This window comes from Raphanus sativus, chromosome 4 (assembly GCF_000801105.2).
Source record: "Raphanus sativus cultivar WK10039 chromosome 4, ASM80110v3, whole genome shotgun sequence".
Lineage (NCBI taxonomy): Eukaryota > Viridiplantae > Streptophyta > Magnoliopsida > Brassicales > Brassicaceae > Raphanus > Raphanus sativus.
Window position 1 is genome coordinate 44,420,765 of NC_079514.1, and position 109,638 is coordinate 44,530,402.

A 109,638-nucleotide genomic window follows, 5' to 3' on the forward strand; every position below is an offset into this window, starting at 1 on the left:
ACCAAAGTCCAGTGATCGCAGTCCTCCTCAGCTCATCATGTTCCTCTTAGATTCAACAACTATTCAATGGGGGCTCAGTAATGCTAACGCCTTGAGAATTAGTACAAAAACCAGTTTGTTGGTTGTACTTTCTCAAATTTTGGTGGGTTTTATCTCTTTACTCCTTTGAGCTCTTATGTCACCTATTGGTGATTTATATTCTTTACCTATGCTTTTGAAGCTGGTTGTTTGAACTCTGTAGATTGAAATTAACCAGTGTTAAAAAGATAATATTTGTCTAAGGTACGAGGATCCAGATGAATCAGTAACTCATGCTATCTTCGAATATCCACTGGCACTTCAATCGTGGACTTTTTCGGCTACACCGTCTCATCCAGATACATTCCATGTGTCCAACATATAACATGGACTATCTTTTGTGGAGAAAGAATAGTATTGAAGATCTAGTAATGGACAAAGACTCTTATCTATAGATAATTTGGTATTTCTAGAAAGTAGGGAATGAAAAACTATTTAGAGGACTAGATAGATACCTACTTGTATTAATCCATATATGCAGAAGGAGAATCTCAAGCATAGTTCACGGCAAATCAGCCAGAGGATGGATTGACTATAACACTATGTATGGTGGATGGTTTTTGGACCTCCACATCGTCTTCAGTGGATGCGGATGAGTTTGGAAAGAGAGCTCCGGAAAAACCTACCGCATATATACAACGAATCAAAGAAGAATAGAATCCGTCTTGCATTCAGATTTGGAAGTGCTAGGATGGGTAATGGACAGCATGCTGCATCATTCGACATATCAGTATTTTGGGATAGATTGTATGTATCTGGTCGAGATGATACATGAACCTCAAGCATGGTCGACTTTTTCAATAGAGCTGGAAGAGATACAAAAACTGAAGAGAAGATTCCACAACTTCAGGCTATCTTACATTTCCAGGGGACAAAATAAGATTGTGGTTTTTTAGGTAAACTGTTTGGTTTTTCCATAGGCCTCTTTGCTTCGTTGTTATCTTATTCCGGTCTAATTGTCCAGATAATTTCAAATATAAGTAATAGAAGTTTTTTTAATGTAAAAATTAATAAAAATAGAAAAAATACCTTTTCATATGTTTTGTTATAAATATGCACTAGGTGATGACCCGCGTCTTGCGCGGGGTGAAGTATTTTATAAAAATATATGTTACATACATATAGGAATGGTTGTTCGGGTTTCATTCGGCTTTGATTCCGATCTATTCGGTTTTCGAGTTTTTGGGATCAATATTTATAAATTTCGATTCAGATTTGGTTTGGATCTTTGCAGATTCGATATGTGTTCGGATAATCCATCCCCTATGTATTGAAGGAGGAACATTTCGAAAATTAGATCCTCAAATTGTTAGTAATTAAAATAAACCATATCCTATGTGTCACTCAATTAGGATGTTAATTAATCATATGTGTCATGATTACATTGAAATTGAAAAAGTGAATGGTCTAATTTGATTTATTTATTTTCTTTCCTTATATATATATATATATGACAATTAATGATTTTAATAATAAAGATTTGATAACAAATTATATATCTTCCATCATTTTTTGTTTAATTTATATTATTAAAATAAATTAAACAATCAAATTAGCTACAAAATTTAAATTTGGATTTTTTCGTATATGTTATATATTGAATTTAAAAACGACAGTAAATGATTAAAAATATTAAAATTATTATGTTAAAATTAATGAACAATGGTTTAACACTTTTGTTATAAAAAGATACACATGATTTTAAAATCATATGAATAAAAAATATCCTTTAATAATAAAACAAATATATATAGATTAAAATATATACCATATAATATTACATAAATATTTTAATATTAATACTTTCAATGAATTTTCAAGAACATTTATAAATTATAAACTTATTATATAAGCGCTGATCATAGAACCATATGATTATGAAGTCTCATTTAATAAATAACTATATAAAATATACTATTCTTAGAAAATTATGTTGGTCCATCTTAACTTATATTACACTTTTTATTAAACTAACTATCGAATTGATGAAATAATGTACAAAAAAACAATCTCGCATTTCCTTAAATAAAAGTTACGAAATTACCTAATATGATTAACGTATATATGAAAATTAATTATTATGAATAATAAATATTTGATAAAAAATTTGTATCTTAGTTCCTTTTTATTTATTTTATATTATTAAAGATATTAAACAATCAAATTAACTATATAATAAAAATATTTAGATTTTTTCTTATATGTTATATTTTAAAATTTTGAAAATGTCTATAAATTATTAGAAATTTGAAGATCCCACTTTGAAAATTTTGTGATCAATTGCTTAATTTATTTTGTTATAATAAGATACAAATGATCATAAAATTGTATTAATATGAACTTTTATTAAATAAATATTCAAATCAAATAACTTTCCTTAAATAAAAGCTACGAAATTACCTAATATAATTAACGTATATATGAAAATTAATGATTATGAATAATAAATATTTGATAACAATTTTTGTATCTTAGTTCCTTTTTATTTATTTTATATTATCAAAGATATTAAACAATCACATTAACTATATAATAAAAACATTTAGATTTTTTTCTTATATGTTATATTTTAAATTTTTGAAAACGTCTATAAATTATTAGAAATTTGAAGATCCCACTTTGAAAATTTTGTGATCAATAGCTTAATTAGTTTTGTTATAATAAGATACAAATGATAATAAAATTGTATTAATATGAATTTTTATTTAATAAATATTTGAATTAAATAATATATATATATATATATATATATATATATATATATATAAATACGAACAATTTAAAACAACAAAGTTGGCTGAATCAATTTAGTCGTCGAGTTGAAACCTTTCAAAACTATGTGGAAGACTAAAGTCAAAATAATTCGATTTTGGAAATAATAAGGTGCTGATTCTAAAATCATTAAAATGGTTCTCAATGATGTGAAAGTTTAATATTAAAAAAATTGTAGAACCTGTTTTTGGAATAAAATCGACCCATTGACCACATTATAGTTTTTATAGATATAAACATGGTGTAAAAAATTTAAGCCCAAATCGATAAAACTCATCATAAATTCAAAATAGATTTCGGTCCACAATTACAATTACAAATGTTCAGCCAACATATCTCATATATACTAAATCACTTGAACTATAATTAAGTAACAATTTACTACAACTGAGGCTTCTTATTTTCTTAGTTTTTCTTTTTGATCTTTTTGCTTTATTTTAACAGTAACTATAAGTTGAAGTAAAGATTATAAATTTGATGGATAACAATTAGTAAAATTCTTTACAACTTTTTTTATCTTTAAACAAACAAAGTTGTGTTCAATTGAAGACATATTAATTTGATGAACACTAAATATGGAAGAATAATAAAAATTTTCTTTCATGCTTCTGTTTTTTATTTTTATTTTTTAAATTTAGAGCTTTGATATTAATTTTAGATTTTATTATTTTATTAGATGATAGAAGCATTTTTTGTTTTTATTCTTTTATTTACATATATAATATTTTTTAATAAATGACTTTTTGACACCATGACTCCAAAATTCGTATAATATATATTATGATCTCAAACTAAATAATTTTATTTTTTTGGTATAAAACCGAATAAAATGCAAACGACGGTATATAAACCAAATCGAAAAGAAGTAAATATGGATTTAGAATATTAGTTATACTTTACAAACCGAAATACCAAAAAAACCAAACCGAACCGAAACCAACCTGATATTCGGATTGAACACCCCTAATTCAAATAAAACCGAACTATTGTTTCATTCTTCAAAACATAATAAAAATAACCACTTCATTCTGCACAAGGCGCGGATCTTATCCTAATTTAAATTATTTTAAAAATTTTAAAATTCATTTTATACATTAAATTCCTAAAAAGCTACAAACAAAAAAAATTACATATAAACTTGAATAACATATGTCATAATACCTAAACTTAGTATATATATTGGTTCGGTTTGAATATTTGGATAGAGAATAAATAGATATTGTAAGTATTTTTGGTGTTTTGAGTATACTTAAATTTAGCGCACATTTATTTTTGACCATTTGTATATATTTTTAAGTATGTTGGACAACTTAAAAGTATCTTATCTATTTTGGATGTTTTAGTATACATTAAATATAAAATAATTAATATATTTAGGTATATAAACATATTTCAGATATTTCAGTTACCCAAAATATTTCAGTTCGTATAGGTTTCGGTTTTCTAAATACCAAAATTTAACTTGTTTGGATATTTAATCAATACCGGTTCAGATTTAATATTATCTTTGGTTGGGTTCGGTTTGTTTTTTTTATTAAGATTTTTTTCTAGCCCTACATACGTATATGTATTTACATATAAAATGCATTTATTTCATACGAAGTATATATATATAAGATACTGTAAAAATTGTAAAAAGGGTTTAAGACACTGTAATTTATTTCAAAGTATATACCTAAATTTTGTGTACAGTCAGATATAAAATTTAAAATCCGGTATTATATTTAATATTAATTTATAGTCATTTTAAAAAATTCAAAATATAACATATAAGAAAAAATCTATATTTTTTATTATATGGTTAATGTGATTGTTTAATATCTTTTAATAATATAAAATCAAACAAAAAAACTAAAATACAAAAAAATTTATCAAATATTTATTATTCATAACCATTAGTTGTCATATATATGTTAATCATATTAGGTAATTCCGTAGCTTTTATTTAAGGAAAGTAAATATTTTTCTCCGTTAAGTTAACTCTCATTTATGCAATTGTTACTCTCATCGACATTATATATATTATATCATATAGTTTTGTATTGAATGATTCTAGGGAGAAATAAAAATCGAATTGGACCTCCTTCTTTTTTCAATTTCAATGTAATGATGCCACATAGGATTAATTAACATTCTAATTAAATGACACGTAGGATAGGGACTTTTTTTAATTAATACAAAACTAAGGTTCTAATTTCTGAAATGTTTCTCAATTAATATATAGGGGATTCTCGAAGTGTTCAATCTACATTATTATACATATAAAAGCAGTCTGCTATATATTTTTCGAGAAAAGGCTTAAATTCCTAGTGGGTTTTGTTTTAACGTTTTGAACCAAATAGTGTTGAAGTCTATGATGTGCACATTTCAATTCATTTTTTCCAGGAATAAATTAGAACTCTTATAGTTAATTTTGAATATATAAATACAACTGATTTTCACTAAATTAGAAATTTATTATAGTAAATTTCTATTGATTTATTAATACAACTGATTTTCACTAAGATCTGTTCAGTCATCCTCTTTCCTAAATTAATGAGCGATGAAGTTTTCACTATATCAAATGATGTTTTTCTTGTTTGACAAATATTTTTCCTTGTATGTACATATATCATTTAAAAAAATATCTTTAGAAAAAAAATTCCTTACAAAATTATTTTTTTCGAAACAGTAAACAGAAATAGTTGGACGACAAATATTCTCTAGAGTCTAACCATTTTGAGAAGTGTTCCACATGCTATCATCATATTGGTTTTAAAAGAAAAATTAGATTATGACCAGCCCTTAAAAAGTGGGTTTATTTTTTGTTTATATTTTTTAGAAATTTAATTTTTATATTTTTGTTGTTTAATCATATTTGTGTTTTTGTAATATATTTCTTTTAAATAACTAATAAGATGTTTTAATAATTGTATTAAAATAATTAGACCACACCTATATCAATAGGTCATGTTCATGTTTTAATAGTATTGATGATGATATGGTATACTAACACAAGGTTTGAATTTAACTGTAACATTGACATTTACATCTAATGTTGATTCATATTATTGATAAAAAAATTAATATAGTAATAACTCATAGATAATCATTAAGATAACAATAAATAATATAACAGTAGAAATAAAAGTATTATAATAGTTTAACATTTTCAAAACATTATTTAATACTATTTTTTACGATTGTAAAATTTTACTACTAAAACAATTTTCAAAATTTTATGCAGTTTTATTTAAAACTATAATTTTATATTTTAATAGCATTAGTTTTTTTAGTATCTACAAATTTCAAAAAATATTATTTAGTTTTATGTTTTGATAATTATATACTTAATAAAATTTTCACTTAATTTTATGAATTTTATTTAATATATCTTAACCAAAAGAAATTCAAAATCTTTCCAAGATTAGAATATTAAATATATACATATATACTATTTAATATATTTTTTTCAAAATAATTATTTTATCTAATTCTTACATATAATTGAATTAAAAGTTTTAATTACATTGTAAGAAAATAATAAAATGTAGAAATTAAAAACATATTAAATATTAATATCTAATTTAAAAAAAAAAAAATTTCTGCACATGGTGAAGAAAAATAACTAGTTGTATGGAGATCTATACTATTATTTGAAAAGTGATTTTAATAATTTGTCAGTTTCTCGTGATTTTGGAAATAATCAGTAATACTAATACTTTTAACAAAACATTTTATTATATTTATATAATTAAATAATAAGTTTTGACTTCTAATGATAATTACATGTATAATTCACATAGGTATTTGATATTATCTTATTTATTATTATTTAAAAGTGAATTTTTATTTCTTGCATGTCATTAAAATATAAATATATTTTTCTCTAATATTATTTAAGAATTAATTTTTTATTTGTCAGTTTCTCCATAGTTTGGGCTTAATCAATGTTTTTCTTAAATATTTTAATAATATTTATATATTTTAAGAATTGCCAGTTTTGGAAACTTGATAACTACAATATTTCATATACAAATATTTGGTATTATCTTATTTACGATTATATAAAAGACATTTTCCCAAATTTTACAGTGGACTCTTTCATTGATTCAGCTTCGTGAACTTAGAACTCGCACGCAATTTGGGCTTTGGTGGATCCCCGGAATATGAAAATCATAGAAAATATACCACTGAGTAGGACTCTAATGGTGGACAGAGATGTATGGTATTTCACAAAAGAAAAAATACACAGTCAAATGAGAATATCAAAAAGAATGGATTTACCCAGACAAGGAAAACCCATAAATAGTGTTTGGACCTATTATTGATATATTGAAAGCTCTACTGGAAAAGATGGTGCCCACCAAAGAAAAAACATTTTATGACTTTTGTGCCAGGGTGTATAACAGTTAAGAAAAATCTGCGAGCGAGAGGGATACAAGGGGATATATGCTGTGCCAGATGCAGAGCTTCAGAGGAATCGATAAACCATGTGTATTTTGAATGTCCTCCAACACTTCAGGTTTGGGTGCTCTCAAAGATACCGTCAAATTCAGCTATTTTTCCAACTAGTTCTCTATTCACAAATATGGATCATCTCTTTTGGAGAGTTCTCCCACAAATGGGTGATCATAAGTTTGCATGGATACTATGGTACATTTGGAAAGAAAGGAATAGTAAAATTTTCAGTAATCTGGACATTGATCCTAGGGAACACTTAAATTAGCGGAAACAGAATCAACACTTTGGATTGAGGCACATGTGTTGAACATAGAAAGGACATCACATCATGTAGAGGTTACGAACCTACCGTCAATTCTAGGGTTATGGTGTTTTACAGATGGTTCTTGGAAAGAAAATGATTTTTTTAGGACAAAGTTGATATAGTACTTTAGAAGGTTTTGATGGTTTGATGGGGGCAAACAAATTCAGGGTTAGCCTCTCTGCTCTTCATGCGTAGGTGGAAGCACTACTTTGGGTAATGGAGTATATGAGAAACTTGTGTTAGTTTCAGGTCAAATTTGCAAAGGATTATTCTCAATTGGTAAAGATTATTTCGGAACTAGAAGAATTTCCAGTTTTTGTAAGTTATTTGGAAGATATCAAGACCTTGAAAGAAATCTTCCTCAACTCAGAGATCATTCATATACCACAAACGCAGATTTCAAAAGCGGATAGTTTAGAACGCAGTGTCAGAAAATAACTGTCTTTCGTTGTTCATATGAATATGAAGTTTTCGGTTTTGTTTACAGAATCAGTATGAGTCTGTTTAAGTTGATGACAAAAAAAAATCCCATGATTTTAGATGAGTCAATGGTTTTAATAAATATTTTAATAATAATTATATATTAGATAATAAACAGTTTTAAGAAACTATATTGATAGTTATCATCTGTATAAATATTTGATATTATTTTATTAATAGTATATAAAAATATATTTTATATGTCATGAAAGGATTATATTTATATTTTGATATTTAAAAGGTTATATATTTTGATTTTATTAATATAAGCTCACCGATAGCGTATATAATTTATAATTTATAATTTGTTACTGTTAGTTAAAAAGAATCATGTTTTCTCACAATTATAAATTTTGATAATATGTGTAACCAAGAAAAGTTCATGTTTATGTTCTACTGATACCAAAACAGTACTCGATTACATGTCGTATGGGAAACATACAAAAAAAACTTGTAAAGAAAGAAAATAAATATTTTAAAACACTAAAGATTTTGTAAGCATTTTAAAAACATTGGTAGATTTATTTATTTATTTATTAAATATAATATACTCCTTATGTACACTCCATAAGTTTAGATAATTTTTTTAATTTTTCATGATCTAGTGATTTTGACTCAAAAGTCGTCAATTTGAATTTATTCTATTATTTGAATTTGAAATAAGTAGAAATAAGCATTTAGATAGAAATCTAAATTGCTCGATCCATCTTTGAAATAATATTTTTTATATGATATGTAGTGTAATATATCAACTAATTTGTATGATGTTTTAACTAGTGTAAACTCTATCACATGTAAATACTATATAGTGTTTGTAAGTTAATTATGGGTGCTTCTGTCTTTCTAAAAGAAAGTATATATATATATATATATATGCACATAATGAATTGGACATCACTGTATTGATTAAAACTTTAAGATCTTCTTAATTCTCAAAAAATAATACCAATGAACTAATTTCCATATGTATGTGTTGTTAAGTTAATTTCATATATTGTCTAGAATCCAATGTATCTTTAGCATATATATAAATAATTATAAATAGAAGTTAGATTAGAACATAATTGTAAGTATATATTAACTTATAAGCGTCACATAACGTATAGTTGTCTTAGAAACATTTTCAGTTCTGGTTTATCTAGAGAATCTGGAATACTCGAAACGAAATGTAATTTTATTGTTAACAAAACACAAATAAGTCCATACAAAATGCTTCAACATGCAATTGCTGATGTACGAGATGATTAAAGCATTCCAAGACTTGGACCAAAGAGCCTCCAATACGATCAACAATAGAGCTACACTCAAATCAAGATATCGAGAACCATTCGTTACACTTTTACTAAATGCAATCTTGATGTAGGTTTCAACAAAATACAAGACATGGAAGAAGTAGATGTAACCATGAAGGAAAAATCCTTATTGGGATAACGGAAGAACAAGTTTCTCAAGCACACTACTGAAAACTAAAGCTAAAAGTTTATTGATGACAATGCAACACACATGAAATATGAGATTATGATCAATTATGGTCGAAGGAAGTTGTAAAATCTTAATTGATACAATCTGCAGGAAAACTAAAATATATACATTTAAAATATCCATTTTGATATCTATATGTGGAATAAAAAATTATTAGATCCTACTTTTGGTTCACCAAAATAATAAACAAATACTTAGCTCATTCGCTTACAACTTATAGTGATCTTTAATTCGTCTTTTGTACCTATATGTTGTTTCCGCCTAAATGGCTTCATAATTTCTTGTATCATAGTTATGTAAATTTATGTAAATTCAGTTTTGAAAAATATAAATTTGACACTAAAAGCTCTAAAACTTCTTTCTATCAAACCTATACAAACATCACCACTTTGCAATCTTCAAAAAAACTTCATGAAACTTTGCTAAATCAAATCCATGTAATTAATGAAGTGAAAACTAATATTTTAAAAATGAAGAATCATGCATAAACAATAAAAATAAAATAAAATTCACATAACAAGCAATTAAGATTTGGTTAAATAAATCTCAATAAAACTCTCAACGACTATCTATCAAATTTAAGAATTTACATAAGTACAATATCTATACTATTGAAACAGAATGCTCCTTTTTTAGGTGCCCTTCTGTTTTGCAAGTATTTACAATACACTGAAATTGTCTTATTTTAAAGATATACTTTTATTTTAATAAATATTTCCACTAAATCAATTTCTTCTAACAAACAATATATTTCCTTATTTCTCTTATCCTTTTCATTTAAATCATTAGAACTATCATAACATAACTATTGCAGTATTTCTCTTATCTCTTTCAACTAAATCATTAAAACCTATCATAATAAAATCAATCAAATTTATTGCTCTATACAAAAAAAGTATCCAAAACCATGAATACAATTGCAACTCGGGTACCATATAGTATAACAACTCTCATGTTTTCAATATAATTTACAAAGTTTCGAAACCACTAGAAATACGTATCTAGACTTTAGTTCTTTCGTTTTTAGTGTCAACTAAATGATAACCCGCGCCTATGCGCGGAGTGATTTTTTTATAGTAATGTTTGTTCGGTAAATAGTTTTAACATTTGCAACACTATAACTTTTATCGATTATAAAATGACGAATAAAAATATTGGTCTCTTAAATGTATCGTTGTTGAAGAGTTAACATATTACATCTCATTTTAATTATTTTAAATACTTCATATGCACAACAAAAAAAGAAATAAGTTTTGCAGCTGACACAAATCACCAAAACCAGATGGGCAATATCGATTGTAAAATGACAAAAGGGGGATAGGTTTTGAGCTCTCAATTTGTTTATTATTGACGCTCCATAAATGATTTCATTTTCTACCTCAATAAAATTGTGCTTTGTTCTCGTTTCTTGATTTCACTGATATGATTTTTGTTTATTTTTGTAACTTATTATATGTCTTCTGTGAATTAAATAAGTGTCAATTTAAAAGATGAGCATCTGTAAAAATTAGTTTCACTCCAGATACATATCTAAGAATCAATGTTTTTTGAAAAAAATCACCGGTAAACTGTATTCAAAGGTTAGTGTTCAAATCTAATATATCAAGTTGTTATAGATTATAAGTGCAGACTCCAAATACAAATGTCTGAAGATTTACAAACATTATGTACATTTTCTATCATTTTTCTTTAATTCTTTATTGTTAAAATAAACTATACAATTACATTAATTATATAATAAAAATTATATTTTTGTATGTGTTGTCTTTTGAATTTTTCAAAAGGAGTATAAATTACTAAAACGATTAAAAGTTTCACATAAAATTTTGTGATTAATGTTTGAATTTTTTTCTGTAATAAAATACAATGATTATAAAACCATATGAACAAATAATTTTATTTTAATAGATGTTTATGTTAATATATATATATTTTATATCGTTTAAGTTAAACTATACATCACTTGAAAATACATACTTATATTATGATATTTGCAGTGAACATATATTGAAAAGTTAATATTTTAATTATGAATTTTCATTTTTAAAATGATTATAAATTATTGAAATCACTAAACATCACACATTAAAAAAAATTCCTTGGTGTAAAATTTTGTTACACAAATATGAAATAATCATAAAATCATATGAGTAGAAACCTCATTTAATAATTATCCATATTAAAAGTATATTATATATTTATGTTAGTATCATTTAAATTTAATTGTACATATATACATATATAAGATTGATTATTTTGATATATTTACCCTAAAATTATTGCGAACAAACAAGAGTGATTGTATGGTTATATGCGCACGTCAATTTATTACATAATAGTAATTGATTTCTTAGTTATTTAATATATAATTATTATTTTATTATTTCATAATATGCAAAAAAACAAATAAGTAATAAATATAGACGATTTATTCTGCACAAAGCGTAGATCTTAACATAAGTAAATGTGCAAATTCTCATGTTACAAAAAGTGTAGAAAATAAGCGATCCCGTGCTTTGAAGCAAATACAATCAACACAATTATATAGATAATTAGATTTACTTTTTACAAAAAATAAACATTTTTATTTTCTTTCCAATTCGATTTTATTTGTAGAAGAATCCCGTGCTTTGAAAGCAAGGGATTAGATCAAAACCCAGTGTTACAATTAAGATAATATACTTTAGTATGACCCTTAAACACTTTGTTAAGATAGCTAGACTTAAAATTGGTAAAACAAAAGCTAGATATACAAAAAAAATCTTCACAGAAGACTCCTACGATGATTCATAGATTGCAAAGTAGTTGTGTAAATAGTTTGCCTTTTTATAAATAAAATACTGAAATTGATATTCATATCCACTTCAATGCCATAATTAGCAATTTACTATGCAAGTAACTGTTTGATATTTCATAAACCAATTTTTCCCTTACTAACCTATAGGCCTATGTCATAGTGCCTAAGATATATTGTCAGAATTAGTCCATTTTACTTAGTCTTCTACACGCATATTTCTTGATCTCAATCTTTATTTTGTTTGGTTGCGTTTTATACACCTCTCAGATATTTAGCTCACTAGGAAAAGAATAATTTCAAGCAGTCGCATAAAGACAGTGTGAATCGTAGAAGACAAATACATATAAAAGTAAGTCCCTTATCTATTAAGTATATATATATCTTCTTAAAGATTTTCTTGAATCATTTTTTCTAGATGGAAGATATATATTTACTTGAGTACAATTCCGCCAAGGTAGGGGAAACAAAGAATAAGTGAGAAGATATCATTTGAGATAAAGATTCATGTTTTTTCTTCTTAAAATTACATATGTGAACACATATATGATATGAATCCTAACATAGGAGTAAAATTGATTTGCAAGTACCAAGACAAGCATTCCATGGAGTTGTTCACCGGTGGTGGGAGCAATACGAGAAGCGTGACCGTGGGAGCGGCGGAAGCAGTGTAATCTTATCGGGAACAGGAGGAAGTTTATATCATGATGGTTGTTGATGTTAGATGGTTAGATGTCCAGTAAACTCTAACAAAGATACCCATAAAATTGATGAGTAGAATAAGTGTTTGAATGCTAACTGATAAGTGTAAAGGTTAATAAATTCAGTTATCCTTAACGTATATGATACTAGGGTAAACCCGCCCTACGGGCGGGTAAGTAAATGAAAAAAAAATTAACTGAAAAATATATTTGGTATATTTAGTTTATTCTAAACAGAAAGTAATGTTATATTGACTATGTTGTTATTTTTGTTGAAAATAATAAACTTGAATTGTCAAATAATAACATCGACTTATTTGAACACATTTTATTATCTTGATACTTTGTTAAATATATTTTTATAGGTCGTTTCAAAATTTATTGTATTGTCTTTGTTTTTGGTTCGAACCAGTTTTTCGCATGATTCCTTTTTTTTGACTCGTGTGATTACAAATATGCATGTAGATGACATTGTTTTTATGTAAATTGGCGATGTGTGTTTATTGCATTTGTCATAGCTTCACAAATTACAACTACTCTTATGCTTAAGTTGTAATCGGGTTTTGTATTTTGTTAGAATTTACGTATTTTGATTTTTGAAATAGTATTTTCAGATCATGAACTAATATTTTTTTGCATAAATTATGAAAACATACTTTATCATCTACTTCAAACCCATCCTCATAACACCTAAAAATATTCTGTCTTCTGCAGAATTCAAGCTCTAATAATTTTAATAATTTATTTTGTATCTATTAACTGAAATATTTTATTGTTTATCATCTCTTATGTTCTTTTGTAGACAGTTGTTGTATACTACATTGAAGTTGGAGAGGCTTTGTTATTCTAACTCCATGAAGTGAAGTCTATGTGATTCCAGCAACCTAAACTCACTAACGATCTACACTGTCTGCGAATTAAATTTGATAAAACCGAAAATACTACGTCGCCACATTTTATCTATTAAATTGATAAAACCGAAAATACAAACCATAAATTTGGATTAACTACCCCTCTTGATTTTTTTTCAAATGCAAAAATTGCTGATGTGATGATTCTTGTTTCTCAAAGAGTCTTGTTTTAAATTTGTCTATTCCTTACTGTTTACCGTACAAAAATTAAATTTCACTTTCATTCAATTTTTTCTTTTATCAAGTGCCACAAATCTGACGGAAAATAGTAAAAGAAACACCAACTAAACTGAGATCAGCGTAAGGCATAGGACATCAGTATACATTCCACAAGCACATCACGAAGCTGTAAACTCCTAAGAATGATACTTTCAATTTGAGGCTTCAAAAATCGCTGGTCCAAATATTCTTGCAACCTTATTCATTCATAAACACAGAAAGACAAAGCATATAACTAATGCATATAAAGTTAAGATAAAAGTAACTAAAACAGAACATATAACCTAAAGCAATATGGTTCTTAATTTCTTACGTTTTCACAATTTAAGACCATATTTTCGCTACTGTTGTATGTTCTTGTAGAGCTAGTGCCCTGTTTCTCTGTAATTACTGTTATAAAGCTTACCATCAAGAACCTAACCACAAGTTCCATTATTACACCCAAATAACATATTTTGAACCCCTAAGATGCAATTTTTAACATAATAAGTACGTTTTCTTCGTTACCTATGGAGCCATGTATCCGAGAGTTCCACATTCTCCACCAAAATCTGTGATATTTAGATTCCTCTGATAAACCAAAGCATATTCTTTGTTTTCACATTCCCATGAACAACTCGACCTGAATGCAACTAACTTAGCCTGCAAAAGATCAGTCATGAATAGGGATCTCCCTTTCTTTCTTGGAGATAGTAAATGAAAAAATCATGTTGGTGTAATTTACCTCGAGAGATGGAGAGCGAGTAGATCAACAACTTTAATTGCTTGCTTCCTATCAAGAATGATAAAATAATTCTGTCTTTTGTATTTGTCAGTCCCTTGTGTTCTCTTCAGCTGTATCTGAAAGTTTTAAGCGGGTCACATGGATAAGCATGGAAGCGGGAAGAATAAGATGTCAAGATATATAATCAGTAATGGCAACTTAAAATTCAAAAACGAAATGCAGGGGAGGCCGACCTTTTCATTGATCAGAGACATGTCAACCTCGAATATAACAGTCATAATGTTTAGTTCAAGAAAACTATGAACATGAGTTTAGTAACCTAAGAAGACTATGAACATAAGATTAAGAACACATCTAACATCGCTTCAAAGACACATTAAACATGAGTTTACAAACATAAAGCACTTTGAACATGAGTTTAAGAACAGATTTACCTTGGAATCCAGTAAGAGTATATCAAGAGACATTACTGGCTTCCCAAAACCTAAGCAACCACCAGCTTTCAGATCAGAAAAGAAGGAAGATGGATGAGTTAACCGATTCACAGTGAATGTATATAGAGATTTAGTGTTTTCACCTATTGTGAGGATGTTGTTCAAGTGAAGAAGCTAACCTTTTTATAGGTGAAGAATAGATCTCCTTGGAGAAGGATAACTCACAATCAATGTCAAGATCGTGCAACAGCTCCTTCTATGGAGTTAAGAAGACGATGATGGCGCTCAATCTGTAACTCGGCCGTTATGTTTGAGCAGAGGAGAAGACCAAACGACGCGGGAGGAGACAAATGAACAGATTCTTCATCTCGATCTCAGTCATCCAAACTATCAAATGATGACGCCCATCGAGACCGTCTCAGCGCCGTTCTAAGATGGACGATGAACACGAAGAAAGCTTCTGATTAGGTTTTGCGCAGGAGACGGTCTCGATGGGCCGCAGGAGAACAGCAGAACAAAGCCCAATCCGAAGCTTTAATGAAACGCTGCGGATCTGACGTGGCGACGCCACAGAGCTCCTATTTCCTAGGTGGATGCTGATGTGTCACCAGGAGAGATCCAACCTTTTTTTATAGTAATAGATAACTAACAAATAAATTGTCGGATTTTTTTTTAATATGACACTTTTAACATAGATAACAATGACGTGGGTGAACTAGTTCACGGCTGTGCAAGCAATTCCTAGGTCTGATTTATCGTTTATGGGTGATGTTGGAATCATACTCGCTGGCAGAGAGAATGAGCTTTTGAATTCTACACAGGAACAACATGGATGTCTCCCAAAGACATTGGATATTCACATGATTATCTGCTAACTTACATATTAGACGCATTGATTATTTGTTATCTTTTTACATGTAATCACTTATAAAAAACACTAGATCTTGACCCGCGCTTTGGAAACGCGGAATATTGTACGATGAAGAATTTCATTAATAATTTAAGAAATATATTGGTAATTTTTAAGAGTGTGTATTTAAAATATTTTTGCATTTAAATCAGTGTTTTTAAATACAACCCGATTGTGATTATACCCGTTAATCCGGAGATCTAACAATTCAATTTAGATTTTTAAAATATTCATATTAAAAAAAAACACTAAAACCTGAGATTAACCGATTGAACTGTTGGATGACCGATATGTAATCTAATTTGATTTAAATTGTAAGAGTTTCAAAAATTTTAATCTTATAATCCAAACTTTAAAGTTCATTATTTTACAATTTATGAAACTATGACGTTTTTACAAAATTTTAAAAAGAAAATGATAGATATAAAATAACTAAGATTAATTATTGTATTGTTTGGAAACATTTATAGTAGTATTAAAGTTATATTGTTTGGAAACATTGATAGTAGTATAAAGAAATAAGTATATTGTTTGGAAACATGGATAATAGTATAAAGAAAGAAACATTAGTGATTTAATGTAGGTTTAACTATAAAGTATAAAAGCGTATTTAATTTAAAAACTTACAAAATAAATGTTAGGTCCAACAGAATGTTTCTGTTTTAATAAGATAGATTGTCTCCAACACATATCTTACCGCCTATATAATAATTAACATTAGATAGTAATTTTCTATAGAACAACTAGCACTAGATAATGATTTTCAGTACATAAAAAAAAAATACAAATATCAAATCATTTTGTAATGTCTAGGTTTGTAGTATAGGAAAAATCTAAAAGAGTTGATTTGACTACTTTTGTTATCAAAGTGCATTTACTTTTTTTGGTCACACATCCAAAAAGAATTCTATATTTAAGTTTGCTTGAACTGAAGTAGTCGAAGGTTTATGACATATCTGAAAGTGATTCGTGATATCGTGTAGGTGAGGCCAAGTATGGAGAAATGTCACATGATATTACAGGGTCAGTAAAAAAGTATTCGAGCCTCCAAAAAATTAACGCACCTCTCGTCGCATAGAATGACACTCACAGACCGAGTAAACGGGTGTGAGAGGCCTATTAGTCATGAATGATTGGGGCGTTATACATGTGTTGTTCTGTTAACATTTTATACTTATACACAGTCCAAACAGTATGACTTGTTCTATTAATTCATAGCAGTATATGAAAGTTGAATGTTAAACTTTTGCTTTTTTTGTTACCTTTCTTTTAATTTAACGTTTATTTATATGGATTATCTTTCTACCACAAGAAAATATGTTAAAATCATGGTCGTTGCAGCAGAGAAATAAGTGACATGATAAAGAGGTGACAGATATTACTCTTGTGCTAATGCTAATCACAGCATATAACAATTAAACTGTATAAAACATTTTTGTTACAGAAAAAATTACAACTTGTAGTTACAACATGTAACAACTACCTTGGGGCCTAACATAATACATATAACTAAATAAATACATTTAACCACAACTAGATTTTGACCCGCGCTTTGGAAGCGCGGAATATTTTACGATGAAAATTTTTACTAATAATTTAACAAATATTTTGGTAATTTTTAAAGAGTGTGTATTTAAAATATTTTTTCATTTAAATCAGTGTTTTTAAATTCAACCCGATTGTGATTATACCGGTTAATCTGGAGATCTGACAATTCAATTTAGGTTTTTAAAATATACATATTTAAAAAAATCACTAAAACCCGAGACTAACCGATTGAACTGATGGATGACCGATATGTAATCTAATTGGATTTAAATTGTAATAGTTTCATAATTTGTAATCTTATAATCCAAATTTTAAAGTTTATTATTTTGCAATTTATGAAATTATAACGTTTCTACAAAATTTTAAAGAGAAAATGATATATATAAAATAACTAAGATTAATTATTGTATTGTTTGAAAACATTGATAGTAGTATAAAAATATATTGTTTGGAAATATTGATAGTAGTATAAAGAAATAAGTATATTGTTTGGAAACATGGATAGTAGTATAAAGAAAGAATCATTAGTGATTTAATGTAGGTTTAACTATAAAGTATAAAGGTGTATTTAATTTAAAAACTTACAAAATAAATGTTAGGTCCAACAGAATGTTTCTGTTTTAATAAGATAGATTGTTAATAAGTTATTTATTATTTTGTATACGTTTATAATTAATAAAATTTGTGTGGTTCAGATTTTGTGTGAGACAGAATTTTTGTAGTTGTAAATTGTCTAGATATATTTTTAGACCATATTTCCTCTCCTTGCATGGCAGAGGCTCTAGCTTTCAAAGGAGCCTTGATCCACGCCGCATCCCTCAAGTTCATACACATATGTCTTCGATCAAATTCACAAGTGCTCATTCGAGCAGTCTCATGGAAGAAATGGACAGTAGAGCTCTACAAAATTATCTCTCACATCGAATATTTTTCTCTTCTATAATTCGAAAACTATAAAAAATTATTTTTGTTATTTATTTATATAATTGTCTAAATTATATAGCTATAGAATAAAAGTAAAAGAGTTTTTCCTCTTTTACGAAACGTCAAACTTAGGTATTTTTGAAAAAGCTTCTCTACTTAAATTCAACATGATTAATGGTACCAAAATTGAGATAATTAAAATCAGAATTTTCCCCATACCATTTCTGTTACTGAAACTAAATTTATATGAGATCTAGAGTTCCTTTTAATGGTAATCATGCAACATTACTTTTATGATTAATTTATTATGTGTCATCAATTTATATTATACTTTTGAACTTTATATAGTTGAATATTTAATTAGCTACCTTATTTAACAAATTATCTTCCTGACATTCTTTTTTTTTAGAGATGATGTAATTACGAATGTCGTATACTACCACCAACTTGCTAATTTATATTGATTGAAAAATGAGACAATGACAAAAACTGATTTTCTTTACCAAAAATGATTATATATTGGACTTGGTCATTAGAAATCTGGATAATTAAATTGGTAAGAAATTTTCTTCACTAAAACTTTACTGATTAATGTTGATTATAAGCATATAACTTCACCATTTTTGCATTTAGACCTATGTTTGCAAGTTCAGACCAGACATATTAGTATCTAAATAGTAGTTATTGAAATACATTCTCTTCATTTATTTTAACTGATGATTTTATTTCAAATTATATCATGCTTCTGTTTTTAATAAAATAATATTTTTAAGATATTTTAGTTTACAATTTATTTTAATATTTGTCGAATTAGTCATATTTACCTCGCTGCTGATCAGAATTTTGAAATGTTTTATAATTTTATTATATTTTAAAAAATAATAATTTGTAATTTTATATATTAACAAAATATTATAATTTTAATATTGTTTGTTTATAATTTTTTAAATGATGTTGTAATCTGATAATTGCATTTCATATTGGTAAAAGTCAAATTACCGATACTAACTACATAATGCATATAAACAGATGTCACTTGAGAATCGCATATATAAAATCTATAAATCTCAAAATGTGATTGCGATTGTCCTAAAAGACTTGTCGTAGTTTAACATATATTTGTTAAAGGCTATGTGAAATATGCCAATAATTCTATATATATATATATATATATATATATATATATATGTAAACCTAAAAAACCAAGCTTTGATAATCTTGTCGTAAATTTTTTTAAAACCAATGCTAAACATATCAGTCATCGCTTCGATTACAGGAACGAAGTTATCATTTGTTTAGGTATCATTTATTTAAGCAGACATACGATGTCATGCTTTAAACCTCAATTTATAATTTTTTTGGATTGGACTATTCGTCAATATCAATCCTCTAAAAGATTATTTGGACATCGGCCCAAACATCTAAAATTATTTTTAAGAAATTAACAACTGTATTTAGTCCTCACAAAATCATTTTAAAACTCAATATTCTAAGTTTTGATGCTATAATAAAACCATAATATTCTTAAGATGCAAATAAATCGCTAAAACTAACATATCCAGTTATATCATATCGTTTGACATGGAACTGGTTATAAGGATTGAACTTTTGTTTCATAACTTTTCTCTCCTTTCCAAAAAAACAAAACTTTCTCTCTCTTATAATTGTTCAACTACTTTATTTCCTCTTGTTTAAGCCTTACATATATTTATTTATATGTTTCCTTAGAATTCTATTTCGTAAACCGAAATGATAATCCAAACGTCCCAATAGTCATCCCAAAGGGCAAAGTACGTATCATCTCAAATAGACGCCTTACTTTGTTTTTCAAATTAACACCCTATGTTTATGTTTGCTAAATATATTGAACCATTATGGAACATATTATTAGTAAAAACAATTATATCTTGATTAGTAATTAAGTTTAGTCAAATGAATCTAATTTGAGTATATAAGAAACTGAGTTAGTGAATTAAGAGAAGATAATGCTAAAGATCAAGTGTCTCCACAGCAAAAAGAAAGTGATATTGTAATGTCGTAAACTCGTAATAGTCACTCATATTTACATGCACATGAAAGTTATGGATGACGATTAATGTTTTTTTTTTGACAACGACGATCAATATACAAACTTAAGAGGGTACGATCAGCAAGTTATTCATGAGGATACAATGTGTCTAATGAAAAACCAAACATAAATTGATGTTACTTAGACGACAGCCAACCCATGACTTCCGCATTAGTTGGATTCAATTAAAGATTTAATTAGAGGCCAAAACTTGAACCTAATCATTGTATTTGGATGATAATATTAATAATTATGGGCTCACTAATTCTACGCATTTGTGGTGATTATATGTTATACTATTTATACGTGATTCATTAATAACATTTTATTCTCCAAACTATATATAATGTTATCACCAATAGCGTTCAATAATGGTTTCTTGGTATCACATCGTTCCAATAATTAGATCCACACAACTGTAAAATTCTTATTAGAAATTTCAAAACCTTTTTTATATGTGTTGAGACGTATATACATCATACATACAAACAAACATACAAATGAGTATATAGCATGAAAGTGTAATATATTTTATTAATTTGTTATAGACGGTAAGGTTATAACTTCTTCGTGCACAAAAAAAGGTTATAACTTCTTGTGAAAATTAACAATAGAAAAATCATAGTCCCTGTGGTCCAAACCCTTACTCCTAGGTTTCGCCTTATAAACATCAAACCAAAAAAGACAACTAAATAGGCAAGGAGAATAAACTGAAGACAGTGTACTGTAAATTATTTATATATTGAAAAGAAGGCTTAATGCTTGACGATTAAGGTTCTAAAAAGGTTTAAATTATACATATCCTTGGTTATCATTTTGAAAAAAATAGAGGTGTGAGTACCCATAAGAAATTTTATTAGTAATATATTAAACGGTATAATAAACCATATCATTTATTTCGTGTGTACGCATACAGTAAAAACGGTTTTTAAAGTAATAGTATAAGATAGCTATATTAGTAATCATAAAATTACAAATATTTACATATATACCTAATACCAGTATGAACAAAAGTAGCATTAATCGCTTAAATCATAGAGATAGATGTATATATATTTATTGAAATTGTTCAAAGTGATAAACTGATCAGTGATAAGTTAACTAAGAGAAACAACGTTTGTGTCCAACATTAAGGCAAAAAGGAAAATAACGTTGGCATTCAACAACATTCGTGTTTATTCTACAGCAAAAAACAAAGAAAAAGAATAAAGAAACATCACTCCTATTTGTATATAAAACTCTTTACCAAAATTAAACATTAAAACAAACTATACCTAAATGAGTTAGGGCTGAGCTGTCAAGTTTGGATTGTAAAAGCGAACGTAGGATGGGAGCCACGAACAAGTTGCAAGATAAGAAAAAATAAAGGTTAATTAGTTATTATGAAGATTAATTAAATTAAGATACCATTTGTTTAATTAAAAGTGTTTGTGAGACTTTAATTGTAGTTTACATATGAAGAAATTAAGCTTGGCAAAGCGTAGATCTGAGCCAGACGATAATGTTTTTTTGGGGACAAATAAAGTTGGGTTCCCTATTTTCTAATATTATCTTCCACATGATCACACCAATATACACACAAAGCACATAGTATCGTAGTCCATAGTAAGTGTATATATAAACATTTATTCTACAAATCATTAACACAAAATTAAGGAGAAACCAAAAAAAAAAAAAATTCATATTCTCTTGACAAAATCCTTTATCAGACAAACAAGATTGAACATGGAAGATCAGTTTCCTAAATTGGAATCTAGCTTCATTCATGAAAAGCTCTTGTCTTCTGGATTCTATGGGTTCTTGAGTTCCTCGACGCCACCGCAACTTCTCGGTGTTCCAATAATCTTGGAAGGTATGATATCTCCTCCTCTTCCTTCGTCTCAAAGCTACTTTGCGTCTCTTCATGAGGTCACATCATCTGTTCATCAACAATCTCCGGTAGCTTCTGTTCCTTGGAACTTTCTAGATTCTTTTCCTCGATCTCAACGTCCTGATGATATTCATCATCCTTCTAAACCCCCAAACCTTTCCTTGTTCCTCAAAGAACCAAAGCTTCTAGAACTTTCTCAATCCAATAGTAACATGATGCCTTACTATAACTATATTCCAAACTCTCTCCATCATGAGTCGGATCAAACCAGAAGCGAGTGGGTCGATATTAATAAAGCCCTTACAAACTATCCTTCAAAAGGGTTTGGAAACTATTGGCTGAGCACCACCAAGACTCAGCCTATGAAGCTTGCGTCAGGGACAAGAACAAGAAAAGTTGTGCAGACGACAACACCAACGAAGCTGTATAGAGGAGTGCGACAAAGACACTGGGGGAAATGGGTGGCGGAGATTAGGCTTCCGAGGAATAGAACTCGTGTTTGGCTCGGCACTTTTGAGACCGCTGAGCAAGCCGCAATGGCTTACGATACTGCAGCTGATATCCTTCGTGGCGAGTACGCACACCTCAACTTTCCCGACCAAAAACACCAGCTTAAGTCTGGTCCCTTGCGATGCATGATCGCCTCGCTTTTGGATTCGAAGATACAACAAATCTCCGCCTCACAGGTAATAAGTCCTGGTAACTCTCCTAAAGTGGCCGGAACATCGGAGCCCAAAAATAACATCAAGACGGAGTCAGGAGAAGTTGTGATGATGAAGAAACAGAAAAGCAATAAGGAAGTGATGGAAGGAGATGGTGTGCAACTGAGTAGAATGCCTTCATTGGATATGGATCTCATTTGGGATGCTCTCTCCCTTCCTCATTCTTCTTGACTTTAAATTAATGTCACAAGCTTAATTTTTTGTCAAAAATGTCACAAGCTTAACTACTTCTGTCTTCTTTTTTTAATGTCTGTTAAAGAAAAAAATTCATATTTTGATGCCAAGATTCAAGATTGGTTCGCATTAGGGGCTGGACACATTGTATTTCTCTCAACATTGTATTTCTTCTCACAACCACATATTTAAGTGGTTCTCGTTTTTTGTTTGCTAATTAAATGTTCTTTTCTATATGGTGGTTAATAGTAACCACACAATAGAAAAAGTTTGTTTTTAAATGAGAAAATATTTACTTTAAAAGTCCGTTGCACCAACTCCAACTTCAAAATCCAAAATTCTATAATATTTCCTACATTCTATATTAAATTATTCAAGCTCAAAGGTCAAATATAGTAGTATAGGTCAGAAAAAGAGTTGAAGGGCAAGTATGAGCTCCAAAGTTTTTTTTTTCTTGGACTGCTTATCAAATATCAATCAACGGAATTGGGTCATTTCCCTTAAATTTTAGGGAACAAAAAATTGTATCATCTCCCTTGAATTTTAAAGGGAACTAGATTCTGACCCGCCCTTTAGAAGGGCGGGTATATTTTTGTTGAAAAATTATGATTTTTGATAAACTATATATTTTGAGATTTTTATGAAAATTATATTAATTTTATATGACTTATTTTGTTATTTTAAATATGATTAAATTTTTGAAAACTCGAGATAATTCTGACCCGTATTATGATTTTGTTTATTTAAAACGTTGTTAAACTTATTTCACAGTAATTTTATTATTATTATTTTAAGTTAAATAGATTGTTTTCATTTTTAACATGTTTAATATTGATTTTTTTTTATCATATTACAACGTTTAACAATAAGAAGTCACCACATATTTCTCTTTTATATTTTTTTTAGATATTTAATTTTTATATTTGTGTTTTTAGTTATTTATGTATTTCATTGTATAATATATATATAAATGATTAATTAGAAAAGTTAATAATTTTATTGAAATAGTTGGTCCACACATAAATCAATAGGTCATGTTTTTGTTTTAATATAAAAGATTTGTCTATTTTAGATTTGACATGCAGGTATAATGTTGGTTTGTAATTTTTTGTTTGTAAATATGTAACATTTTCCGTAATTTTTTTATATGTTAAATTTTTTTAATTTATATGTTTGTGTATAACATTTTTAAGTTATTATTATTAAAATAGTTCTAATATATTAAAATATTCTTAAAATGATTAAGTATCTAAATTAGTCCATTTAATCTTTTAGAGTATATATCAAATATAATTTAAAATAAAATAAATCAAACTATTTAATATTAAAAATAAATAAAAATATACCCGCTCTTTAAAGGGTGTATATATTTTTTGTTTTATTTGTTTGTTATTTTTTTTTATATTTATGTTTAATATTAATTTAATTTAATATAATTATTGCAAACTATATCAAATATGTTAAGTTGCATAACTATATATTATATCATAAACATTTCAAAATTAGTTATAAATTGTATTCCTAATGGTTGACAAAAAAATTGTATTCATAATGCTTGCAATATATTACTATTGTAACAACCCTAGAATTTTTTTGGTAAACATATTAAATTTTATTACCATTTTAGTTTTTTGACAGAATTTTTTTCTAATTTGTTCAGATGGTATGTTGATCAAAAAATTTAAGGCTTTATTTTAAAAAATAGAAACATATTAATAAATTAAATTTACATCATAAGGCTATTAAAAATGATAACCTATTGAAATTTTCATTCAGAATCTATTTATATAATTTAATTTTCTGACTTTATATTTTCTGAGCGTAAATACATATAATAAAACACGTTAAAATGATTGCGAATTTTTTTTTTTGTAAACTAAATGATTGCGAACTTTTTAGAACTCATTTATGAAATCCTCACAGAAGCCATAATATTCTACTCATAGAGGGTTGTATTGATATAATTGAAGATATGGTTCCAGTTGTTTTGAAAAAAACGTTATGGTTCGTATATGTTACTTCACACTTTTAAATAGTATTGATGCAACTGTTTATTTTACTTTGTATATATGAAAGTAGTTTTCTGAAAAAAATATGGAAGTGATGGGTCCCGATATTATAGGAAGGAAATGAGAAGTTATAGAATATCATAGTCGTTCTTGGTAATATATCAAATGACAACGGTTAATTTATTAAAGTAGTTCCAGATTTAAAAAAATGTTAAGTTGGACATAACCCTATATCAATTATACATGTCGAAGAATTAATAGTATTGATGTCTTATTTTGAAAGGAAAAGAAAAGTGAAATGTGTAAGAACATCTGCATTGAGAAGCTTGGTTAAGCAAGCTTTCAAATTTTTAAAAATAGAAAAATATTAACAGAAAAATGAAGAAAGAGAATCTGACCAAAAGAAAAAAAATGAAGAAAGATAATGAAAGCAGTCTTTTGTGGGAGAGAAGAGAATCAAAAAGGAGAGTTTTACACATGTTATCATTCATTCAAATGACTACCAATTTTGTACATATCATGTTAAAAATAATTTATAATTTGTACTATTATTTTTTATTTTCTGATAAACTCACAAAGTGCTCTCACCAACAATGATGCGTCAAGGCAAGGGTTATCACAAAAATAGAAAAAAGGCAACTGTCATTAAGATGGAAAAGAGAAAGTATTCACACCATTTATAATTAAAGACCACCACAAAAGCGTCCCTATTTTGTTCCGAAACGATACCGTTTATAGTACAATGTTTGAAACAAAAACTCCCAACAGATAACGTACTACTCCAAGCAAAAACCACATTAGAGTTTGGCAGACATTTTGTCGCCCATACTGTTATATTTGTGTTGCGTAATGCGAGAAAAATTCATACCTTGTAGTTTCGACTTTCAAGCGCTATGCAGGTCCAATGACATAGACATAGCTTTTACCTGCAGAAGAAGGTTATATACAGACATCATCATCAATTTAAAAAGGCCAAATTATACAAAGATTCAACCACTTGTTAAGCATACAACAATGAACTCACCATCATGGAAGAAGGGCTTGAAGAGTCGACAGGTCCCGTTCCTCTAGCCTCCCAGAACCGACTTGTATTATCTCCAAAACGTTGCACCTGCGATTTGCTCTGTTCCTTGGAAGAGAAACTGATCTTCTCTCTTCCCTTCTGTACAGCTCTCAAACGTCCTCTCAGCAAACTAACTTCACCTTCTATCTTAAGTCTCTCATAGTCAACAGCTGACATTGAGTTTCTGCGCATATTTGGAGACATGATCCTTTGTCCTTGTGGAAACGCCGGTGGAAGTCCATAACTTGTTGTACCTAAAACACTTTGTGATCTATCCAGTGTGACATCCCGAACTATATGGTCCGAAGGAACATTCAGTTGCACTTCGTTGTCTTCATCTTTGACCACATGGATATCATGTACACAACAATCCTCACCAACCTTCTTGGACTCAGAGTCTGGTTCTGGAAATGAAATGTCTTCCTCTATCTCTTGTGGTTTTACATCAATCAGAAGTCCCTCACTTCTTGACTCATCACGCTCTGAATCTTGGTCTACTCCATTCACCTCATTGTCCGTGTTGAGAAGAGGTTGCTGCTCAGTCTCGAGGAACATTAGTCTGTAGGTGTCAACTTCTTTCTCCAAGAAATGTTTCTCCCTCTCCCTCCTCAGCAAAATCTCTTTGAGAATGCTCATCTCTTCAGCGTCAAAAGCTGACTTCTCTTCTATCATCCGCTGATACTGCCTAGCTTGCATCTCTATCGACGCTTTCTCCTCCTGCAGCCTCAGTATCATACCCAAAGCCTCATCAGCAGCAGTCGCCGCAGCATTCCTCTCTTTCTCGAGTTCAAGAGCTAATGCAGCGCGAGAAGCTCGTTCTTCTGCAAGCATCCGTTCAAGAGTCTCATTAGGCTGATCCACAGGGGGGGAAGTGCATGTACCCTCTCTCTCTGGTGATTGGGGAGAGTGCTTACTTTGACCATAAGGAGGGGACCTATGGAAGCTGAGACGCTTACTCTTCTTGACATTAAAACTTCCTTTCTTTAAACTCTGCGAGGTTAAAAGATCGAAGCACGAAGCATTCTCAACCTCCTTCACACAAGAAGGAGTACTAAAGACCTCTTTCTCAAACTCAACCTCTCCTTTCCTCTTCTTACAAACCCACTCACCACCACCCACATCAAAAGGTGTTGTACTCATCACGGATCTCTGCACACAAGAGATCTTTTTCACAGGAAGATTCACTAGAGTCTCTTGGAAACACTTGTTCTTACGAGGGTCACTGAAGAGGCCATCACAAGGGCAGGGGAGGCTCAGACCGAAGACACCGAGTAGCTTGGAGGTTAGATAAACGAGAGAAGAGGCGCAAAGCAGCGAGAAAGCTACAGAGAGATCGAGAAACGCTGCCACCAAACCTGGAAATGTCCAACTTCTTACCTCCTGGCAACCCATTTTTTATTTCACCTGCAATAATGACAAATACAAGATCTAAGCCATTTGTTTTAAACAGATTGAACATTTAAAATATAAATACAATCTTAGACTAATATAGTAACATCAATGGATCGATCTTTTTTTATTTCAAGCAACTAAAAAAAACAATTATTCACTTCAAATAACACAGGGAAACTGTCGATTCAAGTTGTAACGAGTAGAGATAGAAATCGAGTAACAACAATCAAAACCGAAACTCACCGAGTTAGTTTACAATCGTTCTCCAGAGAAACGCTTGCGACTCGATAAATCTGTATAATCAGAGAATAAATATATAAATAAAAACTCCCACAGAGAAGAAGTTGCACAACGTAAACTCTTCCTCTTCCGTTTCTATTTTTTTCATTCAAAATTAAAATCACAAATCCAAAACCTTTTTTTTTTAGGGAAAATTCCTTAAAAATACATAGACTGAATTTCTTTTGCTGAAAAAATACACGAATTTTTTTGGCCTTCCCAAAAATACACAAACTAATTTTGATTGTCTATAAAATACACAAACTTTTGAATTTTGAAGGTTTCACACCTCGATTTTAACGGTGTAAACAGTGACTAACAGAATAGTAAGACGCCGTTAGACGCCGTTAACTCTGATTAAAAAGTTCATGTATTTTATGGACAACCAAAATTAGTTCGTGTATTTTTCGGGAAGCCTAAAAAGTTCGTGTATTTTTTCAGCAAAGGAAATTTAGTATGTGTATTTTTAAGGAATTTTCAAATGGAGTTTGGATATTTCATATACTATTCAGAGGCTGAATATCTGGACCCAATACATATCCAAAATTTTATATTTGTAAACTTTCGGTTTGGTTTTGGACCAGATATTTTCGGATCAGTTTCGATCCAAGTTTTTGAATCCGGCTAAAATATCTAGACCTAATCTTGACATTTTAGCCGGATTCAAAAACTTGAATTGGAACTGACCCAAAAATATTCTTTCCAAAACCAAACCAAAAGTTTACAAATATTTGTTGAGTTTTGGACCGAATATTTTCGGGTCAGTTCCAATCCAAGTTTTTGAATCCGGCTAAAATGTCTAGCTGGATTCAAAAACTTGAATCAGAACTGACCCGGAAATATTCGGTCCAAAATCAAACCGAAAGTTTACAAATATAAAATTTCGGACATGTATCATGTGATAGAGAATGTGTTTTTTTTTCAGGTCTTTGGGTCGGGTTTGGGCCGTTTTTTTCCGGATCTGGATTTTTCAGATCGAAAATATCTGGTCCAAAACCAACCGAAAGTTTACAAATATAAAATTTTGGATATGTATTGGGTCCAGATATTCAGCCTCTGAATAGTATATGAAATATCCAAACTCCATTTGAAAATTCCTTAAAAATACACATACTAAATTTCCTTTGCTGAAAAAATACACGAACTTTTTAGGCTTCCCGAAAAATACACGGACTAATTTTGGTTGTCCATAAAATACATGAACTTTTTAATCAGAGTTAACGGCATCTAACGGCGTCTTACTATTCTGTTAGTCACTGTTTACACCATTAAAATCGAGGTGTGAAACCTTCAAAATTCAAAAGTTTGTGTATTTTATGGATAATCAAAATTAGTTTGTGTATTTTTTGGGAAGCCAAAAAAGTTCGTGTATTTTTTCAGCAAAAGAAATTCAGTCTGTGTATTTTTAAGGAATTTTCCCTTTTTTTTATGTTTGCTTAATTTTCAAACTTTAGTTGATTAAAATCAGCCTACGAGATTAGGAGTTAGTTGATACGCCGTCGTTTACTCGCCGACCCCATCTCTTTCTTTCTTGAGATTGGTGTTTTTCCATTAATTGATTTTTTAAATAAAATTTTACACGTACACGTTTACAAATGAAGTATATTTTACGCCGTTTGCCCAAAGAAATGTAGTGATTTGCGTCATGTGTAGAATGAAATAATTAAACAATATTTATATAGTTTTTTTCTTTTTTTTTGAAACTGAATATTTATATAGTTACAATTATGTAAAACAAAATTTTGTTTTCACTATAGATTTTTTCCGTTATCATGCATTTTTTAGAGCATTTCCAAGGGTTCACTCTATTTTTTACTCTAAAATAAAGTGACTCTATAATAAAGATGGAGTTTGCTCCAATGGTACTCTATTTTAGAGTAAAAAATAGAGTGATGAACAAAGAAAAAACAACTTACTCTATATTTGGAGTAAACCTATTTTAAACCTATTTTTCATTCTATTATAGAGTCACTTTATTTTAGAGTAAAAAATAAAATGGAGTTGGAGATTGCTTTCATATGCCCAATTGATCCAAACCAAGTTATTATGCACACAGTTATTAATATGCAAAATATTCACATAGTAATACGATTTACATTTATCTCTATACAACTTAATCCAAATTATAAGCTTTGTCAAGTTCCTAAATTCTAGGCTATTCATATAATATATTACCATATAAAACTACAAAATCATAATTACATGTGAATAATGAATGATAGTAATATATTTAGAGTAAAGAATTTAAACAAAATATATTAGAAGTAATTAAGGAAATATTTCGTGATTTCTATATGGAAACAATGGAACTATTAAATCAAAAAATTGTGAATGCTCCGAAAACTTCACTGAGAATACCCATAGATGGTTATATATTTGTATTTAGTGGTCATCTACTTGATTTCGATACAATGATGATAAAACTATCAAAATATAAATAAACACTAAATATAAACATTAATTTAATTTCTAAGGATCATATGTATACAATAAAATGTCTCGGACCTACTAAAAATATAAATACAGGCTGAATGGGATGACAATCTCATTTAACCATTACATGAGAAAAACCATGTAAACAGATAAATACATGATGAATATGATAGCAAACAAAACGACTCTAGTATGATTGAATAGTATAATGATCAAATAGATATAAAGATTGTCATTAGTGTGTTTGAATAAAATAATGTCAAATGAAATAAATATGAAGATGAGTTTATTACAGTTTGTATTAAGGTTCTCGAGGTGAATTCATTGAAATATAAAAAGCGAATGTTGATATAAAATTCTTGGTGTGTATGTTATTATAATGAGCTAATTTTTCTGTTACTGATCTTTTATTTATGTAATAATATATAAATCATGGTCAAAATTAAATTATATGAATCGTACATGTTAGTAGGACCAATGACATTGTATTGTAAATTGTCTAGTAATATATGTGGTTTTTAATTAGAGGATGTGAGAGGGTTTCTTGTGTTTGAACATAAGTATTATGACAATTTTGTGAATATTTTACAATTTAAAAGTTAATTACTAAAAATGCTCTTCTTTTAATATATAAAGGATCCCAATATACAAAAAAGATTGATAGAGTGTTTTTAGCCTATCCAACCTAGCATGAAAAATTATCCAATCAAAACATTCTATTTTAACATGTCAAGAATCAGAAGACTTTATTTTCATGGGCTCTATTCAAACGTGTATTTAGTTTTATTAGTCGGCCCATCCGAGCCCATACCGAGAAAACTATTTTGTCTTCAATCGTTGAGTCTCTTCTTTAACTCTTCCACTTCATCTTCTCCAATCTCTGATTTTCCCCTGTAACCTTCTCAATCAATGACGACGTTAAAGCAATTCTTCAATGGTTTATTCTAGCTCCCTTTGATACTCTCCTATACAAAGCTCTCTCTCCAAACCTAAAATCACCCAAAATTAAAAAAAAAACTTCCTCTGCAGAAACTACATCCATGGCAATGAAATTCACCACGAAGTCTCAGCCTGCCACTGGAAAATCTTATGTCGCCATTTATTTTAACGACATCTCACCAGGACCATCTGAGTCACATCTTCGAGTCCGGGTAATCTATTTTTGAATGAGATGATCGTGAATTATCATTTTTCACAGTTTGACCTTCTTGTCATTCTTCTTCTTTTGATTATATTCTTCATTGATTCTAATTTTTTGTTCAGAACTATGTGCTTAATAATTTGTAGCACTAGATTAAAAAAGAAACTCATTTATTGTTTGTAAAATGATTGATTGTCTGATTGCACTGAAATAAAAATGATTTACAAAACTATTTATTTTGTTTACAACTATTACCAAACTTTATTTTGAGATATATTATTTATAAATACTTAAAACCAAATTAATATGTTATCGTGTAAATTATTATTTTTATTGCGATTTTGTAAAAAATAATAATTAAGATCAGATTAATATTTATTTTGAAATTATTATTTTTATTAATTTAATCGAACTTTAATATAAGATAAATCCGCCCATAAGCGGACAAGTCTATAGTTTATATAGAAGATATAATCTATAGAATAAGAAAGATGGTAAAAGCGAGTTCTCTCTCTTCTATTTCTTCCATCTTAGAGGTGAGAGGTTGATTGTTTCTAATTTTCAGAATAATTTTTTGTTTTCATTTTTTTGTTTTTGTTTTTTTTGTAAAAATCATTTTTTATCCAATCAATTTTTTTTTTAAATGGTTTTCTCAAATTATAAGAACACTAGTTTTTAAAGAAACTGTCAATTTCTAAATAAAAACCATTTTCTAGTTTTATTGCTTGATTTTTTTACATTTATTTATTACTACAAATATAACTTGAAAAAACATATTAATACTGTGATATGGATAATATGTAAGATATTGTAAATAATGATTGTTCATCAGTAAGGACACTTATCCTCATTTTATCATACACAGTCACAATAACATGGGTCGTTTGTCTAGTCAAATTTTATGTAGTATAAATAGGACGTAAGGAGAAGTGAATTGTAATTATCTTCGCTTCTCTTCACTTTTTCTTGCGTAGTCCACTACAACAATAATAATATTTATATTTTCTTTTGCAATACTCTTTCCTCACCGATACAAATAATAATTCACAATATATTTTTAGCACGAACATTCTCAGACCAGCGATGAACTAGTGAGATAAGTTTTAATTTATGTTTTTAATATATTTATTTTATTTTAATCTCACTATTGTTCCAAAGTAATAGGTTAGGTCTTCTCCGTTTATTTTTGCGGAATGATAGACATTTCCTGATCGCTATGGTAGGCTATGCCTTCACGATCAGATGATTATGTGGTAGGTTTTGCCTTCGTGAATTGAAAAAAAAGGGAATATTCGGTAGGGTTTTCCTACGTGAATAAAAACAAAATGTCAAAAATGATAGACTAAGACTTCTCGGACCTTGAATAAAAAGAAAATGTTAATATGGTAGACTATGTCTCTTCAAACTATGAAAAAAATAATCAGCATGGTAGACTATGTCTCTTCGGATCATGTGGTAGGGTAAGCCTCTAATTTTATTTATGCTTTATAAATTATGCATTCGTGAGAAAAGTAAATGAAAAAATGAAGTAACACGATATAAAGTTCGATTAGTTGCCCAAGAATTTTCTCAGAGACCGGGATTGATTTTGAGAAAATGTATTTCCTGATAAAAGATGCAATTACGTTTAGAATTTTGATAAACCTAGCGGTAGGGATGGGCATAAATACATGTTACCCGTCTTAAACTCGTTACATGCCTCATATTTTCCCCATAAACACAAGTATTTGTCATAAGCAAGGCAAGAAAAAAGGCTGAAAATTTAATTACTTGCAAGTTCAAACCAAGTAAAAAATAATAAATTTAATTTAGCTACTTGAATCGTTTTGATCCGTTATTTGACTTTCAAAATATTTTATAACATTTACATTATTATTTCAGCTAGTTTATCAAACCTGTGAAATCCAATAATTCTCTCTTTTCTTTCAAAAAATCTAAGCTATATTATATCATATCGATTGTAACCTAATAATCAAGCAAAACAATCATCTAAATTTAAAATAATTGAAATGAAATTTTTATTTTAAAGGTTTAAATACGAAAAAAATACTTTAAATAAGCAAGTACAAGTACAACAAATTACTTGCAAATATTTTATATATGAACGAGTACTTGATTAATCAAATACTTGGTATTAGCAAGTATAAGTACAAGGTAAAATTTTAATACTCGAACGGGATAAGTCAGGTTACAAGTATAGGAAAAATTCTGGGTACTTGTCATGTACCCAATCCTACCTAGCGACGTTTAAAAATCTTGAAATGCATCTCATAAATGTTGTGACAACATATTTGTATGGATCGTTGGATAGTGATATATATGAAATTCCGTGAAAGATTGAAAATAGATTTTAGTCCACTACAGCAATAATAATATTTATATTTTCTTTTGCAATACTCTTTCCTCACCGATACAAATAATAATTCACAATACATTTTTAGCACGAACATTCTCAGACCAGCGATGAACTAGTGAGATAAATTTTAATTTATGTTTTTAATATATTTATTTTATTTTAATCTCACTATTGTTCCAAAGTAATAGGTTAGGCCTTCTCCGTTTATTTTTGCGGAATGATAGACATTTCCTGATCGCTATGGTAGGCTATGCCTTCACGATCAGATGATTATGTGGTAGGTTTTGCCTTTGTGAATTGAAAAAAAAAAGGAATATTCGGTAGGGTTTTCCTACGTGAATAAAAACAAAATGTCAAAAATGATAGACTAAGACTTCTCGGACCTTGAATAAAAAGAAAATGTTAATATGGTAGACTATGTCTCTTCAAACTATGAAAAAAATAATCAGCATGGTAGACTATGTCTCTTCGAATCATGTGGTAGGGTAAGCCTCTAATTTTATTTATGCTTTATAAATTATGCATTCGTGAGAAAAGTAAATGAAAAAATGAAGTAACACGATATAAAGTTCGATTAGTTGCCCAAGAATTTTCTCAGAGACCGGGATTGATTTTGAGAAAATGTATTTCCTGATAAAGGATGCAATTACGTTTAGAATTTTGATAAACCTAGCGGTAGGGCTGGGCATAAATACATGTTACCCGTCTTAAACTCGTTACATGCCTCATATTTTCCCCATAAACACAAGTATTTGTCATAAGCAAGGCAAGGAAAAAGGCTGAAAATTTAATTACTTGCAAGTTCAAACCAAGTAAAAAATCATAAATTTAATTTAGCTACTTGAATCGTTTTGATCCGTTATTTGACTTTCAAAATATTTTATAACATTTACATTATTATTTCAGCTAGTTTATCAAACCTGTGAAATCCAGTAATTCTCTCTTTTCTTTCAAAAAATCTAAGCTATATTATATCATATCGATTGTAACATAATAATCAAGCAAAACAATCATCTAAATTTAAAATAATTGAAATGAAATTTTTATTTTAAAGGTTTGAATACGAAAAAAATACTTTAAATAAACAAGTACAAGTACAACAAATTACTTGCAAATATTTTATATATGAACGAGTACTTGATTAATCAAATACTTGGTATTAGCAAGTATAAGTACAAGGTAAATTTTTAATACTCGAACGGGATAAGTCAGGTTACAAGTATAGGAAAAATTCTGGGTACTTGTCATGTACCCAATCCTACCTAGCGACGTTTAAAAATCTTGAAATGCAACTCATAAATGTTGTGACAACATATTTGTATGGATCGTTGGATAGTGATATATATGAAATTCCGTGAAAGATTGAAAATAGATTTTAGTTCATTGATCATGCATTTGTAATAATTTAAGGGAATATATAAAATAGATAATTTTTATCTATTTACATTAATATTATTGAACTATTATTAAATCTCACATTTCTAAAAATATATTACTGAAATTTTAGATTTTCAAATTATGTTGAGTTAAAATCAACATTTTATATTTCTAGTTATTATTCATAAATTACATTGTATATAGATATTATATAAATTTCTATACAATATTTATAATTTCAAAAGTTTTTTTTTTTGAACAAAAATTTCAAAAGTTTTCTAATGTTATTTCGTAAGTAAAAAGATGTGGGATATTTCTGCTTTTGGCGGCAAAAAATAGAGAAACTAAAAGCTGAAAACGAAAAAACCAAGACGAGAGAGAGAGAGATTTTTGTTTTTTTTGTCAGCGGGAGAGAGAGTAAGAGGAAGATGAAGAAACCAATTCCTAAAATTAGGGTTTTCGGCCAGCGATCGATCGCCCCTTCTTTCCTTAATCGTACTCCGATTCCGTAAGCGCCGCTCAAATCCCATTATCTATCTATCTCTCTCGATTTCTAAATTCCGATTAAGGCCGTTAACCTTCTTAGTTTTTTTTGATATGACTAAGACAATTTGAAGCTTGTTTGCGAGATTTTTATTTAACAGTGTGGAAGAAGACTCTTCGTCGAAGAAAGTGGACAAGTGCGCTTCGTTTTCAGAGTTTCTCGACAGCAAGCTGAACAAGTCTGTGCTCTTTAAGCCCAACAACGCTGAGGTAATAATGATAATATATTAAGTAGAAATTTAATGATAACCACCTTTTCTTACCGTCTCTTGTTATAATTTAGAAATTACCACAGGAAGGGACAAGACTTTTCACCTCATTGGTTAGTAGCAGCTCTAAGGATGTGACTCAGACCTCTCATGGATTTGGGATGGAGAAAAAGGCAAATAGGGATGGTGGTCTTGAAAAGACAATGCTTCGGCAGTTTAAGCCTAGAGAGACCCAGATAAGTGAAGAACAAGTTATGAGGGCCGATGCGAGTCTTGAGCCGTTGGATCAAACTACTGCTGAAGAGGTTGATCTTTTGACGACGTGCTTTACTGAGACCGATGATGATGATATCATTGTGAAGGATGATAAATTAACAAAGAAGAGAAAAGATCCGTTCGAAGGTATATGTCATCATTTTGATTTTCATTACTTTTTTGTCTTCATAGTTGATCATATTGAATCGGTAGGTATGGAGAGCATGGATAGAACGAGAAAGCCTGTTTTAGTCTTTGGAGGCAACTCAAAGTCGACGCAAGAGGAAGGTGAAAGAGGAAGGAACAGCACTAGTTGTAAGAAGCAGAAACCCGCTTATAACCATTGTGAGTGACAATCAACTTCTTTTACTTATTTGAAACAAAAAAAAACACTCTTTATAAAGTGGATACTCATAAAACTTGCCGACAGATGCAAATGGTTCAGGGTTTTGGGACTGTGACATGGAAGGTGTTGACTCGGAAGAAGTGGGACATAGTGAAGTATGGGAAGGAGTTGGTTCGACTACATTTGGGGATATAGTTGATTGGCACTAACAAGTAACAACCAAGTTGGTCCTTGTCTTTTGTCTCACACCTCTTCAATTATGGCTCTAGAGTCTGAGAAAAGATCAACAAATGGTGTAACTACCGTAGGTAGCAGTCCTTTATTTGTTAGATGGTTTAGGTCTTTTATTGCCACTTTTTATATCCCTAATGAAGTCCCTATGTCCCTGTTTTGATACAACATTGTTAAAACATTTTCAACAAGGCTTTGATAAGTTTACTCTTTAAAACGTTAATCCACCACTGGACAAGACCTCTGCTTTATAACAAGCCTAATACAAAGATTACCAGCTGATATACAGAAGGGTTGTTTGTACATTATTGTGGTCATAACAAAACATATATATGATTTTATTACAGATAAGTAAATGTGTGTCTGTATATTAAAAACATGAACCTTGATTATACGGCTGTTTTACCTTCACAGACATCGCAAACTGTATAGCCAAGACCTTCACAGTACACACACTTGGCATCTTCATCAACCAGTTCCATAAACTACAACATCGAAGAGAAGCTTTATTCACCTTAGGCTACTTGGAATATACAAATACACATAATCAAAGAGAGACCGTTTTGATTTTGCTCACCTGTGGCTCAATATTCGGTTCACCGGTTCCATCGCACTCTATATCAAAACCAAAATCATATCAATTATGTTTTTTTAACACTCTTACTTTTGCTATAACAGATTCTAAACTTTCAAAGAACCGATGAACTTCACTTAACGAAGGGATTTTTTTACCTAGGCACATCAATCGACCCTCCCCTCGACAAGTGACACACTTCTTTATGGTATCTGTAGATTCACTTGTGTTAATCGGTTTGTTGAGCCTGGTGGGATCTTCCCATCTGTTTTCTCCGAGAAGGAAAACTCGATGTTGAGAAACCTCATTTCCTCTGTTACCTTGATCTTTTATGGTTGTCTGTTGCTTCTCAGAGACTTGTGTCTTTACTGCTCCATTACCAGCTTCCTTGGTCTACAGAGATGAATAAAATGGTTCAGCAGAATGAATAACTCTTTTACCATCTTCAAGAAAATTACTTCATTTCAGAATATTCATTGTCCCTAAAATCTTAATACTCTTCAACATAATAATGTAGTATTTCTACCTTTTATCTATTCTTTTTTATGACACATATTAGACATTTCAGATTGGGAATAAAGCTAACTAGGAACAGAACATCATCTAATGGCTTCGTTTTCGGAGTTTCTCGACAGCAAGCTGAATAAATCTGTGCTCTTTAAGCCCAACAACGCTGAGGTGCGCTTCGTATATATGTTTCAGAGTTTCAGAAATATTCATTGTCCCTAAAATCTTAATACTCTTCAACATAATAATGTAGTATTTCTACTTTTTATCTATTCTTTTTATGACTCATATTAGACATTTCAGATTGGGAATAAAGCTAACTAGTAACAGAACATCATCATCTAATGGCATATCTTATCTGGTAACAATACCTTTGAAGCCAAAGCATACAATGCAAGTCCACATTAGGCATAGTAAGGAGATTTAATTTTTTCATAAAATATTCGAGTGTTCTACACTCGGATGCATGACTTAGACATAACAAAAGAAGGCATAACAGCACTTCTCTCTATAAATGATAGAGGTTTCAGTTATTTTTTTACCTCTTGCTTTATTGTATTTGCTTCATCCATATCTGTCTTTACATCTTGATCCATGAACAACATCTGAAGGAGCTCTTCTGTCATTATCCCATCCTCACGGACACCAAGTGATGCCTTTCGAACCAAAACATAAACTACGTCAGCAAAAAATCGGCATCAAGAGAAACCAAAGGTTGAGGTACAAAACATACTTGCCAAGTCTTAACAGCACTTGCAGTCCCACTTGAGAAGCTGGAAAACTCCATGTCCTCCTCACCCGAATAGAATCCTAATTTTAGCAGAGCTTCCTATCACATGGACAAAAGAATAATTCACATAAGAATTACATTAAAAAAAATAATATTTTAACATTTTACAAATCATCATCATCATCAGCCTAATCTTTGAACAATTCAGTTCGATCAAATTCATCTTATACAATCGCAATGGATATACTCGCCTTTGGCTCTAAAACTGAGAGAGAAAGATTTTTGATATTGCAAGCAGTCAGACCTGCATTGCTTGAACCTCTTCACCTTCGCTTCCCACCTTCAATGTCACCCTCTTCTTAACCCTAATCTTCTCCTCAGCAACCACCTGCTTCTCCACCACCACTTCCTCTTCTTCCTCCTCCTTGAGCTCTCTCGTGTTCTCCAACACCATCGGCGTTGCGCTTGACCCGCTCTCAGCAATTCGATTCTTCTCCTTGAGAACCTGAAGCAGAGCAGCTATGTTCGATATCGTATCTGGAACCGAAGACTGAGATTCTAGGGTTTGGATTCGGAGCTGGAGATCCGCGATCTCCTGTAGAAGCGTTTCACGCTCTCGTGTCCAGCGTTGTTCCTCGCGAAGCCATCTTTGCTCCTCGCGAATCCACCTCTGCTCTTCCCGGACCCACCGGGACTCTTCGCGGTCGTAGCCTGAGGAGGGGTTTTGAGTGGAGAGGCAAACGATGGAAGAGGGAAGAGAGAGAAAGAGATGGTGGGAGTGTCTGAAGGTTAGAGGTCGAGTGATGCCACGAGATCGGAGAGGGAGTGGGAGAGAGAGTGGTAGAGAAGAGGAAGCCATTAGAGGATAACAAAAAGGTTTTTGATTGATTGATTACTTACCACAAGTTTTTCGCATTGTACAGATGGCGGGAAGATAATTTCTCTTTTTTTTTTTTCTACTCTCTTCTCGAATTATGTCTTTCTCTATTTGTGAATAAAGCCCTTTTAAGTTTTATAACTTTTTCATTCAAATCTTCAGTTTATTTTTTGAATTATCTGCCCCAGCCTTTTATTCACAAAGTGTTCTTGTTATGTTATGTTTAAGCTTGTCCAAAAAAAAAGTTATGTTTAGGCATGAACTTTTTGTGGTCGGGTTTTTTAGGTTTTTAGATCCAGCATTCTTCAATTATTATTTAAGTAGAGACCAGATTTTGTTAAAACCCCTGGTTTGAATAAAATTTGTAATACACGTCAAAACTCATTTTCTAAATTTTTGATTCAAATTATTTAAATTCGGGTTTCAGGTATTTTTAGTAGCATATCAAATAAATATAAAATCGAGTGTTTGGGTTAGTTATTTTAGTTCTGAATAATTATTTTAGATATCATTTCATAATAAATATGAAATTGAATATTTGAGGTATTTATTTATGCTTCAAATATTTATTTTGGATCTAATTTGAATATTTTTTTTTTGCTAAATCAATTAGGTCTAGTTTGAATATTTTTTTGCTAATTTGAATATTTATTTTGCTAATTTGAATATTTTTTTGTCAAATCTCAAACCAGAGATCTTCATTAATCAATTAGTACTTATCTAAGTTTCAAAATTTTATTTGGGATACTAAGTCTAGTTTTCAGAAACAGGTCGTTTAATTTTCTGGATTATCATATTTTAGGATATCTAATTGGGTTCAGTTAATATAATTTTTGGATTTGGATACATTTTCATCTTACAGAATCCATTCCGGTATTTTATATCTCGGATCAAATGTAGATTCATATTCTTTGGTCTGTGGATCTTACGTGTCTCGTCTCGGTCTAGCTTAAATAACAGATATACATATATTAAAGCATATAAAAATCATGAAATTTTCGATGTGAGTGAAGCAAAAAAAAATAATAGGCCTGGGTTTAGGTTGGGTCCTATCGGATCCAAGTCTTTCGAATTCATATAAGTACTTATAATTTTTTGGGTCGGTTCAATTTCATGTTTTGTCGGATCTGGATCGGTTCAAATCTATAATTCTAATACCTGTAAAAGACCCATAATTTTTGGTCCATAACGAATCCTGATCAGGTTCGGATAACTAGAATCCGAAAACATGATATATTATATTTAGTCAATATTTGTCATATATATCTAAAATTTAACAGAATAATTTTAATTAAATTATTAATAGTTAAAATATTTTTTTAAACTCCAAATTTTAAAACTTCATATCACTTAAAATGTTACAAAATAATAATAAATATTGTAAACAAAACAAAATATATTTCAACTAAATCATAAATAATATATAGATATATATATAATAACATAGTTTTGAATATACATGTTTTTAAGTTTGGTTTAAATCGGTTTTTACTGGATCGGATATATTCGGGTCAGTTCTTTAATTACGGGTCGGAGTCTATCCGAATCGGTTCTTTTCGGTTCCGGTTCTTTCAGGTAAAAAAAATTTAGACCCCAAAAATACTTGTAAATTTCGGTTCGATATCAAGTCGAATATTTTTGGGTCGATTCTGGTTCGGGTTTTCGGGTCAAGTTAAAATGCCTGAGGCCTGAGCAATAACTTAGAAAAAAATAATACTGAAACTTCAAAACTTTTAAATCCATTTACTGCGTAATATCGCATGACACTTCATATCCTAGGTATTCAGTGGATATAAATTTAAATAGTGAGAAAAAAAGATTAAAATAATTTGGGGATGTTAAACTTTTTTTTTTTTTTGATCAAAGGGATGTTTTTTTTTGACAAAAAAAAAAAAAAAAAACATCCCCTTTGATCAAAAAAAAAAAAAAGTTTAACATCCCCTTTGATCAAAGGGATGTTAAACTCAATTAGTTTTCTGACATATCAAATCTTTTTCTCAATTCGAGCTAGCCATGGTTGCTACTTGCTACTGCTAGTTGTCATCTCCACGATTCACCCATATTTAGATGCTTCTTTCTTTCTTGCATAATTGCATTCTAATGTCGTCTCGAGCCTAACAGAAACAAATCAATGTTTCTTCGGTCTGTGTCGTCCTCATATGTCATCCTCTTTCATACCGTTCCTCGTCATAAGCTCAACACCAGATATGTCCTTGGCGTAATATTTCCACCCTCTTCTCAAAACCTTCTCACTGAAACTCCATTGCTTTACTATGTTTTGCTTTTTTTTTTTGTCTGTAGACACTTTGTGAGATCAGAAGAAAGCCACCAGTCTCCGGTTACCGAACTAGTTGTGCCTCTGTGTCTGTATCTCTCTACGAAGACGAGCAGTTCCACGAAAAAGAAACTGATTCTGTGGAGAAGAGCCGTGGGATTCGACCTAATCATCAAACTTTTACATGGCTTCTAGAGGGATGTTTGAAGAGACACGGGTCTTTAGACGAAGGGAGAAAGCTACACGGCCAGATTTTGAAGTTGGGTTTTGATAACAATGCCTCTCTGTCTGAAAAGCTTCTTGATTTCTATCTATTTAAAGGAGACTTTGATTGTGCCTCGAAGGTGTTCGATGAAATGCCTGAGAGAAGGGTTTATGCTTGGAATAAGATGATAAAGGAGTTAGCTTCTAGAAACTTGAGTGGGAAAGCGTTAGGTCTTGTTTCGAGAATGGTTTATGAGAATGTGACGCCTGATGAAGGCACCTTCGCTGGTATTTTGGAAGCATGCCGTGTTGGTAATGTTGCTTTTGATGTAGTTGAGCAGATTCATGCGAGGATGATATATCAGGGTTTGGGGAATAGTACAGCTGTGTGTAATCCTTTGATTGATTTGTACTCTAGAAATGGGTTTGTTGATCTAGCTAGAAAGGTTTTTGATGGATTACGTATGAAGGACCACAGTTCTTGGGTTGCTATGATATCAGGGCTGTCGAAAAACGAATGTGAGGCCGACGCAATTAGGTTGTTCTGCGATATGTATATCTTAGGTATCATGCCAACGCCTTACGCCTTGTCAAGTGTTTTAAGTGCGTGTAAGAAGATTCAATCTTTTGAGACCGGCGAGCAACTTCATGGGCTAGTATTGAAGTTAGGGTTTGCCTCTGACACTTACGTTTGCAATGCACTTGTGTCCTTATACTTTCATTTGGGCAATTTGATATCAGCAGAACACATCTTCAGCAACATGTCACAGAGAGATGCGGTTACTTACAACACACTTATCAACGGGCTGTCTCAGTGCGGTTACAGTGAGAAAGCTATTGGATTGTTCAAAAGGATGAAGCTTGATGGGCTTGAACCAGACTGCAATACTCTTGCAAGCCTTGTGATTGCTTGTTCAGCTGATGAAACTCTTTCCGGTGGACAACAGCTACATGCTTACACAACTAAACTCGGTTTTGCTTCCTACGAAAAGATCGAAGGTGCTCTTCTTAATCTGTATGCAAAATGCTCTGATATTGAAACCGCCCTTGATTATTTCCTTGAGACTGAGGTTGAGAATGTAGTTCTGTGGAATGTTATGCTAGTTGCTTATGGGCTGTTAGACGACTTAAGGAACTCTTTTAGGATCTTCAGACAGATGCAGATGGAGGAAATCGTTCCAAATCAATATACCTACCCGAGTATTTTGAAAACTTGCATCCGTCTTGGGGATCTTGAGCTTGGGGAACAGATCCATTGTCAAATAGTAAAAACAAGCTTTCAGCTCAATGCCTATGTGTGTAGTGTGCTCATAGATATGTACTCAAAATTAGGAAAACTAGATACTGCCATGGATATACTTGTCAGATTTGCTGGGAAAGATGTTGTGTCTTGGACGACGATGATTGCAGGTTACACGCAATACAATTTCAACGACAAAGCTTTGACAACTTTCAGGCAAATGCTGGATCTCGGGATCCGGTCTGATGAAGTTGGATTCACAAATGCAATTAGTGCATGTGCTGGTCTTCAATCCCTTAAGGAAGGACAGCAGATTCATGCACAATCCTGTGTATCTGGTTTCTCATTTGACCTGCCCCTTCAAAACGCACTGGTCACGCTGTATTCCAGATGCGGAAAAGTAGAGGAGGCTTATCTAGCGTTTGATCAAACTGAAGCTGGAGATAATATAGCATGGAACGCTTTGGTATCAGGGTTTCAGCAGAGCGGAAACAACGAGGAAGCACTCCGTGTCTTTGCTAGAATGAACAGAGAAGGTATCCACAGTAACAATTTCACGTTTGGGTCTGCTGTAAAAGCTGCTTCTGAGACAGCAAACATGAAACAAGGGAAGCAGGTTCATGCTGTGATCACAAAAACAGGATATGATTCAGAAACCGAAGTTTGCAATGCTCTGATCTCCATGTATGCCAAGTGTGGGAGCATTTGTGATGCAAAGAAGCAGTTCCTTGAAGCCTCCACGAGAAATGAAGTTTCTTGGAATGCGATAATTAATGCTTATTCTAAACATGGGTTTGGTTCTGAAGCACTAGATCTTTTCGACCAGATGATCCGTTCTAATGTAAGGCCTAATCATGTGACATTTGTGGGAGTTCTATCAGCATGTAGCCATATAGGTCTTGTGGGCAAGGGAATTGAATACTTCGAATCCATGGACACAAAATATGGATTAGCTCCTAAGCCTGAACACTATGTGTGTGTAGTGGATATGCTAACACGAGCTGGTCTATTGACCCGTGCGAAAGAGTTTATTGAGGAGATGCCTATTGAACCTGATGCCTTGGTCTGGAGAACGCTTTTGAGTGCTTGTGTTGTGAACAAGAACTTGGAAATAGGAGAGTTCGCTGCACGTCATCTCGTGGAGTTAGAGCCTGAAGACTCAGCCACATATGTGCTTCTCTCAAATCTGTATGCTGTGTGCAAGAAATGGGACGCTAGGGATCAAACAAGACAGAAGATGAAAGAGAAGGGTGTGAAGAAAGAACCTGGACAAAGCTGGATTGAAGTTAGAAACACAATTCACCCTTTCTATGTTGGTGACCAGAATCATCCCTTGGCTGATGAAATACATGAATATTTCAGACATCTTACCAAACAAGCATCTGAGATCGGGTATGTGCAAGACTGTTTCAGCCTCCTAAATGAAGCGCAGCAAGAGGCCAAAGATCCGGCGATTTTCATCCACAGCGAGAAACTAGCGATTTCGTATGGACTCCTTAGCTTGCCTTCTACAGTGCCTGTAAATGTGATGAAGAACCTACGAGTTTGCAATGATTGCCATAATTGGATCAAGTTTGTATCAAAGGTTTCCAACCGAGAAATCATAGTGAGGGATGCCTATAGGTTTCATCATTTTGAAGGAGGTTCTTGTTCATGTAAAGATTACTGGTGAGATCCAAATCCTGGTATGCGCACTTGCCTCTTATAGATAATGTGATACTAGGAGATATACTTGAGAAACGTGAAGGTATGTACAGTCTAGAAATTGGTGAATTCACTTGGATACTGCAGTGACACAACTATTCTTGAGGACTAGTTGCTTATACAGAGCTTTTGTTCTCTTTCTTTGTATTTTACAAGAGTTAATCGTAAGCAGAGAAGCCCATATATCGGTGGAGAAAAGTTCCTTTGTTTTAGCTTCCCTTACCAAGTAATAATATTCACTATCTTTTGAAGGCTCATCTCTTTTTAGGGCTTAAACATGTATATGGATAGATTAATGAGTTGTAGATGTGCAACAGTGTCTTAAATGTTTTGTAAAGCTTTCAGTGTTGCCAAAAACAGAGTTTCCGATTATTTCTTGTCAACTTTTATGGCAGATTATATTTTAAATCCCAGGGAAATACCTTCAATTTTTCTTTTTTGACAACGACACTCTACTAAAAAATCACTGGTTCAAACAACTAAACCGAAGGCAGAAAATCAACATATAACATAACTGAAGGAGAATTTTTTGCATCACGTACAAATTTGTCTGTCTTTGTATTTTGTGTTTTTGAAATATGCTGATCCTCGAGTTAGAGAAGCAAATCTTACTGCGGCAAAATTTTTTCATATGTGTAACAAAGACTGATCACTCTTCACGTGACGACACTATTTTCACTATTGAGAACAATCCGTCTCAAATACTACATCTGAGAACTATAGGGTCTTCATGCACTCCATAACATAAATCAATGCTTCACGTTCCGCATGTAAAGGTGATAGGATTCGTCGAAGATTTATTGCCCCCATCATTATGTCCTCCGAATCCAACTTTTGACAGTACCAACTCTGTCCGGTAAAAACATCTTGCTCCCTCCAAACCCCATTGACCCAACAAACTTTGGTATAAGTTAATCTTAGGGTGTGTTTTTTCAAAGTTATTTCTAGGGTTATAAACGTCTTTTATTGTTTAAAACTGAGAGTAAAAGTTGTTAGTGTAAACTTGAAAAATAATATTATGAATGTAGTATTTTGATAATTTTATTAATAATAAATGCTTATGAAATTATATACATATATAGTATCACATAAAGTGTTACAATACATATTATGCATTTTCTTTGGTTTCTTCTTATTTTTTCTCGAAATCATTTCGTTCTTTTTATTAATTTTGCAAATGTTTTCCTATTTTTTTGTTAAATATTTATTTCTCTATCTAACTAATAATACAAATCATATAATCAATGAACCAAAAATCCATCTCAAAATTATTTTCAATCATAAAATTATCTTATTCACAATATTATTTGACTAAAAGGTAAAACATTTTTTTCAAATAAAATTTCTCAAATGTTCCATTAAATATAATATGTCCATTCTTCAACGCATATATAAATATGTTACACTCCATATTTTCTTGTGCGTAACTACATTGGTTTGATTTATTAATGATAGTTCCTAGAACAATGCTCCTTATAAATATGCAAAAAAAAAAAACAGATGATGGAAGATTATCACTTGAAGCTTTCCTCTCACTGGTAATCAAGAACTAAGTCTTGTAACGGATTTAAGAGGAATCCATTTCAACTAAATCTTTGGAACTTTTCTTGTATTTGCAGTGGTCTTTGCTGACACTAATAGAAAACTCAATTAAGATATGTTGAGATGTCTGATAGGAAACCCAAGACCGTTTGTTTCAACAGCTTTGGTTGGAGCAGAGTATAACTCTACACAGTCTCTTAAAAACTTCTTGTCAAGAAATAACTCTTGCCTATTTTCTGAGAAGCTGCTGTAAGAGACATAGATAAAGAAATAGTATCAACCCAAAAATTCAAATAAGAAAGTGTATGTGATTTTTGACATCATCATTAACCCATAAGTTTTGGAAGGCAAGATATCAGCACATGACCACTGAGACTGATAGAGTATTTGCTCCCATCAAATGAACCATAGTAGTCCAAGAACTTATTGAATAATAATATGAATTTAGTCTCATATTTTGCATATATCAATTGTAGACGATGCAAAAGCTCCACAGAAAATAGAGTGGTTACCGATAAAGGGTCGGATAATGATGAATGAAATAGGTTGAAGAGGTACCAGAATAATATTGACAATACATATGTTGAGAACAATCTTGTGTTGGCACCAGGATTCTGCTCTCGTAATAACACTAAAGTTTAATTAAGATGATGCTACGCTTTAAAAGATGTTCTCCCAAAGACTTGGTCAACCTGAAAAATAAAATACAGAAGAAAAGGTACTAAAACCCAGTGATATGTTTTGTAGACTTCTAGACCCTACTCTTGAATGGATGATGATATGATACATGTTCCAGAAAATAGAGCTAATCTTTACCTGAATAAAGATCCAGAAACTAAAATATTTGAATAAATATATTGTGGTTTTAAGTTGTACTAGTTGTTTGCCCGCGAATTCGCGGATATAAATATTGTATGAATATTTAGTAATAACAAATGATTGTGGAATTATATATGCAATTATCACATTAGTAATAATAAGGGGAATTTTTCATGTTTACCATTTTGATGATACCATTATTCACATTTACCTCTACTAAAGAGATATTTTCAAAAATACTTTCTTCGTTAAAATTACAAATACTCTTATATCTTTCTTTCTAAATATAAAATAAATAAAATTTTAAATAAATAAAAAACAAATTTTTTTATGTTGTTGAACTATACTTTTTTCAAATTTTAACCCTAAACCCTCTACTCTAAAACCTAAATCTTAAACCCTCAACTCTAAACCCTAAACTCTATACCATAAACCCTACCCCATCTCTCAACTCTAAACCATAAGCTTAGATAAGTTAACCTTAGGATGTTTTTTTCAAAGTGAATCATAGGGTTATAAATGTCTTTTATTATTTAAAACTGAGAATAAAAATTGTTAAAGTAAACATGAAAAATTAATATTATGAATGTAGTATTTTTGAAAATTTCCTAATAATAAATGCTAATGGAATTATATATATATATATTATCACATTAAGTTTTACAATAAATATTATGCATCTTCTTCGGTCTCTTCTTATTTTTTTCTCGGTATCATTTCATTATTTTTATTAATATTGCTAATGTTTTCCTAATTTTTTGCTAAATATTTATTTCTCTATCTAAATAGTAATACAAATCATATAATCATTGAACCAAAAATCCATCTCGTAATTATTTTCAATCATAAAATTACCTTATTCACAATATTATTTGACTAAAAGGCAAAACATTTTTTCAAATAAAATATCTCAAATGTTCCATTAAATATAATCCGTCCAATCTTCAAGGCATATATAAAAATGTTAAACCCCATATTTGCTTGTGTGTAACTACATTTGTTTGATTCATTAGTGATAGTTCTTGGAACAATGCTCTTTATAAATATGCAAAAGAAAAAAAACAGATGATGGAGGATTATCACTTGAAGCTTTCCTCTCACTGTTAATCAAGAAGTAAGTTTTTTAACGGATTTAAGAGGAATCCATTTCCACTAAATCTTTGAAACTTTTCTTGTATTTGCAGTGGTCTTTGCTGAACACTAATAGAAAACTCAAGATATGTTGAGATGTCTGATAGGAAACCCAAGACCGTTTGTTTCAACAGCTTCGGTTGGAGCAGAATATAACTCTACACAGTCTCTTAAAAACTTCTCGTCAAGAAATAACTCTGGCCTATTTTCGGGAGAAGCTGCTGTAAAGAAGATAGATAAAGAAAGAATATCAACCCAAAAATTCAAATAAGAAAGTGTATGTGATTTTTGACATCATCATTACCCAATTTTGGAGGGCAAGATATCGACACAGGACCACTAAGACTAATACAGTATTTTCTCCCATCAAATGAACCATAGTAGTTCAAGAACGTATACATAACAATATGACTTTAGTCTCATATTTTGCATATATCAATGGTAGACGATGCAAAAGCTCGACAGAAAATAGAGTGGAACCGATAAAGGGCCGGATAATGATGAATGAAATAGGTTGATGATGTACAAGACTAGTATTGACAATACATATGTTGAGAACAATCCTGTGTTGGCACCAAGAATTCTGCTCTCGTAATAACACCAAAGTTTAATTAAGATGATGCTACGCTTTAAAAGATGCTCTCCCAAAGACTTTGTCAACCTGAAAAATAAAATACATTAGAATAGATACTAAAACCCAGTGATATGTTTAGTAGTTTGTCAAATAAGATATACTTGAAGATATACTGAATATGTGTTTATGAACATGTTTAGCCTAAAAAAAAAGAAAAGCCCAGCAAGAAAATACAAGTCATGGTCAAATAATATATCAATCTGACGGCAATTCAGAGACCAACGACCATGCAAAAGGATGCGACCAGCCGAAGAGTTTTGAAGCACAAAATTCCTAAATTCGGTCAAAAGTCTTGGTCCTTGGTCTTTAGTCTTTGGTTAAATTCACAATATTTATGTAGTTTGTTTTTCCTATGCTATTAATTATTTAGCTTTGTTTGCAAGTTTAGTATCCTATAAATCTATTGTGTTCTTCATGAAATAAAATAAGTTTTGAGTGATTATTTTTGGAACCTTGAGAGTGATTCTCATTTTTGTTCCCTCGGAAACTTTTCGATTCGTCTTGGTGTGTCATATTCAAGGGATCAAACCGATCTGTACTGGTGTGTTATATCCATGGGATTAGCCTAATTGTTGTCTAGGTGTGTCATATCTTAGGGCATTTAGTTGGAATATCAGAGGCCTTCCGCATACTCTGTGCGACCTAACAATCCACGGTAATCAGGAGCTTTCGACATCTCTTTTGTCACCATTCAAGCCACCGCCTAGTTTCTTTGGAGTTTCAGATTCCATTGGAGTCAAGGATTATCCATCCTAGTCCGGATGAGTGGTCCTACAATTTAGGGCGTATCATGTTTCGAATTGTACACAATCATAATACTCACCACGTCCTGCTTCGAAGAATTTTTCATAGTCCTAGTCAATCAGGAAGACTAGCAAAATGGGCGGTCGAACTAAGTGAATAAAATATTGAGTATCGAACGAGGACTTGCGTAAAATTGCAAGTACTCGCCGATTTCTTGGTAGAACTCACAATGGAGGGCAAAATAAATCAAGAACCAAACTCGACCTGGACCCTCCACGTCGATGGATCTTCATCCAAACAAAGGTTCATGAATCAGAATTCGACTTACTTCCCCGAGTCGAGAAGTGTTGGAACCAACTTTCCGGCTAATCTTTCATGCCTCGAACAACAAGGCCGAATACGAAGCACTTATCGCTGGATTACGATTGGCACATGGGCTCAAGATACGAAATGTCCACGCTTTACTGTGATTCTCAACTAGTCGCAAATCAATTCAGCAGCGAGTACAAAGCCAGAGACGAGAGAATGAACTTGTACCTAAAACTTATCAGGATCTCGCCCAAGACTTCGATTAATTCGCTCTCATGTGAATCCCCTGAGCGAAAAATATACAGGTCGACGCTTTAGCTATACAGGTCGACGCTTTAGCGGCCCTGGCATCGAGCTCAGATCCAGGCCTTAAACGAGTAATCCCAGTGGAATTCATAGAACACCTGAGTATTGGGCCACCAATCATCGCAAATTTAATCCATTTGCCAGAGGATGACGTCAACGAAGTCGATATTCAACCTGAAGAAAATTTGGAGCAATCCGAATACGGTTGCGATAAGACGTGGTTGGAAACCATCTGAGCATACATCGCCGATGGAACACTCCCTGTAGAAAAATGGGCGGCCCAAAAAATCAAAACTCAGGCCACACAATACGTCTTAGTTGACGGAAAAATCTACAAATGGAGATTCGTCGAACCACTTATGACATGCATAGAGAGAGATAAAGCGCAGAAGGTCATAGAACAAGTCCATTATGGGTCTTGCGGAAATCACTATGGTGGAAGATTGCTCGCGATTAAAATAAAATACCACGGTTACTATTGACCAACAATGATCAGGGACTGCAAAAAATTAGCACGAAAATGCGAGAAGTGCTAGAGATACGCACCAACAATCCGCCAACCTCCGGAGGTCCTCTCATCAATCTCATCGCCATACCCGTTCATGCGATGATCAATGGATATCGTCGGACCCTTACACAACTCTAAACAGAAGAGATTTATATTAGTCTTAACCGACTTTTTCTCAAAATGGGTGGAAGCAGAATCTAACGCGAGCACCAAGTCGAAAGCTTCGTATGGAGAAATATTATCTGTAGACTTGGAGTCCCGTACAAGATCGTAATGGACAACTGATCTCAGTTTATTTCAACCCTCAAGGAATTTTTCCAAAAAAATGGAAGATACAATTAACAAAATCGACTGACAGGTATCCGCAAGGAAACAGTCAGGCTTAAACTATAAACAAAACTGTCTTGGATGGTCTCAAATACGATCAGACGCTAAAAAGAGACGGGCCGAGAAACTCAAAGGAGTCCTTTGGTCCCACCGAACTACTCTGAGACGGAAACGAGAGAAACTCATATAATGCATTCTTTTAAATCAACCGTCTACTTTGCTAGTCTTCCCGATTGACTGAGGCTGTGCAGAATTGTTTGGAGCGGGAATGTGGTGAGGATTACGATTGTGTGCGACTGGAAGTATGACCTTAGCTTCTGAGCCGACATACTACTGAAAATGCTAATTTTTTTATTAGTGGGTACCGCGTTTCGGTGTCCAACAAGATCCTACTTACTTAGAAAATCGGCTTTTGTTCTCTGCGTTCTTTCCTTGTCAAGATGTCACTAACGGCTGTTGCTGAAACTACGATATACAGAAACAAAGACTCTCCTTCTATTGGTTTAGCGAGAACCGAGGGAATGACCAGATAGTGTTTCAGCTGTTAAAAAGCTTTTTTCACACTTTTCAGACCATTCAAACTTTTTGTTTCCTTCAAAGTGTCGTAGAAGGACAAGTCCAACCAAATATCCAATTCCATTGTAAACCATTGGAAATGTTCTAATAGTATCAGATTTTATTATTATTCAGGACTACAAGTCCTTAGTACTAAAATTCTGTAAAGTAGGAGGAATGTAGTAGGACCATTGTAAACCATCGGAATCGGACCCAAACTTTTATCTTGCGTATGTGCGAAGATATAATCTTCGAGAATATGTTATGTACGGTCGAGTGGACCTTCTATCGTTAAAAATAATTGAAAAACGAGGCTTGTCTTATGCTATTATCATTTTGAAAACTGAATCAGACAGGTCCACATTTTTCCATTCTGGATCTAAGAAATTATTAATTCTTGATACTAATCATCTATATTACTTATGCAAGCGGCAGCCCAAAAATTACTGAACGGTATAAGCAGTTTATGATGATTAAATAGAAACGAAAACTATGATAGAAATTCCTATTTAAACACAAGGTTTTAACGATATAAGTCGGCACACCTTTATCTAGATAACATTTTGTTATCTATTTGTTATTTTGGTCTTTGTTTTAACGATATAAGTCGGCACACCTGTGATTCGTAGCTTATTAAACAACTCTCATTTGGTATATGATTTGCTTTTTTGAACAATAAAGTTAATATCAATACTATTAATTCTTCAACATGTCCAATTGATATTAATTGGGTCCAACATATTTTATAACTGTATTTAAATGATTTATCTAAATATCATATAACCACTTTAGATAACCACCTTCTAAAAGTTATTAAAATCCACGTTGTAACTGTTCCTACCAAAAACATTTACTTTTTTCTTTCAAATAAAATTTTGAATTCATCAGACAGGTCTGTGATTTGGAAAATAAACGAAGTACCATTTTCATGATACAATTTTTAGAAAATAAACGACGTGATGTACATAGGATATTATATTTCTTATGAAACTTTAAAAGTTAACTAATATTAATATTAATTAATGGTGGAAGCGGGTTACTATTAAAATTTAATTTTATGATTGACGGAGTTTAACCGGTTTAAGTGAATTTTTAATAGAAATAAATATTCATATAAACTCATTTAGTTTAACGGGTTTTAAATAGGTTATTCGAATAAAAAATATTTATTAAATGTGATTCTACTTAAAGTTAGTGAAGACCATTTTAACCCAACTATATATATATAACAGAATATGTTAAACAATATTTCTTTAAACATTTTTCAAAAAAATTATTCGGTTTTAGTTGCGGGTTGAGTTTGATATTAATTTTCGAATATAATAATTTAAGAACTGTTCGAGTATATAGATCATGTCTAATAGAGTATGAGATTTTTATTTTTGGGACGATTGGGATATAAATATTCTTGACTAAATTATGTTAGGTAACTACTAAGTAAATATAATATGTTACAAACTTTAGGAATAAAGTTTTAAAATGGTTTCTGAAATGCATATGGTACAAGTGTATAATTATACAACTTGACATATTGAATATAGTCACAAAAATATATTAAATTAAATTAATATTAAACACTAATATAATTATAAAACACACAAAAATTAAATTAAATCATTTTTTAAAAAAACATAAAACAAAACATATACCCGCCCTTTAAAGGGCGGATCAAAATCTAGTTTTCTTATAAAAGTTAATAATATTGAACTAATTTAATTAGTTGTTATATTTTGTATAGTTGACCTAAAGTTAAAGAGGTTTTACAGTACTATTATTGTGTATCACCATCTGTGTACAGCTTCGTGTGTAGTGTGATGAAATAGTATAATTTGTTTCCTTCAAGTGCACTCTGAACTATGTAAGCCAGATCTCAATCACGTTATCTGTTTTTCTTCCCATAATCTTCTTTTGAATCCAGCACTTATGAAATTACCAAGAAGTCACGCAGAAAGGTCATCAGATTGGATATACAGTTCAGTTACTTTTCTTATCCTTAATGTTTACTCAACGTAAAGGTGTTTGTACTGATTATGCTGAGCAGAGTGTATTAATGTCCAATAATGATCGATATTTGCAAAATGTATATATATTGGGTTGAAATCATCTGTGCAACATGATTACAGTTAGGAGAAACACCAATCTATATGTACCAATTTTACGTATACATATACTCTTAGTAACGGTTATAAACTATGGTACAGTTATAAAACTAAATCACTTGCGAACTACGGACTGTTAAGGTGTGTGTGTATTAGAATCTATCACATCATGTTGCCACCTTATCCAGAGGTTCTCTATAAACTCAAAATATTATAATATTTTGTAAAAAAATTATCATTTTCCAAATTTATATCTTTTGTGATTTAAACCAAATCAATTTCCAAAACATTCAATAGCTCATAAATCCTCTTTAACTATTAGGAGATCTTGTTGGATCAAGGATTTGAAATAATTTTTTTTTCAATCCCCTCTTATTGTATCTACCATTTATCAATATGAAATCCAATCTTATTTGATTAGTCATTTGTAAAAAAATCCCCAATTCTAGCTTATTGGAATAAAATAGAGTTTGTCAATAAAATCTCTCAAATGTGATTTGGTGGGGTTTGAAAGATATTTTTAGTGAAAAAGCAATGACGAAATACCACCTCATATGATGGTATTTGAATTTTCTTTTTAAAATAAAAAAAATTTCTTGACATTTTCAAAAGAAAATCAAATTTTTTTGAAAATGAAAATATAATAAAAAATTATTTGAAAATTAAATTTAATTTTTTATATATTTTCTAAAATTATAAAATATCAAATTATACTAATTTTTAATATATATATTATAATTTAAAATATTATTCCAAGAACTTTGAAATATCTTCAAAAACCCATAAAACTTGAGTATTTTTAAGATTTACTCAAATCTCAAATTTTACACAAAATAGTTAGAATAACAAATAATAACCTAATAAATATAAGTTAGTAAAAATACATAAGGTAACCCATAAATACATAATATAACCCAAAAAATAACATAAATTTCCAAAATAGATATGAACAAATATTACAAGATTAAATAATTAAAATGAGAACGAATATTGACACTTAGGAAACTACAATGATATAGTGACAATATTTGTCAAATGATAATGTGATAGAAAATTAAATTTTGATATGTTAAATTTATTAGTTTGAAAGTTAAAATTTTTAATAGAAAATTTCAAGGGTTTAATTGTGTTTAAGCGTAATGTTTTCAGAAATATTGTTTCACAAATTCTTACATTAATTTTTATTGTTTTATTTTATTTTTTGATAATGATAGCTGAAAAATAAATAAAATAAAATACAAAAAAATGAAATTAAAACCAAAGCATCAGAATCGATCTCAACCAAACTATCTTGGTCTAAAATCTAAAACCACCAATCTGAAGATAAAACAGAATCACGGCCACCGGAAATCCTGTCAGAACCACCGCCGAAGATTAAGCCGCATCAACTAAAACAACCACAAAAAAATTCTGAAAACTAAACTAAAAAAATTGAAATTTTTTTCTTTTTGAAACTAAAATTGAACAATTTCTACCAGGATGTTTTACTTTGAAACAATTGAAGAGGAACTAGTAGCACATACAACCACCACGGCTCACATGTAAGGAGAGTTCACCGGATCCAAGTACGCGAAAGAAAGAAAAAAAGACATAAGAGTAGGGATAGGGAGGTTCCTGAAATGTTAGGAGACCATAAGTATTTTAGTAAAGTTTTAACTAAAACTTTTTTTAAACAAATTTGGAAATTTTTTACAATGTAAAATTTTCAAAAAAAAATTGGGAATAGGGGTGGGCGTTCGGGTACCCGTTCAGGTTCGGATCGTGTATTTAGGATTTTCAGATATTTCGGTATAGGAGTATAATACCCGTTCGAATATTTCTGAATTTCGGGTCGGGTTCGGGTATCTGAAACCCGAATGGGGCTGAAATCTTTAAACCCGAAAATCTGAAATCCGAATAGACCCGAACCGAACCCGAATAGGTACCCGGACGCCCACCCCTAATAAATATGTTATTTTCTTTTGACATTTTTGTATCATGTTCAATGCGCTTAGCTTTCAAATTATTAGAAATTTTGTTTTCACAGACTTTAATTCAATTATTTTGATATATTAAACAGCAAAAATGTAAGTATTAGAGATTTAGATATACTTTTAAGTTTTATTAAATTACATTCCAAATATTTTGATTTAAATATATATATATATAAAGTTCATATCTGATTTTTTTATTTTTTTTAATAAATACATATCTAAAGTTTGACATACACGACGACATGGCTATTTATTTTAATTTATAAAAATCATTGTTATTTTATAAACCATTGGAATTATTGGATTTTATTAACTGTGATCCAACGATATTAGATTATTTTTTGATTATTATCGTATTGAATGTATTTATATCACAAACAAATGATTACTAATACATTCAAATATTTATTATTTTTTTTGTTTCTACTAATTTTATATTGTTTTCAAACTCTAATATTTAAAAGGGTAATTCTCTCAATATCATTTTTTAAGTTTTTATCACCAAAATGTCTTCAGAGAAAAAAATTGATTAAAAGACGTTTCAGAGAATATTTTTTAAAGGAGGTAAAAAAACTCTTTTATCCAGTGGTTTTTAATATATAAATCTAAATTAATATAAAAAATTATCTATTTTAAATGTTAAAATTAGTAATTATATCTATACTATAAATGGACAACTTATTTTTTGACAAAAGTATATGTTCAATATTTATTAAATATTATAAGGAGTCATATTGATTTTATATATTAATATGTGTATGAAATGTTTTTTATTTCGTATAAAACAGCTACTAATACAAAATTTTATTCGAAACTTTTCGTTTATGTCAAATTTATGTTACTCATATACAAAATTATAATATTTTTTCAATTTAGTTATTGTGAGTAATCACACATAGGATCTACGTGATCTATATATTTGGATAATAATAATGGCAAAGTAGTTTTTTGATGAGAATAAATTATTAATCATGTTTTAGATTAACATGGCAATATAGTTTTAATAATAGCGAAATATATGGCAAGTTAATAAATATGTTTTTGATTTATATGGCAATGTAGTTAATTAAAGCGAAATATATGTTAGAGAATCACGTTTTGGATTTGTATGGCAAGATAATAAATATTATTTGGGTATGTGTTATATTTAATTGAATAATCTTTAATTAAAAGGAGTGACATGCCATTGTAATTTTTGTGCAACTCTAAGGGGTAAGTAATATTTGTACTTCAGTTTTAATATATTAGATACATGTAATTTCGGTTCGGATTTCGGTTCGGGTTTTTCGGATCGGGTTCGGGTGCGGTTTCGGATATCGGGTAAAGTGTCCACCCCTATTTGGGAACCCTAAATTTGCTTCCACTAAACAAATCCTAAAACAAGTACCCACTGTCCTCAAAACGAGCATCCAACTGAACAAAGAAGACTTTGCGGTTCAGATTTGAGATCTACTCACTACGTCGGGTCTCTTTACTGGAGACCCTTCACAAACACGCCGCAAAACCGGAGAACCATAGACCTTCATAAATCTGCAGATGAAATCGAGAAAGGCTGGAGTATCACGACTCGAACCTGACCCCACAGATTAGAGCTGCCTGAAACTAGGCACCGCCATGGGCGAACCTACGTTAGTTGAGGAGGGGGCAACTGCCCCCACAATAATTTTTTTTATTTTCTTTAGTTAAAAAATAATTACAACTATTAATTTTTATTTTTGCCCCCACAGGCCACAGCCCGTTCTATCTAAAGCCCACTTTAGAAATATATTTATTAATTTTACTAAATATACATAATTATACTAAAATTATTTAACTAACTTACCAATTAAAAACCCTAATCAACTTTTCTCCTTGTGTTTGTCGTCGTCTTCTATTCCTCCCTCGAGGTAATTCTTTTTGTCTTTGTTAATTTGTTCTGTTTCATAGTTTCTAATTAATTCTAATAGTTTAAAGGAAATCAACTTCTTATAGTTATATAAACTAAATTTTCCTCTTAAAAGTGGAGTAGTTGACTTGGTTTCTTTGAGCATGATGTGATGATGATCATGATAAACTATTCTCGGTCAACATTGTCAAAGTGGATTTTTAAAGTTCATACGTTTCGTTTGTATTGTTTAACTAACACACATCTTTTTTTTTTTAGAAAAAAAAATCAATGGAAATATACTACAAAAAGTATCATCTTCAGTACCTGAAACTAATGTCGATGATTTGCAACATCAATCTGCTGAAAGGAAAGACAAAAAAAAATCTTCTCCAGTATTTGATACCAACATCGATGATTTATCATTTGACCCTGGTGAAAAGAAAGACATAATGGATTATCCTCCAAATCAAAGAGACGAGGTTAGATGTAGATATCTAACTAAAGGTCCATGTCAACCTTATGGTACAAATTTAAACAAATATCAAATGGAGGTGGAACAAGACGATTCAATCCAGTTTGGTTTGATCAATATGGTAGTTGGCTAGAGTATAGCATCTCTAAAGAAAGTGCATTTTTCTTATATTGCTACTTATTTAAAGATGAGATACGAATGCAAGGTGGAAGTGATGCATTTGTGAAAGGAGGGTTTAATAGTTGGAATAAGCCAGAGAGATAGCAGACTCATATGGGTAAACCATCCAACAGTTGTCACATTGTTGCTGCCCAAAAATGTGAGGATTTGATGAACAAACATCGATCTATAGTACATGCTCTATCTAAGCAAGATGATAAGGTGAAAAATGAGTATCGTATTCGCTTAAATGCTTCAATTGATGCTTCAAGATTCTTGTTACGACAAGGATTACCTTGTAACGCCCCGACCCGCCCACGGCTATGGGCCACCCACGCCCGCTCTCTCGGCCCGTGGGCCCCATCCCATCCGACGGTCGGTCGTTAATTTTCCAAGGCTCGAAATCATTGTTTACTGACCCTGCAATCACCACCCGACCTTTCCCCGTGTTTTGGCCTCACTTACACGGTATCGCGAATCACTTCCCGATAGGTCACCCATCCTTTCACTACTCCAGCCCAAGCACGCTTAACTCTGGAGTTCTAAACGGAGGTGTGACGGAAAAGGTAAGTCAACTTTGGTGATATAGGTAGCCAAATCAATTCTCTTAAGCCTTTTCACATATCACAACTCGGGATGTTACAATTCACCCCCTCTCAAAGAACGCAACGCCCTCGTTGCGCCCCACGACAGGTCTCAAGACGCCTCTCAGGTCAGAACTGAGACGGCTAACCAGCTCTGATACCACTTGTAACGCCCCGACCCGCCCACGGCTATGGGCCACCCACGCCCGCTCTCTCGGCCCGTGGGCCCCATCCCATCCGACGGTCGGTCGTTAATTTTCCAAGGCTCGAAATCATTGTTTACTGACCCTGCAATCACCACCCGACCTTTCCCCGTGTTTTGGCCTCACTTACACGGTATCGCGAATCACTTCCCGATAGGTCACCCATCCTTTCACTACTCCAGCCCAAGCACGCTTAACTCTGGAGTTCTAAACGGAGGTGTGACGGAAAAGGTAAGTCAACTTTGGTGATATAGGTAGCCAAATCAATTCTCTTAAGCCTTTTCACATATCACAACTCGGGATGTTACATACCTTTTCGTGGTCATGGTGAGAAAGAAGAGGATGCGAACAAAGGAAATTTCTTGCAACTTTTGAAATACACATGAGAACATAATGATGCTATAAGTAAGGTTATTCTGAAAAATGCTCCAGGAAATAACCAGATGGTTTCTTCCAAGATTCAAAAAGATATTGTTCATGCCTTTGCAGAAGAAGTACGACAAGCTATTTTAGAAGAAATTGGTCATGGTGTGTTTGGTTTGCTGGTTGATGAGTCTGCTGATGTTTCTCAAAAAGAGCAGATGGGTGTGGTTTTCCGGTTTGTTGATAAAAGGGGAGTAATCAAAGAACGGTTTTTTGAAGTTGTTCATGTAAAAGAAACATCTTCATTAGCTCTGAAGTCTGCTATAGATGATTTGTTTTGCTAGATATGGGATGAGCACTACAAAAGTGCGAGGGCAAGGTTATGATGGAGCTAGTAATATGAGGGGTGAGTTTAATGGGTTGAGATCATTAGTTGCTAGAGAAAGCAGTTCAGCATATTATGTTCACTGTTTCGCTCATCAGCTTCAGCTAGTTGTGGTGGCTGTTGCAAAAAGCACTTTGACATTGCTGATTTTTTTGATATGATTTCTACATTGTTGAATGTTGTTGGGGCTTATTGTAAACGACAAGATCAGTTTCGAGAAATTCAGCGTGAAGAATTAGAAAAAGGAATCAAGAGTAGTGATATTAAGACTGGGACAGAACAAAATCAGGAACGTTCTTTATCAAGACCTGCGACTACTCGTTGGGGTACTCATCACAAAACATTGTTGAGGTTGGAAGAATTGTTTTCTACTACCATTAAAGTTCTTCAGTATGTCCAAGATGAGGGTTGGGAAGACTTACAGAAACGTCAAGCATGTGGTCTTCTCAAATACTTTCACACATTTGATTGTGTGTTCTATTTGCATCTTATGTTACATATCTTGGGGCTCACTTCGAATTTGTCACTGACTTTGCAACAGAAGGATCAAGATATTTTAAATGCTATGTCACTGGTAGAATCCACTAAACGAGAGTTGCAGAAGCTTAGAAATGATGGTTGGGATTCACTTATGGCTAAAGTTGCTTCTTTTTGTAAGAAACATAATGTTGAGATGCTTATCATGGAAGAAGATTTTGTTGATCTTAGGAATCCAAAAAAGAGAACCAACATAAGCAATATGCATCATTATAAGGTCAACTACTTTTGCACGGTTCTAGATTTGCAAATTCAAGAGTTCAACGATCGTTTTACAGAGGTAACCACTGATCTACTTATCTGTATGGCTGCTTTAAGCCCGATTGATTCATTCCATGAGTAACGACAAAGAGAAGCTGTTGCGATTAGCTAAGTTATATCCAGATGATTTAAGCTATGGTGAGCTTTTATCTCTAGAGCAACACCTTGATATCTACATTGATAACATACGCAGAGACGAAAAGTTTAAGAATGTAAAAAATCTTGGAGATTTTTCATGTTTGATGGTGAAAACTCAAAAGCATCTAGCACATCCTTTGGTTTACAGACTTTTAAAGTTAGTTCTGACTTTGCCAGTTGCGACAGCAAGTGTCGAAAGATGTTTTTCAGCAATGAAACTAGTAAAGACTAGTAAAGACAGCTGCACGTAACCGAATTGGATATCAGTTTCTAAGTGATTGTATGATTTGTTTTATTGAAAAAGAGTTATTTGACTTAGTTTCAAATGAGAAAGTGATTACGAAATTTCAAATGATGAGTGAGCGTAGAATTGTTTTGTAATAGTTATTTTTTATTTGCTGGATTTATTATAAAATAATATATTTTTTTTTTTATCTAGTTGCATTTTATATTTTACCCCCATTATATTTATTTTCTAGATCCGTCACTGGTCACCGCCGGAGACCAAGGTGGCTCAACCAAACACTCATACATGGTTCATTCGTATATTGAAAAAAATAGTATCTTGGTTTCACTTTCTTGCATGGATTGATAATTGACAACGTAGTTTTCATCATTTGGTGGAAACATACTACGGCGTGATGTGGCTGGTCAACAAGTGACCGTAATGTGCGCCTGAGAAACAAAAATCAGGAACATGAAAGGAGATAAAATTAATTGACTAATTAAGTTGGAGAATAATATTTTCCATTAAATCCGGCATATTTAACCAGTGATAACCCATTAGCATCTGTGTTTTTTGATGACGTGGCGTATAGAAGCTACTTAATTCGTTAGTTCCGTTAGTTAATTTCGTTTCTTCCATTAACTAATCACACACAACTGCGCATCCTTCTCTTACTATAGTACTCCCTCCGTTTCATATTACATGTCGTTCTAATCTTATGCACACAGATTAAGAAAACATTTAATTTTACATATTTCCAAAATAAAAACACTATTACCAATACACATAACCATATATCAACCAATAGAAAAATAGAAAAGATAATATTGTCAATAAATTTTGCATTGAAAACCGAAAACGACACTTATTTTGAAAAAAAAAAATTCCTCTAGAACGACATATAATTTGAAACGGAGGGAGTATTAAATGTTTTTCCTTGCAATATTGAATTATACATGGAGTCCCATTTTATATGTGAGATAACATCACTTTATGTTGTTAAGAAAAAACATCACTTTATGTATTTAGTAGCATAGAACAATGTTAAAAACAGTGAATATATCGTGATTTTAACTTTACTTTAGGTCTATGACACTTTTTGGGATTAAAAATTGACAGTTATTTTAAAAACTAGTTTTCCTAGGAAAACCATTTCTAAAAAGCTTGATTGGATGAAAAATGGTTTTTGAAAATATAAAAACCAAAAACTATTCTAAAAAATAGTAACAATCAACCTAGAGTCAAAAACATTTGTTCCATTTGCTAATATTTCTCACATTACATCTTATTCAGAGTCTATTTTAGAAATTTTAATTTAGAGAATAATCATGTATGCCAAAGAGATTTGAAATCTTTGCATAAAACAATTTGTTTGTATTATCTGCATTATCAATAACACTTCAGTAAATTACACTCACCTGTAAGAAAAACTTTGGATATTTAAAATTTATTACATTGACTACCACCCAATCCAACAATATAATTTACTTTCACAACAAAAACAGACAATTTATTTATTTATTTTTAATTTATCCTCACAATTTATCAAAAGAAGAATGTACGTTAATTATCCAAAATTAATTTACAGTTTTACACATCAAAAATGATAACAATTGGATTTGGAGACACGAGGCGGTTACGGCAGTTATGAGAGTTTCGTTCAAGTTACGGCGTTAGAATCAAGGGACTAAACGATAAACAAAAAGTAGCGACGGTGAAAGTGAAAATTGCAAAAACTATGAAGAAACGTTAAAAGTAACAACTTCACTGCTTGTTAAGTAACGGCGTTAAACGTTAACGTAACTTTTTGCGTATAAATAACGGAGACGGTTACCTTGGAGCTTGTGCACTAATCTGTCACTCGTCTCCTCCTGCCTCTTCTAACCTTCTCTCTCCTCTCGCCGCTCCCCCTTTTTCCCGAGAAAAAGTGAGAACATTTCACTTTCGAGAGAAGAAAGAAGCTTCTCCAATGGCGTCGTCGTCTCAGAAAGTAACCTCTGTTTGTTTGACCGTCCTCGTCCTCTTAGCTCTCAGTGCGACGATTCTCCGGAAAATTGAAATCCCTAGCTCCAGGTCTCTCTTTCTCTTCCTCCTTGGATCTAGCTTTTTTTTTCTCTCTTCCGAGCTGTTTTAAGTATCCTTTTAAGCTGCATTCTCATTTTCTGGGAAAGATTTTGACTTTTTCCACCTCTGTTTTAAGCAGTCCTGATTTTTTTTATCTCTTCTACTGATTTGTTTCGCAGCTACTTTTTTCCCCCTTCTTTGTGTTTTAAGTATCCTTTTAAGCTGCATTGTCTATTTTATTTGAAGTTTTCATGGATTTGTGCCCTATTTTATTAATTTGTAGTTGATTTTTGAGCTTAAAGACTCCAGATTCCTTAACAAATGCTCTGTTTTTACAGGAAGCTGAAAACAGAGGAGTTGCAGAGCTCAAGAAACAGCTCAGCCATGGCGGTGAACAGGTAAAAAAGAGGAAACAAAACTTTTTTTTTTTTTTTTTTGCCGCCGCTCACCAAAAACATGAAACGCGCTTTTAACCGCTAGGTTTAACCTTTTTGTTCAATTTTTAAAATAAAACGAAAAAGCGGAATATTAATTTGACAATCGTAGCCGTTGAGATGCTAAAGGATCCTCTGATTCGTTAACCGTTTGCTTTTTATTCATTCATCGCTGCTCACGCACACATGCTCTGTCTCTCTCTAGCCTAGGGTTTAATAAATGTTTATCATATATTCCACGTCAGTAAATAGTTATCGGCGATGATAAAAGTTAATAACGTGTAGTTTCATAGAAGGGCAGTTTAGTCATTTTAGTAAAACGTCTGTTCTCTACTCTCGCATGTAGATAGTATCGGATTTTACTTGCGCTATGGTGTTGCCACGTGTCTCACTGATCTTTTCTTTTCAGTAAAAGTGTTGAACTTTTTTTTTTTTTTTTTTTAAGTGTTGAACTTTATTTGATTGGTTAATAATTTTAGTTTATGGTTGGTCGCGTCATTTGTGCAGGCTTGAAGGTGTGGAGTTGAATGAACAGCACGCGGTTGATGATCCTGATAAGGTTGCTGATGAAGTCGCTACCCTTGTTCAGATGTGAGTTTCTCTCTCCCTCTCTGTCTTTCGTGTGACTGCATTAGGTTTTCTCGGTAATACAAGCATTTTTCATTATCTGCAAATTGCATTTCAGACGACAAGTCCCCACCTTTAGAAAAAAATAAAAATTAAAGAACCCAGAAGCAAACTTATGCGTTCAATTAAAGAACATACAACAAAAGTCTTGAATGTTTTTTAATTAAATTGTATTTTATTTATCCGTAAAAATTGATTTGCTTTTCATGTCTCTTTAAATTTTTCGTCGCGAAGCTATGCTACTTAAACCATATAGATAGGTACAGACATGAAACCAACACTAGAATAAATCTGACACATTGTCGTTTCACCACGCTCTCGCGACTGTCAGAGTTCGCACGGACACTGTTTTGTTTTGTATTTAATTGGTTTAACGGCCTCTTCAATTAGTTCATTCACCTTTCTTTCTCTGTTTTTTTGGACTTTTGTAACTGCTCTCTACCGTATTTTCGTGGCATTTAGTTTCTGAGTCTCTCTCATCTTTGGTCTATTTTAGCTTTTCACCACTTGAACATTAATGAGACCAAAAAATCGATGTAAGAACAACAACTACTTTATTGACCTCATAAACCTACAAATAAATTTATTACGTTAGGTAAGAAACAAACTTAACGGTGGCTGAGATGTTTTAATCAGCCTCTACATTCCGGTAAAAAAACCAAAAAAAAATATATCCTTATTTGAACTCAATGTGTTGTGATTAATAAAATTAAGTTTTGATTTTCAGGAGCGAGCATAACATCACAGAAAGGAGGAAGCTTGGATTTTTCTCTTGTGGAACCGGTAACCCGATCGATGACTGTTGGCGTTGTGACCGTAACTGGCATAACAACCGCAAACGCCTCGCTGACTGTGGGATAGGTTTTGGACGCAACGCAATTGGAGGTCGTGATGGACGCTTCTACGTTGTCACAGACCCAACTGACGAAGACGTTATTAACCCCAAACCAGGAACTCTTCGCCATGCGGTTATCCAAGATGAGCCGCTGTGGATTGTGTTCAAGAGAGACATGGTGATAGAGCTGAAACAAGAGCTGATTATGAACAGTTTCAAGACCATTGATGGTCGTGGTGCTAATGTCCATATAGCCAACGGTGCTTGCATCACTATCCAGTTTATCACCAACGTCATCATTCATGGTCTCCATATTCATGATTGCAAACCTACTGGAAACGCCATGGTTAGAAGCTCCCCATCTCATTATGGCTGGAGGACGATGGCTGATGGTGATGCAGTCTCTATCTTTCAATCATCTCATATCTGGATCGATCATAACTCTCTCTCACACTGTGCTGACGGCCTTGTGGACGCTGTCATGGGTTCCACTGCTATTACCGTTTCCAATAACCACTTTACACACCACAATGAGGTCATGTTGCTAGGCCACAGTGATTCACACACAAAAGACAAGCTGATGCAAGTGACCATTGCTTACAACCATTTTGGAGAAGGATTGGTTCAAAGAATGCCAAGGTTGCTATTTTCTTTTGAAACTCTTAGACTTAAGCTATCATCATTTGTTCTGATAATAGAATGTGGTTTGTGCAATTGCAGGTGCAGACATGGGTATTTCCATGTGGTTAACAACGACTATACACACTGGGAGATGTACGCAATTGGTGGGAGTGCAGATCCAACCATCAACAGTCAAGGAAACAGATATGCTGCTCCCAAGGACCCTTTCGCCAAGGAGGTTCAATTTCTTTTTTTTTTTTGTCTGAGTAACAGAGTAAGATGTTGTAGTGTACAGTTATTGATATACCAAGATTATTAAAATGTGGATGAAAATAGGTGACGAAAAGAGTACAGACGGATGCAAGTGAGTGGCAGAAGTGGAATTGGAGGTCAGAAGGAGATCTGCTACTGAATGGAGCATTCTTCAGGGCATCAGGAGAAGAAGCCTCAGCTAGCTATGGACGAGCCTCAAGCTTAGCAGCTAAACCATCATCAATGGTCCACACCATAACCTCTACTGCAGGAGCACTAGGTTGCCGCAAAGGCAGTCCTTGTTAGTTCTCTATATGCCACCGTAGTAACTAACCCTAAACCCTTTCCCATATCTTTGGAAAGTGGAATATATAGTAGCACTATAGTAGTCTTTCGGCTTTTCTCGTTTCAGTTGTGGTCGTATCATTGTTTCGGCATATCCCACTCTGTTTTCTTACCGGTGGTAGGAACTGGTCAACCTCTGCTTGCCTTTTCTTCTTTTTCTTTTTAAAAAGGTGGGGGAAACAAAGAGGAGCAAGCTCAGAAGCGTTGTTCAAAAGGTTTTCCTTCTTTTCAGAGCCTCTTATGGTTTTAGTTTTTTTTTATTTTTCCTTTGGTTTTGGAGTTGTTGAGAAGTCCCTTTGGTTTTGCTGGATCTCACTCCCTTGCGTCTGTAGTTTTTTATTTTGGGTTTCTTTTTCAAGTTAGTGGTCATAGTTAAAGCAGAATTTGTAACAGATGACGATTGAAAAGCTTTCTTGATTTTATTGCAACTTCCGTTGTCTTTTATGTTTTGTTGGCTTGAGTGTTTCAGTAATTGATTTTGAATTCTTAAAGCAAAAGCAAACTACATACTTGTGAAATATAGGAATGAAACCACAAAAAACAGTTGGGAGTACTGAGTAAATATAAAGGAGTTGTTACACTAACATGTGATGTTGTCATGCCAAACACATAAATAGTTTATCCGATCTTTCTTTCTTCTTTTAGACTTGAGAAGTAAGTGGTTCTGTTTCTTGTTCTTGCACGATACTAGTTGGAATTTTCTGTACGCTTTTACTGGATTCATTTCGTAAGCGCTTCCAAGAGATTACATGAGGAGCTTTATCCACTGGTTGTTCTCTCATAAATACATTGTCTGATCACAAACGGTAATTCATGTGAAACATTCAAACATAATATCATATCCATCCTTCCATCATTATGGGCTGATGAGAGTCATGCAAGTTTTCCATCGGAGTATTTAATGAACGAAATTACCAAACAAGGGCTTTCAAGGTGAGTGTTTTATGACACCCAAGAGATTACATGAGGAGCTTTATTCACTTGTCGCTAATCAAAAGTGCTGAAACAACATGTGTTTTCAGTAAAATATGATCACATGAAGCTTTTGACAAAAATCCACCATAATCTACTAATATGAAAGTATTGATTTTGTAAATTATTCCACTATAATCTGCTAAAATTCACTTTTCTACATAATAAACTTTCTCTTTATATTTTAGTCAGTAATAACGCAAACCTGTGATTTTACGTTATATTTTGTTGATTGATAAAATATTTGCGGAATCTCATTTTACATGACATTCAGCCATTACGCAAAATTACCAAAGTTACCGATCAAAACCATAAATTTCTGATCCACCCACCTGATCTATTATATCTTAGACTTCTAAATGTATATCAAGCCCATTTTAGCCCGTATGCTGGGTGTTGACATTCCTGTTTAAAGCGGTATTTTAAAACAAAACTCAGTTACGTCATCTATGATGATTTGAGTACTAGTTATACTGAGCAAGCTACATATGAAATCTCCGATCTTTTTTTTTTGTACATAAGGATCTTAGATTCCTCGTAAAGACATTGTTTAATGGCAACATCCAAGATGATATTAGTACGAACGCAGTCCAGTTCCACTAGATAATGAATCACGCAACAAGCTTTCATAAATGATGACAATGATCAGTATTACTGTCTCTTGACCAGAAAACAAAATCCAATGAATATGTTCGCCATTATTATGTTTTGGTTAGAAACTTGTGAACAGAAGTGTTTCTACTTGTAAAAAAGGAGAACAAGTGCTCAAATATTCAAAAGCTGAAGGAAAATGGTAACTGGGTTCACTTTAATTGGTATCATCATCAGTTGTCTGGAACACGTAGCCAGCCTCCTTAAAGTGAGATTTCACCATTGCTAAAGACTTGTACCTATGAGATATCTTGTTCTTTTCTTCCTTTGCCATTTCTGCATAACTACAACCAATATAGAGAAATCACCACGCAAGTTTTCTCATCTGAAAAGAAGAGGTTAAGTTCAACGTCTTCTGAGTGATAAAACAGAGGCGCACGTACGTTTGGTCATATCCATCAGGTTGAAACACTGGATCCCACCCGAAATCAGTTGGTCCTCTGGCTGGAACTATCTTACCCTAACATATCAATAACAGAGAAAACAATGAAACTTCGACAATTAACAAAAAAAAAGAGAGAAACACAAACTGACTAGCAGATGGAGCAGAAAATTTGATTAGAAAAAAAGAGAGCAGTGAACATACCGGAGTTTTCCCCAAAAATGTAAGAGGTTCAGCACCGGGACCATGCGAGAAAGAGAATGCACACAATGCATAAGCTGATTTATCTTCATAGGCCATCAGTAAGTTGTTCAAACCTGGACATGACATGAGTCAGACCAAGATTGCGTTAGGAGATAGATAAAACAAAGGGTGAGGTGAGAAAGGAAAAACGATACAATTGACTATTACAACCTTCATGGCCAAGCTTCTCAAGAAACCACTTGCTGCAGAAACAAAAAAAAAAACAGGAAAGAAGATCAAAAGTGCTAGAAAAAAGAACTCTACATAACCTCCAATACAGTTAGTCCCACGCTGAATCAATCTAATACTGACCAGCAGTTAAACATATATGTTCCTAGTCCTACTTTCTAATTTCCAGTAAGTGAAAAAAAAAAAAGAGGCCTCTTCTAAATTTCAATCTCGCAATGAATTAAGACATGCATGATCACAACACTCACACCACTTAGTAGCTATGTAAAACAACTAAGAACAGGACTTGATCCAACCTAAATGGCACGAACTTGATCAAGAAAGATTCAAATTTAAGAAGATGTAACTTCATCAACTTGGTATATTTATATGTCTGTAAGCCATTTTACCTAGTCAATTCATAGTTTGTTACATATTAGGAAAAAGTAGAAAAAAAACAGATCCTTCTTGTGATGGATGGAAAAGAAAGAAACAAGCAGAGCATTAAAAGAGAGGAGAACTTACATGTACGGCCCTGCAAAACCCCACGAAATGAATCAGACAGTGTGACCATATGCTCTACATAGTCGTAGAGTAAAATGAATGAAAGAACTGAGGAAAACATACCAGGAAGGCCCTTCAGAGCATTGAAACAGAGACATGTATCCTCCACTAGGACCGGCCCATTAACCTTCTCATCCACAAGCAAGCAACACACATTTTATATCAGAAAGAAACAAAACAATACAACAAGTAACCGGTGATCACAACAAAGCGATGATTTTTAATCAGTAAAATTGAGTAAAAGCGTGTGCACCTGAAGAGCAGCCAAACGAGCTTTCTCTTTGGAGATATCCTCAGGCTCACCTTGAAGCTCAGGCACTGCAGCTCAAAAGTCAAGAGTAAGATTAACTAGAACAGGAATCGAGAGTGAGATATCGAAAAGGGATACGAACGGTCGAGTTTGAGAGATTTGAAAGGAATTGAGCTTCCGATGATAGCTTTGACCTCTTCGAGCTTCTTCGCATTTCCCGTCACAAACGTCACCGGACGTGGCAATACCACCGCTGCTTTCGCCGCCGCCATTTTGTATTCTCAGATACTAATCGACTCTCCCACTGCAGCAAGATATGATTATTTCTCGAAGGCAAATGGGCCACATATTTGTAGGCCCATTATCCTTTTCGTCAAATCAGTTTTTCGATTAAACCAGTATCACTTTAGGTAAACCGGCTTTTGATTCAATTAGGCATGTACTGTTGTATCAGATTAGACTGGGTACAAGTCGGCTACTTGCCATTTTTGATGTATTTGATACTTGAGTAATCTTGCACAAGTTGTAAAAATTAGACGAGCATATATGTCGATTCTATGCATCCGGCTTGGTTTTCTGAGTATAGTTTAGTTTTATTGTTGTAAAAAAAAAAGAGATTAAAAATTAGACTTGTATTTGTATTCATATAATACTAGTTACTCGTCATGTATCCGTTTTGATTCTTCAGTTATTCGTCCCGTGCAAACAATGATATTTTAATCAATGGGCCATTTGGGACGTTTATGGCGAGCATGAATTCGGTTCTCTGCTGGACTGCAGTGGCAGACCCAACAAAAAAATTAACTGGATTCAAGTTGTTATAGGAAGAATTCGATCCCAAGATTTGCGGGTTCAATAAAGGAATTTTAAACCAATTCTGCCACAAAATATTAATGTTTTCAGCTTAAAAACTTTTATTTATTCTATTTTTGTGGTGCAACTGAACCCACTCTCCTGTGAGTGGGTCCGCCCCTAGCTGGATGTGCATTTGGAGTGATTTCAATAATACTGCATCACCAATTTATTATATCGACGATAATTTGGAACAATGGTATAAAGAAGTTTGTGCAAAACCATAGTTTGAAATATTTTAGAATCAGTTGAAATTGATAATTTTTAGAATTTTGAATAGTCAAAGGAAAAATTAAAAGAAATTTAAATGCTAAAAATATTCTTATTAAAGATTTTTTAAGAAGTTTAAAACATCAAAATAGTTGACTAAAGGTTAATAGAAAATTATAATAAGAAAAAATTTGTAATCTAAATAAAATGAAACTAGTTCTTATTTAATATATATAATTCATATAAATATTGAATTTTGTATAATTGTTTATAACAATTTATTATAAAATAATTGATTTCAAATAATTGGGAAAGAATTAAAGTCACGAGAATAATACAAATAGATCTTTTTTTACAAAAAAAAATAATACAAATAGATCTTATCCAAAAGTGAACACATGTAACATTTTCTTCTTTTATAATCGGATGTGTGACAATGATGGGCTCCAAACTGAATATATACAACTTAATTTAATTGAGGTTGTTTTCCTTCTGTTTTCAACACCTACATTCAGTTAAAGAGTTAAAATAATTATTTAACAGGACAATTGCACATCGTCTAAATCACTGATATTTTTATTATAGTAAAGTAGAGTCACATATTTTCTGTATACTCATTTTAACAATCACCGGCTTCCTCTGTAACTTTTAAAACATATCTTATGTTTGATCTTTGATAAATTGTCAATTCAGCTCTAATCTTTTAACTATTTACTAGTTTAACTGTCGCTATTTTCATATTTAGTTACAAATTTTTCTTTTAGTTTAGTTATATTAGTTTATTAAAAACAAAAAAATAAATATAAATACTTTTTTTAATCATTTCTCATCGAAACAAAAAGAGAAAATGACCCAAATAGCACTAATCCAAGTTTTTATCCCCAAAAGAACACTCAGGGTCAAAAATCACAAAAATAGGTTTCATTAATAAGAACATTTACCATATTACCCTTTTTCTAATATACTAATTACACAAATAAAAAAATTATAAATCAATTATCTTCTCTCCAGTTCTTCACGCCGTCGTCATCTCTGGTGATCTCCTTCAGCCCCGCCGTCGTCATCTCTGGCGATTTCCCTCAGCTCCACCGTCATCATTTCCACCGTCAACTTTTAAGGAGAGCGAAAACCCCTAACCGTCAACTTTCCGCCGTCATCTATGGAGCGCGACAAAGAAGGAGATGTGCAATAACAGAGGAGGCGAAGAAACATCTAATCTGAGGCCTATTATAAGCGGCGAGTCTCTCAACATTGAATCTTATTCGATGCTTTACAAAGGACGAGCGAAGATCATGTGCCTACTCTTCATCGCAAGCTATTACGGAGGAAACCAGATGCTGCAGCTTGAACTGTTGAGGATGGCTCACGATGAGATCCAAAAGGGAGAGAACACACATTTGTTCAGAGATCTGGTTAATAGGATCAACAGGAGGTAAGTATAAGAGGGATTCTCCATGATCTTGAGAGAAAGAGTGTTGTTGAGGACTTGAAGGTTGATATCAAGGCTGAGGCTGAGAAGTCGGATGGAAGTGGTACTGCTGCCACAAAGAGGAAGGTATACACACAAAGCCTTGTGCATTGGTTTTTATTATGTGTTTGATTACAAGATTTATGCTTTTGTGTTGATTAGATGTTTCTGTATTAGTCTATGATGTTTTGGTAATTCCTATGATCAAGTATAACTGGCTGTTGCTGGAGAATAGTGATTATACTTGTGTAGCAAGATCTAGATGTTTTACAGCAATTGTAGAAGTTTGTTGAAATGATGCTTATAGATTGATCTATTAACAACAAAAGAATGATACATGTTTGTGGTTTTCTATTCAATGTGGATGCTTAAGTGTTCAGCTTCTTTTTTTTCTGAATTTATTTTCAGACATTAGGCTTGCCATAGATTGCAGTTGTTGACTAGTGTTTATCAGTATGTTAATGTGGATCCTGCATATATATTGATTGCTTCTCGTGCACTCAATCCCCAACTCTTTCAACCCCTTGACAAGCTCCGTAGAGATCCTCAGCAACCTCTCCCTGTTGGTTTTCACAATCCTCTGAACAAAACTCATTATACATTCAAGCTGTAGGCTGCGCGTGTGAGAGTTGCCGAGCAATACATTCAAGCTTTTGGAAACATCGCTAAGGAGGTAAACCATTATTATAAAACTTAACATACTGTGCCAGATTCTTCTGGTTATCTGAAAATCCCATCTACGTTTAGATATTTTCCTCCCTTGGTATATAATCTAATAGAGTAATAATTATGTTCATTGTTATAGGGTACAACAATGCTGCAAATCCAGCTAGCATGATCGCTCAAGCTTTGACAATGTACAAAAGCCTCGTCCCCAGTGCTGGTATCTAGGAAATATCAACAGTAGAATCCTCTTCTAAATTGGTATCAAAAACGTGTGGTAAAAAAAAGAACTAGGAAACAATTGTAATTCTTTTGACCTGGGAACAGCTTTTCAGTATGACATAGGAAACAGTTATCTTACCTTTATTTCTAGTCTGCAACCAGAAAACAGATGTAAACTCTAATTTCTTAAAGAAGCTTTTGCACCTTATTTGGTCTTATATTGTTGGTTTTTTGTTCTTTTACATCTTTCATTTTAATTAAACTGCTTATACACTTTTACTTGATAACCTAACATTTTTAATTTTTATTTAATATTAAATTTGCAGGAAATTCTTCCTAAAAAATTTAATTGCTACCTTACATTTTTCCTTTAAGCTAAATATTCAATTTCCAGGAAGGTCTTCCTAAATATTTGAATTGATATCCCTCATCTAAATTTTAGGAAGGTCTTCCTAAATTTTCAGGAAACTCTTCCTAAATATTTTACTTGCTATCTTACATTTTTATAGATTTAGTGATTTTTCATAGCCAATGAATTTTTTTTTATAGATTTTGATTATGTTTTTTTTTTGGAAGATTAAACTACATTTTATGGTAGCCATTCTGAACAAGTATTGTCTATCATTCCTTACACACTTTTGTTTCTCTTCGAAAACAGACTTACGCAAGAAAACACACTCATTTTATTTTTCTGGAAAATCTTCCTGAAAGTGCCAAAAGATATCCTATATAACACATGTGCTTTATAATGCTACCACATTTGACACTTTCTTGATAGAATTAGTGAAAATGTTTCAAGCTATCCTATTTTAATGTTCTTTGTTTGATATGTGTTCTCTATTTGGAAGACAATGAACTCCATTTGATGATTTCTATACCCAATGAATTTTCTTATAGATTTAGATTATGTTTCTTTTTGGAATATTAAGTTCCAATTTAGGATAGCCATCCTGAACAAGGATTGTCTAACATTCCTTACATGCTTTTGATTCTCTTCGAAAACAGAATTATGCAAGAAAACACACTCTTTTTATGTTTCTGGAAATCCTTCATGAAAGTGCCAGAAGCTATCATATATAGCATATGTGTTTTAAAATGATACCACATTTAACACTTTCTTGATATAATTAGTGAAAATGCTTCAAGCAATCCTATTTTAATGTTCTCTGTTTGATATGTGTTCTCTATTTTGTAGACAACGAACTCTATTTTGTAGACAACTAACTCTATTTGGTGATTTCTATAGCCAATGAATTTTCTTATAGATTTTGATTATGTTTTTTTAGAAGATTAAATTCCATTTTAGGGTAGTCATCCTGAACAAGTATTGTCTAACATTCCTTACACGCTTTTGTTTCTCTTCAAAAACAGACTTACCTAAGAAAACACACTCATTTTATTTTTCTGGAAACCTTTCTTGAAAGTGCCAAAAGATATCCTATATAACACATGTGTTTTATAATGATACCACATTTAAAACTTTCTTGATATAATTATCAAGCTATCCTATTTTAATGTTCTTTGTTTGATATGTGTTCTCTATTTTGAAGGCAATGAACTCTATTTGATGATTTCTATAGCCAATGAATTTTTTTTATAGATTTTGATTATGTTTTTTTGAAAGATTAAGTTTCAATTTAGGATAGCCTTCCTGAATAAGGATTGTCTAACATTCCTTACATACTTTTGATTCTCTTCGAAAACAAACTTATGCAAGAAAACACACTCTTTTTATGTTTCTGGAAACCCTTCCCTGAAAGTGCCAAAAGCTATCATATATAACATATGTGTGTTTAAAATGATACCTCATTTAACACTTTCTTGATAGAATTATTGAAAATGCTTCAAGCAATCATATTTTAATGTCTTCTATTTGATATATGTTCTCTATTTTGTAGACAACGAACTCTATTTGGTGATTTCTATAGCCAATGATTTTTTTTATAGATTTTGATTATGTATTTTTTTTGGAAGATTAAATTCCATTTTAAGGTAGCCATCCTGAACAAGTATTGTCTAATATTCCTTACACACTTTTCATTTCTTCGAAAATAGACTTACATAAGAAAACACACTCATTTTATATTTCTGGAAACCCTTCCTGAAAGTGCCAAAAGATATCCTATATAACACATGTGTTTTATAATGATACCAAATTTAATACTTTCTTGATAGAATTGTTGAAAATGTTTCAAGCTATCGTATTTTAATGTTCTCTGTTTGATATGTGTTCTCTATTTTGAAGGCAATGAACTCTATTTGATGATTTCTATAGCCAATGAATTTTCTTATAGATTTTGATTACGTTTTTTTGGAAGATTAAGTTCCAATTTAGGATAATCTTCCTGAACAAAGATTGTCTAACATTTCTTACATGCTTTTGATTTTCTTCGAAAACAGACTTATGCAAGAAAACACACTCTTTTTATGCTTCTGGAAACCCTTCCTGAAAGTGCCAAAAGCTATCATATATAACATATGTGTTTTAAAATGATACCTCATTTAACACTTCTTGATAGAATTATTGGAAATGCTTCAAGCAATCCTATTTTAATGTTCTCTATTTGATATGTGCTCTCTATTTTGTAGACAACAAACTATATTTTGATTATGATTTTTTTTGGAAGATTAAATTATATTTTAGGATAGCCATCTTAAACAAGTATTGTCTAACATTCCTTACACGCTGTTGATTCTCTTCGAAAACAGACTTACACAAGAAAACACACTCATTTTATTTTTCTGGAAACCCTTCCTGAAAGTGCCAAAAGATATCATATATAACACATGTGTTTTATAATGATACCACATTTAACACTTTCTTGATAGAATTATTGAAAATGTTTCAAGCTATCATATTTTAATGTTCTCTGTTTGATATGTGTTCTATATTTTGAAGGCAATGAACTCTATTTGATGATTTCTATAGCCAATGAATTATCTTACTGGTTTTTATTATGTTTTTTTTTGGAAAATTAAGTTCCAATTTAGGATAGCCATCCTGAACAAGGATTGTCTAGCATTCCTTACATGCTTTTGATTCTCTTCAAAAACAGATTTATGCAAGAAAACACACTCCTTTTATGTTTCTGGAAACCCTTCCTGAAAGTGCCAAAAGCTATCATATATAACATATATATTTTAAAATGATACCACATTTAACACTTTCTTGATAGAATTATTGAAAATGCTTCAAGCAATCCTATTTTAATGTTTTTTGTTTGATATGTGTTCTCTATTTTGTAGACAACGAACTTTATTTTGGTGATTTCTATAGCCAATGAATTTTTTTATAGATTTTGTTTTTTTTTTTTTTGGAAGATTAAATTCTATTTAGGATAGCCATCCTAAACAAGTATTGTCTAACATTCTTAACACACTTTTGATTCTCTTCGAAAACAGACTTACGCAAGGAAACACACTCATTTTATTTTTCAGGAAACCCTTCCTGAAAATGCCAAAAGCTATCATATATAACATATGAGTTTTAAAATGATACCCCATTTAACACTTTCTTGATAGAATTATTGAAAATGCTTCAAGCTATCCTATTTTAATGTTCTCTGTTTGATATGTGTTCTCTATTTTGTAGACAACGAACTCTATTTGGAAATTTTTATAGCCAATGAATTATCTTATAGACTTTTATTATGATTTTTTCAGAAAATTAAGTTCCAAATTAGGATAGCCATCCTGAACAAGGATTATCTAGCATTCGTTACACGCTTTTGATTCTCTTCGAAAACAGACTTATCCAAGAAAACACACTCATTTTACTTGTTATCCTAACATTTTATTTTTAATTAAATATTAAATTTTTTAGAAGTCCTTTCTAAATATTTTACTTGCTATCTTAATATTTTTTTTTAATTAACTATTAAATTTATAGGAAACCCTTCCTAAATATTTAGCTTGCTATCATAACATTTTTGTTTTTTTTTTGCTTTTGAATCTCTAACAAAAAAAAGATAAAGGTGTGGTGACTACTTTTACTTACTATCTTAACATTCTTTTTAGTTAAATATTTTTTTAGGAAGCCCTTCCTAAATATTTTATTTAATATTCTAAAATTTTATTTTTAATTAAACATTAATTTTTCAGGAAACCCTTCCAAAAAATATAACTTGCTATCCTAAAATTTTATTTTTAATTAAATATTATTGTTTTAGGAAGTCCTACTGACTATTTTGAAGAGACCGATAACCGGAGACTTGATGTTAACAAGAAATATAGTGAGTAGAACTCTTAATTTATGATTTGTTTTGTTTTGCGTTTTGATACTAAGATCAAGTTCTAATTTCTTGATTTTGTTTCTTCTTCTTGTGATTGAATATGGTTTGGTTAAATGTCTTTGATATCATTTCCTAACATTTTATTTTTTTTATCAAATATTAAATATTCAGGAAGCCTTTCCTAAAAATCTTAAATTGATCTTTGGTATGCTTGGTAGCAACTATGTTCTCCAGATTTCATGAGTACCAATTTAACACAAGAGTAAACATCATAGCTATAAGCCATAATAACCTTATTATATATGTCCAAGTCAACATTCAACACAATGGACAGATATCCTTGTTTTAAAGACGCTAGATTTGTACTCTTTTGGATGGGTTTCCCAAAGCACATAGAACCCACCTAGAATCAATGAAGCATATAATATCTCACAGAAAATGAAAAGTATAAACTGGTACTGATCACTAAAATGTCTCAAAACCTGCTGTAATAATCATCAGACCAACATCCTGAACAAAGATTCTTTGTCAAAGAGGGTCTGATACATTTTTGGTGTTTGGAATAAAACTAGTCGAAGCTTGCATTCAAGAACTTAAACAATTCATTTCTCTTGCTCTCTGCAGCTTTGTCCACTTTGGACTTATCAACCTTCAGCATAATCTATATAGCCCAAAACACAGAAGAAGCATGTGACCAACAATGGAAAGCTTATGACGAAACAACCCAAAAGATAGAGAATTTCAACTAACCTTTTTCCCAGAGACAGCACTTCTATGTTCACCATCGTCCTTGTCCCGTCCCAAAAACTGAATCAGAGAATAGAGGAGTCACGTCGAAACTCACAGCTAGGAAACAGGGAACTTAATGAAAAGCTTAGATCTTTATGGTATGTTAGTACTAGTACCTTGGATAGCTTAACAGGCCCGCTGCTTCCTTCTCCTTCCCCATTCTATACAACACTCGCATCGCCAAGACCAACAAAAAAAAGTAAAAGCCAACAATGTCCCAGGTGTATCACGTCACCGACCCCAGCTCCAAGTTCGAAGAGGCCACACAGAAAAGGCAGAAGAAGTATTATAGGTAAATTATCATCTTAAATGGAAATGACGCAAATGAAGAGTTTTATTCTAAAGCACATATCGTAATTAGACAAAGCTCACACCTTTTTGTCTCTGTTCTTATGACGTTTATGACGATGACTCTTACTGCTTCGCTCCTTTTCCTTTGCCTGTCAACAAAAAGAGCAACTTTCAAGCTGAAAAATCATAAGAAAGACACATCTCATGATTATGAATTTGAGTGAACAAGTAACCTTCTTTGGCTTGTCATGCTTCTTGTGCCTTCGTGACCTCTCATTCACTCTCCGAGCTCTCACTTCAGCAACAACACAAAAAACGCAAAAGGTTTTCAATCGTATTTCTCTAGTTGAAACCGTGTTTACAAGAACCCCACGAACTTGGAGGAATCGGAGTAAGACGAATCAGAGGAATCGGAAAAGTGCTGGCGCTTAGGGCGTCGTTTTGAGCTGGACCGGCTCTTCTTCCGTAGCTTGGGCGAGTCCTTGTCTCGATCGCTTCTTCGGTGGCGACGACGATCCTTGCGGAGATGACAGAGCTCGACGACGGCTTCGATGGCAGCTTCAAGCCGACATTCAATTATTTTTTTTTTTATTTGTTAGATGTATTATTAACTAAGGGTAGTAATGTCATTTTACTCTTTAATGAATGCTATTTTTGTGACTTTCTCTCTTTGGTGTCATTTTTGGGATAAAAACTTCAAATGTGCTATTTTAGACAATTGCCCAAACAAAAACAAACTTCTCATTTTCGAAGATATTTAGGGTTCAATAAATGAGTAAAAATAACTATGGAAGAGCATTGTTTTCTCCATAGGGTGTAGAGAATCCTATCTCTGTGGAACCTTGATTTAATCGTTTTTCCGACATCTTCGACTCCGCGGGCGTAAAACCTCACTTTCACTGTATGTGAGCATAGATTCCGCCTTAGACAAACCTAGATTACCTCTGAAAGCTTCTTTAACTTTTCCCACTTCATCACGAAGATTTCCCCAACCTCAAACCAAGTCACTTCCCTCAACTATAACTGTCTCTGCATATTCTCCGAGCTGTTTAGCGGTTGAAATTTTGGTTGGGTTTAATTATAAATTTTAATTTATGTCCTCTTATTTTTGTCAATTTTGTGTCATTGTCAATGAAAACTATGTGTAAGTTGTGAATCCTGCTAATTTCTTCACTATCGAAAGTTTGATGTTAGTTAAGTTTTTGTATTGTTACTTTTTCTTTTAACGTTACTTCAATGTGTCGTAGATTAAGCTTTCTATTGGTTATCAATATTATTAATTTAGGATCACTCCTATCAGTTGCCCTCGGTTTGTCCTGGAATATTACATCTATTGCCATTGGACCTAGTATTAAAGAAACTGACTTTTTAATAACTGTATCTATTTATATTTCATGTCTAACCACATTCAATTTCTGTAGACCATAAACGTTACTTTTCTTCCAGCAGGAATCAGTTGAACCCATAAAGACATAAACAGTTACTTTTCTTTCTGTCTTTACGTTATATCCTTAGTTTCTCAGGCTTAAAACAAAAGTTGCAGAACCCTATTTTAATCTTCCAACCTAGATCAAAGCTGCAAATAGAAGTGTTTAAACCACACAAAAGATTCAAAACTACTTACACCAAAAGGATATATAACAAGTCAAACCTGGACAATCAACTTAGACATTCATGGTTATTTTACTTAATGTTGGTGTTTATAATTAAATGGCTTTTGCAGAAATCCAGTTCTACTTGCAACCTATATAATTGTGAAAAAAAATTCGACAGTGTGCATTATTCAAAGTGATTTGATTAAGCTTTTTCTATCAAAGGTGAGTTATTCATCCAATAAATTGTAAAGTGATGAGTCTATGTTTAGGGTCAACTGCAGTACATCTATCTTATTAAATCTGAAGTACAATTTCGGTGTGTTTGGATACTTGGATAAGAGTATTAAAAATATTTGGTGTGTTTGGAAACATGGATTGTAATCTTCTTAAAAAAAATAATTTTGTTTGGAAACAAAGATAGTACTATTAAATAGAAAAAGTAATGAGCTTAAGTTATTAAGTCTATTATAAAATAATGTTGTCAATATATAAAAAAAAATACAATACAAAGCCCAATTTGAAATACCAACCCAAATTATGATTTTTGTATTTCATATTAAGTTTTAAAAATATAATATATGTAATTATTTATATGATGATACGTATTAAATACTTTTAATTATATGATTACTTATATGATGGTACATATAAAATACGATTAATTATATGATAAAATTATATGATATATAATAATGACTAAGGATGGGTTTTCAGACATCCATACGGGTTTGGTTCTGATCGGTTTGCGTTTCGGGTTTTCGAGGTCAAAGATTTCATTCCTATTAGGATGTTTCTAAATTTTTGTTTGAGTTTGATTTGGATCTTTGCGGGTTTGGTTTGAGTTTGGATAACCTATTTAAATTATTTTTAAAGTTTTAAATCGCTACTAGATTTTTACCCGCACTTTGAAAAGCGCGGGATTTTTTTCTCAATTAGGTTTAAGTTCGGTTGTGATTTTATGTTTTAATAACAAAGAGATATAAAATTCATTCGTTTATGTATGAACTCGAGCTAAGATGCTTTGCTCTAGTTAGTTTGGATATTTTGTACATTGAATCGGTTCTCAATTAAGTTTCAATTGGTGCTCTGTAATTTGTTATGTTAAAATATATAAAAATTGATCTGATACATTTGTTTATCGTCGGTAGATTATTTTAATATTTTATGTTTGGTTATGTTAGATTGGTTATTTTTAAAGATGATTTATTATAAAACCATTTTCATTAATATAGTAAAAATCTGATATGGATTATCGATATCAAAATCAAAATGAGTTTTTCCTACCATATATATAAAGTGAGTATTTCTTGAATATCTTATCGTGACAACCAGATCCGTACTTTATTAGAAATGTTATTTTCTATACAATTTAATTTGAAATATAAATATTTTAACCCATTTTCCGAAGCTGGAGAAATTTATGGTTGGAAATTATAGTAAAATTATATTTTTCTATTTATATATATAATTTATGTTGAAATTCGTACATTTATGTATGAACTCGAGCTAAGATGCTTTGCTCTAGTTAGTTTGGATATTTTGTACATTGAATCGGTTCTCAATTAAGTTTCAATTGGTGCTCTGTAATTTGTTATGTTAAAATATATAAAAATTGATCTGATACATTTGTTTATCGTCGGTAGATTATTTTAATATTTTATGTTTGGTTATGTTAGATTGGTTATTTTTAAAGATGATTTATTATAAAACCATTTTCATTAATATAGTAAAAATCTGATATGGATTATCGATATCAAAATCAAAATGAGTTTTTCCTACCATATATATAAAGTGAGTATTTCTTGAATATCTTATCGTGACAACCAGATCCGTACTTTATTAGAAATGTTATTTTCTATACTATTTAATTTGAAATATAAATATTTTAACCCATTTTCCGAAGCTGGAGAAATTTATGGTTGGAAATTATAGTAAAATTATATTTTTCTATTTATATATATAATTTATGTTGAAATTCGTACATTTTATATAAAAACATCAAAGATGATAATAAATATTGTAACAAAAAAAAAGTTCATCACGTATACAAATAAAAATGTGACTATTTAATTCAAATTCTATGTGAAACTATATTAGGCAATTTAAATTTGATAAGATATATACTGATATTTGTTTGTTTAATGAATATTGTTTGTTCAGATTTTCTAAAGATCTCTTTAAGATATTTTAGGTCATTTAAATATTTAATAATTATTCTATTTCAGTGGCACTCATGTAAATAGTTTGAAAAATCAAAGGGATGTCTAAAATATGTCTGCTGTTTTAATTGTATTGATATCTATCTTATTAAAGTAGAAGTACCTTTTAATTTTGTTTGGCAACATAAATTGTAGAGTTAAAACAAATTAAAATGTTGTTTGGACACAAAGATAACATATATAGTAGGTTTGTCTTATATTTTTCTTTAAATTGTTACTATAGAATTGTGCAACATTATTTAATTTGCTATTATGATCCATTTTGATAATTAGATTATTTATTGGGTCATTGTAATTATTGGTTGTTTTATTATAATTATTGGTGTTTATAGTTTTTATATAATACAAAGGTAAAAATATATTTCTCTCGAACAAGATTTGTTGTCCATTAATACGATAGATATGCCATTATTAATTTAAAAGTTATATGGTTACAATATCAAATAAACAACGCAAAAATATATATACTAACATTAGTATTTTTCGTATTACAAGTACATTAAATATAATAACAATCATATAATAACAAAGAACATGGATATACTTTATAAAATCCAATAATTTTCAATTTGGTATAAATTAATAATATTTTTATAAGTTAAAGTAAACACCCGTCCAGTCGTACGGGTCAAGATCTAGTCTATACTATTAAAAGAGAAGTAGTCCTAAAATATCTACTTAAAAAAGTTGTTTTGGCCTACCTATTACTTTTTTTTCTGAACACATGGCCTACCTATTACTATTTATTATTATTTTAGTCCTACGGTTATAATGTTGCCGATTATGATTATTTTGATGATTATAGAATATTCCTTAAATGTTATCTCATTAAAAGCGGAGAAAACGTTACAAAATGGTTTTTTACGGTGTGACATTTCTCCCTTAAATATTTCTTTGGTTTAAAGATACCAGATATTGTATTTCCTTAAATGTTATCTCAATATAAAAGAGGATTGATTCGGTGACGTCGCTGTTTTGGGCATTGAAGTTTGAGGATTCGGGATTGGTGTCTGACATTATGTTTTTGAATTGTGGTTTATGTGGTTCTGTTGAGGGGTGATGAGTGAAAAGTGCGACGATGGAGAACGTCTGACGCGTAATTCCCCAGATTTTTGGAGATTAAACAAAATTAAATACTCATTTTCAAGGAAGTATAATACAATATTTGTTTTATGAGAAACTAGGGTAAACCCGCCCTACGGGCGGGCGAATAAATAAACTAATAATAATAATTATTTAAAATGTAAAATTTATTTTAACTAAAAATAGTATTAGTTTTTTTGTCAGTACTAAAAGCAATATTAACTTTCATAATCTTTTGCAATAATCTTACCTATCAGTTTTACTATTTATGCTAACAGGTATATATTATTTTAACTATAATAATTCTTAAAATATTTAATTATTTACTTTCTCTCAATATTTATTTTAGTTTAACTATACCAATAACTAACTTATATGTGGTATTAGAAGTTCTCCTTTAATTATATAATTATATTCTATGTCGATTTGTATTTTTGATTTGGTTTTTGAATCGGTAGGTTTACTCTCTTTCTTATTTCTATGTTATTGTCGTAAAAGAACAAACAATGACTAACAATTTTTTTAAAAAATTACCGTCGAGTGAGCTTATTTTCTCTTTTAGATATAATTTTGTTTCATGAACTGAACTTTTATTTTTATACTTTTTTGAGAACTAACTATTTAGATGATGAAAAGGAAATAACCTTTTCATTATAAGTCGAAATATTTGAAGACAGAAAAATAAATAATATGAAATTATTGTTGTTGTTTATACATACACGTGTTTGTTAGAATCTTGTAATATTATACATGAAAACAAAGTTATCATGTCATCAATATAATTAATTAATTAGAAGGTTTGAAATAAATATAACTTATAATATATAATCTTTACACTAATTTTATTATTAAAAATCTTTTTTTATTTTCGTTATACAGAATCTTATATGTAATATTATATATGAAACCAAAGTTAACAATATTAGTAATATTAGGAAAATAAATAAATTAATTACTTAGTAGAATTTTCGAAGAAAAGCTGTTTTAATTTTCTTAAAATAATCAACAGGAATTTATAAGTATCCCTCATTTGCCTAGAGACAAATAATTAATGTAGGAAACGTGAAATTGAGTCGTCAAGACTGTCTTAAGGAAAAAGAACTCTTTGGTTTATAAAGAATTAACAATACAAAGCTAGCTAGCAGCATATTACAAAAACATGTTCTCGCATCCCATTCTCCTATAGCTTCCCATGCCATCCCCAATGTATTACTTTTCTTCCTCTTCTATTGCCTCTGCTGCGAGTAAAATTAACACATTTTCCCAGTCAAAACAGACCAATAATCTTTATGTGGAGATGAAATGAGGACATGTACTATACCTGCTCGTGAATTGAGAAGAAGACGACCATTGTACATTGTATCGAGTAGCTCATGAGCACCAGGCCTTCTAAGTCCTTTGTTGTTTGATAAACCTGTAACAGACCGGATACACAAGTTTGCCTCAACCTGTTTGCAAACAGGAGTCACAAAATAAAACAGGGGTTACCAAAACCAAACTACATTACACATAATGTGAGAGGGAGAGGGAGAGGGAGAGGCAGAGGGTAACAGTTAGGACATTCAGTAAACTCATACACATCTTTGGATCCTTTTCGGTTGAGAGCTTTCCATTTTCCTATAGCCCCACACATATAATCTAATCATATGAACACATAAGGGCATCAATTAAGCTCTTGAGACTTTCTGAAGCATATCAAACGAAAACAGAGAATCGTTACGTCTTTTAACATATAAAGATGTCAACTTACGCAGAGTAATATATATATAAGAGTTTAGTAAGCTAAGAAAATGTAACTCAAAAAGAACAGCACCAATGATCTGGCAGTTACAGTAAACTCCTGGTTTCTTGTCTAAAGCGGCTGCGTTTTGTACATAGACGAAGGTATAAGCATTGGTAACTAAAGCTGGAGATAAGCACACATATGTCATCATCCAGTGTTTCCTTGACATCAATTGCTGATCCCCCTACAGGCCAAGAATACAACCTAGCTGGCTGTGTTTTGAGCCGGCTTTGTTTTAGAAATATATAAAGTTTGATTTTTTTTACAGAACATAATGAGTTGGAAGAACGGAATAACCTTGGCCATGTCAACACCCATAAGCTCTCCACCATGTTTAAACGTTTCTAGCTTTCCAGAAAAATCAGAAGTCGCACATTGATGGTTGAGGTACTCTGGCCGGACTTGAAATCAGCGAGTAAGATATATGAGTTAGCCATTCAAGGGAAATAGAACTTTCTACTGTTTTTAAGATTTCTGAAGATGATGTTTACAGATGAAAGCTAACCTTGTTGCTTGAGCTTTTCAGAAATCCGTCATAGAAAACTTCCAGAAAACCCCATTGTTGCTTGAGCTTTTCAGATAACGAAGAGGAGGATGAACCCTAAATTTATCCTCTACAAACTAAATAATTTAAGCCCAGGCTAATTCATAAACCAAAAAAAAAAAAACTTGCGAGCAGGTTTTCACTAATACACGTGTTGGCTTCTCATACGATAGTAACATCACGTTTCGGGCTTGTCGACTTACTTTTTGTCATGATGGACTTAACAAAGCTTAACACAGAAACCATGAAGAATCAAAAGCCCAAACAAAATTAAAATGTGAATAAATGGAATGCAGAGTTTCAATAAAAGGGACCAGGTGTCACGCTGTGGACGCACGAATTGATGACGTGGAGGGCCCTGGAGAGAGTGAACATTTCTTTATATAGATAGATAGATACATGTGCACAGCATATATGATATATTTCCATTTCACAATCTGAGAGTGTAGAAGAATCCTCGAACAATTTCATTTAATTTCATTTTAATTTCAAAACTCACAAATGTCACTTATAATCACTACAAAACCTATAAGTTAAGATGCATAACACAAATACAATGTTTTTATATGACAAATTAAATAATTTTTTAGTTTTTACAATTAAAAAAATATATAAAAAGTTTAATCAGATTTTTTTTAAAAAAAAATTATAATGTTTGTGGGTTTTATGGGATCAACCGGTGTTTATTCACGGGTTTTAGATTTTATTAGATTTTTAACTAAGGACTTTTCATTAAATCCAAATCATATTATATACGATTATCAGGTTTACTGGTTAGACAATGGTCTAGATCGGGTATGAAGACATTGTTTATATTTTAAAAGAAGTGAAATAATTTATAAAAATACAATGCTTTTTCCACACCAACTAAATATAGATGTATTATTACTCATACATTTGGTTTCAGTTTGGATATTTTGGTTTTTGGTGTTGCGTGTCTACAAATTTAAGCACTCTTAAGTTATTTAAAAAGTTTGGTTTGGTTTCAGTTGAATTATTTTGGTTTCTGATTTTCTTTTGGTAGCAAAGTTATGAACCAATTAATATCCAAAATAAATCCAGATCCAACTTAGTTTCAGTTTGATCATGGTTTTGGTAATTTTGGATTTATAAGAAAAATATCGGATATTTTCGGTTCATCAATCTAAATATTAGGTAATTCAGGTTTCTGGACAAAATGTCGAATATAACTTTTAATATTTCGAATAAAAAAAGGTAATTTGGTTTTGGGTAGTTCGGTTTATAAATATTATTTTTAGATATTCGGCTATTTAGAAATTCAAAATAATTAATATTTTAGGCATAGTAGGTATATCAAAAAAATTGGGTACATCCGGTCCTGGTTTTATGGTGTTAGAAATATTGGATCCCTTCGGTTATATATGAAACTCGGTCCATTTTTGGGTGTGTTTTTTTGTATGGCGGTTTGGTTCCTTAATCCCGAGTAAATGTGTCCAAACATATATTCTACCTAAAAATTTAAGTTTAAAAATATTTAAATTTTAAAAATAAACCCGCGCTTCAAAGCGCGGGTCAAAATCTAGTATCTTATTAAAGCTGAAGTACAATTTCGGTGTGTTTGGATACTTGGATAAGAGTTAAAAATATTTGGTGTGTTTGGAAACATGGATTGTAGTCTTTTTAAAAAAAATAATTTTGTTTGGAAACAAAGATAGTACTATTAAATAGAAAAATGAATGAGCTTAAGTTATTAAGTCCATTATAAAAGAATGTTGTCAATATATATAAGAAAAATACAATACAAAGCCCAATTTGAAATACCAACCCAAATTATGATTTTTGTATTTCATATTAAGTTTTAAAAATATAATATATGTAATTATTTATATGATGATACGTATTAAATACTTTTAATTATATGATTACTTATATGATGGTACATATAAAATACGATTAATTATATGATGAAATTATATGATATATAATAATGACTAAGGATGGGTTTTCAGACATCCATACGGGTTTGGTTCTGATCGGTTTGCGTTTCGGGTTTTCGAGGTCAAAGATTTCATTCCTATTAGGATGTTTCTAAATTTTTGTTTGAGTTTGATTCGGATCTTTGCGGGTTTGGTTTGAGTTTGGATAACCTATTTAAATTATTTTTAAAGTTTTAAATCACTATATATTTAAAATTTCTCAAAATCTATAAATAAAGTAATATATTACCTATAATTTAAATACCATATGTCAGAATACCTAAGCTTAACATATCAATTGGTTTGATTTAAAATTTTGGATACGAAATCAATAATTATTTTAAGTATTTTTGGTGATTTGAGTATACTTTAACTATTTCAGGTATTTGTTTTTGACTATCTATATATATTTTTAAGTATTTTAAACCAATTTAAAAGTATCATTCTTGATGTTTTATATACGGTAAATATAAAATAATTAATATATAAGTATATAAATCTATTTTTAGATAAATTCAGGTACACGAATACTTCGGTTCGGATCCAATTCGGTTCTCTAACTAACAAAATTTTGAATAATTCGAATATTTAATCAATTTATATTCAGGTTTGGTACTATATTTACGAATTGGTATCAGTTCTGTTCCTCGGATTCATTTTGTCAAACCTTAATAATTACATGAAAAACAAATATCATCATATTTTTTTAAATATACATCAGCGGAGGTGCAGAGATCAAAGTCTATAATCATTTATTTTAACAACAAGCCAAATAAATATGTTGATTGAAGTGCGAATAAAACAAAACTAGAGAAATACATAGTTTACCAGAGACACTCTATGTGTCGAATTTATTATAAATAAAATTTTTATTAAAATAAATAAATTCAATAATTACAAACAAATAATATATTTCATAAAAGTGAAAAATAATATCAGCGCATTCGAAGCGCGGGTCAAAATCTAGTATAATATTAATTCATAGAGCTTTATATTTATACAATTAATCTAATACTTAATGGTTTATATGAAAATAACATGTTATGTAAATGAGTGTTTTGTCGGTAGATTATAAAAAAATTGGGCCATGGGCCACAATTTTGTTTATAAAATCAGCTTATTTACTACATTTGGTTTATCTATGGCCCATATTTTATATTGTTTTTAAATACATTTTGAAGTTGATGGACTAATTGATTTTTAATAATGAAAAATTAATAATATTGATTATCAAAGAAAAAGGTAACTATAATTTGTTATTTATTTTTTAAAAATGTTTATTTAAGTTTTTTATGAATAAAGTACAAAATTACCATGTGAAATGGGTTATGGCACAGACTTATGGTATTTTTTACAAATTCAGTTTAATTATCAAAAGTTCTAAATAATAATTTAAATAAATATAATCACAAAAATATAAATTAAATCTATTTAAAATTTAAGAAATAAACAAAAATATATATATTTACAAAAATTTACAGAAAAATTCAAAACAAAAAAATATATCTGCGCTTTGTAGCGCGTGCCAAATCTAGTAATTAGTTGTTTCTTCATCATACTTCTTCTTGAATGGAAGACCAAAGAAAACAAGATTCAACTATATGTTGGTTAGGAGAGTGTATGGTCTTTCTTTGGTTTGTATTATAATTAGTTCGATAAAGACTTATATACATAAGGTTTTTGGATTGTGTCTTGGTTTGATTTGTGAAAATTTTATCTCACAATTAGAGATGTTAAAACGGGCTTGTCCGGCTTGTTTATTTCAAAACCTGTTTATGTCCGGCCTGTTTAAGATATGTCGATTAAAGGTTTGTTCAAGTTAACCCGTTTAAAGCTCGTTTATGTGAAATTTGTTTAACGTGAAACCTTTTTCGGTTTCCGTCAATGGAGAGCTAGAAGGGTTCTTTCCCAGCTCAAGAGGGTTAAGGCAAGGATGATCCCTCTCACCTTATCTTTAGATCATTTTCAGCAATGTGCTCTCCAAGCTTTTGAATAAGTTTGTTCTGGCCATTAATATCGGCTATCATCCTTTATGTAAAAAGATCAACCTTACCCATTTGAGATTTGCTGATGATATTGTTGTTTTTACTGATGGAGCACCTCAATCACTCACACGCACCTTGGCGGTATTTCAAGAGTTTGCAGCCATGTCTGAACTATATATAAATGTATCCAAATCCACGGTTTTTGCAGCTGGGTGAGGGAAGCTGGCTCTAGAAGCTGAGGTAATGGCGATTGGACTGTTTCTGCTCTACCAATTAGATATTTTGGGCTACCTCTCATTACAAAGATCCATAATAGATTTCTATGTTGGACAAGCGAAGCTCTGTCTTTTGTTGGCCGTCTGCAGCTGATCAAGTCTGTTATAGCAAGTATCACAAATTTCTGGTGCACAACTTTCTATGTACCTCAAGGATGTATTGATGATATTGAGAATACGTGCTCTGCTTTTTTATGGAGTGGTTCACCCATTACTCATAAAGCTAAGATTGCTCGGATAGATGTTTGTACAACAAAGGCGGAGGGGGGTTTGGGAGTACGCAGAATAAAAGATATGGTGACAGTGTTCTCTCTTAAGTTGATATGGCACATTTTTGAAGAAGCTGATTCTTTATGGATAGTTTGGGTGGAGCATTATTTGATAAGGGATATATCATTCTGGGATGTCAAGGTTCGATCAGCTGGTTCTTGGGTCTGGAACAGGTTATTAAAGCTAAGACCTATAGCTCAAAATTTTCTGCGGATGGAGATGCATAATGGGAATTCTATTCGATTTTGGTCTGACTTGTGGCACCTTATGGGAAGGCTTATCGAGGTTATAGGAGAAAGGAGAATTTTTAAACTGGGTATTCCTCGGTGTGCAAGGGTAAGGGATGTGATTTATGATAATGAGTGGTGTAGCAGACATTGCAGAGACCAAAATCTTCATTAGAAGATTGCACAGATTGAGCAATTTCCGGTCTCACTAGAGCAAAATGTCAATGATGTTGCTTTATGGAGAGACGTCACATATGAGTATCATAACAGATTCTCGGCCCATGTTACTTGGGAGCAAATTCGTTCCCATAAGGAAGAGGTACAATGGAGTAAATTGGTTTGGTTCTCACAAGGCACTCCTTGTTACAGTTTTATCACTTGGCTTGCGATGTGAGATAGGCTCTCCACAGATACTCGGATGCGGAATTGGGGACAAGATCAGCCATGTATTTTTTGTGGTGAGCCAGGCTGAGTCAAGGGATCACCTTGGAGTAGTCCTCGTTCACGCATACAGACCAAGATTCGAACCGTATCAGCCGCTTAAATAACATGCGATCGATTTCTATTTTTATGGTTTAGAGTTTCACATAACCTTTTTTGTCTTTTGTATGTAACAATTTATTATATAAAGTATTTATTATTACGGGATTTGAGTTTAGATTTGATATAATCTGGTTGATTTATCATTTATTTTGTTTCGGCTATTTTATTTTATTATTTTTTGATTATTAAATCATGAGTTGTAGATAAAAAATAATTTATTGAATCGATAATTTCTTTGTATGCTGATTGAGATTAATATATTATATATGGAAGATATCACTAAGAACTTAGAGTCTCTTTGTGGTTGCTATGGTTAGCAAATAGAAATTCAAAACCTACTATTACTTTTTAAACAATTAGCACATAGAGTGGGTAATAACGTCTACGTGTTTATTGCATAAATCTTAGTATTTTAAATCAAACCAATGGTTGTTAAATGGTTAAGAGTTTCATATAACCTTTTTTTTTTTGCTTTTGTATGTAACAATTTATTATATAAAGGATTTGATATTACAGAATCTAAGTTTATATTTGATATAGTCTGGTCGATTTATCATTTATTTTGTTTTGGCCATTTTATTTTATTTTATTTTTTATTATTAAAACACGAGTTATAGATAAAAATAATTTATAGAATTGAGAATTTCCTTAATCAAATCAATGGTTGTTAAATGAAATCAATGCTAACATTTGGGTTGGCTATAAAGAGTATAACACATAAGAAATATCCAAATAAAGTATATATGGTCTTTCTTTTATATGTATTACTTTTAATAAGAAATCCCAATGATAAAGTCTCATTAAAACCAAATAATAAAAGCATCAAGTAGTGTAGCAAAGAGAAGAATGAATCGATTGATGGTTGGATATATTATTTTCTTTTGAGTTCTTTTTAATCAGCTTTGGATGAAGTCAAGTCCTCTTTCACTTTATGCTCTTACATGATCTCTTACTCGTCCTTTGAAATGCTTGATTTGCTTGATTGATTTGTCGAAGTACAATTTTGTCGCTGGTGATGTAGTTTGCCTGCAAAATACTATATATTATTGTTTTGTTGAGCAAAGGTTCTGTTTAAAATTTTCATTCGTTTCTTTTATTATTTACCTTCAAAAAGTTTAGGAATAAGGCTGGTGAAAATGACAACTTTAGAATTCATATTCTTTTTGCTTTGCAGGATGCTAAAATCTGTTGCTATCTTGTCCCACAATATTAACTTAACCATTGTTGACCTGAAATAGATTTCTATGTATTAATAAAAGTATGATTTTTTTTATTTCTCTTGCGTTAGAATTACCTGTTCAGTAAAAGACCAATTGTGACATCTGTACTTATTTCTGGATGATATGGATTTCTCTTTTGTATCATGCGTATTTGACCTACGACATCTGCGTATAGTTTTTAGTTTATTAAAAGCAGCTTATGCTTGTTTAATCGAAATTTTGCCTGGTGATTTACCTGGTAAGTAGGTGGGTCTAGTGGCTAAGCGCAGTAGACTTTCGTAATTCTGAGGAGAGAAGTTGTGAACTGGAAGCATTGGACTTATATCCGTAACTTTCGAGATTTTTGATGACTGGTCAATAAAAATGTAATACGGGAGTTGGGTGAGCTTTCGTGGTCGTAAATTATGCTGGACAGAATACCCTGAGAATTCATATATTTCTCCTTCAGCTAAATATTCTTGGTCATTCGGCGGAATTTCTCGGGTGAGCCGACCTTCAAATAATTGTCCATGAATACGAAAAAAATTTTAGTGCCGAAACAATTAAGTGAATATTGATTACTTTAATCTGAATAAAAATTGGAAAATATATATATTTAAGAAGAATTTAGAATTTACTACCTATATAAACCCCTACATCCTGATTCCATTATACAATTCATCCATATCAAAACATGATCAAGCCATTTTGGGTTATAGACCACGAAACTGAACCAACCTTATCATCTCCAAAGAGGATGATCACCATGAAGATAAAGGGGCCAAGTACACATCAGACGAAGATTGTGATATCCGTCGCTCTGAAGACGGTGTGTGTAAGGAATATTTGGGACACCAAAAATCACCATAGTGAAATATATATAAAACTTATGTGTTGGTCGTAGCACATGAAGCCGATGCAAATGTCAGATTTTTCACTATGGTTATTTTTGATGTCCCAAATATTCCTTGCACACACCGTCTTTAGAGCGACGGATATCACAATCTCCGTCTGATGTGTACTTGGCCTCTTTATCTTCATGGTCATCATCCTCTTTGGAGATGATAAGGTTGGTTCAGTTTCATGGTCTATAACCCAAAGTGGCTTGATCATGTTTTGATTTTGGAGGAGATGTTTTAAGATATGGATGAATTGTATAATGGAATCATGATGTAGGGGTTTATATAGGTAGTAAATTCTAAATTCTTCTTAAATATATCATAACTTAAACATTATTAAATATATTGAATAGTAATAAGTTACGAATTTTTAAACAAAAACTGATATTGACCATAATAAGTTGATCATAAGTGTAAAATATATCTCGGTTTGAAGACTTATATAACCATATATAAAAAAATTTGTAATTGAATGTTACACTATATAATATTGCATTTATATGTTTTAGCTTGATCATTTTGTTATGTATATTGGTTTGATCGGTTTATAATCAAATCATATCTATATTATATAGTTTTTATAAAATGCTATCATTCAGTTTATATGGTATATACCAAAACATTATTAAATATATTGAATAGTAATAAGTTACGAATTTGTTAACAAAAACTGATATTGACCGTAATAAATTGATCGTAATTGTAAAAGATATCTAAGTTTGAAGACTTATATAACCATATATAGACATTTTTGTATTAAAACCATTTAAACAACAGATACTATATAATAAATTGCCTATCAATAAAAAGCTATTTATATATAAAGAATATCAAAATAATTATATTGTAATATAGACGGTTATTTAAACATTCTGAAGCCTCAAGCTTCTTGCTAATCCATTACTTTATTCTCAAACAGAATAAAATATTGAAATCTGATCTTCATACTGCAACTCCATCTCACAAAATATATACTCAAACCACGTATTGGTTTAATATACATATGAAACAAATTACTTTTTGCATTAATAAAGAACTTTATAAAGTATAATATGTGGTAAGTACTTCCTGATTACTATATGTTACTAAATACACTTTTGATCATACTCAACATTGGTTAAACCAAAAAAAAAATTGGTTTGGTCCAATTAATTAAATACGTATGACAATTTGCTTAAACCAAAAGGAATAATATTGGCATGGGTAAACTAATCAAATAGAAAATGCAACCCGATTCTGGTTAAGAATTCGGGTCGTTACAAATAAATCGATGGTAAAACACTTTAAATCATACTCATTTACTCAAGTATGATCTTAGCTTAGCTTAATCTACCAGTTTTTCTTAATTCTCGTAGACATTTAGGATGCAGTATATTTTTCTTTTTTTTTCAAAACCGATAACATAGGATGAGACTCAAAGCAAATATGTTTAGGAAAATAAGTTATCACCAAGTTTTTATAAAATGCAAATGCCATATACAGAAAAAATAAAGACAAAGCAAAGTATTTATAAAAAACAGCAATAAGACTTCATTGACACCGGTTATAAGCCTCTAAGCAACTTCTGCCAACTCATTCAGAAATGGCTACTCAGATTTATAACCAAACGACTTATGTTATCCAAGTTCTCATACAAATATTTATAGTTATGCATTACTATTGTTAGACGGAATATATAACATATAAAGATAAGTTTTATAGATAATATTATCAAAAGAGATTATAACAAAGACTGTTATAAAACTCCAAAGACTAAATCCAGGAAAAAGGAAAAACAAACTATAGTCTTAAGCAACCATAAGGTTGCAAATGCCAAATCCAATGAAAGGGAAACAAAGCATATTACTAAATAAAGCAAAACCAGAACTAAGTCTTCCTTAGTCACACTTGGTACGCTTGGCACCGTCAGACTCAATCCCATCAGCACCCCTTTTGCCCGAGTCGCCTGCATGATCCTCCTTCTCATCACCACGTTCCTCACCATTGTTGACTCCTAAATTGGCGCTGGGTTCCGGGGATTCAAGAGGGAGCACCTTTGTCACAGTCAGAGACTTGGTCTTGCCATCCAGGTTGTGACTTGATACCTTCACAATGAACTTCCGTGTCTGTCCAATGGTATCAAGAATTGCTTGAGGCACCGGGACTATGGCATCCATCCCAACACTATCATTGTCCTACAACATGTTTGCACATCATCATAGCTCATCTTCCAAATACGTTTTGTAAATCTAATAAACATAGAGGTCTTAATTACCTGGTAATTGCTCTCAACCAACTCAGAAGCTTTCTTTCCAGTCAACTCCTCACCGGCATCACCAAGAACAACAAACACGGCTTGATCACTCTTGTCATACACAGATAGCTTCGACAGGTACCTGTAACATATAGATATCAATAACCATAGGAGCCAAATAATGTGTATGACTAAAATAACCACTCACTTCGCCACACCAACGATTTCACTCTTCTCACACTTCTTACACATAAGGGTGGTTGGTCCTTTAGTTGCCTTAGTATGGCACACACCACCTCCTATATAATACCACCCAGATCCGTGCACAACATCATCAATAGTTGCTGTGCACTCAAACCAAGCAACCTGAAAAATATTTGTAAAATTCAGTAAAGATTTATATCATCTTATCGAATGTATACTAATATGGCGACTATATTACCTTAGCAGATGCCTGAGACATGTAGGAGAAGATTTCCTCCAAGGTCGCTGGCTCAAGCTTGATGACCACCTTTGCATTAACCCGGTTCGCAACATCCAAATTGGAGTCCAACCTGAGTAAAATATCAAGTCAGACACGACAACAGTAGAGTTATGCAAATGATATTATTATACACGAAACTTTAAACCTTACCAAGTGAGATAGTCATGGGTTTCTTGCACCTCACTGTCCAGAAAAACCCGGGATGACGTCATAGACGATAGGGAGAGCACTAAACAAAACAGTGTATACAATTAGGATACAAAACACTCTAGCTAATTGCTACTAAACTCTGCATAGCTATACCATGACTCATATATTTCTAAATGGTTCATAACTGATAAACTTTAATGTCAATTCATAAATCACTTCTACCTATATAGTTTTCATAGAATCCATATAGCTCAGTCTTCCCTTATCTATTAACAGATACGTTCACAGTCTTATATAACATCTTAGAGAGCAAGAAAGGCATGTGGAAATACTAACCTCCATAACGTTTCGGGTTTAAAGTGGCGTCTAAGATGACACGTGCAGTGCCTCCACATGCCTTAAACTTCGCACAAAACTCGAAGGCAGCCTTGTCCCAGAGGCATAGCTTCAGCACGGGTTCCCTGTGACATCAAAATCTCGAGTGGTAAGATAAACATATGCTGATATGTAAGAAGCTAGAGGATAACTCACTCATGTGTCTGAACATGGAGATCAACTCGGCGAGATGCAGCTATCTCTGTCTCATCAAGCAGAAAACTGCCATTAGGAACCTGGCCACTCACAAGCTTGATGTGGCCAACATAATCTGCAAGTGAAGACAATCAAACACAAAGGTTATATCTCACAGTTAAACATATTTTCGAAACAAATATTGATGGAGTTTAATGAAGATGAAAACTTACCATAAAGACCACCTTTCATGTCAGAGGCTGCATCAAACTCTTCGTACCCATGAATCCGGAACCGATCCATAGGGAAACTGATGGAGCTGTCCTCGAGAACAGACAGGACAGAGTTCCATGAGAAATTTAAAGTCACATCTGGATTAGCGACCCGGAAGTTAGGCTTGCTCTTTGACCCTAAAAATTTAGAGTCGGTAAGTAGCACCCGCTCTCATGTGACGCATATGTCTCCATCCTTCCTTGGGGGATGAAGCCCTGAATCATCTTTGCCTGATGCCAAAAGAGAGCCAAATAAAAATTAAGTAAGTAACTTAAACCACAAGAATAACTCAAACTAGATAAACGCAAGAATCAATCAAAATATCTAAATCGATATAAACAACATATATAATTTCAGTCACCGTATATGAATCACAGTTTCCTGATAACTAAAGAGAAACTATTTAAAAAAAAATTAAGTTACTTAAACAGCAAGAAATAACCAAACTACTTAATCCGAAATGAATAACATCAGAAAAAATCTCACGGTATTGTTGACAAAAACTAATTATTTAATCTAATCAACTTATGCTCTTTCTAATGATGTTATGATAACATAGAAAGTCGACCAAACAGGTACTAAACCAATTGTGTAACAGATACCGGTTTATACCTCTTCATCGATGAGAAGCATCTTGATGCCGATAAGAACCTTAGACTGAATATTCTAAGCCTCCCAAAAGTGGATCAACCAAAACCGGACTTCGCCTTCGTGTGGCCCAAAGGTCACGTCTTTGAAGGAGATCACATTCCTTACGTCGCCGGAGACAATAGATTTGCCCTTATCGCCGATAGGGACAGAGGATTGGTTCCAGACGCCGATTCTGACGCCGGAAGAAACACCGGTTTTGACGATTGGTTTGCCTGGACCGGAGGAGACCGCCACACCATTTTTAGACTTCACCGAGTTGACATCGCGGAAGAGATACCGGAGTGGACGACTGGTTTGACCGAACCGGAAGAGACAGCCGCTGGGTCCGTTGGCTTCATGGAGGGGACGACGCCGGAAGAAACACCGGATTGAACATTGGATTTGACTGGAGCCGAGAGGACCGCTGCTTAGCATTTCGAGTTCCATGAGTCGGTAACATTGGTAAGCTTCATCGCAACAGACAATCGAGAGGGTAAAAGCACTTTTGATGTAAAAGCAACATCGAGTAAGAGAGGTTTTATAAAAGATCTGAAGCCAAAAGATCCCATTAATGGGATTAATGAGAGATTAAAGAGCGTAAAGGCGTGGGGGAAAGAATTGATTTCCCACATGATAGATTTGTAAACGGAAGAAAGAGGAAGATGAATAGGATCCCAATCGTCTACGACGATTAGGGTTTGTTCATAGCGGAATGGAGAAAGTGATCTAAGCGGTGATATGGGTTAACGGGCTTGCTGAAACTGCGATATGTTTGACGAAGCGCAGACATAAAATGCGATTGAAGCCCAGCCGAGTTAATAAAAAACTTTTGTTAGATTCATCCTATGAAATTTTTCGTAAAAATATATGGTGAAAAAATAAGGAAAATGAGAGCAGTTTTGGTATGAGTGATGTCAATTTATGCAATTTTGGCTGTTGGTAGTTTTACAAAAAGAAAAGGACGCATTGAGAGAGAGCGTGACCCAGCCGGCCAGCTGTACCGGGGGGCTCCTTTTGGTCTTAACCTCTTCCCGAGAAAGAAAGAGAGAGAAGTAGCAACGAAGCGTCTCGGAACCATTTTAATGGCGAAGAAAGGTATCCCTGAGTGGCTCAACAGTTCCCTCTGGTCCTCCTCCTCTTCCTCCTCTCCTTCTCCTCTTATCCCCGACGATCGCCCTCTCCGCCATCCCCCCGCCGCCGCCACCACAACCGTCGCTCCATCTCCTCCGATCCTCGAGCGTCCGTCTCCTTCCGCGATCTCCACCGCGCCAGCTCCGCCTCTTCCGATTCGTCCTCCTCCCAAATCTGAGATTAACGATTTGCAGAATGGGAGCGGGGTAGATGGACCTGGAAGCGTAACTCCCGCAGCTGAGGATGTTTCTCGGAAGACGCAGGTCGTCGCTGAGGTTAGTCACAAACTCATTCTCTTCCTCTCTCTCTCAGTACATTCTTTTCTTTTTGATTGATTGATTGATTGTTCTCTCTCTCTCTCATTGTAAATATAGTTATCGAAGAAGGTGATTGACTTAAAGGAATTGAGGAAAATTGCTTCGCAAGGTCTACCTGATGATGCTGGCATTCGCTCCCTCGTCTGGAAGGTCTACCAAAAAAACGAATATCTTTTAAAGGAATAGATTTCATCAGTTTTTTTTTTTAGCTTCATATTTGTTTTTATCCTGATTGTGACAGCTTTTATTGGCCTACCTTTCACCTGATCGCTCACTCTGGTCTTCTGAGTTAGCTAAGAAAAGATCGCAGTACAAGCAGTTCAAAGAGGAGCTTCTTATGAATCCCGTAAGTCCATTTTCGTGATTGGTTTGTGACGCTCTTCTCTTTTGCTTCCCTCCAAGCTTTGGATTACACTGGATGCCACTAGCTAAGGGCGGGCGTGTGATGATGGAAATTCATTGTCAATAGAACTGTGGTTAAGTGATATGTTGGCCAACATTTTTTATTAGTATGTTGACATGACAGCTAATTAGATGCCATGGCATTTGACTAAGCAGACTGTTCTAGGACCATTGTGGATATGATATTTCCTAGAGGTACAATGAGAAATTAAGTAGTTAATAATGAAGAATCGGTCATTGTAGGAGATGATAACTCTTCCTTTTCATGTCTCTTTCTTATTTTCCTATTTAGGGTAACCCCGATTTCTATATATTTTTGTGGCTAGTTAAGTCTGAAGTTACAAGGAAAATGGAGAAATCAAAGAGTGGTGCTGGTAATGATCCGAAAGTCGAAGGCCCTGGTGCCCTTTCAAGGTCCGAGATCACTCATGAGGATCATCCCTTAAGTCTTGGAACAACAAGCTTATGGAACAACTTTTTCAAGGTATTTAGATTTCAGCTTGAGATATCATCATCATCCTTAAATATTATCTATTTTGTGAGACAAGTTTACATGTTATTAGCTTAGTATTGAATTCTAAATTTAGCATGAAAGTTCTAGTATCATGGATGATGTAGCTGAATTATGACACTTCTAAAATTTTGATTTTGTATTCATTCATCATGATTTTGCCACTTACCAGTCGGTTGTGAACGCATACACATTGGTGAAGCACATGAGCACTATGATTAACCTTTTTCTCTTCCTGGTTCAGTACAGTTTTTATCATGTTGCATATAAAGTTGCAAAATGACCTTCCTAATTTTAATATGCTACTTTCAGGACACAGAAGTCTTGGAGCAGATCGACCGTGATGTGATGCGTACTCATCCAGACATGCACTTTTTCTCTGGGGATTCAGCTGTCGCAAAATCTAATCAGGTTTTGGGTTTTGGTTTTGCTATTTAATTTTCTTGGGATGGCTAAAAGCATTTGCATATTGATAGTTTTCCGGGTGATTTTATACGTGTCTTGCATTCTTCAGGATGCTCTGAAGAACGTATTGACTATTTTTGCAAAGTTGAATCCTGGCATCAGATATGTACAAGGGATGAATGAGATATTGGCACCTATCTTCTACATCTTTAAAAATGACCCAGATAAAACAAATGCAGTGAGTACTTATCCTTGCTAATGTACCATTTCATTTTCCTTGTTTGACACATTTTTCTACTTCTATCGGTTTTCTTTTGGGTAGAACACCACTCGTCCTTCTTAATTGCTTAACGCTTGCATTTTAAGTTATGCAGTCGTATGCTGAAGCGGATGCATTTTTCTGCTTTGTTGAATTGATGAGTGGGTTTCGAGATAATTTTTGTCAGCAACTTGATAACAGTGTCGTGGGTATACGTTACACCATAACAAGGCTTTCCATGCTCTTAAAGCATCATGATGAAGAACTTTGGCGTCATCTAGAAGTCACAACAAAAGTAAGATATCACTGAGAGACGCCTTGCGATATTAATCATTAATTATTGTCTCTGAATAGAAGATTTTGCCGGTATGAATTATTGCTGTTTCAGAGTTGTATGTTGAAAAGCAACATAATATATATACCATTACTTTCAAAATTATCATTTTTGGAGCTTTGGTAAATTATTAAAGTGTTTTAGCGTTGTGACAGTTGATACCCCATGTGTCAATTTTCAGATAAACCCGCAATTCTATGCGTTCAGATGGATCACACTCCTCTTGACTCAAGAGTTCAACTTCGTGGAAAGCCTTCACATCTGGGACACACTCTTAAGCGACCCTGAAGGTCCACAGGTAGTATTCCAAATGTTGCATTCTTGTGAGTGACTTGAGTCATTAAGAGTTTCACTTCAATACCTCTAAGCAGCTTGGTTTAGGACAATATAACGTGCATGTATGTAGGGAAGAATTAGCAGACATTAACATCCTATGGTAAATTAAGTCTACAGGCACTTGTTTTGTAAGATAGAAAGCTAACAAGTGAATATGAAAATTTAATATGCAGGAGACGCTACTACGAATATGTTGTGCAATGTTGATATTAGTACGAAGGCGTCTGCTGGCTGGTGATTTCACGTCGAACCTCAAACTTCTTCAGAACTATCCTCCTACAAACATCAGCCATATGCTCTATGTCGCTGATAAATTGCGCTCTAAATAAATAAAAAGATCGTCAGGTTATAACAATCATTCACTCCCTTTCTCCTTGTTGTTTTCAATTCATAGACTCTGCAACTTTCGTTCTTCATATGTACATTATTGTGTAAGTTAACTGTAGCTGCCTGAGAGTATCTCAGATCAAACCTTGCTTCAGTGTTAAGATTTGATTTCTGATGGTAATGATGTGTAACAGGATATTATAAAGTAGAGAGTTTTTAGGTTGTCTTTTCTTATATTTTTGCTTTGATCATTTCACGCAAGTTTACTTTCTTGGTTTGATTTGGTAAATTATCTAAATCATAAATAAATAAGAACTGAAGAAGTAATTGTGTGGCAAATATTTTGTACAAAGTACAAAAAAACTCCTGGTTTTCTTCCAATAAAAGGACAGAGCCAAAAGTCATGAGTTGTGGAACGATTTCACTAATCTTGTTAATTATAATGATCATCCTTTATCCATACTCTTACCTCTTCCTTCTCTTCTCGTCTTTTCTGCTGTGCTTTATTCTTGCTGCTTACTATCTTCTTCTTCTTGGAGAATTCTAAAACATTTTGTTGAAGGAAGACTCAAGAAAATGGATCGGTACTTTTATAGCTATGGCTTGATTCGGTTACTTAGTTGATTCCTTGTTCGCAGAAAACTAAAAGTTCTTGAGGCTGGCAATTTCTCTTATACTTTTGTAACATCTCTTTTCTTGTATTAATTTCAACTCAAATTAATTTTCTTATTACTAGATTTCGTTTATCACATGGTCCACTCCACCATAACACAATGTCAACTGACAACTCATCTTGCGTGTGCTATTTCTATTTACGACCAAATCAATGGTACGTATATAATACTAGGACGACAATTGTTCTGATTAATAATTTATAGAAAATCTTTTATATATCTCAAATGAAAAAACGTGATTACTATCAAATATAGGACCGGTTCCAATAATTTCAATGTTTTAATGCCCTAAGCTTACTTACAATTTAATGCCTTTGTTACGAAGTTTATTCTCAGACACCTTTACGGAAAAAAACTATTCTCCACATCTCCTCTCTATTCTCAACACTCCTTTTGTCTTTTTTCATCCTAAACTAATCTTCCATTTATTTATTATAACTCATTCATCTCATAAATATATTTACTTCTTCAATTAAAAAATCACTCATCCCCATGATTCACAAGACAACCTTAATCAATCAAATAGAAGTTGATCCACATGTCTTCATTCTTTCCAACAGTTCCTTCTTCACACCGCACATATCATTTTTTTCTACATTCTCCATAGGCGATTTTGCAAGTTCTAAAACAGGAATCCGTTTTTGATGAAATTTTTTTAAGAATAATGTAGAGTATATCATGATTAATGTTCAAAATATATGATTTCGTAAAAAAATGGAGATTTTATAAACAGTTTTGAATACTGTGTTATTTGATTTTAGATATATTTTATGTACTTTTCTGATGAAATGTTTTTTAAAAATATCATTTAAATGTAGTGTATATGATGGTAATGTTAAAAATGTAAGATTTCATGAAAATGTGGAGATATTATGGACGACTATGAATACTGTGTTTATAAATTTCAAGTATATTTTATGTGTGTTTTTGATGAAATTATTACTGGAATATTATTTAAAATAAGTGTATAACTCGTCTTGTGCAGAAAAATAATTGTTGATGAAAATTAAGAGAGATTTAATTAAAAGGAAGATTTTGAAAACTATGTTTATGGATTTTGGATGGAGATATATATTTACGTACGTTTTTGATGATTTTTCTTTGTGTAATTTCATTAAGATAGAGTATATATCATGGGTACTGAAAAATCCGAACAAATTCGTTTTTACAAGTTTATTAGTTAGTGGAAGGACAATTTCTAGGTACTACTAAGATAACTAGTTTTACTAAAACAAAATGGTTTTACTGGTATTACCGATATTACTATGCTTACGAGTTATACTAGTATTACTAGGTTTATTGTGGATTTGAAAGAATTAGTATTAGAAAGAGAAGACCTTAGGGGGTAAGAATGAATTATTTTCTTTAATAATGATAATTATAATGATAATTCCATTTTGTTTCAGGAAAATGCAAAATCCGCATTGCACATTCATTTGTTTTGATTATGGGGGATATTATATGAAGGATAGGGCCGAAACAAAATAGATCTCTGGAGATGGTGAAGGAGAAGATGAAATTCACACGATTGTGTTGAAGAAATCATTGGAGGAGGTGACATACTCTTTTTTGGTTGAGCGTCTTCTCAGAAAACTAAAGGTAGATGAATCTAAGATGGAAGCGAGGATTAATTACTTTCCAATGGTGCTGAATTCGAACAAGCCATCGTATATCTGGAATGATGAAGACGTGTTTGGCTATCTACTACAAGTAAATTATGAGAAGTGTAGAAATGTTCTACATGTGGAGTTAATATACAAAACGGATGAAGCAGTGCAACTTTTAAAAGATGACGATCAAATTGATGTCGGTCTATCCGATAGAGAAACTACTGATAGAGAGGCTACTGATAGAGAGACTCATGATACAGAGGCTGGTGATGAATATGGTACTAAGGAAGATGGTACTGATAGTGTGCTCACATTCTACGTTGACATTGGTTAGTGACACTTGATTAGTTATATTGTAGAAATATTGGTTGTAGCTTAAGTGCTTAACTCATACCGCCAGTTAGCTTAACACAATATCTTAGAAAGTTTTTTTTGACTAATATCATAGATAGGTTTAGTTCTTCTTTTTGAAGATTCACATTACGAGTTAAGTGGTTTTCTTTTGACGTATTCAAAAGATGATGACTACTTTGACAACACGATCAGTCGATCACTCGTCGTTTAAGAAAAACTAAGGGCAACACTTTCATGGTTTCCTGTTGTTCTTACCAATAGATGTTTTTGTTCTTTTCGTTGTGAACAAATCAATTATAAAGTAAACTATTGACTAGAAAAAATGATATAAACTACTATACATATAAGCCAACGACACTAAACTGCTTAAGACACAAAAGAGAAATATTATATTAAACATCTTTGAGTAACTTACAATCATGATTATGGATCATCGACATTTTTGCGAGAGTTTATGTAACATACGCAAACGTAACTTAATAAACAAAACATGATTAGTAAACAGACCAAGACGACTATAACCGCAACTAACGCCAAGCTCTGCATCCTCCCTTTTGAAGTCTATGAATTACTCTTCTTGTATCTACTGAAAATCTGTATTATAAAAGTAGATTCAACCGAGACGAAGATGTTTATATATTACTAGTTAACTTCGAATTATGGAAAGTTTAGATATATACACTATAGAAAATGGAAAAATCTTTTTTCTGAACAAAATATATGGAAAATCTCCTTCCTATTTTTTCTCGCCAAAGAATGGTAATTCATAGAGAAACTAATTAAGGAGATTTTCCCTTTTCGCAGATATAGAAACTATTTAATATTCAATGAATAGTAATAAATCACATCAATAAGCATGAATGTCTATCAATCCAAATGTTTTTTGGAGAGAATTTCATCCTGGAATTATTATTCGTGAAATTGTTTATCAAACTTTTTTTTTCATTATTTCAATCGAAATTACAAAAAAATATATTTGCTTTTTTTAGTTGTGTCTGAAGGTAGATAAGTAAGGTAGAACCATAGATTCTACGAATTTTAATAAAAAAATATATTTATATATATAAATATATATTTCTATTAAAATTTCGATTTTACATATATACAATTTAATATGAAATTCATTTGAATTCTGACTGAACCTTTTACGCGATCACTATTCCATTCATAGAGAAAGAAAAAGTATAGATTACGATATAGTGACTGAACTATGACTATTCATATATCATATATGTTACAAGAAGTTGATAAATTATATGTAATAAAGTTAGAAACTATACGATGATGTATTGTGTGCTAGACTCTAAAAAATAACCAATGTCTCTTGAGTCCTAGACATAGTTTTAAATCACTATAGTCGATAAAAAACCTAATCACAACCCATCCGATCCTTATTTTATTTCTTGTTAATTTTATGAGGTGTGGCAAGTGCCACAGGTTAACTTTAAAAATTTTGTACAAAGATCAAGTTGTTGGTAGTGGTCAGCTCTGATGGTTTAAAAAGTTCTCTAGTGCCCCTTGTATCTTAAGTTCAAGTCGTAAACTTGTCTTTTTTTTTATTACTTATAAACTTGTTTTTGTTTGCTAGATATTTTTACACAATTATTATATTTTAGTAACATTTTCATAAAACAATTTTTCATTTTTCTTTTGTTCTTTATTACCTAGTAGAAATTTTTTCTTTTCTTCCTTTTCTTTAATATTAGTTTTACTTTTTGAAATATGTTACTTTTTAACAACAGAATACTTTTTTTTCTCAAGTTTGTATTTTCAAATATTTAAATTTAAATAATAACTAAAAATAATAATTTTTATAATAAAATTATATAATATAAAATTTTGTGATTGTACTTAAAATATTAACATTATAAAAATGTTATCTTGTTATTTGACTCATGTTTAAAATACATAAAAAGATTTAAAGAGAACGTTGTCTGAAAAATATAATATATCATAACATAATTTTTAACGAATAATTTAATTAATAAATATTTATGATTAAATTTTTTATAAATATATAATGTGCCCTATGTTAAATTATTTTTTGGGTTCGCCCTGGTTATACATATATATTTGATTAGTAAAAATTTGGTAAACATATAATTAACTTTTTAAGCTATTGTAGTTTTCTATAAATTAATACATGTAATAAATTATAGATAAACGAATATATAATCTATTTTATTTTACAAAATATATACAGGTTTAAAAATGTTTACTATTTCTTTTTGAAATAAAAATTAATAATTACTTAGTTTAAAAGTTAGAGAGTAAATATATATTTATTTTTTTGTTTTTTACGGTGTTTTCAACTGAACGTTACAGAGAGGAAATTGGAAAGGCTATAGACGATCAGAAAAAAAACTGAAACTTCAATCAATCCTAAAATGGGGAGCTGCAAAAGAAACGACGGAGAAACCTAGGCTAGCTCTGGGCCTGGTTAATAGAATTAGAAGTCCATACCATTATAAGAAACGCAAACCCAAGTAAAACCGGCCTGTTAACCAAAACGAATCGTTTTAATTAATACGCCATGTGTCAAAATACGTCCATAGGGACTCAAGCCAACCCTGAAAAAAGGGCCAAAAACAAATTCACAAGAGAAAAGTTGAAGAAGACAAACATCCACGAAAACAAACAAAAAACCTTTGCGGATCATACTAAAAACAGACACGTGTCACAATGTTAGATAGGCAATCCTGATGTGGAGGACTGAGGAGAAACCCCAGTCAGCTTTATTGTAATAGATATATTATTGAAGTCAAGTCATGACTGGTCTTGCTATGCACAAATTAATCAAACCCAAGACGACCTTCTGGCTCGTCTATCTCTTATTTTCTTGTTTGTACGTTCCTCAAAAGTAATAGAAATGTTGTTTGATTTAAAAGGAAACCAAACCAAAGAGCATAGTACACTACAGGAACATATATATATATTATACAACCAGAGTGTTACATTTATTTGACCATTAGAAACTGTCACTTGCTCACTTTCTCCGGAACAAGCTTCAGATGATCCGACTTGTGCATAGCAAGACCAGTCATGACATCCATGTTGATCTCTTCTGCTTTCATTCCATTGGGAAGTTTGAAGTCGAACTTGAGGAGAAGGTTCGCAAATGGAACCTCTAGCATCGCCGCACCAAGACGCATCCCAGGGCACATTCTCCTGCCTGACCCGAACGGTATAAACTCGTAGTCCGTGCCTTTGAAGTCAACGTCCTTCTCAAGAAACCTCTCTGGTCTGAACTCGTCAGGGTTAGGGCCCCACTCCTTCTCGTCGCGGGAAACGGCCCATGCGTTGACGTTGACAGTAGTCCCCGAAGGGATGTCGTAACCAGCGATCTTGGTGTCTTGAATACAAGCACGAGGGATAAGGAGAGGAATCACAGGTTCGATCCTTAAGGTTTCTTTAACTAAGGCTCTGAAGTAAGGAAGGTTCTTCACGTCGTCTTCAGTAATGAAAGTTGAGCCTTTCTCCCTTGCATACTCCCTCACTTCTGCTTGAGCTTTCTTCATCACTTGAGGGTACTTCATCAAATACGTCATTCCCCACACAACCGCCGCAGCGGCCGTATCAGTTCCCGCCACCACTATATTCTTTTGTAACACACAAAACAACAAGAAGAGTGAAACACACGCAACTGATTGATTGTACCACAAGAAACAATTAAAAAAAAATTATAAAAAAAAAAATTATAAATGTTTAAGACGTACCAGAATCACGCCTTTGACATTCTCTAAAGTGAACTTGGAGGCGAAAGGTTGATCTCTATAGATCTCCATCAAGAGATCGATCATGCTCTCAGTTTCTGGCTTGACCCTGTTGGGGTCAAGTGTCTCATCGATAATCTCTTGTATGTAAGTGTCTTGTCTTTCGAAACACTCCATCATATAAGCCGTGAGACCTGTCCAATCATCTAGAAATCCTAAAAACGGGAAAAAATCAGAGAAAAAAATCTTCCCCAAAACACTTTGAGTCCCATAAAGAATCTTGATGAATCTCTTCATCTCTTCCCCATCTTCATTGTACTTCTTCCCGAACGCTTGCCTGCACACAACCGAGTTCGTGAAGGTCAACATGAGCTCGCTAATATCGACCGGTTCAGATCTCTCAGCAGCCTTTTCGATCTTAGCCATCATCGTCCTAGCCTCCTCCTCCCGCACGTGCTTGAAGGTGGCCACACGTGTGGGTGAGAACAAGTGGTTCATGCCCATTTTCCTCATCTCTCGGTAGTAAGGTGTGTAGTGGTTCATGGCCATGTCACTTCTCCCGTAGGTTATGAACTCGTGACCACGGTGTTGAGGCCGGTTTGCGAAGTTGACATCTTGCGTCTTGAGAAGCTCCTTTGTTAGCTCGGCTGATGATATGACCACCATTGTTTGACTTCCTATCTTGTATGAAAATATTGGACCGTATTTTTTGGCCCATCCATAGAAGAAACGCTGTGGGTTAAGCTGGCTAAGCTGGTGGAGGTTTCCGATAACCGGAAGCCCTCGTGGACCGGGAGGCAGTTTGTAGCGTTTGGTTTTTGATTTTTGAGAGAGGAAGAAAAGGAGAACTGCGGCTAGAGCCACCACCCCGATGATGATATCTTCCATTCTTAGTTGTTACTACTTTTGAGTGGAAGCAGCACAGCTCCTTAATATATATAATCATCATTGATAATGATTGTTTTCGTTTTATTCTTAACCAAACGAAACCAAACCAATTGCTATAACCGAACTTAACCGGTATCGAATTTTATAATCAAATGCTTACTCTCTTCATACCTACTTGTGAAATCTCACATGTTAGAATTGAGGAATACATTCACCTACCCAACGTCCTTGGTCCCTCTAAGGTCGTATACTTTTTTGTCGCTAACGTTTGTGTGCTTAATGCAGTCGTATTCGTTTTTATCAATATCTATTTGTTGTTTACACAAATCACTTAACATCTTTCATTGAGTGATCTAAATGAACCCTGGACCTATGCATATGACTATACAGTCCAGTTGTTTAATATATTCGTCGATAATAACCGAAAGCTACGGTTGACATTCGCTTACTCAGTTTGAATCAGTTTAGGAATTTCAGTTCCTTTTTTTCAGATTTTAGAAACTAGATTATAATCATGTCAAATTATATTACATAACTACATATAATTGGGTTTAAATTTTCAGAATTTTGAAATTTCCAGTTCTAGAAAAATAAATCTTGTTCAAGATCAAAATGAAAAGGTTTTAACAAAAAAATTATACTTTATCAATTTTTGTTTTATTTTAAATGATATTTCAAGTTTTAATGTAAAAACTAAATTTAATTTGATATTTTGACTATTTATATTTTGCAGTACATTTTTTTATTGATTTGATTAGCTATAATTAATATTGTTTTTAGGAAAACAAGAAAAATTAAATAGTTTTAAAAAATAATAATATTTTTTTAAACTGTATGCAAAATCTTGAAAATTCAATTATTTTGATACAGAGGAGTATTAAAACAAATATATTTATTGATATTAGTTAAAATCATAGATTTTTAGATAGTTTGATTACTTTGGTTTTATATAATAATT

General features: G+C 32.0%; 11 protein-coding genes, 2 long non-coding RNA genes and 1 pseudogene across 25 annotated transcripts; 7 read left to right on the top strand and 7 right to left on the bottom strand.

The window, feature by feature from the left end:
- Nucleotides 1-14,081: 14,081 nt before the first annotated feature.
- On the bottom strand, nucleotides 14,082-15,906 carry LOC108830724 (uncharacterized). The gene is made up of 5 exons (XR_001946216.2): nucleotides 15,522-15,906; nucleotides 15,343-15,407; nucleotides 14,909-15,024; nucleotides 14,692-14,826; nucleotides 14,082-14,381 (listed from the first exon to the last, which is right to left on the bottom strand). It is a non-coding gene; the product is annotated as an uncharacterized LOC108830724 (long non-coding RNA).
- Nucleotides 15,907-22,387: 6,481 nt separating this feature from the next.
- LOC108852837 (ethylene-responsive transcription factor ERF062) lies at nucleotides 22,388-23,812 on the top strand. The gene has a single exon (XM_018626317.2). The coding sequence runs from the start codon at nucleotides 22,518-22,520 to the stop codon at nucleotides 23,553-23,555; it is 1,038 nt and encodes a 345-aa protein (XP_018481819.2). The 5' UTR covers nucleotides 22,388-22,517; the 3' UTR covers nucleotides 23,556-23,812.
- A 2,380-nt stretch (nucleotides 23,813-26,192) lies between these two features.
- LOC108855153 (uncharacterized) lies at nucleotides 26,193-28,416 on the bottom strand. The gene is made up of 3 exons (XM_018628891.2): nucleotides 28,266-28,416; nucleotides 26,592-28,034; nucleotides 26,193-26,493 (listed from the first exon to the last, which is right to left on the bottom strand). Exons 2-3 carry the CDS (start codon nucleotides 28,020-28,022, stop codon nucleotides 26,452-26,454), a joined length of 1,473 nt encoding a protein of 490 aa, XP_018484393.1. The 5' UTR covers nucleotides 28,023-28,034; nucleotides 28,266-28,416; the 3' UTR covers nucleotides 26,193-26,451.
- A 7,500-nt stretch (nucleotides 28,417-35,916) lies between these two features.
- Nucleotides 35,917-37,326, top strand: LOC108848307 (uncharacterized). Its single transcript, XM_018621633.2, has 5 exons — nucleotides 35,917-36,116; nucleotides 36,253-36,361; nucleotides 36,435-36,762; nucleotides 36,829-36,960; nucleotides 37,046-37,326. The coding sequence occupies exons 1-5, from the start codon at nucleotides 36,037-36,039 to the stop codon at nucleotides 37,168-37,170; spliced, it is 774 nt and encodes a 257-aa protein (XP_018477135.1). The 5' UTR covers nucleotides 35,917-36,036; the 3' UTR covers nucleotides 37,171-37,326.
- A 97-nt stretch (nucleotides 37,327-37,423) lies between these two features.
- Nucleotides 37,424-39,918, bottom strand: LOC108848305 (protein disulfide isomerase pTAC5, chloroplastic). The gene is made up of 6 exons (XM_018621629.2): nucleotides 39,308-39,918; nucleotides 39,007-39,102; nucleotides 38,816-38,929; nucleotides 37,925-38,159; nucleotides 37,770-37,807; nucleotides 37,424-37,677 (listed from the first exon to the last, which is right to left on the bottom strand). Exons 1-6 carry the CDS (start codon nucleotides 39,860-39,862, stop codon nucleotides 37,582-37,584), a joined length of 1,134 nt encoding a protein of 377 aa, XP_018477131.2. The 5' UTR covers nucleotides 39,863-39,918; the 3' UTR covers nucleotides 37,424-37,581.
- A 1,909-nt stretch (nucleotides 39,919-41,827) lies between these two features.
- LOC108848953 (pentatricopeptide repeat-containing protein At4g13650) lies at nucleotides 41,828-45,716 on the top strand. Its single transcript, XM_018622423.2, has 2 exons — nucleotides 41,828-42,098; nucleotides 42,182-45,716. Exons 1-2 carry the CDS (start codon nucleotides 42,012-42,014, stop codon nucleotides 45,269-45,271), a joined length of 3,177 nt encoding a protein of 1,058 aa, XP_018477925.1. The 5' UTR covers nucleotides 41,828-42,011; the 3' UTR covers nucleotides 45,272-45,716.
- Nucleotides 45,717-51,308: 5,592 nt separating this feature from the next.
- LOC108851133 (uncharacterized) lies at nucleotides 51,309-61,600 on the top strand (annotated as a pseudogene).
- Nucleotides 61,601-63,295: 1,695 nt separating this feature from the next.
- Nucleotides 63,296-67,067, top strand: LOC108854759 (probable pectate lyase 15). The gene is made up of 6 exons (XM_018628404.2): nucleotides 63,296-63,518; nucleotides 63,848-63,907; nucleotides 64,451-64,534; nucleotides 65,298-66,044; nucleotides 66,126-66,264; nucleotides 66,363-67,067. Exons 1-6 carry the CDS (start codon nucleotides 63,415-63,417, stop codon nucleotides 66,582-66,584), a joined length of 1,356 nt encoding a protein of 451 aa, XP_018483906.2. The 5' UTR covers nucleotides 63,296-63,414; the 3' UTR covers nucleotides 66,585-67,067.
- A 1,139-nt stretch (nucleotides 67,068-68,206) lies between these two features.
- Nucleotides 68,207-70,162, bottom strand: LOC108851509 (inosine triphosphate pyrophosphatase). The gene is made up of 8 exons (XM_018624947.2): nucleotides 69,996-70,162; nucleotides 69,857-69,921; nucleotides 69,667-69,730; nucleotides 69,565-69,574; nucleotides 69,043-69,074; nucleotides 68,833-68,945; nucleotides 68,630-68,706; nucleotides 68,207-68,530 (listed from the first exon to the last, which is right to left on the bottom strand). Exons 1-8 carry the CDS (start codon nucleotides 70,123-70,125, stop codon nucleotides 68,404-68,406), a joined length of 618 nt encoding a protein of 205 aa, XP_018480449.2. The 5' UTR covers nucleotides 70,126-70,162; the 3' UTR covers nucleotides 68,207-68,403.
- Nucleotides 70,163-71,750: 1,588 nt separating this feature from the next.
- LOC108849347 (uncharacterized) lies at nucleotides 71,751-73,486 on the top strand. Of its 2 annotated transcripts, XR_001949182.2 has the most exons (3): nucleotides 71,900-72,470; nucleotides 72,792-73,056; nucleotides 73,189-73,486. It is a non-coding gene; the product is annotated as an uncharacterized LOC108849347 (long non-coding RNA). The 2 variants fall into 2 exon arrangements; XR_001949181.2 differs by having other exon boundaries at nucleotides 71,751-73,056.
- A 4,441-nt stretch (nucleotides 73,487-77,927) lies between these two features.
- Nucleotides 77,928-79,555, bottom strand: LOC108851135 (uncharacterized). The gene is made up of 7 exons (XM_057008343.1): nucleotides 79,523-79,555; nucleotides 78,958-79,138; nucleotides 78,814-78,875; nucleotides 78,664-78,729; nucleotides 78,406-78,450; nucleotides 78,251-78,307; nucleotides 77,928-78,161 (listed from the first exon to the last, which is right to left on the bottom strand). The coding sequence occupies exons 1-7, from the start codon at nucleotides 79,553-79,555 to the stop codon at nucleotides 78,069-78,071; spliced, it is 537 nt and encodes a 178-aa protein (XP_056864323.1). The 3' UTR covers nucleotides 77,928-78,068.
- A 4,959-nt stretch (nucleotides 79,556-84,514) lies between these two features.
- On the bottom strand, nucleotides 84,515-85,920 carry LOC130510655 (protein PHOTOSYSTEM I ASSEMBLY 2, chloroplastic-like). 12 transcript variants are annotated; one of them, XR_008944362.1, is made up of 6 exons: nucleotides 85,766-85,920; nucleotides 85,558-85,661; nucleotides 85,291-85,472; nucleotides 85,055-85,115; nucleotides 84,799-84,891; nucleotides 84,515-84,715 (listed from the first exon to the last, which is right to left on the bottom strand). XR_008944362.1 is itself a non-coding variant. In XM_057007183.1 (6 exons), exons 3-6 carry the CDS (start codon nucleotides 85,427-85,429, stop codon nucleotides 84,704-84,706), a joined length of 336 nt encoding a protein of 111 aa, XP_056863163.1. In that variant the 5' UTR covers nucleotides 85,430-85,472; nucleotides 85,558-85,661; nucleotides 85,766-85,920; the 3' UTR covers nucleotides 84,515-84,703. The 12 variants fall into 12 exon arrangements, 5 of the variants coding, with proteins under 5 accessions (XP_056863163.1, XP_056863162.1, XP_056863161.1 ...); XR_008944364.1 differs by having other exon boundaries at nucleotides 85,055-85,162; XM_057007183.1 differs by having other exon boundaries at nucleotides 84,515-84,712; nucleotides 84,799-84,925.
- A 12,447-nt stretch (nucleotides 85,921-98,367) lies between these two features.
- Nucleotides 98,368-101,675, top strand: LOC108855923 (uncharacterized). Its single transcript, XM_018629852.2, has 9 exons — nucleotides 98,368-98,825; nucleotides 98,925-99,017; nucleotides 99,109-99,213; nucleotides 99,601-99,753; nucleotides 100,093-100,191; nucleotides 100,295-100,423; nucleotides 100,560-100,739; nucleotides 100,960-101,076; nucleotides 101,288-101,675. The coding sequence occupies exons 1-9, from the start codon at nucleotides 98,502-98,504 to the stop codon at nucleotides 101,441-101,443; spliced, it is 1,356 nt and encodes a 451-aa protein (XP_018485354.1). The 5' UTR covers nucleotides 98,368-98,501; the 3' UTR covers nucleotides 101,444-101,675.
- A 5,265-nt stretch (nucleotides 101,676-106,940) lies between these two features.
- LOC108855362 (cytochrome P450 83A1) lies at nucleotides 106,941-108,709 on the bottom strand. The gene is made up of 2 exons (XM_018629165.2): nucleotides 107,796-108,709; nucleotides 106,941-107,678 (listed from the first exon to the last, which is right to left on the bottom strand). Exons 1-2 carry the CDS (start codon nucleotides 108,678-108,680, stop codon nucleotides 107,058-107,060), a joined length of 1,506 nt encoding a protein of 501 aa, XP_018484667.1. The 5' UTR covers nucleotides 108,681-108,709; the 3' UTR covers nucleotides 106,941-107,057.
- Nucleotides 108,710-109,638: the final 929 nt, after the last annotated feature.

What these genes read in the sequence shown, in the direction of transcription:
- LOC108851135 (XM_057008343.1), bottom strand. Translation starts at nt 79,555, where the DNA reads ATGAAGTGGGAAAAGTTAAAGAAGCTTTCAGAG. An exon ending in TCTTACTCCGATTCCTCCAA is followed by an intron (nt 78,876 to 78,957) that starts GTTCGTGGGGTT and finishes TTGTTGCTGAAG; the next exon opens with TGAGAGCTCGGAGAGTGAAT. An exon ending in ATAAGAACAGAGACAAAAAG is followed by an intron (nt 78,451 to 78,663) that starts GTGTGAGCTTTG and finishes AGTGTTGTATAG; the next exon opens with AATGGGGAAGGAGAAGGAAG.
- LOC108848305 (XM_018621629.2), bottom strand. Translation starts at nt 39,862, where the DNA reads ATGGCTTCCTCTTCTCTACCACTCTCTCTCCCACTCCCTCTCCGATCT. An exon ending in GGGTCGATTGATGTGCCTAG is followed by an intron (nt 37,808 to 37,924) that starts GTAAAAAAATCC and finishes GTTTTGATATAG; the next exon opens with AGTGCGATGGAACCGGTGAA. An exon ending in AACCGAATATTGAGCCACAG is followed by an intron (nt 37,678 to 37,769) that starts GTGAGCAAAATC and finishes TCGATGTTGTAG; the next exon opens with TTTATGGAACTGGTTGATGA.
- LOC130510655 (XM_057007179.1), bottom strand. Translation starts at nt 85,429, where the DNA reads ATGTCAAGGAAACACTGGATGATGACATATGTGTGCTTATCTCCAGCT. An exon ending in CTGTAACTGCCAGATCATTG is followed by an intron (nt 85,116 to 85,290) that starts GTGCTGTTCTTT and finishes TCATATGATTAG; the next exon opens with ATTATATGTGTGGGGCTATA. An exon ending in CTCTCCCTCTCACATTATGT is followed by an intron (nt 84,892 to 84,984) that starts GTAATGTAGTTT and finishes GGTCTGTTACAG; the next exon opens with GTTTATCAAACAACAAAGGA.
- LOC108848307 (XM_018621633.2), top strand. Translation starts at nt 36,037, where the DNA reads ATGAAGAAACCAATTCCTAAAATTAGGGTTTTCGGCCAGCGATCGATC. An exon ending in GAGAAAAGATCCGTTCGAAG is followed by an intron (nt 36,763 to 36,828) that starts GTATATGTCATC and finishes TTGAATCGGTAG; the next exon opens with GTATGGAGAGCATGGATAGA. An exon ending in GAAACCCGCTTATAACCATT is followed by an intron (nt 36,961 to 37,045) that starts GTGAGTGACAAT and finishes ACTTGCCGACAG; the next exon opens with ATGCAAATGGTTCAGGGTTT.
- LOC108854759 (XM_018628404.2), top strand. Translation starts at nt 63,415, where the DNA reads ATGGCGTCGTCGTCTCAGAAAGTAACCTCTGTTTGTTTGACCGTCCTC. An exon ending in TTGGTTCAAAGAATGCCAAG is followed by an intron (nt 66,045 to 66,125) that starts GTTGCTATTTTC and finishes GTGCAATTGCAG; the next exon opens with GTGCAGACATGGGTATTTCC. An exon ending in AGGACCCTTTCGCCAAGGAG is followed by an intron (nt 66,265 to 66,362) that starts GTTCAATTTCTT and finishes GGATGAAAATAG; the next exon opens with GTGACGAAAAGAGTACAGAC.
- LOC108855362 (XM_018629165.2), bottom strand. Translation starts at nt 108,680, where the DNA reads ATGGAAGATATCATCATCGGGGTGGTGGCTCTAGCCGCAGTTCTCCTT. An exon ending in ATGTCAAAGGCGTGATTCTG is followed by an intron (nt 107,679 to 107,795) that starts GTACGTCTTAAA and finishes GTGTTACAAAAG; the next exon opens with AATATAGTGGTGGCGGGAAC.
- LOC108855923 (XM_018629852.2), top strand. Translation starts at nt 98,502, where the DNA reads ATGGCGAAGAAAGGTATCCCTGAGTGGCTCAACAGTTCCCTCTGGTCC. An exon ending in AGACGCAGGTCGTCGCTGAG is followed by an intron (nt 98,826 to 98,924) that starts GTTAGTCACAAA and finishes TTGTAAATATAG; the next exon opens with TTATCGAAGAAGGTGATTGA. An exon ending in AGGAGCTTCTTATGAATCCC is followed by an intron (nt 99,214 to 99,600) that starts GTAAGTCCATTT and finishes TGGCTAGTTAAG; the next exon opens with TCTGAAGTTACAAGGAAAAT.
- LOC108848953 (XM_018622423.2), top strand. Translation starts at nt 42,012, where the DNA reads ATGTTTCTTCGGTCTGTGTCGTCCTCATATGTCATCCTCTTTCATACC. An exon ending in ACACCAGATATGTCCTTGGC is followed by an intron (nt 42,099 to 42,181) that starts GTAATATTTCCA and finishes TTTTGTCTGTAG; the next exon opens with ACACTTTGTGAGATCAGAAG.
- LOC108851509 (XM_018624947.2), bottom strand. Translation starts at nt 70,125, where the DNA reads ATGGCGGCGGCGAAAGCAGCGGTGGTATTGCCACGTCCGGTGACGTTT. An exon ending in CAAATCTCTCAAACTCGACC is followed by an intron (nt 69,922 to 69,995) that starts GTTCGTATCCCT and finishes TTTGAGCTGCAG; the next exon opens with TGCCTGAGCTTCAAGGTGAG. An exon ending in CCTGATGGATATGACCAAAC is followed by an intron (nt 68,531 to 68,629) that starts GTACGTGCGCCT and finishes TATTGGTTGTAG; the next exon opens with TTATGCAGAAATGGCAAAGG.
- LOC108855153 (XM_018628891.2), bottom strand. Translation starts at nt 28,022, where the DNA reads ATGGGTTGCCAGGAGGTAAGAAGTTGGACATTTCCAGGTTTGGTGGCA. An exon ending in CAAGCCCTTCTTCCATGATG is followed by an intron (nt 26,494 to 26,591) that starts GTGAGTTCATTG and finishes CTTCTTCTGCAG; the next exon opens with GTAAAAGCTATGTCTATGTC.
- LOC108852837 (XM_018626317.2), top strand. Translation starts at nt 22,518, where the DNA reads ATGGAAGATCAGTTTCCTAAATTGGAATCTAGCTTCATTCATGAAAAG.